The sequence below is a fragment of the Papilio polytes genome, unplaced genomic scaffold (assembly GCF_000836215.1).
Source record: "Papilio polytes unplaced genomic scaffold, Ppol_1.0 DF823731.1, whole genome shotgun sequence".
Lineage (NCBI taxonomy): Eukaryota > Metazoa > Arthropoda > Insecta > Lepidoptera > Papilionidae > Papilio > Papilio polytes.
Genome location: NW_013525473.1, coordinates 1,956,158 through 2,100,336, shown reverse-complemented (window position 1 = coordinate 2,100,336; position 144,179 = coordinate 1,956,158). Strand labels below are relative to the sequence as shown.

The following is a 144,179-nucleotide window of genomic DNA, read 5'->3' as shown; positions in this document are numbered from 1 at the left end:
CATTAGCTATTAGCATACAATATGACTTTGAGAAACAACTAGGTAGGTCTTACCCACAAGGGTGGGTAGAGATGAATTTCCGATTGGCGCTTTAATAACAAAGTAGACAAGAAATGCGATAGTTGATTCAACAACTTGCGTTCTCAATAAAGATTTTTAACGAGTAAGATGCAGTTGGCAGTAATTGGGTCTCCGGTTTCCTCCGTCGAGCACTAGCCTACGAAATATGAGTGAAATCCGAAATTAGGTCTTTCCGCCCAATCTTTGTTCAATCATAATTTTGTTACTGTAAGGCACTTAACTTAATAAACATACCATTTTAATTTGCTGTTGTAAACTATAATATTTTTTCTGAACTAACTTTTGCCCGCGACTCCGATCGAGTGAAATTAAAAAAAACATAGGCTATGTGTTCTTTCAGACTATCATCTATGTCTATATCAAATTTCATCGATATCCTTTCAGTAGTTTAGGCTACAAACTCAAACAAACATCCATCCATCCATCTAAACTTTCGCATTTATAATATTAAGTAAGTATTAGTATAACTATTGCGATGTTAATCACCACTCAAGAAAACGAATGTAATAGTTTTTTGTATGTCTTTATAGCGTTATTAATAGAATTTTGTTATAAAACAGTCCTGTCACGTAAATAGCACACCTAAGCAGCCGCCGGATATCAATCTGCTGTCAGCGTCCTAACTTTGTAATTAATTACGAAGGCAATACAGTTTGTCCCTGACTCAAACTAAATAGGTATTTGTTAATCAAAGTATCTTACTAGAGCTCACAATCGTTTATAAATTATTTTTAAACTCCCAGTCTAATATAAATTGAAAAAAAATTTGTTCGTTTTTTATACTAGATAGAATATTTTATAAGCCTGATGTTTAAATCAATCTGTACAAAATTGGGCACGGTATTTCGAAACGACAAAATAGTCAATCCAATATCCATTTTATACGAAATTGGACACAAGTGTCATGCATACAGTTTAACAATGTCGACTGTTTTATCTGTATGAAAATAAAAAAGCTCAGCGGCCAAGCAATTAACAGGTTTATTTTTGAATGTGGTAATACGTGTAAATATTATTACTATTTTTGTATGTAACCGATGTAAAAATCACCATTTTTTATTACAGATTATATTAATGTTTTAATGCCTTCTAATTAGACTCTTCTGAGTTATTCAATCACCAGCCAATGGCATGGAAGAGAGCATACAGATAATCAATGGTCCTTATAGTTTTTGCTTGCAAGAAACTGCTTGTTATAAAATGGTCATTTTTTTAAATTAGTTCTTGTAACAATTCTTTAAGTGTCTTTATCTCTTGGAATTGTAGGCACTTTAGTATTTTTAACTAATTTGTATTACAATTTTAGATTATATACAACAGCAACTCCATCACCATATTTAATGCACATTTTACATATCAACGTGTATTTCTTTGGTGTATTTTCTTTTTAAACTGCAACTTTTAGTAAAATTACGTACATCGGTTATTTTCTCTACGTATTGAGGCTGTTTCCTTGAAATTTAATATACTTAATCGTCTTAGTACTAACCTTTCTTAAGCTATATCTTTAAAAGTTCTACTTTGTCCCGTATTAAGTCTTGAGAAGAACTTTGTTAAAAATAATTCTTCTAGTTATTTATAGAATAAAAATAGTATGAATACGAACATTTTAAGATAACGATTTACCTTAAATAATGTAAAATGTTGACTTTTTAAAAACATTGTACGGAAACCGAAGCTTTTATTTAAAGACAAAAAGAGCTTAGAGCAGCTTTTATCGCTTTTATGTTACATCCCCAAAGTGTTAATGTAACCTGTTTGGAAAAAAACAGGTCCTTATTTTTAATACTCATGCTTATTATCGTTTACTTTTTTATATGAACATTTTGGGTACGTTACTTCTGTAACACTAATGTTACTGAAACAAACATAATAAAAGGACGTCGTATTGTACAACAACACGATTCATTGGCGTTAATTATATTTTTGATATGTTTTTCCGTTCCCTATAACTACTCTAAGAAATATATCTATACTATTATACTAAAGCGTAAACACACACTTCTTTGTTGCCTAAGATGTCAGTAATTACAGCATATTTTTGAATTTTTTTTTTAATAAAAAGCCCTACAATTACGACACGCTTTAGGCTATATATTTTCAAGCCATTAAGCTTAGGGGTAAATATTTTGAATAAAAACCTTAATGTGAGAAAGAGACTATAAGTCGCTGCCAACATCAAGGAAGAAAGGTTGTCATGGTTTGTCATCATGTTGTGTCATTTTGACATTTGCAATTCATAATTTTACACATGTAAACAAAATAATAAAATTTTCATAATTTTATGCGGATGAAGTCGCACGGGAACAGCTAGTTACAATAAGAATAAAACACGGTCACACTTTTGTGGTATAACCAGCTAATTAATCTTCTAAAGAATTATTTAAATAATAAGTTCTAAAAATCGATGATTCATTATTTATCTCCTATGCATTGCAACGTTGGAAAGTTCCAAGGACACCGGACAGTTTGTGCTGTACTTTTTTGACACTTTAATGTATTCCAAGTTCAAACAGTTATAAAATAAATAAAAATGCATTCATCAAACGAGTTTTTTAACTTGGATTGCATGTTGTTTTAAAATAAAGATTTCGTCACGTAGTTTTCATATTCCAGGTCTAGTAACCACTTACGTACTTAAGGACTTGTCGGGACGTCGCGTCAGGAATTTGGTCTCTTCATTACTGTTGGTAGTTGTAATTAGCTCTTGAGTTGCAAATCCGCTTTACTAAGGTAAATTACCTCATTCTATGTATAGTAGTGGCCTAGTCTGTGGATACAATAGGGAAACCCTCAATTTGATTAACATAATGTACAGTACATATTTTAAAAACATTTCAGTACAAAGAAACATATTACTAGAACGTTTTGCGACAGTGAAAATTTACTTTTTTGCAATGCTAACCTAAAGATGTAATTAACGTATTTTTTTTTTTGTATAAATTATTTTAAGACTTGTTAACAAGATATTTTACAACGGACTGCGATTCATCGTTAGCGGAAGTCGCTTACTTTCATAATTATTCGCGATAAACTAACAGTTCCTTATCAGGTGACAAAGAACTTGATGGATGAAAGTGGAATAACCAGGCTTAGTTTCATGAGCGTAATGCTAATGACTTCTTTAAATAGTTTAGAGAAAAAAAGCATATTTGTGAGATATGATTTTTTACGTTGGACCTATCGTACCTCGATAAATTTGCGGAAAGATGGTCGATCAACCATTAGAAAAAATTAAGCAATTGCTACAAAATTACATGTATACTTGGCTAAGCTTAAAAAAAACTGTTCGAAATACGTATTATGAAACTAAGGTTTTCTTGAAGGAACTAATTAATTGTTGGGCGTTACCTAATTAGTAAATTACACGTATGAAAATAATGTTTGTAGAGGAAAACTAAGATTCAACCTTTCGATGTGGCACGATCAATAACCAAATCGCCTAAGGTCAGCACGAATAACGCATGGAACACGCACCAACAAATTTACGTAATGTTCCACTCGAGCCTACGTACCTTTTACTTTGTTTTGTTTTTGTGAAGAAAACACTGATATCCCCGTAATTCAGTATTACTTCAATTTTCCCTTTCCCTTTCCAACCTTCCTCTACCGTCAAAATGTAATTGACGGTAGAGGAGACGTATAGGAAAGGAAAATATCCTGTTTAATTGCGTCTCCTCCTCCATCCATATAGATAGGCGACGCACCTGCAATTGCGATGTCTATGCGCAGTGTTCGCTTCACAATTTTGGCGGATTCAAGTGGTCGCTTGCTCGTTTGCTACTTTGTCATACAAAAGAGTCTATGACGTAGTTAAGTAGCATTTATTGGAAACAAAACACGATAATGACAATATAAATAACGAAATAAAATCAGGATTAATAAAAATATCACTATTTGGTCATTTTAAATACATTAAAAAGATGCACAAACCGTAAACTTGGTGATATCTCCTGAATAGATACCACCGAGTACAGTCAAGCAATAGCATTCGAGCAAACACACCGCTCTCAATGTATGCAAACAGCGTGCATAGAGAAGGATACGACACACATTCGGAACCAGGTCGCACAGCTAAAATAATATTTAAGCAACTTTTTGTATTATCTGTGCTGTTTAACCTACATTAAACCTCTCGTTAGATATAATGTAACAAAACAGCCTCGCCAGTCAATACTTGAAAAATGATGGACTAAATCTAATACTAATATTATAAAGAGGAAAGATTTGTATTTTTTAACATATTGGAATAACTCAAAGCTACGTGGCCGATTTTAAAGATTCTTTCACCGTTAGAAAAAAATAATTTATTTCTCAGTAACAAAGGCTGTGCTTTTTGTTATGTTTTAATTGCTAATAAATTTTAACAGCTATATTTTAGAATTTCACTGCCAAAATGATCATTATTATAACACGAAGACTTACCTGAATTGTATCCGTGGTCTCCTGTTTCTTTGTCGGTTTCCGTAAATTTAACAGAACATTTTTATTTGTAAGCAAATACGTTATAATTGGTTGTTTTGTTCAGTGTTCTACAGGAGGGGAATATGAGTAGGGCAAGAGCAAACAATGCTCAAAACTCATTTATGGGACGTTGTACACTGCTCAGGTTGCAGGGTAACGTGCGGAATACTGAATTGATACGTTGCATAATACATGCTTTGCAGAATACGCTAGTGTGACATATTATTTTAATATGCCTTTAAAATATTGTTGCCGGAAACCTGGGGAACACTGAGGTAACTGGGGAACAACAGTAAAGTGGGGAAATAATCTTTACGTTTTCTGGTAAATTAATCTTTTCTTTGAAAGAAACACGGTGCTGTTTGAAAATAATCTTTTGCTATAAATGTTACTTAGTTAATTTAATATATTCTTTAAGTTATTTGTATAATACCAAGTCTAAATTTAAATATAGCTTTACGTTCTTTTGAGTATAAAATGATAACGGTCTTTTATAAATGAAATTGAGAATTTTCGCTTATTAAGTAAGTTTAATTTTCATCTAAAATATTTCAGGTATATCGTTTTAATCTATATCAGATAGCCGAAGATTTTGACTTGAAAGGGTATTAGGGTTCGTTGTCCGATACGTAATAGAAAAATCTTTATGTCTAGTATTTCATGGTCTTAAAAACAGACCCTCAGTATTTTGTATTCTTTATTGATAGAACAATGTTGTTTCGCGCCGACTTATAAATTATTTCAGGAGAGTTATAAAGAAAATTACAACAAAATTTAGCTTTATTTGTTATAGCGTTTAGTGGTCCGCATACATAAATAAGAAAAAACATAACCTTAACATTTAAAATATATATTACATAAAAAATTAAACAATGGTAAAGAAATATTTACATATTCAATAGCAAACTAAAGAAAATACTGAAAAATGTTATTAGGATTCTAGAAATAACTATAGTCCGACGTGAAACTACAAGTACTTGAGTTGTGTTTATTTAATTTGAAATAAATATTTCAAAAATAAGGATGTGTCGTTCACAAAAGAAGCCTAATTGACATTGTTGATATGTTATTCAAAATGAAAATATATTTTTTCGCTAACAAAAATTTAACTACAACTTATGTATAGCGTATCTTGTAGTTTCTACATTTATAAGCTTTCATATTTATAATATACAGTTAATTTTACTTCTATTATAAGTAGGTACAATAGATATGTATTTAAATTACGTCATAAAACATGTAAAAGCGATTTAAGCTCAGCTTATACCTATATTATTCACAATAATCGTCCATTCTCCATCGGTTTTAATTTACATCCATCATCTATTAATATTTTTTTTACTATTTTGCTCTTATTTACAGCCTATTTACGAAGATCAGTCTATTTTTATAATACTTTCTTTACAAATTTCTAGAATGTTATAGATATTACAATATTTAAGAAACATTTTTTTTCTTTTTAAGTATACAATAAAACAATGGCATGAAATAAAAGAAAGAAAGTTTTCAGATGTCACCGAACTGTACTTAAAGAAATTGAATATTTTATTTGCATTCAGAATTCATCCGTATTATGCAACAAAATAAACGAAATGTTTTATTTAGATATGCCTGCAATATACACAATTCTATTTTAATAAAAAAACATATAATCTACATTAATAGTTTTCGAACTTATTCTTGATTACTATAATTTATTATTTAGTTTGTTTTGAATATTATACTCTAATCTATGCTATTAAAAACTACCGTCAACTTTATTATTAACACTAATTCTACTAAAAGCAACTAATGTTTATTAGGAATTCATAGTTAATAACTAAATTTATTCTCTGCCACTGTAGGGTATTTGAAGAAGTTACAGATTAAAAATGATTAGGTAACTTAGTTACTGTCAAAAAACAACCTATAGATTTAATCTTATAGCGACGACGCAGAAAGCCGCCACGCATGTCATGTTTTTAAGACAGCCGTGAGACATTATACTGTGGCCATAATCGTTTCTCCTTCAGCTATTTAATACAAGTTTATCTGACCCAATGGTAAGTAAACTACAATAGTTTATTAACGCCGACGTTCGATCAACAAAATGGCACTAGAGCCTTGAGGACGTTTGTTGGGCCGTATCTTGACATGTTTAAGTAATCTTTGACAGTGCTAACCGCAATATACGTCACTCTCATTGAATTTTATCGTAGATATTTTGCAGTGAAATGTTCAATGCGCAGTAATTGTAATGTGTTTCCAGTTTCGTGTCCCGAGTTACACATGACGTCTATTCCGCGAACTGCCATCCGCTTGCGTCACGTACATCCCTCGCGGCTGCCGAAACTCCGACAAGGCCGTTGTGCAATTGGGTATGGATTATTTAATTTTCTATATAATTTCATTATTTACATATTTCTAATTTTCTTAACAAAAATTGATCTAATTATGTACTTGTACATAAGGCTAAGCAAACGCTTTTTGAGCGTAGTTATTTTACTCAAAGAAACCTCCAAGAAAGAACGCTGTTAACAATTATTAGAGAGGACAGTAAGCTGAAATTAAAGGAATCCTTCCAAGCCGCTCCGCTGTAATCTTGTAGTCTGAAATCTGAAAACATTTCACTAATTAGACTACATTTTTAATACCGGCCGAAAACATTAACAGAGTTCTTTTGTTCCAAAATACTTATTTACTTGCGAATATCTTATTAAAATTTTATAACTCGGACTCTATACTAGCCTACAGCTATATCCATACAAAGTCTTCATGATTTACACTAATTAAAACTGTTACGCATAATACATTTAGTTTGGATTCTTCTACAATAAGCACAAAGAATTGATTCCATTGAGAAGTCAAATACTTAGTAACATTTCAACTCCTCAACTACTTTCATTGTAATTTTTTTAAGTTGCAGATATACAAACTCATACCTTGAGTGCCAAATGGTGTACTATCTGATGACTTATCAGCAATTATATTCAGCCTCTGAACTGCTGTTAACAAAAAAAATAGTTAGTTATAGATCAGAAAAAATAATGTATTGAAATATATTTAAGTCATACCGTTATTTTCCATTGCGGGAGGTGGCATTGCTGTGAAACATCAAACAAAGTTAGTTTTTTACTTTAATAAACTGTCAACAGAATTACGTCCTTCAAATCAATAACACGTTAACAAAAATAAAACTTCTCAAATGTGTTATTAACTCACGGTATAGTTTAATAGTTCCCTCGCTGTCACCCAAGGAGTTTTTGGAGACACATTTGTACGCGCCGTAATCCGAGCTTGTTATCCTGCGAATAGGAAGCCGTAGTACTGAGCGATACGAGCCCGATATCTTTTGCGGTTCCAAGCCCCTACCTAAAATTAATATCACGTTACAATACTACTGACACTGTCATAAACTATAGATTTACAAGCGAAACATTTATGTTAAAACATAGAACAATACATTATGACTTACAATGTTTTATTTCAAGTGTCACTACACTCAAAACCCAGTGTAAATTAAAGTCTAAATTTATTTTAAACGTATTTCAAATAGTTTATTCAGAATCGAGTTTCTATTTATGAAATGGACATGATTTGATCATCCTTCTATTCAGTTAAGTAGCTATGTTTACATAATTATAATATTATTCCCAATGCTGGTGATTAATATATCTGAGCTCATTGAAGCGAACAACCCTATTGATTAATAATCGACAGGTCAACATAACGCGGGCTGAGCAGGCGGCAGATATGCTTGAATCAATCAGCTTTACGTACATGCATAAGGAATTCTATAAGCGTGATATCACAACATACGAAGGTATATTAAATTCTATAAAAATCTCTATAAAACTCTAACTAATTTTCAAAATTAAATTTTTGCACACAACCAAAAATATCTTAACTTTTTATTAGAGAGTACTAATATTGATAGCTGTTTTAATAGTGTTCGATAGAGATTGTATGGGTTCGCCACATTCGGTGGACGAATAGTTTTTTTTTAGCGGCCTTGGTTAATGCCGGTAACCGGGTGCATTATTTTTCTCCCGCGCTAGTGGGTAGATTTGATTCCCTTTCCAGTAAGGTCGGGCGCGGGGCCTGCGGAGAGGTATGCGGGAGAGTCGTGTGCAGTCAAGCGAATCGGTCTGTTACTTAAAGTGCGAGTTCAAAGATCATCGGAAGTGCCGGAAGGGCATGTCATTTTTGTTAGCGTACGGGGTCGCTTTAAATTACGGGTTCGCGTTTGGAGCAATAACGGGTCACACGTGTGCATCTGCAGCAGCATCAGTGGCGCCTATACTTGACTTGATTGACACCGATAGTGACAAGGCACCTGCAGACGGTGAGTCGGGCTTCGAGCTGAGGAGTAACACTTTATCCTCCATAATCCCCTTTGTTTATATTATTATGCCCTCCAGTTCATGCGTAGTCTAGGGGTAGGTTGTGCCGCGATACTCGAACCCTTCATGTACGGCACAAATATTACAAAATTATGTCGATTGTTGGTAAAGGATGACCAAAATTAACTTTTATGAGACATAAAAGTAAAATGTGAATGTGTCAGTGGGTACTTAACCAGATTTTCCTAATATTCGCACAGTTATAGAAACGTAAGTTATTTTAAGATATCACCACGATCGATAGTTATAGGAATAAGTAAACACAATTGGAATTTCACCAGTATACAGTTTCAATTCGAAGACAGAATTGATTAAACACACATACCTATCGGTACTATTTCTCCATTTTCCCTGCTCCAGTAACTAACGGGCTTGGGGTAGGCCTCTGTTTCACATTCCAGCAATAAATCGGACCCCAATACGGCGCCCACTAATTGATTCTTAATTGTCACCACGGGCGGGTCTAATAAACGAGAAAATTTATACAAATATTTAACCAAATTAAGTTTGAAATATAAAACTAAAGAAATTATTACTTACATTCAACCGTTAGCATTATTCTCTTGCTAACCGTAGGCGGTACTCCGTTAGAGGCTATGCACAAATATGCACCCGCATGCTGTCTGTTTACTCGACTTATATTTAAAACAGGACCTTCTAATGACGTCACTGCAAATAAATAAAGCAGAATGAAACGCGAAAACAACACAGTTTAAAAAACAAATGAATGTTTTACGTCATAAGTACAGTCGACAAAGTGAACAATGAATACTCTATGAGTATTTTGTCATTGAAAAAGTTGTGCGAAATAGCAAAGATTAAAAATTATAACATAAAAAACTGCATAATGATTTAAAGATAGAAATGTTAATAAACTGTAGATTCAAATGACCTTATGTTACTATATTTACTCCAATTCGCGATTTTTATTTACTATTTACAATGAAATTTTAATTACAACGTATATTTTATGTGAAAAAGCAATAGAGCATAAAGTTTGCTTTGTAAGCTCTCTTTTGTTTGTTAAAATAAAGAGCTCTACATTAAAAAAAAAACAGGTAATTAAATAGCGGTTACCTTGTATGCCATCCGCGATTGTTATAGTTTTCGAATGTTCCCTTCGCCAAGTTATTTGTGGATGCGGCGAGCCCGTGGCAGCGCACGTCAGACTGACGGATGCTCCCTCACGCACCGTCTGATCAGTACTCGTACCACGGTCCAAGATATCAGGCGGTACTAAAAAAGTAAATATATGTCACTGCTAAATTATACAAACCGCTAGCTTGTAACTTGCCAAAACGATCTGCAATTTGCACATCAAAATTCTTTCATAAAGTGACGTGTATGTTTTGAATGAATTCGTGCAACGTATAGGCAAATTACAAAGAGCCGGTGTACACGATTTTCAGGTGACATACCATGTCAACAGACTATTCTGTGTGATATCGCGACTGAAGTTTGTAAAAATGAATAGTAAGCCATTATAGCAAGGTCACGTCGAAACTTCCATGGATAAAATATGAAACCACATTGTAAATCTCGCAATAAACCAAAGTCAAGGTTTTTAGCAGTTTCTATTTTGCGCAGTATACGGCCATAACATACAACTGCATGGTTTACGCTGATTACGCTTTTATTGTACAAGGTTTTTTTTACGTGCCAGTTTTTAATAAAAGAAAACAATTTAAATTATCAAATTTAAATTAATTGCACGAGGGTGGTAAAATATAAAATTAAATTGGAATCATTATTTTACTAATTGACTAAAAACATCGGTTTTAAGATTAGATTTCTATATTTCCTTGAAAAACTTCATCCTTCACAGTTTCCTAAAACATGATTGGGATTTTATCCTACGTGTCGTCAATTTTGAAACCAAAACTCACCCAAATGTGTTAAAACAACATATGTGTATATTTTTTTTAATTCATAAACATGAACTTTAATATTGTCTTGTAGTTATGAGGTCACCCATTGTTCGCAGTCTGATTCTGTTCTCTACATAAAATACATTATTTTAAAACAAATTCCTCTCAACTGAATTACATTCGTATATTAATTTTATGGATTTTAATACCATCATTCGTAACCTTCTGTATCGAGTTGGTCAAATATATTTTACTGAATGATTATTTTCATTGTTATTATTAGGTATATTAATGTAATTTTGAATTAGTCAGGCATATTTCGTGCACACAATTAGTTGCAAACTATCAAATACTAGCTGTTGCTCGCGACTTTATCCTCGAGAAATTTAATAATATAGACTATTTTAATAAGCCATAACGTAGCTTCCTAATGATGAAATGATTTTTAAAATAGCCCAGTAATTTTTGAGTTAAATACATACAAAAATAAAAATCTTTCCTCTTTATAACATAAAGTATAGAAGTATCGTATGTGATGAATCCTTGATAAATCCTACATACGAATCTTATAATAATCTTTTATACTTACCATTAAGCCATTAAGGATTGACACACACGGTCTTAAAGCAGTATATAGTCTACTTACCAACGACATCTAAGTAGCCAAGTTGACTTTTCATAGGGTCAGTATTGATCTGGCACATGTACCATCCTCTGTCCGTCTCCCGCAGCTCTCTGATGTGAAGGAACCAGGTGCGGTGGTCGCTGTGAGTTACACCAACTCGTCGACTCCTTGATATCACATGAGTATGTATCGTGAGGATTGTTTGGGTGTCAACTCTTAGCCACGCGACCTAACAAAATATCAATATAGATTATAACAACGCATTAAACTATACTGACTTTAATTTTATAAACATAAAACTTTTTTATTGCGAATTTGAGATTTTTCCTCAAATATTAAAGTTGTGTTTTATTTTCAGTCGTGTTGGAAGCAATGTGGACCAGTTCCTTTTGAAAATTGCATATTTAAAGTAAATCACCTGCTAGGTGCTGTGTCCTTATATTTCTAAAAATCTTAACTTTTAAAGCATTACGCGGTTCCTGTGCAATGAATTCACATCAAAAAAAAAATCGGGGCTTGAAAGATTCTCGATAGCAACCGAAATATTAAGATTTTAATCCATCTATTCAACAGTAATCATTGAGGAATCTTTCAACAAAACTACAGCGTTTTTTAAATATTTTATATGCACATACTTATAAATCGTAAGCATACTTGAGACTACAACACGCTTAAAAACAGCTTGAAAGTGATTTTGCGAACGGAAAGTGTAGCCTGAAGTGCAAGGAGCAGTTAGTAAGTACTTTTATTGAACGAGATAACAAGTTTCTCTTACGTTCTACCTTAAGATTTTAAAAAGATTAACACAATATTTTCTTGATGTAGTACTTTATTATATGAATAAATCGACATATGGATAAATTAATGTTAGCTTTTTTAAAGTTTTTTATAAACTAGCTGTTTCTGTTCGGCTTTATCCGATTGAAATTGTAAAAACTTTATTTTATAGTTTACATTTGTCAAATTCTTAATTGCAAATGCAAAATACCACTATTATAATAACTATTCTTCCTTAATGTTGGCAGCATGTAATTTATGGTCCCTTTCGCAAATGGAGGATTTTTCCACTTTATTTACCCCCTTAGTTTAATAGCGTTAAAATATATAGCCTAAAGCGTATCGTAAATGTAGGGATTTTTATTTAAGAATGAATTATTCAAAAATATGCTGTGATTGCTGACATCCTACGCCAAAAGTAGTGCGTGTTTACGCTTTATAATATTAGTATAGGTGCATTAAACTGTAAAATGACATCCAAAATCAAGAATCCAAACTTGATATATGACTATTATAACTCAAGTTTAATCGCTCCACATGGAACACTATTTACACCTTTAGTCACGTATGCAACGGCAACGGAACACGAGTTGAATAGTTAATGATTTAGTAAAATGGACATATCGAAATGTATAGCGGAGATTTAAGTTTTTATGATTTTTTAAAAAGACCCTTTATTGTTCAATAAGTCGCTAATACTTGCCTACAAAAAACTACAATTATTATTGTAGTTAATAATAGTTTATTAATGGATAGAAACGTAATTTTGCATGTTTTTCTCTTTTTTTTCTTATTCACTTATTTACTTCTTTTACATTGTAATTATAGCTGAATATGTTTGCCGTGTAATGATGTATAGTATTTTAGTTAATCCGATGAGCTAGGTCTTCGCGACACAGGCTGTGCCTAGTGCGGGGACCCTGGGTCAATTGTTTGTAACAAATTTAAAGTTAAATAAATGAATTTATTATTATTATTGTAAGTAAAATTAAATACTACAGTACAAAATATAATCTACATAAAATTTGTGTAAACTAGGACTAACTTTTTTAGAAATTCGTACGTAGTGTTTGTATTTCCTAAGTTTTCCTAAACTAACTAGAGTAGCATTTAAGTAAATGTTCGAAAGCATTTAAAGGAGATAAGTTTTACTCTTATTTTTTGTGACTAGTGTATGATTTCTCTTCTCAATAGATTGTTTTTTTTAATATATTTTTTCTTAATAAAACAATCACGCGAAAATTATAACTGCCCTTTTGGTCTTGCTTTAACAATTTATTCAAAGCTACTGTCATACAAAAGACACAACCCTTTTAAAAATATGGGAACTTTTATTGTCTAGTGTACTGTAGTAAGAGTCATTATTAAGTGAGGCATTATCTTGGTCATTGACCTCTTTTAAAAATGGGAAAATGGTTTAAATAAACTTAATTAGCAACACAAGATACGTATACTTTTTAAATGCCGTAAGTCTGTTGGGCATAAATTTTAACTTAGTTACTGTTGAGAGAATTTTAAAGCGCTCTCTACATCGGCATAAGACTATTCATATGGTATTTAAAGACGTAATTTTTCCAGACTCTAGAGCTATAAGATATCCAACTTTTAAAATTATTTTATATTTAAGATTCTCATAACTTGGGCTGGTTAGGAATTTTAAATTAAATTGTTATGAAACAATTCATGAAGATACAAAAATAAATACTTTAAGAAAAAAAAATCAAAAAGGACCTGAAATTTTACGAAAGAAAATCGTTGTGACATAACGTGAGGTAAAGAGGGATGACAATATGTTTTGCAACATGTATTTCAACAGTGTAAACCCGTGGTATGAATTACGTAAAACAACAAACCTTATATGATGAAAGATTGTGTACTGTACAAGCCATAATAGCTTCTCTTCCCAGCGGCGCTGTGACATTTTCTATGGGTGCGCTAAAACCCGGTTCAGCTGCAAAGAAAAAATAATTTAGAACAAAAAATAAACAAACATTAAAGTATCATAAACGATATTGAATTCTATGTTATTAAAGAAACTAAATACCATAATTATAAACGCGTTAGTACTTTCAAAACGTTTTTACTTTGAGAGTCAAATACATTCTTTGTATTGAGCAAGTTACAACAAAGTCGACTAAAAAATACCATTGCCTTTAAATACCCACCAAAGAGTAAAAATATTTTATGACTTAGAAGCACATGATTTATAGAAAAAATACATCCAATAGCATAAAGAGAAAACATTGTGGATTTTGTAAACGCAGTTATGCTTTAGAAAAACAGCTTTAACCAATCAAAAAATAATTTGTTAAGTAATTAAATCTTTAATTTTAACTTATATCGGTGTAGAATAAAGTTAGTGTGGCAACACTCACGAAATCCTACAGCTAAAGTAGTAGTAAAATTTAATACTACATCGAAATAAATAACAGATACTTCATATTATCTGGGCAACACGAAGAGTTACGCCGTCCACGCCTCGGGAGACGCGGCCGGTCTCGTCTCGCCGCCTCGTGAAAACTAATTATCGGAATAGTATTGTTTGGAAAGTTGAGCACAATAAACTACACAATAAGGGTAATAAACTGAAAATCAAAACAGCACTGAGAAAACTTTAGCAGTAAAGTCATGTTATGACTGAAAATTAATTCTGCCTCAAAAAGACCGCGGTAAGAGTAACAATTCGAATTCTAAAAGTCTATACATAAATTAAGAACTTTAGAGTAATAGTGGTTTTATTCATTATGTATTGATAATAACTTGAGGCTCTTTCAAGATTAATCAACAAGTCAGTGGTCAATAAAACAATGACAGATCAATAGACCAGATTTACGAAAATCATTTTTCATTTGTTTTAATTTAAAAAAAAATTACTGTCGAACATTACGTTATAAAATTTATCTTCCATTAAACTGAACGTAAATAAATTGAACTGTTTAGAAGAACGATAAAGCGAATACAAATTGATTTATACAGAACCGTTTGTTTAAATCGCTGTCAAATGTATTTCCTTGAGGATAACGAATGAAAGGAATCTCGCAGATTGTCGATAAATTTTCACTTAGAGCTCAAATTAGTCTGAACGATTTCGGCTTCATAAATGGAAGCTTAGACAATCGTCGTGCTAATTTCAATCTTTAAATACTTCTAAATGGAATTAATTCTTAATAGAGCAGCAAACGCCCAAAGCCTCACGGAGTATGTGTCAAATTTAGAATAAAATAACAAACGCTTTAGTTCCAATGGGGTTAGTCGTGACATTTTTAACAACTCAAAACTTGCAGAAGATTAAAACAAAAGAGTGAATAAAGTCATTCATACGAACTACACCATGCTTGGTAGATATTTGTTCAAATATTTGTTATTTCTAACCATCATATTAATTAGGACGATTACTTGTATGTAACACATCTACTCATAATTGAATTTATAGTATACTATTATCATCATCATAATCTTATTACCCTTTCACCTAAGAGTTAGCGCATCACACTACCATACGTCATGTGTTAATTAATCCTATTCAAAATTAAACCTAATGTAGCATGACAAACATGAATTATAGTATAAAAGCAACCGATACAAATATAAAAATATTTGTGCAGAGCGCTGTAATAGTTGATACTGTTGAAGCGGTAGTCGGGGGCTTGTGAAACTTCCGGCGTTGTCACTGACAAATTACGAACGTTCACCGCAACGGTCCCCGGCACCACTAATTGACTACACGTCAAATTTTACCGCGATAATCCAAATATAGTAGGGCACGATTTTAATATGCGCCCACTAATAGTTTCCCTTCTAACAATCTGTCGACTCGGCCCCATTTAACGCGCTCGTCTAAACTTACGTGTCTATATCGTTCAAGTTTATGGCAATTAACAAGAAATACGCTTATAACTAAGAAAATAGTTATTAATTAAAAAAAAAACTAATAAGGACTTACTGTATCATCATGATTCTTCTAAATATGTCCAATGACATGTTCTGGCTATCATACTCATCATACTTTATACTAATCATACTAATATTATAAATACGAAAGTTTAGATAGATGGTTGTTTGTTTGAGTTTGTAGCCTAAACGGCTGAACGGATCTGGATGAAATTTGGCATAGATGTAGAAAATAGTCTGGAAGAACCCATAAGACTCTTATTTTTTTTTTATTTTCTCGCGGACGGAGTCGCAGGCAAAATCCAGTAAGCTATAACAATGAAATGGAGCCACATAAACATAAACATACTTGTGTGTCCAAAACCCTCGAAATAAAGCCAAAATGGTTTTGGCTCATGTTTCTTGTATGGATCGAGTAAAATATCATTCAAAAACTGTAATTTAATGAAGAAAGAGAACTTTACTACTAGTCAACTTTGCTCTTCTCGAAATAACCCTCGCATTTATTTTACTCGTGGCTGAGAACTTCTTCACAGAATAATCGTTTGTACTTTAAAAAGTGTTTCTTCTTCCTTCTTTAAATAAATAAAATATAAATATAATAAAATACATAAAGAAAATAAACAAAAGTATTTTTGATTATGTCTGTACAAAGGCATTTAAAGTATCTGTAAAATCTCAGTTGACATCGAATCATAAAATCGTAAGACATAAAAATCAACATGCTTCCATGATTTATAAAGCGTTCGAAAGGTTACAAAGTGCATAATTGTACATGAACACGCCTCATAATCAGATGGGACTCGCGGCGAACTGTTTCAATTACGTGTTGTTTTTTACCATGTATTTTTAGTTTAATTTTACATAATTGCGATAACAGTTTCTAACATAATGGCATTTACTTGCCATGCCAACACGGAGTGTTTTAATTTGCTTCGAATGTAACTATATGTGCCAAGATAACATTCAACTAATAAGTATGAATAGTTAGTGCTAAAAAACGTTAATTTTTTTAATCATTAAAAATAATAATATTGAATTATTATATTAAACAATCGTCAGTAACGAATACGTCCGCAGCGATATCGTAATGACATCGTATTTACATCCTACTAAAAAAAGTTCAAAGATAAAAAAAAACCATACAATAAATATCTATAGATTATTACATTCCTTTATAAATATAGTTATTACGTATGGATAAATCTTCAGTATCGCTGAAGAATTTCCAAAGACATCTAACACTAAACTTAACTTTAGTATGGAGTTCTATACAACAAGTATTATAATATTGATAGACGTTTTAAACTCGGTTTTGCTTTATAATGATCATTAATAAACAAAACAAAATCTTTGAATTTTAGCTGTATTTAGCAAACAACACAAACTGTTCTCAGACAGACAATTAAAACTAAAGCATAGTGTACAGACAACTGTATGTGTACATTAACAAAGCTACAAAAGTTTGTACAAGCTTTAGGTTTCCAAACATGTATGCCTGTGTATGTCCGTATGATTCCGATCAAAAATATTTTTTATTGACAGACCGAAAGCCTTTACAAGCTTCTATAGTTCTGTAAATGTTTACATATTTATGCAGCTGATTGTACTTTATTTGCTTAAGAAATGGATCTGAATTGGCGCAGAATTTTGAATACTGGTACACAGATTATTTCTCATCTCATTTCTTAGTATGAAAATGAGTATTAACAACAGACTTCGCCATATTTACTAATTATATTAATCTATATTTACTACAAAAATGTATTAAAAAATCAAATGTACCAACATACATTTTTTTTAAATATAACAAAAAATGTCTCATTTACTACCGATACCAACGTTCATGCTTCATACTTACGTGATAGCGTTGTCGCGCTTGACGAAATAAACAGCCAATCCAACAAAATTAAAGTTAAAAACATTTTATTACTTTTCTTTTTCATAAGTTAATCAATATTTATAACATTTTTAAACAATATATCTAAAGTTTCAGTTTTGTTTTCAATATTTTTAGTAATTCACATATTCTTAAAGGTCGCAAATATGTTCCTTGTACCGAAAGTAATATCGAATAATTCCTTGCACGTAGTCCAGTAAAATAAAATAACTTTGGAGCCACTTCAATAATGTACCGTTCAAAACATTTTTAAGCTGTGAAACACAAAGTAAACGCTCCTTCGGATTGCATTCGACACACGCGAGGAAGTGATTAAGAGGGCGGTCAACTTCAGTACTATGTAATACTTTGACGACGTTCCGTGAAAAGTTTTAATGGCTACGTTCTCCCGGCGATAGCCACGACCATCTCGTAGCACCGCTCGTAGACAACTGGCGCAAATGACTCGCCGCTCCGCTACGGCACCTCCCCTTTACTAAAGCCTTCTCTTTCATTTGAAGACAATTCATACAACACCCCTTACGATAATATCCTTTGCAATCTTATACTTCCTATCTAACAAGTGCAATTGTGTCTTTAAGTACGATCGTCTTTTATAGTTTTTTTTTGTTTAGTATCAAACTACCAATAAAACTAAGTTTTATTTAATAATGTCAATATATTTTTTAACCATAACCACAGTAAATGCACATACTTTAATCAGTAAATAACTGACTTTTACACACTATAAATGTAATAACGCGTGGTCGACGGTCAAAATTGCTAACAGTTAATCATAATACACCTCATAATTGAAGCCAACAGTGCGTTTTAGTACAAATAAAAACCACAAACCGGTAGAGGAATCCCTTAACAGTTGAAGTTCTAAATGAAGCATAGAATACTAATTTCAAGATCCCTTCGAAATAAAAAGACGACAAAACGCCGGAATAGAAATTCCAATTATAATTGCACAAGTTAACCTCGAGATCGAGTATTTTGGCATCGTACGTTTTAAATAATGCAGATTATAAAATTGCAATTTAATCATTGCGAATTTTTAAACGGTAGTGTATAAGTGCGGGGTTTCCAGTAAGAGGCCGAAGCATAAAATTTATTTGATTCCATGTAAGTACCAACCCAGCCGACCGGCGCCACAGAATTTAATTCTAGGAATCGCGAGGCTTTTCCTTGCAACCCCATAAGCCGCTTTTGAAGAACCATTAATATTAATTCGAATTCCTACTAGCATAAGCGTCATTACAGTTCAACAGTTGCTACGGTATTGAACACGTAAATAAATTTCCCAGGCAGTTTATTTTAAAACCTATATATGCATTTGTAACAAATACGATCAATTGTAACACTTTACATCGGAATTAAAATTGAATGGGAGAAAGCACATTTAAACTAAAGGTTCATTGAATATTACTGGTTACATTCAGTACACTATTTCCAAAAATTACTTGTACTCATGAAGTTTATTAGTTATTTATATCACTTACTAGTGTTGCTAACGACTTCGTTCGCATGGGATTAAGAAAATAATAAAAAAACTGCAAGCCTGTGTTACTCATCGATAACTATTTTGTAACTTTTTAATGATGAAATAATTTTTTGAAATCGGTCCAGTAATTATTGGGTTATTTCAATACATAACAAATACAAATCCTACCTCTTTATAGGATTAGTAAAGATTTATATTAGTATTCTACTTTTCCTTTTAATATTCATTACATTAAGCTATTTAGAAATATAATATTAACATATAGAAAATTTAACTGTATTATATGGGGCAACGAACTAACCTACGGTAAGTATGAAGCCATGCAAATATCATAAGTCATAACATAAGAAAAACTAAGCATTGTCACGAGCGTACACTAGAAAAAACTATTATACAGTGTAAAAAACGTAAGGTAACAATATATATATCGAAATAAGTGCTTAAAAAATGATTAACAGTGTTCTTAATTTATTAAAAAAATTGATCAGAACTGAGAATTTGCAAAACATAAAAAAGAGATTAATTCAAATTAAATAGACTTTACTAAATCAGTTCCAAATCAATAGGAAAAGTTAAAATTAATTTAGTAGATTTATATGAAAGCTGAACATTAGGAAAGTATTTGTGCTGCTTTAAATGGAACGCGTCTAATACGTTTCCTTTCAATGTTGTACTTTTTCGCTGAAATTACTGGGAACTCTTGTACGGGTGCAATTTCAAACGTAACCCGCTGCCAAATGTTAGTAATCGAATGAGTGCTTAGCGCAGCTTTGAAACGTATCGTCGAACAAATTAAACTTGTCTACTTTAAAACTTGTTATATTAAACTTTTACAAGAACGTTAAGATAATTATCATTATAATTACGCTTCAGAATATTTTTTTATTAATATTGACAAGCAACATTTTTATCATTCTGCGGTTGTTCGTCGAATTTTCAATGTAATTCACAATAGTAGATTGACAGAGGCTAATGAAGGTTACATTTCACCAGAATACATTCCAAAACACAGAAAACATCTAAACTAATTAATAAAAGTCCATACACGGAAAAAACTGCATAGTTAATTAAAAATCAAACCAAATTAAGTCGGAACGCAGCTTCAATTCGGCCAACACAATGTCGGTATGTAGCAGATAGTATTTCATAAATCGAACTGGCCGTCAGATTCGGAGAAATGTAGCAATGCAGCAACTGTGTGACATATGGCTATGATTTCGCTGAGCGCCCAATTCCATCAGCAGATATCATGCTATACGAGTATAACAAGTGATTTACACATTCCATATGCATTATTTTCAAGCGACCGAGAAGTATTTCGAAACAAAATTCACGAGAATGTACCAAACATCTGTTGTTTACTTATCTGTGTAGAATTAAAAAATAATTGTGCTTCTTTTTGTCTGTTATTGAATAAATACATAGATATAAATCAATAAACCTATCCCATTGTGGTTAAACAGAATCCAATATATAATATTATTTTTTACATTATCGAGGACATTTAAAACAAAATCTACTCAAATTTTGTTATGTTTTAGTACTGGTATAGTGAAAAGTTTCGATTTTACACCTTTATATCCTAAATAATAATTATTACCTACCATAAAAACTTGTTTCGTATTTTACCGGTATCCATCCAACTTTTTCTTATCAACGTAGCTATCGCAGACAAAGTTTGCGAGGAGCGCGTTGTAAAACGTTTCCTATTTACGATACGTTCATTTTCACTTAATTGCCGCTTACATACAGATTAAAAATTAACTACAATACGCGAAAACAGAAATGATCTGTCGAGGTTTTTAATTTGAATAATTAAAACAGAAAACAAAATGTTCTTTTAATATTGTTAAATAAATATTATAAAATTTGAGAATTAGTGAATTTCAAAAATATTAGCTCATTTTAACATTTCATAAAGTTTTCTTGCTCCATTTTTAAAGTTAATTTATTTTCTCTTTACAGTCACGTCACGAAGAATTTCTGAAATTATTTTCTTGTAATCAAAGGTAACATTTTCTTAAACGAGCCTACATTACAATATCAAAGAGAAACTAGCCTTTTTCATAAATGGCGAAGCAATTCGCAGTTTATTTGGCATTTAAGTAAATTTAGAGGATCCCTTCTGCGCTGGCATTTTGTTTTATGTGGCTGCTCGTTACCGGCGGCGGCCGCGCGTGAAGTTACGGCACCACTGGGCCGCCGGCCCCACGCCACGCACTATGATAGCAAAACGCTCGACAAACGCCACTAATTTTTATATCGAATTTACGATTTTATTGCACCTGGTGGTATTTTAACGTCTGTTTATGAAATTGATTTATGAGGAAGGAATAGAGATTTTTTTATTTCTTTTAAAGGTTAAGAGATCCTAAATAATGTTTACTCACGATTTCATAATTTAATATTTGCAACACACTTGTTTGTAATTACCTATTAAATAAGTGAGTTTTTTTACGTTTAGTTTTGTATTTACAATACATTGTACACTGCAAAAATTTATTAATCAGATAGTTATAATGACCGCACTTTATTGACTTCTGCATTACCGGTGGAGCTATGCGCAAATCGCTGACCTTGAAAATATGTACCTTTTCATGTCATTTTAAAAGAAACTCATTAATATACCTGGCATTGGCATAGCTTTCTTTTCACAACCTATACATTCTATAAAATAACAAAAACTATTTTCGTTGGCTCTATTTTCTTTTCAAACACGAGCCTTTTTATCATTTACTTACTGTATAATTTATGTGATTACTAGCTTTTGGCCGCGAAATCGTCGACAAGGAATTTGAAAAAATTGATGAGTAGCTCTTTATTTCTTTCAGACATCTGTGCCAAATATCTAAATTTTTTCATTTATACATATTTGTATGTTTTGTAAGACGAAAACTTTTTAATATGATTTTTATTTGATAACAATTGCGTGAACGCAGTAAACCGTAACACGGAGACTGTATTGCACCTCACTGGGGCATTTTTTTATTCGCTGAAATTCTGTTCAATTTTGCAAAAGGACCTGCATACGTGCGATATAAAATAAAACGATCTACACTAAAGGCACGCCTTTTAAAGAAGTAACAAAAGAGGTCGCTACATGCCACAATGAAAAGAAGTTTTAAGTAAAAATGCTTTAAAAACGGAAATGTTTACATTAAAATTAAACCTGCTTATGGATTTTTTTGTCACAAAAAATAATTGGATGTTCCCTTTTTCAATGACTAGGTGTATTTTAGTTACAGAATGTGCCGTCGGAAAGTGCTTTGCAAATATTGGTGCATTTCAATTTAAAGACCGCTTAAAGGCAGTTCAATCACCACATATCTATTATTTTAAGTGTAAAATTTTGATATAGGAAAACATTTTCATTAAATCGTAGAAATAAAGGGGTTATTTAATTAAAATTTATTTATCTTTTAAAAATTTTCATATCAAAGGGAATGTATAAAAGCCAATGTATTCGTTAAAAAAAGACCAAAGTAAATCTATTTTCTTTTTATATTTCCCAAGATTCCGCGTTACTCATAGAGCCGGTCCCTTGTCAAATAGAAACTTTTCCCATGTCTTATCGAATCAATTACTTTAATGGAGACGAAAAGGTTTTATGACTTGATTTTTGGACGCTTTATCCGAGTTAAATCAAAAGCCGAAACGTTTAGAATAAACAAAGGCAACCCATTTATTATACAAATAGTCTACTGATTCTCTACTTAAATGTAACTAATCAAAGTCTTATTAAGTTTATATAAGTAACTGTTTTATTATGTAAAAAGTGTTGATAGACAGAAAAAAATAAATCACACATTTGAACCTTCACTAATCATACTTCATACTTATAAATGCGAAAGTTTAGATGGATGGATGTTTATTAGAATTTGTAGCGTAAACGGTTGAACGGATATCGATGAAATTTAGCATAGATATAGAGGATAGTTTGGAAGAACACAACACAGACGGAGTCGCGTGCGAAAGCTAGTTATTTATAAATCATTTTACACAAAACTTACATTCAAAATACCTTTGCCATATTATCGATTAATTTTTAATAAAGAATATTTGCTATTATTTTTAAATAAACTCTGTATTTAGATTACGATTGAATACGATGTATTTATTTCATATAAACGGTGGTAGAATCCAGCCATGAGCGGACTGTAATCACAAAGGGATTAATCGAACTGATTTACAGGCTTGTAAACATATGATTGAGCAATAACTCAATGGGATTGCGGGGATATTTGCAATGCGAATTACATTTAACCAAATACTTATCTTAGTACGTAATCGTCTCACTGTATTCACTGTTTTCCGATATTCTAAAAGTGTAAATTATTTTAAGGCTCATTTTCCTTTTTAACCTCTTGATGTATGAAAAAACCTGGTACCCAAATATTTCTATTGCGAACAGACAGTCGGGGAAAGTATTGTAATTTAGACAAAAACATTATTTATCAGACGACGTAATTTCTAAAGACGCACATAAATAGATAAAATGAAATGATACCTTGAAAACTTAATGATTTTTTTTTAAACGATTTTGATAATTTTATTTCTTCAGGAACAACCACACGCCATGAATTTATTTATATTAAGAATATAAACTATAGAGTAGTATGAGTAAAAAGCGTACAATATTGAAGCAAAATAAATGCTAACCTTCAACAAGAAATATGCGCTAGTAACAGCACTAGTTCTTCTTAACAAATCACCGAATGGGGACGAATACGTGAAGGTTCAGCCGCTCTCCATAGGCTTATGTCTCAGGAATCGTAAAATATTTCACGGTTGTCGCACGTCCCATGCCTTTCATATAGAGATACGGAAACTAGACGTAACAACAAAAATATTTAAAACGAAAAAATATTGTACGTAATTGAATGTTATATATTGTTTTTAAGTTCAAGAACTCGATATATGTTACGCCGTCGGTACAATATTAGGCTAATACGACTTGAGCTTGTTAGTGCTGTTTCTGCTTGGTAACCTAACTTGTACTCGAGCACAGGGTTTAGCCTTTTTAAAATTTTCAAAGTAACGAAGAAATATATTAAACGTTAATATTTCCAGTTTTTGGTCAGCACAAATTTAAATATTCCTTAACATTATTCAATAGACATATTTCAGTAGTTCTGTTCGTTCTTTTTTGTTGAATTTTACGATTATGAAAACCTCCATCGCTTATTAAGAATATATGTTTTTAAAATACTGTTATAACACTTCCAGTAGTTGTATATTTATGTTGGCAGTATTCCGCTGAAGCCGTTGGAAACGTAGAAAGCGGCCAATTTGCGCGGTAACTGCAACTAAATGATACCATATCCGAGAAACAACTGAAGATTGAGCTGCGAATAGTTTTGCCCCTCATAAAGCGACTGTCTTTTCATATTTCTGAATGTACGAAAAACAAGAGTTATGAAGGTTTTTATATAAGTGATTTTTTTTTCTTTTGCGAATGTTTTATTTAGTGAATTTAAATCTTAGAAATACTTGTAACAATTGATATTACTATCTTACTAACATCATAATTAGCGAAACTCAACACTTTAAATAGGTAATTTTATACCAAAAAATCGAAAAAGTATCGCGTAATTAAAAGCAATGATACAGTCTCTTAACTGTTACTTCGACAGTATTTAGTTTGACGGACATTTAATTTAAAAAAATCTGTTTCAATTAAAAAATAACTAGTTTACTAAAAAAAACAGCTATTTTGCTACTAAAAACTCCGTAGAGTTAAAGGTTAAAGACATTTAAATCAAAATCGTAATATTTCAATGCAACTAGTTATAAACAAAACAACAGATATTAAATTTACATTGTATAAAAAGTAGCTGCTAAGATAAGAGGGTTGGCTTTCGCTCAGTAGCCCAACAAAGTTAAGACCTCAGTACATCTTGCTACACTTTCATAGTACACTGAAAAATATCCACAGTCAACGCAACTCCCAACATAATATCTTAGAGTACTTTGAGATTTAACACTGCTTTACAACCTTATTAGATTATTTAATTTATAAAGAAAATTTTAACGACTAAAAGTAACCTTTCTTCAAAAAAACTATTTTGTTTGTATGTAATATTAAAATTCAAAACATGAACTAAATCTCGTAATGTTCTTTGTAAATTTGTTTCTATAAGTACGGGCACATTTCTTTGACGAAACTATCGCACAATTGTTGTGCGATTTTCGATTGAAAATTATTTCGCAGCCAATTCAACTGTTTAGTCACACAACTAAGGATTGAGTAGTATCCGCACCGGCATAACAAGGCGCGACTAAATAGTTGTGCGATAGTTTACTCAAAGGTGTACGCACGCTATTACGTTACTTTAATTACTAACAGTAAACACCGAAATATTTACAGCTGTACCATTTTTTAATGTAAGTTTGAAAATATTTACTTGTATCGTTGAGCCGTCCTTTTCTTTTATCTCTAGTATATTCTAAGCCCTTTTCTACACTTACAAACGAGTTCCCGCGCTTTACCACCGCCATAATGCCAACGTGTTCGGTCCACAACGAGCTTACCTACAAAGAACTACAGCACGCTATAAACAAAGTGAAACAAGAACTAAATAAAAGAACGGCGCAATATTGTTAAAAGCACTCTGACTTTTATCTGAAACATAACGCACATTTTCAAACTGAAAATGTTTAATCGCTTTCGAAAGGATGTCACTGAAGGATCCGCAAAATGGAAACACCATTAGTTCTATAATTTTTTTCTGAAGATGGTTCGAAATTGTAGGAATAAATATATCTGACTTGAATAGGATTATATGAACTTGTTTTTAGAGAAGTCAAATTATGAATCATGTCATATAGTCATTATAGGACTAAATCACAATAATTACAATATTTATAAGTGCGTAGATGGGCCTTTTTTTAAGAATAATCACGGAATAGGAATAGGGAAATATTACCAGGTTTGTCATTACTAACCAATCGTAGAAATTAAACGAATTTTAACAATATTCCTAAAAATGAAATAATATTTACTCATTCATTTTGTGTTACAATACATTTTCAAAATATACGTCTATTACGGGCATTCATTTGATATTTTACAATAAATGCCTAAATGATTATGGTTTATAAAACATTTTCGTGTTTCAAACATCACGATCATAACCATATATTTGTGTAAATCATTTCATTGTAGTAATTATCGAGGGAGGGCTCGCGGCGAACGTCGATAGCGCAGGGTCAACAACTCAAAAACAATAAGAAATAGAAGAAAAGTCATTAGTCACGCAACACAGCTCGTTTTATTTTCTCTACAAAAAACTGTTTACTATAACTTTTAATGCATTCATTCTACTTATAACGACCAATAAAAATACCTTAACGTTGTATTGACGTTACATTATACTATTTTACTTATGCCAACAATGCGTGTAGTCGAGTCCATGCACATTTACAAACACGTTACTATACAGAAGGTTTATCACGAATATTGCGCTAAATTTGTTGGAGAATTATTAGTGTTGTTGACGCCCGATTGAAATTTTGTCGATGTCGTTACAAAAATGTTCATTTAACTAGTCATTTTGCATAAAAAATCCTTAAAATTTGCTACAAAATATAACCTCAAATTCTTAACAACCTAAAAGTGGATTGTTACAATAGCTATGAAGTAGTAAAATAAAATAACTATATAAGGTTGTTCATAAAAATAAAATACCGGACCATAAAATGTAAATAGCACGTACCGTGGAAAGAAGAAAATAATGTGGACGGGTCTTTTGAAAAGATTATCGTTATTTATTGCAGCGAGAGCCGAGACTTGTTCGTGATTGATCTACCTTATAAATCTTATCGCCTCGCAACTTTGTACTCGATGAAATTTTAACTTATTAAAATAATAGTAATACAGCATAAACAATAAAAAATAATCATTATACAATTTTTTTCTGTGACTGAGTTGCCACTGTTTGTCTTGAAGAGGTATTTACAGATTTTTTCATAACAATATTTCGCTGTGAATTTCTTACGTTTCTTTAATATGTGTTTCTACAAGGAAAATAATATTTTAAAAACATATTCCTATACTTTTCATTTCCCTTAGAAAAACTAAGGCAACAGTTTGTTAGTGTAAAGTGACTGAAACGTATGTATTCTTCATACGAGGATTATTCTGTCCCAAGGAAACCTTTATCGAATTACCAATTAAAGAAGTTGTACGAGTATATCATTGATCTAAATAAATGCAAATATAAAGCTCTCCATTAAGGTATTACGGTTATCGAAGTATTAGGATACGGTTTAAATCTACTTACTAAAACTAGTTCATATACCTTTTTGAGTATAAAAGGGTTTTTGGAACGCACAAATTTAGTACGACCACATGTGAACTCGTTTTGACAACAGTGGTTGACGCTTTTGTATTATTTGCTCAAATATAACCTCAACAGGTATATATGCTTTTAATTAACTAACTTTAACACAACACTTCCGTACTCAGTTACTTTACAAATAAAACTTACTGCTCCCATTTTAATTATAGCTTTATCATACGTTTAAAAAACGAACAGTGCATGAAAGCCATTAAAAATAATCAACTAAAAAACAATTGTAATCATTTTCAGTTAGTACTAATGAGGTTTTAATGCAGAGCACTGGATCCCGTTATCCTAATCTTGTCTAGTATAACTCATATGATAGGTGAAGCAGTCACTGAACACACCCGGAAATTATATCCTTAATGACAGAATAAAGACCTTTGTCAAGGCTATTGCGACAATTCAACCTTAAAATAGTTTTTTAAACATCGCCATTCTATATTCTATTGCAATAAACTATTTGATACCACATTCCAAAGTATTTGGAATCCCTTCATATCTTTCGCGATCGTTTTCTCATCCAGGTTCTCGATATAAAACGCGTATAAAACTAAACGAAAAATGTTCATCTTTACGCAAATGTTTCTAATGTCAATATCGAATATTGATCATTTTACTGCGAATAAATAAAGCGAAAAGGAGGTTTTATAGGCCAATACGAAATTGTTATAGCCATAATTTAACATTCACAATCTCTTCGATATTGGAGTGGATGAGTTACGCTGAAAACATTGCACACCGCAATTTCACGAAGGGAATCTTATATCCTGACTTTATCTTAGTAAAATATTATCATTTGAGGTGATACAAGTACATCTAAAAGCTTGGATTTCTTGAAGTTTATGGTACAGCTAATGATGATCATGTTATCAATTTGAGGTTCTTTCCTTAGATATCCATATTATTAAAGCAAGTAATGAAAACTAAATGAACATTCTTGATTGGCCTAAGACAGTTCTTTTTATAAAGTCTAAAAGCCGTTTACTAATCACTTAAAGAATAAATTAGTATTAAATTATGTTACTGAATATATACGAAAAGAGTGCGTAAACACTAGATAAAAAAACTGTGTCACTAATTTCTGCTAGATCTCAGTTTAGTCTACGGTCTGTATAATTTATTTTAAAAGTGTTTTAAAAATAACAAAGATAAGTTTATCTTAGACCGATGTCAATTAATATAAATTCAAATTATGCCTCTAAAAGAGACAAAATGACTTTAACGAAATGAAAAGAATACAAAGGACTAAAAAGAAACACAAACAAGCAGTAAAACCAAAACCTCGTATATCTCTCAAATCCTCGAGGTGAGCCTCGAAAAAGTCTGTTGCGAAAAATTTGTTTAACTCGAGCTGAAATGGGACAGATACCTGCCTGGTCGCTGCTCGCTCGCCCAACGAGAAACATTTTAGAAACGACTTTGAAACAAAACAATGCGGAAAATCTTATTTCGCAATACTTATCTGGCAATTAAATTTTGACAGCTGTTTTGTATTCCCTCCGACTTTTATTTCTCCTTACCCTTGTGCTTGATAACCTCTTTACGAATTTCACTTTAATTGATCCTTCTCTGAAATAGAAACGAACTGACATTTCCTACTTGATAACAATACTAGGAAAACTCGGATGTTTTTATTAAGAAAACATTTTATTTCATTAAACAACGTATTTCTTCTATAAATCAGTTCAAAATGTTGTTTACTAACAAAACTAATTTAAAAACGTTAAGTTGCCATTTTTTTTTTCTAAAAATAACAAGCAATGTTAACCTGATAAACAGGTAACTTTTATCAGCACATCTAGAGGTTGTATTACATTTCGAAGGCTACTTTTATACCCCACATCATTAACGAATAATCAAAAAAGTATTTTCCTGCGTGACCAAAGCCGGATCGCGACTTTACGGTGTATAATGTTGACCCTCACAAGAGCGATTTCTTGTTATAAAACGTGAAGCACCATCAACCATGTACGTTTACTTTTAATAATGAAAATATAGTTTATATTAAAAGTAACATAAATATTCCTATTGCTTTTTAATGCAAATCTTTTATTAAATCTAATGAGATCTATCCATAAATAAAAATAGTTTGCGCAAAATGTGTTTAGCGATTTTAATTTTTTTTTAATTTAAGCTATGCTGTGTTTAAAAAAATAATTCTCTATCCTGTGCGAAACTATAATTTCAATAGAAACCTTAATTTGCAAAATTTTAGAAGTAAATGTATATTATGTATTGTTTATTTTACATTTGGATATATGATTGCAGATTAGTGATAGGCCTTTTGGGAGATAAGTAAAGGTTTTGCCGGATCTTTTGAAAATTGTCAGTGATTGAGCACGTCTGACTGACAAAGGTAGGGTACTCCATAAGCGCGAAGCCTGAACAGAAAAGGATTTATCTGCAAATTTCATATTATGACAAGGGATTTGAAAAAGTACATCAAATGTAGGACTCAAATTGCTACGAGTCTTGAGATATTTTAACTTTGGAAAACGTTAAATGGTACGCTGATTATAATAAACGTTCAAGATATTTATCTCACCATTACGTTGATCTAATCAAAATTAGAATACCAAATGGTAATGGTATTGTTATACATTTTTAAATTCATTGTAGAGCTCAAGGAATACACAAGAAGCTCAACTCCTGGATTAGATTGATTCACTTGTTAATTCTTCAGATTAAATCCACTTAAAATTAAAATAACCTTAAATTATCATTGTGTGATCGGTTTGAAAGTTCTGTACTGATACGTCTAATTTTTTCTTCGATTTTACCTAAAACTTATTGAAAGGAACTCCTTAAACAAAAATACTTTATCGTAGAAGCCCCGAGCGTCGGCAACAAATTGTATAGAAACATCCTTTCTCGATTACGTCACGAACACACTGAGATAACTTTGCGTACGCTTTGAGATTCTTTTAAGTTTTCATTTGTGGCTCTTTGGATGCGCTTCGTTTTAGTTTAAATTAAGACTCGTGTTAACCGCTGGATGGAACAAGTCCGGGAACAGCTTTAAGTGCACATAAAGCGGGTTAGCCGACGTCCTCCGACTGGCCAGCGGGTAATTCTAGATCGTGTTCTTTTAACGAGTCTCTAGCCGACTATATTTCATGTTGTAGAAATAAAAACCGAACTGGCCGGCGCTAGGAACTTATAAAAACTTTTTTATAACAAATTCTTTAAATAGTATTATAATTTAACCTTCTATCTACTCTTTGAGCTTAATCAACCTTATTTATAATACAAAGGCAAACCGGGGTTATTTTGTTATTTATAAGCAAACCTAATAAAGATCGTTTGAGATTAAACCTTTCATCTCGAGTCTATCATAGAAACATGACGTGCCCTCTAACAAAATACGATTTTTTTTTTATCAGAGTTATTTCATCTTTTCGTGTCAAGAGGCATAATGGTCGTTGCGAAGAATGTAAGCTTATAATCTGGATCGGGTTCACTAAATGGAGTCGGTTTGGCGCGAGCCCAGCTCGTCCCGTATAACTCTCGAATTTAAAAGGTGCACAGTATTATGCAAATTATCGTACTCTTTGTTCCCACTCGTCCTCTGTCACTACCTCCATTTTTTGCATATCTTTTAAATAGACTTAAAAAAAATAAGTGAAAAAATATTATCTAACACCAATTTTGTAGTTCAGTTGAAAGTGTTGTTTTTATTTATTTTTTCACCATAAAGAAGAATAGGAACAGAAAATCAATTAGTGTGTCAGTATAAAGCAGTCTTTATACAACTCTTGTAATGTAGAGGCAATTAAATACAAAATTAACTTATCTTCGAGCAATTGATTGTCGCGTAATAAAATCCTCTCCGCCATCCATCTTGAATTTAGCCACCCTGTTAACCTAAAGCTAAATAAAGCTCTACTCAACTCCATATCTCAAGGGATAGAATTCCAACGCTCAATCTTATTGAAGGCGATCAATTCCCCCTCTGCCCCCCGCTTCCCCCGGTCCGGTTACCGACATCTTAACACCATACCCTGTTTCAGCAGAGCTCATCGTTGCCTTTGTTGGTGTTTTAATGTCTTGTACAATTAGAATGTTTGTTGTATGTTGACTGGCTTGATCGATTTTAATGAACTTATTAGCTTGAAGTTTTAGTTCGTATTTGGCATTTTATTTTAGTTGTGTAAATTAATATAATCAAATCCAACATTTAAATTATTAGAAAGGTTATTAAAAATTATGAAATACTAAAATGTACACTCATATTGTTAATTGAGATAAAAAAAAAACTGCAAGCAAACTCATACATATCCGGGACTCGACAATCAATATAACCGTCGCTTATTTTCTTTTACACTTAAACTCCGTCCGTTCTCGGTTAGTATTTTGCTGTGATCCTCATGTCGGGGCATAAAATGCAAATTGCATACTCCGCGCACCGCAGCAAATTTTATGAGGAGCGTTCCTTCGACGGTTTTTTTTATATTTCAAAATAACCCTCAACTACATGTAACAAAATACCAACGCTCGAGCACCGAGCGGACTGAAAGGTACTTGTTTTCATGCGAGTTGAACAAATGTACGGGCGGTAGGTGTGCAGCGTGCAGCGAACACCCTGTACACTCCAGTTCACAAACGAGTGAAGATCCGCCCGCGCCCTCGTCTATACAGCGTGCTCTAAACCACCAATTGCATAACAAAAACAAACACAAGTGCAGAAACGAGCGCCGCCTTTGTGTGGAATCCGTCTTGCCAGGTGAAGAAAGCTAAACAATGGGCACAGACTAACGCTGCGGGCGCGGGCTCGAGCCTCTAAAGTCTGCCGAGCAAGACAATAGTGGCGCGAATATGGGCTGGAGAGAAACGTTCTTGTCTTGTTACCGCGAGCAATATTGTTAGTTTTATGAAGGAACTTAAGAAACCCTTTGTGCCAAGTTTTGCGGTACACAATATTCTTGTATTGTAATCTTAATTTTTTTCCTCTTTACTTTAATAACTTGTACTAGTTCAACATTCCTTTAGCTACTAAAGTGCTATTTTTCTTTGCAATTTACTTACGTAAGCGTTTACTTTAATATTTAAGTTTATTTACATGAAATTAGTAGTAACTAAAGTCTAAGGAGAGGAAGACTTCTACACCTTTCAATCTATGCTTACAAGCTAATTAGTTACTGTAAGAGCGGGCGCACACCTTTGACTAAATAGTTATGCGATAGTTTAGTTTCAGGTGTGCGCTCTAACTCTTTCGCTTATCTTTAGTAATTTTAATAACCAAAAATTCAAATGATTTACAATTAATATTTAAATTATAATATTCTTGTTAAAGTATTTGAAATCAATTATAGCAGTCCCACAGAGAGTATGTCGCTTGTACAAACGTTAGGTTCGTGATTGAAAGGGAATGCACGCGGGACGATCGACAAATAAGCGATCTGTGGACAATACACTAGAGCAAATGTCTCTGTCAATACGTCAACAAGGCAAGGCATGATATTTCCCTAATGTAAATGTAGGGAAAACATAGGTAAGTAAACCTTAAATTCAAAATACGTATTTAAATTTTAGAAATCAGAGATTAGTGTGATCTATGCTGAATCTTGACTTTTTAGTTTTTCTTTCTAATCTTGTTTTATCATACCAATATTATAAAAGCGAAAGTTTAGTTGGATGGATAGATGTTTGTTAGAGTTTGTAGCCTAAACGGCTGAACGGATATAGAAATTTGGCATAGATATAGAGGATAGTCTATAAGAACATGTGTACAACTTGCTTTTGATTTTTTAATTACACGAGAACGGAGTCGCGGGTAAAAGCTAGTAAACAAATACATAGAACATGAACTTCATATTGCTTGTATTATATTTCGGTAGGAATTCTTCGTATTATCATATTTAAAGTAACATATACCATATAAATAAAGAACATACAAGTACGTTTAAATACTAATCGGCTTATATAAAAAAAATGAGTCTTTACATGGCTGTTAAAACTTTGAGCGGCCGAGCGGCGCGAAACACGCGAACTACTTTGTATAAACTTGGTTTAGTAGTCACACTATAGGAATTCTATAAATACTACAAAGATGTATAAAAACTAAAAATACAGAATACTCAAGTATTATCCTACTTCTAATATAAAGGCAACTCAAAGTAATTTAAATTGGCTCTTACTTTCCTTGTGTAATTACTTAAAACCTCCTACGTTCGTCAACAAATAGATAATGCGGAGGCGTATTATAAAAGATACAAGACTTTATTTATTTAATCTATTTTGATCAATTAAAAAGGTTGAAGTTACTGTTTTTCATTTGGAATCTTTTCAATCTATAAATACCAGGAATGGACATGTAATATAAGTACCACTGTAAGGTAAAGTTTGTAACTTAAATTGATAACAATTTTTTAGGGCTTTATCACTATTCAGTAAATGGAAAAAAAATATACATAAATATTGCCATAAGACTCTACGATATTGTTCTTAAATGTCGTAAAACGAACTTATCTCAACCAAATTGGTGATGTACAAATATTTTCCTTTGTATTACATTAAAATCAGCATTAAGTAAATAAAAATAAAATGAGAGCTAAATGTAATTCGCTTACCTGCAACGTACGTAGCCGCCGAGCAAACTATGCCCCAAATTCTCTCATTAAGAACGTAAATCTGCATCTCGCATTCAAACGGATATAGGATGATTTAATTTTAATTTAATTAATTCAACCTTTGTATTTAAATTCAACCATCGTAAAATCAACAAGAGTTGGATGTTTATTTTCAACTAGTTGATCCTCGCAAGAGACAGTTTTAATAAAAAAAACCATTGACCTGTATTTTTAGACCTAATTTTAGTCCCTTTCCCTTTCTACCCTTTTCGTAAGAAGAAAGGATGGGAAGGAAGAGTGGACTTGAGGATGAAGGAGACGCATAGGATGGAGAATTGTCCTCTTTATGTGCGTCTCCTCCTCCGTCAACTAAAGGTAGGCAACGCATCTGTAATTGCGGATGTTTTTGGGCACCGGTTGCTTTCCATTTAGGTGGATTCAGGTGGGTTCTTGCTCATTTGCCACCTTATATTATAGAAAAAAAATGGATCCAAACATTTTATGGACTCTTCTGAAAATCCTATTAGAATTTAATTTGTTTTTTGGTTTAAAAATGCATATGAAACATACTTGTTTCGTTTTTATTTAAATAAAAAGTAGATACTATTATAATACATAGCACAATAAGGATAATAAAAATTAAAAAACAATTTGTAACAAATTAAAAATGGTAAAAAGCAGACTTGCAAACTGCTTCTTTTAAGGTAAAAAATTCAATCTAACATCGGCAAAAAGAAAAATGCACTACTCCTCGATACTACACAGAGCATAAAATATTCGCAACTCATCCGACTTGTACATTTATTCTTATTTTGTACTATAATTCGTATTATATAAAAAAACTACTTTATACTCAATTTTCGAAAGATTTCTTTATCAAGATAAAAGTCGATTAGAAATCTATTTACGTATTACTACTTCAACAAAAGTAAAGTGGTTCTGTATTCCTATTATTAGTGTACATTCGCTTAATTATTTTAAGCATAAATCTCTAGATGTTTGCTTATTATGGCTTTCTAATTCTAGGTTGACTGCTTCAAGCCGTCACGCTATTGGGGGAACAAGTAAGTATAATAATACAGAATTACTAAGGAAATAGACGAGGCTATTAAAATAACTAAAGTTATTCGTATAAGTAGCTCCTATCATGGGTATATTTGTAATAAAATAAACGAACAACATGAAGACATTATAGATAGAGTAAAAGACATTGAATTAAGTGACTAATGGTCGGTTTCCCGGATACTTTTAACTATTCGTTAATATTTTTCTATCGATAACTTCAAAACACGTTTCCTATGAAACTTACATCAACCTTACTAATGAATCACTAGGTTATAATAAAATGAACGAAAACACCAGCAACCCAGCATTAACTCGAACTGAACAATCAATCATTAAAATCTGTTAACTCCTCAATTATATAAACACTAATTTAGATATTCAAATTTATGCTTTTGATGTGCAAATGTTTTCATATTAAATGAGATCATTTATACAAGTAATAGTAATGATAAATTAAACACTACTTAATAACGAACCTTTCCATCAAATATGATAACTCTACGTTAAGATTAATATTAAACGGTGGCGAAGAGAAGCAACAATAGCGAGGTATCCATACATCAATCATTTCTGCTCATCGGGAAATCTGCCGCTCAATGAGAATCGTACACAAATTCACACAAAGCCCTCTAACCGCTCGCATCTATCGACTTGCCCAAAACTTAGAAATATATGAACAAAATGGTCGTGTTTATGTAACATAGAAGTATTTCTTTAGCGGTAGAGATCTTTTTTATTAGTTTTGAAGAACGCATATTTTAGTTAATACTTAACTTACATTATTGATTTAATCATAACATATGTAATTCGTATGATCGACAAAGGTAAGTTTCAGATACTTTTATTTAGCAATTTCGTCTTCCGACATGCCAAATATTTTTGCAACTTAAATCTTAACTTTATAATCGAAATGAACACCTCAAGTTTTACAACAAACGTCGTTATTTTTGGTTTGTAAACTTTCTTCTTGTTTTTTATCTTGAGTTATTAATTTGTTATTAATCGATAAATTGAATATTAATCGATTATTTCGCTCACAGTATTTGCAATAAAACTAACAGATACGATAGCAAACAAGGTTTTAAACGTGATTGAATAAATCTCTACCTGCGATACGAGTACGTGGAGACGCGATAATAAATCACATCGAGTTAAAACAGTAGAGAGAGTGCGCACAGATTACTTTCAGCTCCAGTAACACACACACAATTGTACACAATGGATACAATATTGAATGCAGCATAAGTGTGTTCGTTATGCACGGCACTTCGTTTTTTTGTACTGCGAATTACATTGAGCCACTCTGTGAATACGCTTTTCATTGACTTTGTATACGAATAAACTCATCCCTTGTTAGTAATTATGAATGCTCGCATCACTACTTACTGTATTAACGTTCTGTTTCATTTGGATATTTAGGAGCTTTGTTTATAATTAAAACATATAGAGCTCAGACGAGTTAAGGTATGACGTATTGAGACCAATAGCCAGAGAAATATTATTTTTTTATATAATTGGCTATCGTCATTAGTGACTGTTGCCGATAAGCCGGCAGATGAAAAGAGAGAAAGAGGAGAATCTAATTAAAATAAAAAGGAAAACATAAACAATATCTACGTATGACAAACAACATTAAAAACAGGCAGTTTTGTATATTTATGTATACTAAAGGACTGCCTAAGAAACAATTGAATGGTTCTGAGTGTCAAGATATACGTAGAATTGAATCGAGCAACTTTAAGTAACGTATCATGTATGTAGAGAAAATTTTACTATTTACAATTCAAGTATACGTTGTCGGAGCATTTTATTACAAAAGTTTATAGAAAATTGTGTAACAAATTGCGCTTTAAGTATGGACGTGCGTGACACGTAAATATAACATGATTTAATAATACCCACACTGCTACTGCTAACATTTCGGCGCGGTCTTTCATAGCGATCCAGACGACAGAAATATAACACCTGTAGCACACAGCCGCAAAAGCGAAGTTTGATTCATATCTGACTTCGCTTCGTTTTATGATCGTTTCGACCCACAAATTTTAATTATTAAGGCGCTGCAATAGCAATGAAAAACTAATTCATCGTGCAATGCTATTCATTTATTTTTTTTATGTTTAAGTAAAATAATTTTCCGCTCAGTTAATAGGACGGATTGGATTAACTAAATCTGTTATGAAGCAATTTTTTTCGTGTCGCAGTTAACGATTAACGATTCGCTACGCTTTCGTTTAGCTTTAGCAATGGTGTACTACAGGTTTAAATTGTATAAATTTACCGTTACACAATCTCAGAACATTCCTTTCGTACGTTAATAATGCAATAATTTTTGTATTATTCATGTAACGATACACACGCGAGTACACATTAGCCCCGCATTACATCAATCTTGTATTTATAACATAAACTTAGAAAGAAATACTTGTATATTTTACTAATAATATGCATGAAAATATTAATAGTTATTTATTAGCTTAACAATCATATATTTATTTTTATTCGATATGTGAGTTTCATTTAAAAGATAAAACCGTTACAATTGATCTCCAAAGTCAAAACGTATGTTCAAAAACATACTATCTTTCCTTTTATTTTCCTTGAAATATCAGGAATAATAATACAACTTCCTGCAGGTGGTAATATGCAATATGTCATCAAAGATCGTTCAATATCAAACGTAACCCACATCCCGTTCAGATATGTTTAAGAAAATTTCCTATCCATATATCCATGGTATGCGAACTAAGTAGCCGAATAAGAGCCTTCGGGATTACCTGCCGGCTGCCTGTGGGGAATAAATTCCGAGAGTTCTTTGAAATAATATGTTAGAAAGCAATAAACCAAGTAGAAACATGTTCAGGTAAAATATAACAAAGTTTTCACTCCTGATCGTAACTCAGCGAACACACTCGTAACGTACATATTTTGCATGATAATTTATGTCCATACTAAGTAGGTAACAGCTTATGAAAGTTATTACTTTGCATGAATGAAAGCTTATCATGTAGTTTCTATATTTAACTTCAGCAGTTTAATAGAGGCTTGAGTTTTCTAACATGTGTTGCTAATTACGGTAATAGTTTCACAAAATTTGTGGATGTTTGATGTGAAATACACAGATAACTCACTCAGCATATTTATATCATAAATAGAAAATTATTTTAAAATATCAAATATGAAGAGTAGCTCTATGCGATTGGCATATCTTTTTAAAGGTAAAAATCCCCACTCCAAATTAAAAAAAGGTTTAAATAAAACAAAATTGTATATATTTTTTAATTATTTGTCTTTACCTCCGAGCGAAGTCACGAAACGGTTTTAGTCAAACCTAACATTTTCTCGCTTTGTTGTTTATGCCTTTTTTTATATTCAAAGTAATTAAAACATTGTACTATATTTAAAATTGTACTTTTACGCACACGTTTGATTAAAAAATCGTGGAACTGTTTAGTCGCGCTTTGATTTCTAGGGTCTTATATGGAGGCACCTATATGCTTATTTCTCGATGTCTTATTGTTCCATTAAACAGTTCAATGGAATGCGAAACAATTGACAATCGCACAAGAATTATGCGATAGTTTAATCAAAGGTGTGCGGCCGCTCTTAAAGTTCTGCGTACTGCGTATGATACATCACACAGTCTTTGTCATTTAACATCAATAATTAATTAAGTCAGTTAACAAGGAAACAAGTTACCGCGAGTGTTGACAAATAGCGACCGGCCCAACTGATATCCTACTCTACACCATAGATTGGTGATAAGCGACCAATTTGAGGAGGCGCCACGGCGGGGTACGGAAGTCGTTATTACAGTAGGCGGCGCGACCGAGCAAATTGCACCCGGGCACGCCATCTGGACGTGACAGCGCTGTCGAACACATTCCTTATTTGTAACGTCTCTGCTGACATTCGGAACGTGTATGCACACGGAATATTCTAAATCACCTCTAACTACCAACGGGACGCGTACAAATACTAAATGTAATTGAAATGCTCTTGCTAACTTATTTGTAACTAAATCTTGATATTATTAAATTAAAAACACAATAATTACTACAGAAAAAACGTCAACTACAGCTTTAGGTCGCCCACTGATCGTAGGACTCCCCAAAGGAAAACAATGTGCACCAACTACAATTTTTATTTGTCATAACATTATAAAAACGACGGGAAATTACTGGATATGAAGTAATACACGCTTAAGTCCATCACAAGGCTCTGTTAATAAGACTCTAGTCATAAAATTTGTAACCGTTAAGTTTTCTATAACCAATGGGCAATACCGAGTAAACACTGGTATTATCTTTACCTTTGTCATACTCAGATATCTTGAAAGGGCATTGATATAAAATATAAATGAGATTGATAAAGGTAGTAAGATAGTCGTAACGTTTTACTAAAATATTCATTATTCAATTACTGGAATCAAACAATGGAATCAAAGGATTGTCAAACGTTAAAATAGGGTCTGTCGGTCGGAATCGTTATTCAAATAGACGTGCCATTGGGATCGGCTTCTAAATCTTACAGTAGGTGTAGGATTTACTGAGGAATTTGAAACGAGTACAACGGTTCCTTTTCGCAGCTAAAATAACATGTTTGTCTGAATAATAACAATTTAACTTTTTTTTAACAATGGTTTAAAATTCTCGACATATTAAATTAAGAACCATATTTTTTAATGTAGTTTGAAAAAGCAATGTTTTTTTTTATTTTACGTCAAAAACCAACTGCCAATACAAAATGAGTACATAATAAATTAAAAAGAAAAGATTACTTGCCGCTCACTTGTATAAAACAGTATAAAATTTGAATTTATTCCAACGTACTACAGAACGTAAATCTCAGATGGTGTAATTACTTTAAAAAAATACTCTCGGACTTTATTAAAACAGCAGACTCATGTAGCCTAGAATTTATTAAAACATCCTCCGACTATGAGCTTTTTACATTATTTTAATTCTTTTTAGCTACAGCGAACTTACAAAAATATTTACTTACATAACCTAGATGATAATAGATATACAATTACAAAAAGTAAAAGGTTAAGGTCAGAAGAAACTAAATCTTATAACCTTTCTTTTTGTAATCAACAATTCAACAAGATACAAATAGAAAGTTTAAAAAACCCGCACTGAACCAGCATAGTTGACCTAGTATCACCTAACTTAGAATAAGCTCCTATCCCCCAGTAAAGAAGTATAGTAAACTTATAATAGATATGGAACATACTAAAATAGCAATTCAACGTTTACTTGCTTTGCAATTAGTAAATTTACTTACTATTAAAATTCAACATAAGCACATCAGCTTCCCGCAACAAAAATTTTAACTCCAAAAATCGTTTTAAACTCAAGACCCGCACCGCGAGCCAAGCCGCTAGCAATGCGGTCATCAAACTACTTCATAAAAAAACTAACGTATGTTAGCGAAACACGAATATTTCACGTAAAAAGTGCTTCGAAAATGCTACTTACAATCCATCATGTAATTTACATAAAACAAAATTGTAGTATTAAATAAATTCCTACCTAAAACGGCACCATCCCCTAACAAGCTTGCCTGTAACTGCGATGCCATGTGAATATGGTAATTGAGCTGCCAGTTTTCAACAATTGAGTAAAACAAGCTGAAATTATGTTAATATTGATGACTCAATTCAAACTAAATCAATAACGGGTATTATATCTAATGTGATAACTATGTTATGTTAGTCAAATCATCTCAAAATTAGTCAGCAGCAATTAATTCCTATAACAATTTAATACTATACAATTATTCTACAAATGTCACGATTTAGTTCAAGTAAGCAATGCGGACGTCAGATGGTCGAGATGCGAAAGGCGAAAGACTGCATGCTGTGGAAGGCATTGCGGAAAGACTTTGTCTCGTGGACAAAGGCTGGTGATGATGATGATGATGGTGATGATAATAAAATTCAAAATGTTAACCTATCTATTAAATATTTAGAGAAATCAATATCGACAGTTTTAACAAAATGGACTGATAACTTTAAGTAATTAAATAAGGGTAGGATTCTATTGAAACAACGTTCTCACATTTAAAGCAAATTTATCTTTAACACTGCGATTAAATTAGATCAGAGAAGAGATAATCAAAATGGCCCACGGAACCGCAAGTGACGTCTGACCGAATCATGAAATGCCCCTTGAATTTACTTTACTAACAATAGGTTATGATAACTGTGTATAAAGACATTACTATTATTTTTTTTATCCTGCAACAATAATATAAGTATTTGTTCACAGTTTTTATACAAAACAAGAAAAACAAAACCTCATATCCACCCTGCTTTTTCTACGCTTCTATTAAATGTAAAACATACCTTTTTCTTTTATTCTTATCACGAGAACGATTAAGGTTATAAATTCACATATTAAGGCAATCTTAATCCGATTTCAATTTCTATTTAGTTCAAATTGCCTCGTATAACGAAAGAGTAGCGGGGCCTATAAAGAAAATAAACATTTTTTTAAGTGGTGCTCATATATTTTAATTAGGCAAAGGTCCGTGCTCACGGGGACATCGATAAGGTAATTCAAAAGGTAAAAGTATAACGAACGGAGGTTAGTATGGGCGGGCGCGTTTTATTTCACATAATAACACATTAGGCGCTGCCCGGGGGCACGCGGCCGCACGCCTCGTATTTTCGTTGCCCGAGTAAATAAAACCCCATTTAAGCTACTTAAATAAAATACATTTACTCTCAAGTCAGTAGCTGGTCTTTCAACATACGATTACAATATGCAACGTCACGGAATCGAGTACAAATCTTTAAAAAGACATTACTGACGGCATTAAAAATAACCAATGTATTATGAAATGTTATTCTCAGAGGTGATGAATTTCAATGACAATTGTAGTGCATAAAAGTCGTACTAAAGACGCTCTTTACAATTAGAACACAACTTTCAGTTGAGGAACCATAGACGTAAATATAAGTACTAACTATTAAGTAATACTCATACATCTACGAAACAAGACAAGTCATATTGTTTTATTCCTTGTTGTGGCAATGATTGTCGATTACGACTGGTGTGGCATCCACAAAGGACTAAAGGGATGTTACATTGTGCGGTATAGGCAGACAGTGAGGGCGCCCTTAGCCCTCGTCCACGGATGGTCGGCCGCAGTAATGAGGGAGAGTTGAGTAATTTACGGCCGAGGGTAGCTACAAACCCAGGGTGCAACTGTTTGAAGTTTTTACGCGTGTTTGGTCTGAGTCTGACTAGAAAAATATTTATGCGTAACTAGTTATGCCAATAACATATCCCCTTTCCCTTGTAAGTCGTAAACGCAAGGGGAAAGTACACTTGCTTCGTGTATAATGGTTAAAAATATATGCATGCGCTTTTAATGCGCTCTCTTTTATTACGATTTTTATAAGCTTAGTAATAACAGGAATAACTAAATTTTGCATAGCCTGCATATAGACTATTTTCTAAAAGAATAACTTTTCACCTTCAATCGAGTGCGTATTCGATTTTAAAATTAAATAAAATACATGAAAAAAAAAAACCTTAGTATCTTGTACGGTGTGAATTTCATTACTAAACAGAAAAAGCAAAATTATAGTAAAACTAATACTTTCAAGTTATTAAAAGAAAGACGGGGATATAATCAAATCGATAATATTTCATTAGTAGAAAATATATAAATGATTTTCATCACAAATAAAAATATGTTGCAATCTTACTTACGACCTAAATTCTAGTGGAATATGACTAAAAATAGCACCTCATCCCGCAGTGTATTTTAAAACCTACTCTATTTCAGCAGAGATTTTATTCCCCTTAGCAAATAAAACATTACACAACAAATAGCCGTCATTCAAAATAGTTAGTAATGATTTTACTTTACTATTTAGTTACAGTTTTCTATTTTACTAGAATTTGTATATTTACTCAATACATTATTAATATTAGAAAATTCTAACCAATGATTTTTTCATCTATACAGACAAACTATTCAGTATTAACTAATTACAATTAACGTGCAGTAGTAAAAATTTATCGAATATACAAAATATTAAATACTACCTTTCACCTGCGACTCCGTCCGCGTGGATTTAAAAAAAAAACAATGCCAGTAGCCTATGGGAGACTATCATCTACATCTATGCCAAATTTCATCAGAATCAACAAACATCCATCCATCCATCTAAATTTTAGCATTTATAATATAAGTATGATAAAATAATAATGCAGCGGCCGGAATAGAATATCCAAGTGGGTTACTTACAGTGCATTATTCACTCCCCCATATAATAGATAATGTTTGCTTCGCTCGCACCTGCTACACGACAACTCGTATATGAATTTACTTCAAATTTATTGCCGCTGATTCCTTATGTCACGGCTACAATCTTTCAACAAAATATTTAAAAGGTTAAAGGATAAATAACACAGTAATACCGAAAGTGTTAACTCATCGGGCTATCTTTTTTAGAATATATCTATTTTAAACACTCCTATGTGTTTTCTAAATAAAATTACTGTAATATTTATTTGTAATTATATTATACTAGTGAGGTAAGCAAATGACTTTCATATATATTATAACTGCAAGACTAAGAGCTCCCGCAAAACAGACTTTTTATCGGCCTATAGAGTCGTGCGCTTGATCAGTATAAAAATGTATAGATTCGGGCACATTACAATTTTGTATTAGACATATTACTTTGTCTTGAAGGCACGACCCGATCAAACTATCGGCCGACAAAAAGTTCGTAGTCTGCACGAGCCCTTAGATAGATACTAATATAGAACACGAGCATGTATTAGTTTATTTCGTGTAAATTACTCAGATCTATCACTCGTATCTTCGCAGCCACTTTAAATCGCATAGACGGTACACCCTTCTCATTTGTCAAATCAACAGAAATATATGCGTGAGAACTCACAGATTGATGGGGCGGCCTGGATTGAATTACATCTCGGCATAACCTGACGAGGGTCTAACACCATGCGGGTCTCTACAGACAAGAATAATACGACTGCCGGATGTACGACTGCGATCGCTGAAGATTTCCTACAAGACAACATTCAAGTTATTATGAAAAGCGTGCCTATGTTAAAATTGTTAGGCGTTTTACTACAACTCAGTTTTAAATACAAATTATTTTTATTAAAACTTATTACTTGGTATAGAAACATTTGGTCTTGTTTTTAATGTTTTAGTATCCCTGTAATGATTTCTTATATTTAGCCAATTACAATAAAAAATTGAAGGTAAACTAATTTTTCAGATTTAAGCGCGATCAATCTAGAAATCAACGACTTGAATAGAATCACTTATTCAACAGTAAACTGTAAGAATTTAATTTATTAAATTGTATTTTTCAACAAGACGGTTAAAATTTCCGGATGGCGCAATTCCTCGAAGTGAGATTAATACAATGTTTAACAGCTAAATGGATTTTCCTTTACACTAACACCCTTCCCCTTCCCCTCCTCCGGCGGGCGCAAACAACCGGCTTCCTCCGTGAAACTGCATTTCGACTACACTATAATAATACGTGTAGCTACATACGTAAGGAGTTTGAGCTTCGGTTCGCAGTCTGATATTAATATTGTTTCCCAATTCAATTTAAATTGTAACCAATTTCAATTTGGAGATAACAAATTAATACTTCCCCTTTAATATGAATAACAAAATAACTTTGTCTCATGGTTCTACATATTATTTATTACGATAAGGTATAATTTTAAAGAAATCACATTTTGGTTAATTAATCTCTAGTAAATATATGAAGCGGAAAGTTATTTTAAGCATAGAAACAATCGATTTTTTTTTGTAATTCACAGCAATCGTTAAGGAAGTATAACAGCTTATTGGACCTCACGAGTCACTTACAAACAAATTCCGAGGATAAATTAAAAACCGTACTGGATAAACCAAGGGTCATATCTACTCACGATATGAATACACTGAGCGTATAATCTAAGAAAATGGAACAAGCATTAAGAGGATAACTATGCACTTAAACATGTTAAATACCGATATAGATAGATTAAAGATGGATAAAATAAAGTTTACACGGTATAAGGAAATTAATAGTCTAAGCACATGCTTACTGAGCCCCCAAACTAGATGTTGCATATTCAACGACTGATTTGCGTATGTAAGCAATTGCTTATGTACATAATAGAATTTATGTACCAGAGCTTTGGTGTCTATGTCTACGTTGTTAGGAATTTTTAATACTATTTATTATGTACTTTTATGTTTTGATACTTAAGCCAGGCGAAATAATGCTAAAATGTAAGTAATCAATATAATTTTAAAGCTTAGTGTAAAAAAATAATTTTCTTTTAAACTGAAACGAATATTTTTAAAATGTTAAAACGTTGTTGAATTCGCACCTTTATTGCGTAGCTGCTGCTACGGTGTAGTTGCGGCGTAGCACCTTGGTGTGAGATATCAATCGAATTCGTTTGAATCTTATATTTATTATATACAGTGTCCTGTTCTCAAAACCGGATTCTAAAATATGTTTTTACTTACTGCTACTGCTCTATTTAGGAATAAAGATAGATGAGGTTTTTGTATTTTATTTTTCTTTCTAGTTCGTATATAATCTGATACAAAATCTTTATCAACAGTTTACCGCACACGCGCGATTAAATACGCACAAAACAAATAGTTGAAGTTGTATCAATCTAACTGGAACGCTTTCGGATGCAATATCCGCTTTCAAACGAGTTTTTGGTACAAAAAACTATTTCAGTTCTATCCAGGTTAATTCACGTCTGCCTGTATACTATGTTACCCGCTCCGAAACGACAAGCTGACATGCAATAAGTGCCTCTAACCGTAAACTGCACTTATTATTTTTCTATTGAATAAATACACGAATAATGTAACTTTTAAAATCAACAAAAATGTGCATACATCAGAATATCGTAAAGTAAAACATAAGAGCAACATTAAAGAATTTAGAAGTCACATAAAAAATGCAATACTTTTTTCAAAAATCTCCTTTGTTTAATTTCCGGAGTACGTTTTCGAAATTCATGCGACTACAATATCAATTACATTAATTACGTGTGTAGTTCCATATAACTCATATTAATATAATTAAAAAACTGTCCAACGTTGTGGAAATCTAACTGCAACACTCCTGGATGCAATATCCGCTTTCGAACGAGATTTTTGCATGGAAAATTCATTGCTTATAAGTTTAAAGTTCAACTACACTCTGATTATTTTTCATCAAATATAACACTCTTTTCCATTGACTTGACAAGCTGCAACTGTAAATTACAAGACTTTTGACTTATCACACCCAAGTATTTTTTTTTATCAACAAAATAACCTCGTATTCATTCGAGTGCATTTAAATGTAAAATATTCCGTAAAGCAGTCTTTATGTCCTACGCTTATTGAAAACTAGCTGTTGCTCGATACTTCGTCTGCGTGGATTTAGAAAAAATATAGTCTATGTTACTCATAGATAAATTACCTTTCTAACGGTGAAATATTTTTGAAATCGGCTTATTAGTTTTTGAATTATTTCAATACATACAAAAATCCTTTTCCTCTTTTATTATTAGTATAGTTCTAGTATAGTATAGTATAGTTCTAATATTAGTATAGATATAACACCCTTTAGTCCAATAATATATCAGAACAAGGAATTGGAATCGAACGTAGTATACTGTAACTACTGCGATGCCGGGTACAAAATATTAAATTCCATCAATTTATTGTAATTTTCTGTCTATCATCTTGATATACCTCTTTATTGGCATGATATATTAATACCGAAATTTAATTAAGCAGGAATATTTTAATTACAATTAATTAGAAGATATTAATTACATTGGTAATTGAACGGGGTATAGGTTACCTTAAAAATGAAATATTAAAATATTGGCAAAGCTCTTTCAATTATTATACAAGAAATAATAACACCAATGAAAGTAATGATCAAAGCCCACCTAAAGTATACGTTTCTTTTATAATAGCGTGAGTTAAAATGTGTGTATGTAGTCAGACAAATGTAATAATAAACTGCTAAAGATCGAAAATAAAATGAGCTGAATAACTTTACGAATCATCCTTTATATTAAAGAAATAATGCTAACGATGTCAGATTAATTAGTTACAATTCCCGTAATTTTTTTTATTAAATCAATATTTTTCTCAAATAGATTTTCTCATAAAATCTTATATGAAATATGTCCAGTTTACTTCACGGCCAAATGGTACTCCGACACTTATGACATTTCTGTTGCTTTCTTATATCTTAAATAAAAAGTATCAAGATAAGTGGATCCATTGGATCATATGTGTCAATCAAAATGACAATTAGATGGATATAATTCTCATATTTATTTCACGAAGCAGATAAAAAGCCTATTTGAAGAGATAAATAATAAGTCATCAATTATTTTAGTTTTAATGTGAGACTCCTTTACAATAAAACTGTGACGTCACAGTGTATGTTTAAGAGTAAGATATAACTCGCAGACGCTAAAAAATAATGATAAAATGTTAATAGAGAAGATACGTTAAAATAAATTTAATTAAACATAGCCTCGCCAGGCTAGGATTAGGCAATCCGGTTACATGTTTAAAAAAATGTGCTCTTTTATGTAATGTGGGTTTTATCAAGAAATCTGGTGAGGGAACGTCATCACTAGTGTTGTATCCCTAACTATTAGGATCGCGTTAAATCGAAATCTGTCATCCGCGTCTTCTCTTATCTGAAATGTTGAATTAATATTAAAGTTCAAGTATTCACGTATTGGTATTTTCTGTCCGAGCTAGAAAATAAAGTAAGTAAAATATCACGTCTCTTGTTTATGAGCTGTTTCTTATCGTTACTTTTCGTGACCCTGTCCCTCACACGGTTATGTGCGTGATTGAAACGGACTTTTTAAAAAAAAAATATCTAGACAATGAATAGATAAGGTGCAATGCATGTAAAAGTGAATCTTAGAATACCAACGGTAGAGAAAATTAATAGCAATAGTTTACACAGTTTGAGAAGGAAAGTTAGAGCAAGGAGAGTTTTAAACATAAATTCGAGGTAGCATTATTAAAAGACAATTGGATTTATTAAAACGTGATATTATTAGATATCTCTATCTATGGTCTCAAATTATAATTTTTTTAAACAATTTAAAAAAAGACCTTTTGTACCGTTGACATGATAAAGTGTTAAGGTGATTTTTAGGTCTAAGATCAATAGAAAGGCAATTTATCTGTGAGTAACATAGGCTATATTTTTATTATTTTTTTTAATTTCATGCGGGCGAACTCGAAGCAACAGCTAGTAATCATAAGCGAACACATACCTGTGTGATTCATTAAAAATTTCTCTTGTGACTTTACGATAAATGAGAATCTGTTCTTAATTGACAGATCGTTAGAGTTTTCACACATAAATAATTTAGAAAAAGAAAGAACCAATAGTAAAAATGAAACATAAAGTGAAGCTCTAAATTTTATATCCCACTCTTGTTTAGAGTGGAACATTTATTAGTGGCGTAAATTCGCTATTTCGCGTCAAGAGAACACCAATGACCCAATAAAGTTCCCTCTCTCAAACGAAGTACATGTAAAAGTTCATGACCAATTACCAATGTCGTTTGCACACGTCTTTATGAAAAAATCTTTAAGGTAATAGCTCATATGAGCTTCACCTTTTGTTTGTTCTTTTTACTACTCGTATTACTTGAAACGTAATAAACTAAAACGAGATTAAATTAAATTATAATGTATATCTATGCTCTAAAATCAAGCTTACGTGAAATTATCTGTATGTCACCGTTTACAATTTAAAAAAGGTAAATACCCTCCAAAGTTTGCACGAATAAATAATATGTTTCATAAAGTATAATCGCGGATATAAGGCATTAAGTAGAGATTATACATGAACCTTTAGCACGGGTCAGGGGTCAGTTGAAATATTTAATGTTCGAGCGAAACATTTAATATGCGCTTTTTGTTTTGTTTAACAATTTTAATATAATCGGGTTAGTTAAGATGTTATCTTTTTATACTGGTATTTATAAATATGAAAAATTACATATTCACATCCGCTACACATCTAAAGATTTGTACTTAATGACTTAAAGTGTTTCATTAATTAATTTTAAAGAAAGAGTGTGACTTAATAAAGTGTTTATAGTAATAGTAGTCAATAAAATTTGATAACGGATAAGAAAAGGTCCTGTCTGAAACACAGTTGCAAAATTAGTTCAGGAGACAGAGCCACAATGAATTTTGTCAAAATGTTTTTTTGTCCAATGAAGAGTTTTTTTAAATAGAAGTAATTTTATTGTGTTCTTCTTTACACTTACGTTTCAGTTCTAGTAATAGGAATAATGAAAAGTTTGTTTTCTAAAGACGTAGAATACCTTACCATTCAAATCGTTCACAATTCAAAACATTTGTACAACATATGTTTAAACTTGGAACAGATCCTGGTATCTATGTATTATCACGTCGTGTGTTTATTCACTGTCAATATGGAAAACAAACTTCACCGAAAGAGCTTTAACATGGAAGCGGGGTTACGTTTCACTAATTAATTAAAATCTCGAATATGGTATGATTAATTGGATATTTGAGTCCAAAGCAATCTTATATTAGCTCATAAAATTTAAACACGAAATATTAACATTTAGCCGAAACTGTAATTATTATAATTATTGAAAATTGCTACTAGAAATGATTGTTTAATTTATTACAGATATAAAACAGATTAAAGTAAATAAACGTTTAATATCAATGTTTTAATACCAAATGTAAACATACTTTTCAATGAAAACAGGTTATGGATCAACATGCGTTATAAAAGCGCCAATAGCCTAAGGGTTTGTGTACGGACTACCGATCTTACAGTCAAAGGTTCGAATCCCGGCATTCGACTATTGTCGTGAAACATATTCTTGCACAAGCATAGAGCTTAGTTGGAATGATTAAAGGAAATATTAGTAAAATAGCTTTCGCCCGCGACACCGTTCGCGTGGAAAAAAAAAACAAAAGTGAGTAGCCTATGTGTTCTTCCAGACTATCCTCTGCATCCATACTAAATTTCATCGAAATCCGTTCAGCCGTTTAAGCTACAAACTCTAACAAACATCTATCTCAACTTTCGCATTTATAATATTAGTTTGAAGTATGATTAACAAAAATCAAATGATATTAAACAAATATCGTGTTTTCATCAAATATTTCACTATCCAAATAAACTAATTTAAATGTAATAGAATTCTGTTCAGTTCTATTCAATACCAAATAAGCGTATTTTTAACTATAGAGCATTTACGAGGTACTTAAACTAATGGTAAATTATTCACGCATTAAAGTCTCAACTAATTTAAAGTTTTTTATATGTCTAGTGTAGTTGCTACTAAACGATTTACAATTAATTATTAACTTTTTATTTCTTTCTTATCTTTCTTTTGTTAAAAAGTGTAGGAGAGTTTTAAGCAATCAAAGTTAATTAAAGTTTTTATAGTCTACTTACGACTGTTCTTATCTCAAGTGAATCGTAAAGATAATTATTTTTGTATGATAATATCATTACTAACTACACTTATATTAAATATACTTTTATCAGACTACTTAGATACAAAAATAAACTACTACAATCTTTATGAGACTTCCAATTTTCATCAAATCAAACAACAGGAGGTGAAACCGCAAAGCACAACTTGTTTCAAAAACCGCATTTCTATTTTGGTAACCAACAAACCTAACGCTCATTATAATAGTCGATCTCTTTTTAACAATTAAAAAAAATCACATAATTATCAATTTTGGTGTGTGAATTACTGAATTCTATTTCCGCTCAATTTGTCAAGACGACTTGTACCTACTTAGAACAATGCGGTTTACAAGTTCCAATAAACTTTGAAATAGATGCAGAAACTTGGTTGACAACTACACTAACTACGACTACTTGAAGCCTCCGAGAACTACTATTAGATGTCAATTATACTGTAGTCAAATTTGTTTTAGATAATTATAGTTCAACAACTTATAACGTGTTGTAACCAAAATGAATCAATCTATTTTTTTTAGTTCACACGAACATTAACTCTTTTTTAAAATTAGTTAGGTATGGATTACCTAGTGGTAAAAGCAGTCTTTGTATAATTTTTTTTATTACTTGTCTTTAAAAGATAGTATTCTAATGTCGAATAAACACAATTACTTTAAGAGTCACTGGAAATCATTTTTCTTTGCATTATAATATATAATCAAAGCACAAAATTATTATCTTTTTAATCCAAAGGTGAACAATGTATTAAAGCGCTGCGCGCTAGGATTTTGTAAAATTAACTAAAGTCCCAGCCAGCGCTAATATACGGCCACGTTTTGTTTCACCAACACCTGAAACATCTGGAATGTAATAAATTGTATCAAATTTATATCTTTGTATAACTATCACGTGGATTTAAAAAAAGATTTTGCATTTTTATAGCCTAAAGCGTGACGTAAGTGTAGGGCTTTTTATTAAAAAAGGAATTATTCAAAAACATGCTGTAATCGCTGACATCTTAGGCAACAAAGAAGTATGTGTTTACGCTTTATTATAATAGTATAGATTTATGACTAGAGATATTTATTATTAAAATGTAAATTCCTAATAAACTATTGTATCCAATAACTTAATTTCAAATTAAAACGATCCAACTTTAGTGTCAAATTACTCTAATTACCTGATTTTTATTCTGTTAAGAATTACAAAAAAAAAATAGTAAAAAAAGCTAACTATATGGAACATATTTACTATTTTCATTGTATTGCGCCAAGAAACAGTAAAGTAAGAATAAAATTCTCATACAGGCTTGTAAATTTTAATAAAATCTTTCCCCATATGCCTATAGCAGACACGCGGACAGCCCCCAGGCGGATGTCATATTCATAAATAAAACTCGCGGAAGTCGAACAGGAAAGTTTTTGTGTATTTATAACGGAACTCTGCAGACCCGCGTGCCCTTCAATACTAATATAAAAATTTCATATAAAATTCAAATTAAACTATCAGTTTTAGCGTAAAATTTTGTGTTTAATCTTTATCTATACTAGTGTTACAAAAAGGAAAGATTTGCATTTTTGCTTGTAATAAAATAACTCAAAAACTACTGGACTGATTTTAAAAATTCACTGTTAGAAAGGTAATTTATCTGTGAATAACATAGGCTATATAGTTATATATTTTTTTAATATCAGCTGAGCAACAGCCAGTGTGCAAATAATTGTGTAAAATATTTCTGACTTTTTAATTAATTCCTAAAGTCAAAAAAAAAGTTAAATAAGTACATATTGAAAATTATCATGAAAAATTCTAATTAGACAATAATACCTTTAAGGCAGTATGTTTACGAAATAATGAACATTCAAATAAACCGAAGGATTTATTCTCGGTCCCTTATTCTTTTCCGACGACTCGTACAAGACATGTATATCTAATTAAAAGATACCGGAAAACATCCGAAAAATGTATAAGATAACAAAATATAAAAAAAACAAGCTTGTTTTATTGATGTAGGGAATACTTAGTGAGGCCTGTTTCACTAACGATGTACATTTGTCTACTGAATAGCACTAGTTATTAAAGATGGACATGAAAAATGTTAGAGTACACATCTTTTTACAATGGACATTAGTTTTATTAACCCATACTTGTATTAGATGTGTTTAAAGTACACTTTATGATACATTTATTTAAGTGCACTTGAAAACGAATGAAAAATGAGCTTGTAATTAGGATTTAAGAAACAAAACACAACGCATCTGTAGTTCCTCTGGTGTTGCGGATGTTCATGGGCGTCGTTGACCACATCTTCTTTCGGCGGGAAGCTCGTTTGCCCCTTCTCTTAAAAACAAATCACAATGTAACCTCATCAGAAACATGTTATAGTAAAATAAAAAACATCGATTTTAAAATTGTATATTAATAGTTTTGCGTCGACACGCCACTTATGCATCGAATTGCACTGGACTTTTATTACTCCAAAACAAATGAAAGTTACTGCAGCGATAGTAAAAGCCTCAACAGCATATTTCGTTTTCCCATTATTATTTTTTGCTATATGAAGTAAGAATTCTATTTAATACACCTATTTCCCAGAAATAACAAGCCGGTATTAGGGGAGTCATTTATAATTTGTGATTTCGCATAATATTAGATTGCCACGGTATATTTAGTCACGCTATATCGCTTTTTTTCCTTCCAATGTTACCAACGAAACCGTTGATTATTTTGGAAAGTAGGCGAAATAGATTAATTTTATTGTTACGATAAGGTAAATAGCATACATAAGTAGGTAGTATTGTTGAGCAGAATGTAATATACAGAAAATTGTGAATTTAAACTATATTTATAGTAAAAAAAACACAGACGAATTGAAAACCTCCTTTATTTGTGAAATCCGTTAAAAACGACAAATATAAGATACATCTAAAATTACAGTAAAATTTGTTTAACCTTTTGACGTAGTGCTTTATATCCGTAATTTGCCTTCGATAAAGAATGTTAAGACCGCAATTTTTTTTAATCCTCTTTTTATTTTTAAAATGGTTATTAACAAGATTTTTTCCAGGACAGAAGTCATATTCATAAACAAAGGCAGTTATAGTTTGGCAGCGATCGTTTTTGCATGGGCAGTATTTATGAGGCGCGCGGGAAGCGACCTGCGCGCGCTCTATCAATATGACACTTGGCAAACGAAACAAACGCTAAATTTACGTTATTCTCATATTTGGCAATACGAGATACGTTCTTTGGACATAAAAATGTTACCGAATAGTTACATTTTGCATCACCTACGAAGAAAAACTGTTTAAATACACGCCTGTTTTATGCCTTACCATAGTGTTTTATACATACTGTAAATATGGTTTTATGAACATATATCAAATTCATTAAGACCTCCTGTACACTGAACCGATTTCAACGAAGAGATCGTGCGATTATTATTTTTTACCTGCATTTTATTAACACATTTTGCTGTTCATATTTCTAATAGCTTTCGCCCGCGACTTCATTTGCGTTATATAAAAAAAAACAAAAGTGAGTCAGCCTATGTGTTCTTCCAGACTATCCTCTACGTCTATGTCAAATTTCATTGAGATCCGTTCCGTCGTTTAAGCTACAAACTCTAACAATCATCCCTCCATCCATCTAAACTTTCGCATTTATAATATTAGTAAGATAAGATATGAAATTTAAAAGATTACAATGATGTAAGCACTTAATGCAATAGTTGTATAAAAATGAACAAGCTGTATCGTGAAATCTTTAAAGTTTATGTTATATTTTAGTACACACCATTCAATAGAGACGTAAAAAAGATACGATCACAGGTCGAGAGAAATTCCAATGAGGCAATAAAGGTTCCTTTTCTATTTAACGGACTTGTGAAAAACCGTTTGCCGATACGTTACATAATCATGTAGTTTTTGTTTATATATTTATAAAAAAAATAGTTTAAAAATCAAATTAACTTAGCTTGATTTAATAAAATTAAATTACATTATCTTGAAATTTTGTTATTTTAAAATCATGTTCGTTATTTGGAAGATATAAAGCTTAAGTTAAGCTTTAAGCACTGGAGAAAATAATAATAAATAATATTAAGGGTTTTTCGAACAATAAAAAAATGAACTCTTATTAAAATGCTATAAAATTTTAGCCAGTATAAATTGAGTTTACAAATACTCATATTGAACTGGTTTGGTTCAGGTCAATTTTAGTAGAAATCTTATTGAAATTTCTACTCGCTTGCATCTTGAATACGTTTCATCTATATGCAGCGCCGACTTCCGGTACATGAAGCGAATAAACTATTACTCATACGATTTTTAAAGCACGTGTAAACCTGCATTATTTAATTGTACCCAACTATTATATTTCTTACTTTATTTTTATTGACCGATATTTGTAATGAATGACTATTAAAACTGAACGAATCAAACAGTCTTTGAGATACTTAATTACTAACTAGCTGTTCTCCGCAACTTAGCCCACGTGAAACTAAAAAAATATACAAAATACAGCCTATGCGACTCACAGATAAATTATCTTTCTAATGGTGAAAGAATTTTTTAAAATCGGCCCAGTAGTTTTGCGTGAACTAAATACATACAAAATTAAAAAAAAATCTTTAAAACAATTCGTATAGATATAGATAGATAAAAATTGACTTAGGGATTAACTTAATACTTTTTAATTACAACATACTTGTAAAAGATAACAAAAAAAGAGATACATTTGTTGCTTAGTGTGTTGAAAATTGCATACGTAAATAATGCATTTTCTCAGCTATCAGGGATTATTTCCAACCGTCACCCTGCTCTGTCCCACCTTTTGCGACGAGGGGTCGGTTGTAACTTATTTTATTTCATAACGGTTCCATCTGTCACCTTATTGGTGATAGTGGGACTAAGAGGTTAGGCGGATGAAACCTTTTAGACTCACGTGGGGACATATCGGGGTGACGGTTGGGAAAAATCCGCTATCAGTAGTTGCATCACATTGATAGACAGAATTGCTTGTTACCAGAAATCTGTATCCCAAATCTCAGCACTCGCAGTAATAAATCGCTCCATGAAACTTTTATACCTTTATCTCTGCATTTATTTGTGTGTATTTCGTAAAAATCAGATATCAGATAATGTTTTACCACAATTGAAAAGTACAGAAAGAAACAAAAATTCTATCAATAATAAATTGGTATAAACAGTTATGCTAACACTAATTTTACTCATAAAACTACACGCCCCAGATATTTGAAAAAATACTTAACTTGTGCATGAGATATAAAGCCTGAATCAATGATGTGACATAAAAGAACTTTATTTCCTTTCTTTTAATACAAAATATAAAAAGTGTTTTCCAAAAAAAAGATGTATCACATGAAAATACAAAATGTTAAGCACTCATTGACAATTTTAATGAATACTGGATGGTCCATAGCACGACACAGAACAAATCAATTACATTTGTACGTTATTGGTGTCAATTAATTTTAAACTGCGCCACTGAGCAACTGATCAAAGAGCCTTATCAACACATTGAATACCTTTACATTGAAGTTATTGTGAAACGACGTATTTTTCCTTCCAAATTTAAAATTTACAAACAATAGAGTAACGTTAATATTTTTTGGAGATCAAAATATCAAGAACATTAAATTGTTCTTTCATTTCGTCAGATATTATAGTTGCTATACAGATATTAAGATAATGGAAACTCATGTGTATGTATTATTTAAAACATTTTCAAATTTACCAAAAGGTAAAGATCAAAGATCAAAGTTATTTGAATACATATATGTAGAATTTTCAACGTACGTATTTCTTTAGAAATTCATACATTAAAGCATTGACGATATTTTCCAAGAAAGTGCTTACATTAAGTAACACAAATATCGCAAATACACGAGGAAGAAGGTTCAATAAGTAAGCTCTTTTATTACCACACCTATCGTATAACATTTTCAATCGGATATAACATTTTTAAGAATCGAATGTACTCTTATTAACATTACTTGCTTTCGCCTACGACTCCGTCGATGCGGAATTTAAAAAAAAAAACAAAAGAAAGTGGCCTATGTGTTCTTCCAGACTATCCTAGAGGGTAGTCTTATGTAAACCTAGATGATCCATCATGATCCTATCTAGCAAACTGTCTACTAACTCTAAGAAACAGAAACTACTGAGCCAATTTCAATTATTCTTTCACCATTACAAAGGAATACTGCTGAACCTAGACTTTTCATATTATTAGTAACGAATAATTTTCCGTAATGTTTACATGACAATTTTATTTAATTTGCGTGTTACAAGGAAAACTTAAACTATGAAGATAGCAAACCTTGAAAAATGACAAGTGAAGATCTTTAGTACCAAGACATCAGATAGAGCGGGCAGGGGAAATAATTATTGAAAGTAATACCAAATTTAATTACCAAGAAATACACATAAATCTCTTAATAGTTTTTGTTACATACCAATGCAAATTATTTAAGTTAAACGTGTTAACATTGTTTACACTATAATGTACTTTTCTTATTTATAAATATTCTGAAGTGGTAAAACAAAAACAATATTCTCACCTTTAATAATATAGTGAAAACATTCGTTTAACATGGTAATTTAACATCTATCGGATTTGAAGCAAGCGTACCCATTTGGTATGAATAATAAATTAACTAGCAACTGGCATGTCTTTAATATATGTATTTTTGGGTTTTTGACATGTAAGCATATAAATAAAGGGATATTTTTAAAGTAATATCATGATTTACTCGGCATCGAGATTTAAACGACGTAGGGCCTGTCCCACCACTGGCTGATAGTCTCAGATAGCTTAAAAATGACGTCACTGTCTGATAAGGCAACAAAATCCGATATTTCCATCACATGTTTTCCACGTTCTATTGTTATCAAATAATTTACAATTTGGTGGGACAGGCCCTTAATTTTATAAAAGATTTTTTAATAATCTATACCTATATTATAAAGAGGAAAGATTTGTATTTTTGTATGTATTGAAATAATTCAAAAACTGCTTCTCACTGTTCTTTTTTAATTTCACGCGGGCAAAGTTGCGAGCAACAGCTAGTGAGATATAATTTACTAATACTAATGACATAAAAATCTTTTTTAATATAGTCAACAAATTTTGTATAGATAAAAACCTAAATGTCAACAATACGTTTAATTGAGGATTGAAGGATTTAAGAGAGGTTTAATTTTAGTAAATATAGATAAATACAACTAAATTGTTATTTATTAATTACAGTTATTAATAACGAATATTCTTAAATCGTAATTCAAACGGCAGATGTTTATAAGCACGGTCCTAACTGCACTGCACTTAGTTAAGTTACACAAGTTTATTGTTAAAATAGATGATACCTTAACATTTAGACATCGGACAAAGTTTCCTAGAATATAACTACATAGAACTTTAATGGATAGACTTTATTGTAATAATACGTTATTCAGAAAGCATGTATGTTTAATATTAAATCCAGTGCTAAGAAACTTTTGCATTAAAATAAAATAATCCGTCCTGGTGGCATTAAAAAAAAACAAAAGTGAGTAGATTATGTGTTCCCTCAGACTATCATTTACGTCTATGCCACAGTTCATCGAGATCTGTTCAGCCGTTTAGGCTACAAACTCTAACAAACATCCATCTATCTAAACTTTCGCATTATATTAGTTAGATGTATCCCTTAAGTAGATATTTTTTAGTGAAGAGAGCTCACGAACGACGATTACTCAGCAGTACGCAGGACATTAAAACAATGCTCATGAAGACACTCGACGTAAGGGTACGCAGTCTACAATTCTTATCTATTGTTATCCTACACAAACAAAGCTCTGTCTGGAACTACATGTGTTAAAAATGCTCCACGCTATAACGAAAACATAATAACGTAATCATTACGAATAGTTAGTATTATTTTACCAACAGAATAACAGTTACTAGAAAGTTATATGAATTTAATAGCTAATTATTATTCGATTTTGTACCCATGATTTGTTATAATAGCTGTTATTTGTACCATCCTAGTCTCATTTAAAAGATAAGTATTTTATAATTTAAGGATTATGTTATAACGCCACAGCCTGGAAAAAGTTAGAAGCGGCATTTTCATTATGTAAAAGAATCTAGTCGAAATAAGGCAATAAAATTCAAACTAATCAATTCCCGATCTTTGATCCGATTATTCCGTCGACCACTCCAAATCAATCAGTTTGATCACTGACTGAGTATGGTTTATTAATTCCATTCCTCAATTGTACTACAAAAACGGACTATTAACCAGGCGACTCTTTGATTCCTTTGTTTTGTTTGTTTGCAAAACGGCAAAAATTCAAAGCACTAGGTATACTTTGTCAGAATTAAGTTGACAAATTTAAAGACGAAAGAAAACTAAACTTAGGAATCTTGTACATGTATCTTGTAAAGTGTATTATTATTTATTTAACACAAGCAAATATAGGGGCCTCCGTCCGCGAGATTTCATCATTAAGTAGATAAATATTTGTTTTGAATATCTAAGAGAACGAAGTTTAGATGCCTGCAGTAGTTCTCATGTATTTTATTCTGAATAAATATAGACAAATATGATTATATCGTATATGTATATTTCAGTTAACTAGTTACTTCACACCAGTTCTAGACATCCAATCGGTAATTACCTTAATGTCTAGTGTTGCTTTATTTTATCCTTCGTTTTCGTTTTTGTTACATTTTTGTTTATGAACGTAATTTATAAAAATGAAGTTGTTGTAACATAAAGCGGAATCTCCAAAGTTTATAACCTATTTCAGTTGAGGGTAGACTATTCGATATAGTCATAAAAAATGTTACGATCACACGTCAAGGAAATTCCGATGAGGCAACAACGATCTCTTTCATTGTTAAGTGCTTGTAAGAATTCATTTGTTATTACGCTGTATCAATAGGAAATTTGTTACACCTAAAAGTTACATTAATAGTTAAATTTCCTCCATTTCAAAAATTATTTCAAAAGTATTTTATATATTAGACTAGATTTCGCCCGGGACTCTTCTTCACTTTCTTCAGCTGGGATCGTGGTCAAGCGCTAGCTTAACAAACCTAATAAAAACAAATTTAAGTAGCCTATGTGTTCATCCAGACTATCCATGCAAAATTTTATTGAAATCCGCTCAGCCGTTTATGCTACAAATTCTAACAAACATCCATCCATCTAAACTTTCGCATTTATAATGTTAGTATGATTTGCTCCATTTCAAAGTCATTTATATGTTTGATCGACTGTGACGTAATTTAAAGAAAGAAAGAGTAATCGTCTCGATGACGACTCGGAACGATGGATTCATTAACAATTTCAATTAACGTTTTAACTAAGTCAATGGAGCTGCAAAAAGTAAAGCAATTACATCAGTACGTTCTGACGCCAATTAATTTGTTTTTGCGTCAACGGGCAAGCCTTTCAAACGCGCCCTTTGACAGAAATAAAATCAAAAATTAATGTAAAATTATTTGTTTCGATTGTAAATTGCGAAACATTCGTTATGTTATTGTTTAAATAATAATTTTTTTCCCAAGTACTGTTACTAGTCTCAAAATAATTACTCGATATTATAAAGAGAAAAACGTTTGTTTTTTTGTAATGATTAGATTCAAAAACTACTGGGCTGATTTTAAAAGTTCTTTCACCGTAATCTATTTATCTTAGGTATTTTATCTGTAACATGGCTATATTTTTTCATTTCCTTAATTATTATTTTTAAATTTCACGCGGACGGAGTCGAAAGCGAAAGCTGGTATCAAAATAAAGATGATTAAAATAAACATATCTGTTGAATTATGTTTATAAAAAGAACTTCCGCTTTTTTATTTATGATCAGGTTAAATCTTGTTAATTTTGTAAAAATCCTCAAGGGAAATATACTTGCTTGTATAAAATTGTTTGTTTATTGTAAGCTGAAGTTTAGTACGTTTTTATATATTCACCAGTGAATTCTTTATTATGAATTAACATAACTAGACTGCCATCACGGGGAATGTATCTAGCAGAATAAACAAATCATAAGGTGTTAGCTTTTTTTTATAATATTATATAAGGTGGCAAACGTTGATCCACCGAAATGGAAAGCGACCGCTGCCCATAAACATCCGCAATTGCGGATGTGTTGCCTACCCTTAATTGACGGAGGAGGAGACGGACATAAAGAGGAAATTTCCCCTTCCTATGCGTCTCCTCCGCAGCCAAATCCACTTTTCCTTCCCATCCTTTTCTCTAAGAAAAGGGTGGAAAGGGAAAGGGACTAAAATTAGGCCTCCGGCACCACACTCATCAGACGAAACGCAGGATTATTTCCACTTCACGCCTGTTTTCTGTGTGGTCGTGGTATTACACCGGGCAAGCCGGCCCATTCCGGCGAAGATGTTAAAGCGGGCTCTACCACTGTTACACTTACTATCGGAATTTTTTCGAGGCTTCATTTGGCAAATAGCTTTTAATCTATCACTATCTTTTCTAACAGTTGGTGAATCCTTTTGAAACTAAAGCATGGCAAATCAAATTTACGAAATACTGGACCCTGTTACCAAATTTTTATTTTGCTGAAATAATCATATATGTACTTCATACTAATATTATAAATGAGAAAGTTTAGATGGATGGATAGACGTTTGTTAGAGTTTGTGATCTAAACGGCTGAATGGATTTTGATCGAATTTGGTATGTATATCTAGAGAATAGTCTGGAATGAAACATAGGTTACTCACTTTCGTTTTGTTTAATTTCACGTAGACGGAGTCGCAGGCAACAGCTATTATAGATAAATAGTTCCTTGGATCAGGTTCAGATAATTATGTGATGAGCATAATAAATTATAAATTATAATTATAATTTGAACCACGTTGGAAAACATACGTGAAAAAGTTTACGAAACGTTTGGAAAAAGTTTTTATTATGTTTTAATCTCATAAACATTACAAATGAACTCGAGCAGGTTCTAAACGGAGTTTTAATGTGTAAAAACGTACCATCATAACGACAGCACACATTAGCAACACAAAAGTTCAAACGACATTTTAAAATTGTGTTCATGAACTGCTTTTACTGCAGTCTGCTTTAATAATTATTAAAGTTTATATCTAACAATACATAGTAATATCTGGAATTATAATTTACATTGTTTTATAATACAATATTTTTCTTCTAGTAAAGTAAAGCTTTAGTTGATCAGCTGTTCAGAGTGGGCCGTCGCTAGGTGGGTCATTTTTTTCATGCCAGTGTCTAGAACATTATTGGCCTATGATAGCATGCGCACACCTTACACTAAACTACCACATAACTGTTTAGTCTCTCTTTAATTCCTATGCTTATAGGGAGGTGCGCACTCGATTTATAATTGTGGTACTAAACGGTTGAATTGGCTGCGAATCAATCGGCAATAGCACAACAGTTTTGCGATAGTTTGGGCAAAGATGTGCGCCCGACCTAATATGCCATATAATCAATTAACACCAGGTAGGATCGTGGCCAAGCGCTGATTCATTAGTTGTATAACACTACGTACTAAATGCGTTTTTTAAGATACAGTATGAGTACACAACAAAACAACTATGAAAACTCTATATGTGAAAAAATGTTACAGAAATAAAAAGTTACTGCACCACGTATGTTTTCCTTTTGAATGTGATTTAAGTTTAAAGGGTAAATAATATATGAGGTGGATGAAAAGATAAAGCAGTCGTAAGTAGAACACTTCAACGTTCATGTGAATGAAACGCAATGAAAGATTTTTCGCATTCACAAAACTCACGTAGGTTTCTATTAATAATTTGAAGTACACACTTTAAATTTCTTTATAAGCTTTATTTCTACATCCTGTATACAAACCATATTATACGCATTCTTGCTACACTACAAATAATAGTTCAACCAAGCAATATCAGTACCCGTTTCATGAACGATCAAGAAAAGCAAGTTGTAATACTCGTACAAGTTGAGTTCTGTTTTATTTTCGATTTATACTTTAACTCCTAGCTCTTAAAGTCTTTGACATAGTTTTGAATATTTTATTCATTATAATTTTAGACACTACAATTTCTTGTTTTTAAAAAAATCATTTTGTTTAATTCAGTTTTAGCTAATAGGTTTAAAACTTAGTAAAGGTATAGTCTTAGTACATTTTAAAAATCTTATCGATCTTTAGAATAGTTATATAGATATAATTATTTCAATGAATATTGTAACTTCATCGAATGGGAATTGATAAGACAAACAAAGTGGTTCTTAAGCGATAGAGCTCCGCTAACAACTGCCGAGAGGATGTTCAAAGACAAACTATGCAAATTGTAGATTTTAGTCTGGGAAGGTGGAACTCTTGATAGTTGTTTGATCAGCGATCGATCTCAAATACACGATTATTTAATCTACTATTTAGTAGCAGCGTATTAACTTGCAGACGTGTTACTAATTATTACGAAAATTGAATCGATTTAAGATTGAAATATAAATTTATACATAAATAATTAGAATAAAAATATGATTCAATGCACGAATAATTTAGTTTCTCGCATAAGAATTATTCTCATTACAGAAAATTATTTTTTTTATGTAATTGAATACATTGGATAAGTTTTACAATCTATAACCGTATTTGTGTCAACTGTAGGTAGTATATTTTGTTCCAAATTTATCATAATATGTGTATAAGAACAAGGGTTCTACGGTTTCTATAAGGGCAAAGATTTCTATACGCAAGGGCTTATACCTAGTCTACTAGTGGAGTTACTTATCGTAAATTTATTTAAAAAATAAAATGTGTTGTACACAAAGACGCACAAACTAGTCAGCAGTCTGAGCAGTGGATCAAAAGAATGCTTAGAGGATACTTTACATGAGCCCTCTCACACGTTTTCCCCTTTTTTATTTTCTAAAGCACTTACTCTATCGTAGACGACAAATTCATGCAATAAGTGTTTAATTTAAAACACTAAAAGCATGTTTATTTATTTGTATCACAAAACTTACTAATTTGATTAGTTTTTATTAGTATATAGAACTGCAATTTTGTTTTAAGTGAATATTTTATCATACAAGAATTACAGCACAGCTTTATAAAGGCCTCGTTTTACATTTTCGTAGATTAAATGTATATAAGTGTAGGTAATGTATGAAGGTTTGTATAGGAATAATAAATGCGAAGCTCTTTATTTCCTTCAGCTCTGTAAGGCCGCCTTTGCTGTAAGCATAAAAGCCATTTTAAATATTGCGTCCGGATTTACTTCCCTAAACCTCGTTACATACATTACACAACGACATCAAAATTAAAACTTAAAAAAGTACTTAACATATGGACTCCTTATGATTAGTAATATTCATAAGATGTAAAGATAGTAAAATTAAATGTTTGTGTTGCCAGAAAAATTTAATAAAGCGAGTATAATTGTTTCAAGTACTGGCTGAACTATGTGTGAATTACTATTTTTATAAAAATGATATCTAAAGTAAATTAAATTATAAAGTATTAAATTACTATACGGTTTTAGTCAAATATTATATTTGCAAAAGTACCAATATCACTTACCCATACGTTGCTAACAGCGGGTAAGACAAACAAAGCAAATCTGGAGCGAGAACCGATAGATCTTTGCTAATAGCTTATTGAAGAGCAATCAAAGCCTGTGTAAATTCTGTTAATCTAGATTAATAATTACTTTCTGTCTAAAATAATCTATGCTTTAGCTCTAAGTTTTAGAAACATTTATACAAAATTCCATATGAACTCCCGTGCTCTGTGCGAATAAAAATTTCTTATTTTTCTAAAAAAAATATTCAAGTCGTTAGGTTATAGAAAAACAATTCCGTGAAACAAAAACATATTGTCTTAGTCTCTTAAAAATCAGGAATAACGATAATTATGTATATGTTTGATAATATTTTAATTGTTAATCACTAGCTGTTCGTTACTTTAAGAATTTCAAGTTTAAATCACGTTATAAAATTCACAATTGATACGCATTTTGTATAAGTTTAAACAGAAACAAAGTTTCATGACGAAGTCTGCAATGTCTGCGTGAACTCTATAACATGTTTAAGAACTACTTATGAGTGTTAAGTCTTTAACTACTTACCTGTAGTCGTAATACTTCATATAAAGTTGTTTTTAATATAATATAACTTTTTTTTAATATAACATCCTGCTTAAAATTTGTATTACATCCATTATTGTTAATGTTATTAAATTAGATATCGCCAGGTCTATAACCTAAAAAGTGTACTTACTGAATTTTTGATTACAAACATCTTACATATTCGTAACAATATGGACGAAGTCTCAGACAAAGCTTGTATGTGGTAATTTATTAAAACATAAAATAATTGTGGTCGACTTATCTTGTGAGTGAGAACGAGAACTGATAAGTAGCGCTCGTTCATTCGAAGTTGAATTTCGTTTCTCATTCCCCGGCGAAGTTCGACTTTGTCATGTTTTAAAGATGCTTCCAAGTAGTTGACTCAATGTGCTCGAGTTGAGGCAACTTGAAAATTTACAAAGAACTCTGAAACTAGATAAGTTAGCGAACGTTTTTCTCCTGTACCGACAACATCTTTGTTTGATTTCACCTGATTTTACATATTCAATTTACATTACTTTAGTCCTTTGATCTACCATTTCTGGGATAAACGTATTTGAAGGGATATTTAAAGCCAGCTCGTGAATAATCCTACAATTTTTCAACGGTCCTTTTATAGGAGGCCATTATTAATTAACGACTTGCCGAGCAGACTATATTTTACCTGGCTACTGGATTGTCCTGCAAAGCTCTACGCTTTAATCGCCCCTAATACGTCTAAAATAAACTCTCAACGGGAACTGAAAGAAGAAATATTTTTGTTTTGCGGCAAATGCTTTATGTCTTTTAAAGGTATCAACATAAGTTTAAACTCTTCCACTACAGCGATCTAATTCAGAGCTGAACAATAACTATAAACATGTACTGTAACACTGTAATGAATTGGGTTCCATTGTCCTAGATCATACAAGTATACTACATCAATAGAATTCACAAAATGCGTATAACATATGCCAAGCTCCTTATTCACTTCAGCTTTGAGAAAGGCCGCGCTTGTTTCAAACTTAAAAGCCGTTTCAAATAGTGCGTCCTAATTTACTCCAGCTCGTAAACAATACATTACGCAATATGAGCCTAATCTTACTTCTTACTGATGTTACTGTTACAAATGCGAAAGCTTCGATGATGGACGGTTGTTTGTTGCTGCAGAAGGGATCTCAAATAATTTTGTCTTTTTAAATCCACGCGAATGGAGTCGCGGGCGAAAGCTAGTTCCAAATAAGAAAACGGTGACAGAGTACCTAATTTTTTTACAAACACCCAATTTTAAAGTTAAGCAATAGCTATTTTTATTGAAATTTCAATTCGATTGATATTCGGTTGTATAAGGTTGTAATCTTCGATCGATCGATCGATCTTAAAATTGTAATTTAAAGATTAGTAAATTATCAATCTATTGTAATCATAATCTCTATTAAAAGTATTTTATGTGCTTTATAGTTTTTAGATGTCTAAAACCCTCATCTGGAAAAAACCCTTTCTCAAAGATGAAAATCATGCCCCCTATGTCTCTTACTCCAGGATCTTTAGTTATTCATAAACTACTAGTATAATAATTAAACAAACATGATGATTAATTTTAGAACAAAACAATATTTATTTTAAAAAAAGGAGATAAAAAAAAACTTTCTAGATTTAAAAAAATAAATGACAATTTGTAACACTAGAGAGAACTCCATTTATTCATAAAATTAAATACATCTGCAGAACCAATTCACTTCTCTGTTCACTGCAAACTTCAGATCAAATGAACACTCCCTGTCATTCTCTATGCACCAGAACATATATAGCTAAGCAACCCAATACAGCAAACTGAAACACATGAAAAAACATTATTAAAATAGTTTCTTTTTATAAAATACATCCTTCTCAATCTCACTTATATTTGGATAATAATAACCGATGGAGTCAGGGCAAAAGCAAGTTTAAAATAATACAAAGTATAGAAAACAAATATGAAACAATAAGCAAAATAATAAAAATAAACGCTAGCTGTGGTTCGCGACTTAGCCTCCATGAATTAAAAACGTAGCTTTTTAATGATGAAAGAATATTTGAAATCAACCCAGTAGTTTTTGAGTTATTTCAATACATACAAAAATCTAAATCTTTCCTCTTTATAATATCAGAATAGATAAGATAAATAAATAACAAACTATAAAATAATACAAACTACAAATAAAATATTAAATATAATCTTATATAATTTTTCAAAACTAGTACAAAGCTTGTGCTCAAACATTTTTTCATTTCGGTGGATTCGGGTGGCCGCTTGCTCGTTTGTTACCTTATATCATAAAAAAAAAACCTAATAATAAAGCTTTTTAGCTGGGATTAAACCCTGAGATGCCTGTATATTGCTGAACCATTGGGTATCTGACACTAAGGAAATTTTTACTAAATTTTTGTCATGTTGCCAGATTCTGTATTTAGAAAATGTTGGTAACCATGCATTATCATTTACATTACTTCAGTTCAACAAAATTTGAAAACTAAGAATTCAATAAATTACCTTAAACTTTGGGTATTCATTCATATAAATTGTGACCATACCAACATATGGCAAGAAACCTCTAGCACGGCCTACTACATCCTTTTTAGTTAACCACAGCTGTCCCTGTGCATACAATCCTCTGTCGTCTACACTATTGTTGTCTCCTTTAGTAAGGAACTTTACAGTGCCGTTATTTCTGAAAATAAAAGAAATAATTAGTAAATTTTAGATTCCATGAAATAGACTTCCAATAAACTTAATTATTTTAAGGCTTTGGAGTGTAATGTTGGTCAGGTAAACACTACCCTGGCTCCCTCACCTAGATACAAGTTCAGTTCAGTATGGTAATGTAGTTGGCCAACTTTTGTTTAAGAAGTAAATTAGATTGTTAAATATATGATTTGTTAGAAGACTTATTCGATTTTATGGTAATATGACAAAACCTCTTTTATAAATTAAAAAATTAAATATAAACTATAAAGGCTTAAATGAGCAGTATGGAGGGTACTCTATTTCAGTTAAAATATTTGTGTTCAATTTAAGTTAGCTTGTCATTATTAGGCAAAAAAATACATTTTTTTCATGTTAAATATGTTTGAGTTTAAAAATAAAATTATTTCAATCTAAATATTAGCTACTACATGGTATTGTTTGCAAACCACAAAAATGAAATGACAAAGTAATGTAATTTAAAACCAGGTTGATATGGTGATACTAATAATAACAAACATCTTACTTTTCATGAAGCTTCAGAACTCTGTGTACAATTGGAATATCTCTTCCTTCCACTTTAAAAACAACGATTTCTCCAACACGCACAGGCTCCTCCGGGTAATTTGTTAAAAACAAAAGATCCCCCCTATGAAATGCTGGCTCCATGCTTCCAGACAACACAACTACGATCGGACTCTCACTGCCAGTAACAACCATTAAGCCCTTCCATATCATTAGGGCAGATGATACTATCATACCAAAACTAAGTACTTGGTAAATAAACTGAAAAATAAAATATTATAAGCGTTAAACACCCGGCACGATGGTCACGTCATCTGAATTGTGAATAAAATAGTACCTGACGCTTGTTCATGCGCTTTACATCGTCAAATAAACTGTCCAGCATTTTGGATGATATTTGTATTGCAGTATAAATAAATTAATATAAAAGTTTGAATAATGCTACATTAAGTATTCAATACCAATTTTGTGACAACGATAGTTGAGTCGATTTTGCACCACGTCAGATCCTAACGTCAAAAAGACCATGATGTTTTGAATCTGTGGTTGTGACGATGACCAATTGTGTTGCCACTTAGTATTTACCTGTTAAAATAAAGCCGAGCACCATATCCTCTTTGAGCACTACTAAAGTAGAACTAAATTGTATCTCTGTATGTATGTATGTACAAAAAAAATCTTCTGTTTGTATAAAAATTGGGTTGGTTTGAAACAAAATAGCAAATAGTCCTTCTCGCTTTCTTAAGGCGCTAAATTCATTTTATACGAAGGCAAAAGGGTCGTTATTAAGCCGTATAAAGCTGAATCCCGTTGTAGAAAAAAAGATTCTCGTTACAGCCACGTAATACCTAGCCCCTGCAGGGTACAAACATCTTACTTACAAAAATTAAAGACTTCAATAATTTTTAAAACTATACCGTGGTCAATGTTTTAGGATATTTATTTAGAAAAAATAATAGAGCAATTGACGAACTGCATTTTATTAATTGCTTCATTGAGTAAATCAGTTATGTATTAATGATTAATAAACTTTCAATTACACAATTATGCGATATAATTAAATTATTTATCTTGACATTTCAACATCTGTATTTTCAATAAATTTTAATTTTATTGAAATTGTATTTGGAGTTGTGATATCAGCAACCAGTATTTCTCCTCCATTGTAAAGACCCAATTCAGTTATTTTTTTCTTTAAGTTATCTCTGGTTCTTTCTTCAATGCTTTTGATTGAAGGCATATATAAAGTCTTATTGCGCCCATTAATGACTGTTGTAATTCCTAAAAAAAAATAATAATATGAAATTTTAATATTGAAAAAAAAATCCAAATATAACTTGAACTATTATTATATCACTCAAAAACTAGCATATCAAAATACTTTTAATGTAAATTTAAATAACAAACCTGGATTCTTCATCTGAAAACCTGTATCATCTTTAAGTTTCTGATATATGTCCATCAGCACCGCTCCAGGCTCTACATCTAGTACTCGTGTTGTATTACTGCATGCCACACAGTCAGGTTTCCTCTCCGCATTAAATGTGTAAGTGTAGACTCCATCGGCCATATTTAGTACCATATAATTATTCATGTTGGTACAACAAGATGATGCTAGTTTAAACACCTAGGATATAAAGAATACATGATTTTTAAAGTAAAATGTTGCTATAAAACAATATATACCATATAAAGACAAGTCTGGTAACACCTATGGATAGAAATAAATCATTCAAGTTTAGTTTAAACTAATTTAAATTAAAGTTCACTAATTCACAATTTAAAAAATTTGCAGCAATTGAGTACATAAAAAATTTTCTTATGTAAAAAACATTGTGTAGGGAAAAACCATGTTAGTACACAAGGATGGAGATTTACAGCCTTACAAATAAATGCTGCATAAAGTTAAACTTAGGAATAAATTGACTATAAGCAAATATTACTACAAATTTGGCTTATACTCAGTTTATTCTTAAGTTTAACTTTATACTACATTTATTTGTAAGGCTGTTATTCTTTTACTTTGGATCTTGACTTAAAATAAATTATATAGAATGTACCTCAGTTGCACATGTAGCTGCTATAGCTGCATTAGTGCTTGCCACTGCTGGTATAATATTCTTCAGAACACCCTGAGTAAGTCTGTATGTAACCGAAGTGATTCCATGCTTCATAGCTCTTTCTTGTGCCTTTTCAAATACCCAACCAACATGTTGGGGGTCATCTCCATCTAAAGGAGTAGAAGAACCCCAAGGATTTTCTTTAGACCACTGAATTACTTTGACATATTCAATGCAGTGTTCGGGCAATCTGAAACAAGTACATGTATGAAGTTCCAGAAATATTGTCGTCTCATTTATCACATATTTGTTTAGTCATTCTTAACCAAATATTTTGGATACTATTAAAAATTCAGATTTTGCTAGCATCTATAAAAGCCAGCTGGCATATTTCAAAATAAAGAAATAAAATCAAACCTTGGTGTATTAGCTATAGTGCATAAAGGGAAAGTCTTTTGTGGAGGATATAGATCAAGAGTGCATTCTATACAAGCACTTAATCCTGGCAAAATAACTCTTGCATTGCCTTTAAATCCTTCAGTACCGCCATCAACCAATGGAATGACACTACTTTGATCAAGACTTCCTGAAACAAACAAGAAATAAAGGATTAAAATAATATATTTTAAACATTTACTATTAAATACAGTAAATGTGGATGGCTATAAAGACAGAGGAAGACCAAAGAAAGTATGGATGGATTGTGTGTAAGAGAATATGCTTAAGGGAGTGGATTCAGATATGATGGCTGATAGAAATGTTTGTAAGAGAAGCACATACTGTGCCGACCCTCCATAAGGGATAAGGGCAAGTTGATGATGAACAGTGAAAGAAATCTGTATTAAAATACTTTACTATCATCATTGTACTGCAACAAGTTCATAAGCATTCCATTAAGCCATCTTCTTGCAACAATTGAATCTAGTCCACAGACAATTATATGAAATTGACGATAGAAGCCTTCATCCAGATCTTGAATAGCACAATGATGTGCCACTGCCTCACAACCAGGAACTCTGAAAATATTATCATTAATAATATTAAAGACCCGTTAAATTAGAATAATTTACTTCCAAGATTCAAAAACGAATGTACCTTTTATTCACAAATTCAACAGCACATTTTGCTTTTGATGAACCTATGTCAGACTTTCTAAAAAGAAATTGTCTGTTTAAATTTGATAATTCAATGGTGTCCATGTCCACTATGTGGATTTTTTTAAAGCCCATTAATGCTAAATCCTTAAGTAATTCACAGCCAAGTCCTCCAGCGCCAACTACCAAAATCTTACAAGAATCCATGAGAAACTCTAATATATCTGGTGATGGCTCAAAATCTGGATGACAAAATGGGCCGGATCTTTCTAGTAATTTTCGTATATTGTGCCATCGTCTTTGTTGTTCGGGAACGTGAGCCTCTGTTGTAGCCATTCTTTATATCTACCCTGATAGAAATAATCCAAGAGCCGGTAAAATACGTTCTTTTCACTAGGCTATTATAGGCTGGCAAATTCGCAAACCGTCAACGAAAAATATCTGCGAAATATTAAATAGTGTAATATAATGTATTCTGTGAAATATATTGTTAACTATTAGCGAAACAGAAGTGCCTAAATTGCTAGATAATGTTTTAGCATTGGCGAATTTGCAATTTTGCAAATCAAACCCAATATTACCCGTGCAAGTCCAATTGACATTGACAGTTTTTGAACTTTTTCAAACATCCAGAGTTGTACTGTGTCTATGACTAAACATGATCGTATCGAAATCAAAGTGTGGTTATGATGATCGATATCGAAAGTCCGATAAACCATTAGTAGTCCGGAATTTTCTAGAGTTATACAATTATTTATGTATGTTTTAAAATTGTACCAAAGCGAATTTTGTAGGTTATCAGCGCAGCCACCTATTTGTTATAGAAAATAGATATTTGCTGAATTACTGAGCACCATCATTTTATAGAAGAAGGAGTAAAAATCCGCCAGTTTTCACTATCGAAACTCCTGTACTAATGACATATTGCTATCTATTTCATTCTCTTTAAAAAGACACCAACAGAAATAACAGTGTCTTTTTCTATTAATGTTTTACGGAAATAGAAGCATATGACATGTCCTTATTTCTTTACGAAAAAGTGGGAAAGTTAAGATTTAGAACAGTGTGAAATAAAAAATATTTATGTAAAAACAAGGTTTTCATGTTATTTATCAGTTTAATGTTTACAAAATTTAATTGTTATTGCATTATAGATATTTATACACATAGTCCTCCCTATTTGTAGTGGGTCTTTGTGTTGCAATTTTTCAAAAATTAATAATGCATGACAATGAAAATAAAAATTTTCTTTCTGTTTTAACAAATTGAATAACATGTCTTTCTTGTAAATAGAAATATTTTACTATCAAGAAATTATTTATAAAATGTAACTTTAACAGATAATAATTGTTGTCTAACATTGTACTTGGCTGGTCAGAGTACATTCATTTGTTAAATATGGAGGTGTGATGGAGGTGCAATTGTCGAAATATTGCGTTTTTCAAGTTAGCGGTTTCCAAGATTTTCTAGTACGTATTTTTATTTTAGTTGGTGCATAGTTTTCTGTATCTCTTAAAACATAAAACCCATATAGTTAAGTAATGCTAAAACTTACATTATCTTAAATATTTGAGGGAGAGACTTGTAGTCTAATAGTACCAGAGTAGGCAATACTCTGTCCTATACCATGCTTGATTTGACCATTATGTATTAAGTATTTTTGTTTCAAAGCTTAAATTCAATGTTTAAATTCTTTATAAACTAAATGAATTGTCTTAAATTTAAAACTTTTTTAAAAAGAACGTAATGAATTGTAACAAGTCATTGGCCTTATTCAGTAATGATAACCGATCGTTTAGTCGTGTTATGAATAGGCATAACTTTATTTGCCTTGTTTTAATTACAAACTTTAAGTTTTAATATAGTTATATGGATATCTTCGAAAAAGATCGAATGTGTTACATCACTGTATACTAAATATAGGAAGTTGATGCAGTACAACCTCATGGTATTTTTTTATTTGATAGATGACAGGATGGCTGGTAATAAAATTAACACTAAATCTAAAGGGAAAGAAGACAAGTCTAAAGTGGGAAAGGGTACCATTCAAACATCTGAAGAAGCAGATGACTTGGATTACACATTACTCAGAAAACCTATTCTTACAAGTGTGACAGGTTTTGCTCAGGCCAGAAAAATATTTGATTTTGCTACAGAAGAGGTAAGTACATATTATTAAGACAAATGATATTTTTTAACTTTGAATTATAAAATTTTAATTACTTATTTATTTTTACAGCTAAAAAGTTTACTGTCCACTGAATGTGATTTGATATATGAGTGTAAAGTATGTCGAAATTTATTCAGAAGTTTGGCTAATTTTATATCACATAAGCGTATGTATTGTAAAGACAAGTTTAATTCCTCTGTACACAGTCATTTTGTGAACCCAACTTGTATGGTAAGTTAAATGAAATCATTTTTTTATATATATACTAATATTATAAGCAGGAAATATTTTATAAGTGCATTATTAACAGACAATATCTTTTTAGATTAATGAAATTAACAAAATAAAACAGCTAGAAGATGAATATCAAGAGTCATTGAAGGTTACAAGTAATCAAGAATTGGTTGAAACAGATGAAACGGATGACCGTATACCACTTACAAAAGATTTGACTGCAATAGTAGAAAAAATAGGTGTAAGCAAAGGAGTTAGAGAAAATACAAATGAAGACCAAGAATTGTTCCTACAAAATATTCCGAAGACTTCTGTTGCTGTGTATCAAAATGTTAATTTTAATAATGAAAATAATTGTGATATACGTACTCAGGTATGTTTATATTTTAAATATTAAATAATATACTTATATTTTTTATATTAAAAACTTAGTAGTTATGCCAGTATAACCACTGGTTGAAGCGTCCTGCTGTGTCCTTATTAAAAGTGATTATAAAATGAGTTTCTGTTAAATAAAATAATACTCTTACATATAAATCTAATAAGATTAGTAATATATAGGTAGTGATTGTTGATATTTTATAATATGAATTAGGTAGAATGCATTATCAAATTTTTAAAGTTTTAAATTTAAGAAAATCATGTTTCCATATACCCACCCATAAATATGGTAATTTTATTGTAGTATATATTTTTCTTAAATGTACATTTCATTATAAAAAGACCAAATTTAAGTGCAATTCATTAAGAGATTTATGTTAAAAATATAGGTAAGTATTCTTGTTAATGAAAGAAGTTTTATTTCTAGTACAAGCTTCATGTTTATATTGTATTTCCACATCCAGTGTGTTCATATTTATAATTGCAAACTTAATATTAATTGGAATTGAGCACATTCAATAATTTAAATAATATTTCATTACAATAATAAATCGCACCGCGTAATTTCTCTATTGATAGGTGTCGATTTCTAACTCTTTATAATAATAAATTCGTCGAATTACGTAAGATACGTAAATTACATAAACATGCGTAAAAGATAAAACTTGTAACTCTGTAGTTTAAACTCTAAACACGATCTGACGGCCGACCTTCGAATTTTAGATACCTTTTACCAATGTATGTTTTGTATTCCTTCTTCACACCTACTAAGATATTTTACGCATTTTGACCCATACGAAAGGAGTACATATAATTATAGATGTAACAATTTCATCGAAAGGATCGATTTAATTCTCTAAGTTTCATTTACTTTTATTTCTATTTCCAGGTTAACGAGCTTGATAATATTTTATCACAAAATAAGGCTGTTTTACAACATGATGGCAAATTTACTATACAAAACTCTATGGAAACAAATATTACAAATGGAGAACATGAGAATGTTATTCAAATTAGTGACGACGATGATAATGAAGAGACCAATAGTCTTAAGTGTAGAATATGTAAGTACACATTCAAGATACATACATGTGTACAAAATTGAATCTTTATTTCCCCTGGTCACTGCATCACGCGTGAACAGCCAGACTATGCCCCTGTATTTTTTGTTGTGTTTGTTATTGTCTAGAGGTTTTTATAAAAAATTAAGAAATTTGGATCTTGATTCAATTTGCAAAAAAAAATCATAGTACAGAATGCCATCTTATTAAGTTTGGTTTTTACTTCCACGCTAAAATAGTCAGACAAGAGCAAGTTAAAATAAAATAAGTAGTAAATTCAACATTAATAAGTAAAAGATTCCTAAATCTAAGAGTCCAGTTTCTGTTTGGAAAATCCTGAAAAAGGCCTTTCGGTAACCTTATAAAATTTTACTGTTTTCGTTACAAATATCATTTATTTTAATGTACTTTCAGGCGATCTTCAATTTTCGACGCTAAAGACACTGAAGTTCCACATGAAGTATAAACACTTGGAGAGTCGATTGGTTTATCCATGTCCAGACTGCTTGGAGATATTTTCTACCTCATGGAGTGTTTACAGGCACTTGTTTAAAGTTCATAGGTAAAGGTTCAATATTATAATTAAGAATTAGTAGTTTCCAAAATCAGAAGAAAAGAAAAAAAAGCAAAGAAAGTCGGCAGACCAAAACAACGTTGGAGAGACGATATCGTCACATGAAGTGGGAAAAGAATGGATGAAAAAAGGAAGAGATAGGGACTTATGGAAAAGGTTGGAGGAGGCCTATACCCAGAATTTGGTCCAGTTACTGGAACAAAAAGGCTAAGTAAATAAATAAAAAATCAGAATAGTCGGTTATTGAACGTATTTTAACAAAACGTAGCAGAAAAGCAATAAGCTCACTTGTTTATTGAACAATTTTACTATGTGAGACGACTTTTTAATATAAACTTTTTTCACAATAAGCATGTATGTGAATAAATCATATGTTAGCCGATTTTTGCAAAAATGGCATCTAAATTACATGTGAATGTTATTTTGTTACGGGAATAACGTAATTTTTTTTTTACTTCAGAAAAACCGCAGCACAGATCAGGAGATTACGCGAGTCGATACAATCAAAAGCGTTCAGAATGAACAACCCGCCCGCTTTTTATGAGAAGAGGAAGAGAGAAAACAATAACAAGCCTTCCACACCACAAAAGATCACTGAAGAAGAGAGATTGGAACAAGAAAATCAGGTAATCAAACGTTATACGATTTACGTAGAGATGTAAATTGATGTACAAACTTAGGTGGATGATATTTAAATTTACAATTATTAAAATGATAATGACCAATTTAAATATTAGGTAGGTTAAATTCAAATAAAACTGTACATCGATTCTCGCTATCACCTACTTTCAAGGTTTTATTATACTTTGGGACAAATTACCTGATTGTTATGAAATTCTGCGTAGTAAAGATCACACAGCCACCATCATTAACCCTTTTCCCGTTATTATTTAGATTTTTTAACGGGTTACTAGTGCACACATAAGTAATTTCGAATTTTTGATGTACTAGTTTCTTATCGCGACATCGTCCGCTCGGAATTGAAGCAAATTACACTAATAAGAGAATTTTTTCCCAATACCAATTTACTCATCCCCTAAGTTTAAAATAATCTTAAATGTATATAGCTCACATTCTATTAGATATAGATTAATATCACTAGTTACAATTATATTGTTTAAAGGCATGTATGTATGTATGTATGTATGTATGTATGTACTCAGGCGTGGATGGACAACATGGAGGGTGACGGCGAGTTGCCGCGCTGCGGCGGGTGCGGGCGCACGTTCGAGCGGCGCGCCGCGCTGGCCGCGCACACGCACACCTGCCCGCCGCGCAGCCGCGCGCTCGCCCGCCGCAGCGACACCAAGAAGATTGAAATACAGATACGCAAGGACTACAATAAAGGACCCTCCGGGATCACACTGCCTCTTAAGACGACCGAAAATGGTAACATTCTCAATCAAGTGGTGTTTTTTTTTCTTATACCATAATGTGGCAAACGAGCAAGCGGCCACCTGAATTCGGCGAAATGGCGAAATGACCGCTGCCATAGACATTCGCAACAGCGAATGCGTCGCCTACTCTTAATAGACGAAAGAGGAGACGCATATTTCCCCTTCTTATGCGTCTCTTCCACTGTCAAATCCACGTTCCCTTCCCATCCTTTTTTTGTAAGAAAAATAGTGGGAAGGGATTAAAGTTGGGCCTCCGGCACCACCTAAACAGTTAAATTGACTGCGAAAAAATCGACAATCGCAAAACAGGTGTGCGATAGTTTAGTCAAACCTGTGCGCGCGCTCTAAAGGTCCAATCGGGATAAAACTTATCTGATAGACTAACGACTAAACACTGAAACGACATTGAAATACAGACACCGTCTGAAATGATAAGACCAGGCATGAGTTTCAAATTCCAATAAAATTTTGACTTATATGATTGTAAGCGTTATGATAACTGTTTAAGATTCGTATCAGTATTCGGTCATTTGTCTCAACATATCTTATAACAGCAACGAGAATTTAAAATCTAAATGTAAAAGGACACATTGAGAGCATCTTATTAAATCGTTTTTTTTTTCCTTTTTAGAAAATAAGATCACCAAAGAAGAAGTTAAAACCACACCAAAACCGACTTCCGAGCAATTAAAACTCGAGGAAGTAACGCACGAATCCGCAACAATAATGAGGAGTGAACCTGCAGTCAGTTCTAGACAAGCTGATGTGAAAGAACTTCCAGAAAAGAGAACTATGAATAATTCTCATAACTTTAGGCCGAAGTTGCCACATGCACAGCAAATGGAAAAAAGTAATTTAGCTGCATTAAGACTTCGACTTCAGCCTGATACAGATTTAGAGAAACTACTTTGTAAAAAGTGTGATACCAGACATAGTCAAATACTAGAATTATACGAACACATGGCCGGTCACTACAAATGGATGAGATACGCGTGTAAATTGTGTAATTTTAAGAATTACGGCTTCGGAAATTTACTAGAACATGTGAAAGTAGTTCACAAATTAAAGGGTGATTCAGATTTTTACTATAGTACTGTAAAAGCGATAGACGCAAGCGAAGCAATAGAATTGGCTGAACCTGTTGAACAAATAGTTGAAACAAATGAAGCCAGTCCGGATTCCAGACGGACCAGCCGCTGTTCCAGTGACTCCAGTCGACTGTCCGATGAGAGCTCTTCAAGTAGCGTTCGCATTGAAGGAGCTAAGAAAAGGAAAATGAACTCTGGAAGAAGTATTCCGAAGAAAAGAAAAGAATTAAATGGTATGTGCAAAATATTTGTGATTACGTTTACTTTACTATTTACCCATCTTCTGATTTAAAACTTTATTTTTCTTTCAGATGAATCTATGGATAAACAATCAAATAATGCACTTGCCGAAAAAGAGAGCATGCCGGAAATAGAATATGTAAATACTAAAATATTTGAAGAGAACTCTTCAGATATAGATGATATTGAGGACAAGATATCTAAGAAGCAAATTGTTGGGGAAAAGACATCAATGGCATCGAGAAGACCTATCCGAAAACGTACTAGACCTAAAAATGAAGATTTTGAATACGACCTATCAAATTTGCTCAAATTGGAAGCCCAAGGCTACAGGGATTCCCAAATTATAACAACGAAACCTTCACAAAACAAAAGGAAAAGTCAAATAGAGATTCAAAGCAATTATGAAATGACAAATAGAGAATGTTGTGGTGCTCTATTCGCTTTATCTAAAAAAGCTATAGAAAATGCAGCGGCACATATGAAGGTACTGAGTTTTACTATGAATAATATCCAGAAAGAACAGCGTCCTTTGAATGTCTTCGTAAGGCCCATGATACCAAAAGTTGCAAAGGCTGATAAAACATCACCTAAAAAAGAATCTGTCGAATCTACTAAAGAAGTGATTATCGCAAACAAAACAACACCAGAGTCAAAAACGAGTACTACTGTCGCTGCAGTTAAAGAAGGGAAAATAGAGAAAGAAACAAATGAGAAACTTGAAACAATCACGATTGTATCACCTGAACCAACGTGCGATGAAGGAACTGTGATTTCAAATGATGATAAAAATATTAAAGATAGTGAAAACTGCAAAGAAGTGCCTACTACTACCGTAAACGATACTGCCAAAACGAATTCAAATATACCACTTGTTCCTTTAAAATTGCGCCGCCAAAGTGTAGACATAATAAAAAATCCAATTTTAAATAAAAACTATTCCGATTTTTCTAAAGTTGGTACAAAAATTCTTGTTATCAAACCGATCAATAGAAATAAAGATGGAACACAGACAATAAAAGCTCCATTGAAATTCCAAACTATTAAATTAAAAGATGCGAATAAAGGTAATTCGTCAAATGAAGAGAAATCTAAAGAAGTAGTTGTAGTGCAGGTACCAAAAGTAGAACGTGCTGTGACGCTTCCTTCGATAGTATTACCTAACACTCCTAATACTAATGTAATTGACAACACTAACAAAAAGGTAGAAAATGTTGTTAACAAAAATAATGAAAAAGATAGTGACCAAATGGATGTGACCCAATGATTAAGAGTGAAATATAAAATATACATGATATGTTGTATTATGTATTCATTCTATACAACACTAATTTTCTTTGTTGCTTTAAGATTTTCGTTATATTGTACAGCTTTCTACATAGGTAGGTAGGAAAAAATAATAAAATGATAAAACATTACTATTGCCTTTTAATTAAATTTATCATTCATCATATTTGTGTTATTTAGAAAATCTAAGTGAGATTTAGGGGTTGATAAAAATCGTAGAAATAAATTGTAAAGTCGATTTGACTCCTTTTGGGAAGTCAATAAAACATTAGTTATGATAGTAGAGAAAGCGATTACATTCCTTTTACTTACTTTCTATCTAAATCTGCTGTTTACATGAGTTATTTTCAAAGATTTTGTAGTCACCATGTTAGATTCTAGAAGCCTCAATAATCAAAGTTTGCACAATAAACTGTATTATTAGTATGCACTACATAATGTAATCTTTGGTACCCAAAAACAAGAAAATTACATGCTCCTTCATTATTAAATTTTTACATTTTATGTAATGCTTCAGTATGTTTCATTTCAACCCATCTGATGCAACTAGTTAATATTCTGAAGTGATCTCATATTAAAAAATGCAACTTTGTTATTCATTTAGGTCTATTTACATTATTATGGCAAAATAATAACACAAATTATATATTACTAGATTTAATAAGAAATAATGTTACATTCTCATCCATTTACATCTGCGATGTTTAAGCATTCTTTGCCAAAGTTTCAGCTTTAGCAACCACTTCTTCAATGGGTCCCACCATGTAGAATGCTACTTCAGGTAGGTGGTCATACTCTCCCTGCAGGATCTTAGAGAATCCCTTAATGGTCTCCTCAAGAGGCACAAGTTTACCAGCATGTCCTGTGAACACTTCAGCCACCTGGAAAGGCTGAGACAGGAATCTCTGGATCTTGCGAGCGCGGGCTACAGTCAGCTTGTCTTCCTCAGACAATTCATCCATACCCAAGATAGCAATGATGTCTTGGAGTGACTTGTAGTCCTGCAAGATCTTCTGTACACCACGGGCTACATTGTAGTGCTCAGCACCAATGATGTTGGGGTCCATGATACGGGAGGTGGAATCGAGGGGATCCACGGCTGGGTAGATACCAAGCTCAGCAATAGCTCTGGACAATACAGTGGTGGCATCCAAGTGAGCAAAAGTAGTGGCCGGAGCGGGATCAGTCAAGTCATCAGCGGGCACATAGATAGCTTGCACAGATGTGATGGAACCCTTCTTTGTGGTGGTAATACGTTCCTGCATAGTACCCATGTCAGTGGCCAAGGTTGGTTGGTAACCCACAGCAGATGGAATACGACCCAGCAGAGCAGACACCTCAGAACCAGCCTGAGTGAAACGGAAAATGTTGTCAATGAAGAGCAGTACATCCTGACCCTCCTGATCACGGAAGTATTCAGCAACAGTAAGTCCAGTCAGGGCGACACGGGCACGAGCGCCAGGGGGCTCGTTCATCTGACCATATACAAGAGCTACTTTGGATGTCTTATCCTTCAGAGAGATGACACCGGACTCAATCATTTCATGGTACAAGTCGTTACCTTCACGTGTTCGTTCACCTACACCAGCAAACACAGAGTAACCACCGTGGGCTTTGGCTACATTGTTGATCAGTTCCATGATGAGTACAGTCTTACCGACACCAGCGCCTCCGAACAGACCAATCTTTCCTCCCTTGGCGTAAGGAGCGAGTAGATCTACAACCTTAATTCCTGTTACCAGGATTTCTTGTTGCACAGACATTTCCACAAACTCAGGAGCTTCAGCGTGGATCGCAGCTGTTTTATCAGTAGGAATAGGGCCACGCTCGTCAATTGGCTCTCCAATTACATTGATAATGCGACCAAGGGTCTCAGCTCCTACCGGAATACGGATGGGCGAACCAGAGTCATGAACTGGCTGTCCACGAACGAGACCTTCAGTACCGTCCATGGCAATGGTGCGGACAGTGTTCTCACCCAAGTGCTGCGCAACTTCCAGAACCAGCCTCGGGGACCGGTTTTGCACTTCGAGGGCATTTAGGATAGGTGGAAGGTTATCCTCGAATTGAACATCTACTACGGCACCGATTACGGCAACCACCTTACCTTGTCCTTTGCCAGAAGCTTTCGCCGCGTAATCTCTCTTGTTTCCAATTGATACTGCAGCAATTTTGCTGCATTCTGACAGGGTCTTTTCGGCTACCGTTTTAACGGCTAACAAGCCGTTTCCAACCCTGCTTACAGCCCCTAACATTTTAATAAATCGTAGCACTTGGGCGATGTAAAAGGGATCACACAGTAAATTATGTAATAACCTAAAATGATTACCGTGCGTAGATAACAAATGGAATGTCCAGCAGTATCCACATGATATCGACGTTTTTACTTCGGGCTATGCGCATGCCTATTGGCCTCATTTCATTTTTCTTGTAGTTTGATTTTGTTTTATCCAATATCAAATAAACCAATACCACTTTACAATGTAAATAATTGTATTTTCAAATTGTTCTGTGAAAGTTAACAGAAGAATCTATTCATGAAATAAAATGTTCTCGTGCTTAACTAAAATATCGATACGTTATGTTATTTCATGGTTTTATGGGCTTCACTATCTGTCAAAGTCAGTTGTTTTGTCAAATTGACATAAAATTCCTCTGATAACCTGATAATGTCAATTTCCTTGCTATAATTTTATTTTTGTTCTCGATCGTGATTCTCGTCTTGTAATTTTAATTTCCATTATATATTATGTTAACATTTATGTATGTATAAATCAATATATAATTGTTTAAAATATCAAATAACACCGGTTTCACCAACATTAAATGAATAATGTGTCAGATGTAATATAATATTTACCAATTTTTAAATAAACCAATAAACAAAACTTAAAAAATGTACGGAATTCGTTTAGTGTCGAGGGTAAGAGTTTTGTTATGAAAAGGCAAAATATTTTTCTCTAACTTTTTCAAAACAGTTTTCATCTGATTTTCAGGCTATGCAATATCGGAGGTTTTCAAATTTCGTCAATTATGCAAGGCCCTTGATTTTAAATGATAATGTTTTTAATAAAAGGAGATATAGTTCCATAGCGGTAGAAGATAGTTATATTAAGAAATTTATGAATGCTGTGGGATGGATGGATCAGTCTAGAACGGTAAGATTAGCAAGTAGCAAGTTGTGCTATCCATATGATCCAAACCCAATACAGAAATACAAAATTACTGATTTTTATGTTGTAATTTGTAGGAAAGATACATATTTGTGTCAAGACTGAGTTTGATTTTAAAGTAACAATTACTTTCAATATTTCTTAATCATTTCATGTGTCAACTATCAACTTGGTATTTCAGCGCCTCAAACTAACTGGATATTTCCTATATGAATCGGTCCCAGAGAAGGTTGCATATCAAGAATGGTTTGAAAAACTAGACTTACCTGATACATTTGCCTCATGGTTTATTGTCACAGAATTGCATGTTTGGTTAATATTAGTGAGGTATATGGCTGAAGATGTCACCTCTATTACTAATGATAAGAAGAAGTATGTAAAAGGAGATGGTCATTTTGTTAGGAATTGTGTTATTGAAGCGCTATGGGCTGATGTTGCTATGAGGATAAAATTATTAGAGGTAAGCAATTTTTTCTTTGGTTGAAGGTTTCATTTCTTGCTTTCAGAACCAAGCTGGCATGTACATCTTTTTTAATTTTTTCACCATGGATAAATTGCATATTCTTTTAAAACCCCTTAATCCTAATAAAAAATTTTATACACTTCTTACTATCCTGTTTTTCAAAATTGCTTCACATAACAAATTTCACAAAATAACTGTAAAAATGAAATATTATACTGGACTTCACAGTAATTAAACATATTGGTTTTCTCAATTTTGAGATTAAAGTGATTTATCACATATCTTTACACATTGTCATATAATGTATTTTACAATTTTTGTTTTATTAATATCTTATTTTCAGGGGGCAAATCCTGCAATAGCTAGGAAGCAAGTTACAGAACTCTCGGAGCAGTTCCAAGCAGCCCTGGTTGCTTATGACGAGGGCTTGAGTGATGACAAAGTGATGGCATCTGCTGTATGGCGCAGGTTTTACTCTCTCTCTGATGATGCTAATGCTGCAGATATTGAGAAAATTGTTCATTTTATTAGACATCAGGTAAATGTCTTTATTTTTTTTTTTTAATAAGAAAAGGCAAACGAGCGGCCGAAATATAGAAGTGGTCTTAGACGCCCATGGATCTGCCACACCAGAAGAACCAGAGATGCGAGCCTTTGCTCTAATTATTAAATAACTAGCTTTCGCCCGCGACTCCGACCGCGTGGAATTAAAAAATAGTGGGTAGCCTATGTAATTCTTCCAGACTATCTCTACATCTATACCATATTTCATTGAAATTCGTTCAGCCGTTTAGCCTACAAACTCCAACAAACATCCATCCATTTATCTAAATATTCACATTTATAATATTAGTATGATTTTTACATAGTCAACTAAGGGTGGATCCAGCTTTTTGGTACTAGAGGGAGAAGATCACATAGTCGTGCTCAAGTTAAGAGCTTGACAAAATATGTAAATACATTTTGTCTAGCTCTTGACCAACCAGCCCAGGGGGGGCCATGACCCCCCCCCCTCGGATCCGCCTTTGTAGTAAATTTTGTATTTAGCAGTTATATGTACAAGTGAATTTAACAGCTTGTTTTACAAGATTTGTTAAAAGTAAATTCAGACATGTCAGATATTAAACTTATCTGAATTTACTTTCATAAAGTGTTTAGCCTGCTAAACCTGCAGTTTTAACTGTACTGTTGTATTGTATGTGAGTAGAAATATTTAAACTGTCAGTTAAATTGTAATATTATACCCCAATTTAAACTGTACAATTAAAACTGAAGCTGTAAAGCGGGCTGTAAGTATTCATAATAATTTACAGTTTTGGTTATATCTACAAAACATTGGCATATATTAAATTGGTTAATAATATTTTATTTTTCAGATATCAGAACTTGATAAGATTCCTAGTAAAGATTTAAAATGGAAACCTGTCTTTACTTGGTTAAGTATAAACGATCATTAGTGTTGGTGATGTACAAATAATATAGATAGATTGGTTAATTGTTATTTATTATTTATAAATAAATAAATAAATCATGTCTGTGTGTTTGTAAATGACATTCGAAGTTCGTCACATTTCTCCCTTTGCCATAAAACTGTGGTTACTATTCTACATAAGTTGTCTAATTTGCAGTTATTATTGCAATATGGCCATCTTCTATCACTTAATTTTGATACATAAGCTGCATATAAATCTAGCAGATGTCTGTCCGTGGTCACCATACGTTGGAGTAAATCGTCCATAGACTGAGCACTCAAATCTTTAACACCGAAGCTATTCTTCATGTCATACAGTTGGAACCAATGCGGACGACGGTTCGGTGTTAAGTTTGCCTCTGTTAGGTTATATATGTAATTGTTGATACTTTGTGGAGCCTGAAACGAAGACAAAAAAAAAACATTACCTACAATATACATTTTTTTTAATTCGTTGAGAAATAAGATGATTATTTTAAGACTTATGGCGATTTGATGATCATATTTTCTTGTTACTTAATTGTAGAGATACACAAATAAGTTTCCAATACTAGAAAACAGATAATGCAAGCTTAATACGATTTATGGTCCTTTGTAAGCAGGATAATAAATAAAACGTTTATTATGTATAATGATATATGAAAAAAAGAAAAATAATGTTTAATACATACGAATGTTGGCGGGTTGAATGTGGCTATTTTATAGTTCAGATTGTAGTTAACATAAGCGGTGGCGGCGCCCACGCCCCACGCCACGTTAATGGGCAGCCGGGGCTCCACCGAGCTGTAGAATATCTTGAACTCATCCGAGTGTATATGCCCATTAAACTCTGCTGCGATTGTCGATGAAAATCTGCAAGATAACCGGTAGGATTTGATTTACTAGCCTTCGCCCGCGGCTCCTGCGTGATATTAAAAAAATACAAAAGTAATCTATGTGTTCTTGCAGACTTTGCTCTACATTTGCAAACCATAGAGATACGTTCAGCCGTTTAAGCGGTAAAAAACAAACACCAGTCCATTTAAACTTTCGCATTATATTAAAACATTTCGTATTTAATCTGTCCCAAGAAAATTAATTAATTACCTATTAACGATCCTATTGTATTCCCTGGTCCAAACATGAGCCAAGTCATGCACTCCTGGCGGGATGTGGCTGAGGATGTGCACCTTCTCTCCGGCCAGCTCCGCGCGTTGCAGCTCCTGCACCAGCCACTCCAACTGGCGCTTCATCTCCAGCGGGTCGTAGACTAACCACCTTAAATTATAATGCATGTTAAAAACGTATAACATTTAAGAATGAAATTACGCCATCTTGTGACGTCATAGCTCTCTTCGAAAAAAGAAATATTTTTAAATAATGCTGTTATACACATTATAGCTTTTGCCCGCGTATCGGTCGGTGTGAAATAAAAAAAAGCAGCCTATGTGTTCTTCCAAACTTGGCTCTATATCTCCAAATTTCATCAGATCCGTTCAGCAATCTAAAGTCGCATTTATGACATTAGTAAGATTTTTGTTTTTCCTATTCTCTTGGTAAAATCTGCTCTTTTCTAGCAATTTTCAACGCACATATTTTTATTTGAAATCAAATCTACACTCAACTTAACCTTAGACAAAATTCGATTCCTGTTTTATGAAAATAATTTTAAGATTGTAATTACCAGTTATATTTATAAGCGACGTTGGTATTGAGTGAGATAGCTCTGAGCCCGGGCCGCACCAATCTGGAGAACCCTCCGCGTACCCTCAACGACGCCCTCGCCTCCTCCGTCAGATAATGATCCCATTTGGTTATTAACCCTTCGTATAACCAAGTTGTGTTTAAATACGGTTCAGTTACTGTTATTGGTGCGAATCTGTAAAAATACTTTACTCAATAAAATAAAAACAAACATACGATTCTGAGTTTTTGTATTTAAAACGCAACAAAATATATTTGAAAGTTATAAAAAAAGTTCGTGGCGTCATAGAATTATGAAGGCATATACTTGTCACTGTCATTCTATTTAAAAAATCTGAGAAAGCTATATGTTTTTAATGCGTCCCCTCGGTAAGACCATACTTACTGATTCGTTGGCTGCGACTCGTGGTTGCCAATAGCTGGTATAATCAACACATCGTCTCCGAAAGTTGTTCGCATTTTAGTAATAAGATATTGATTAATTTCGTCAATCAATTCATAAGATGTTTCCCAAATACCATGGTCGATTGTATCACCTATGTAATATACTGCATCGAACTAAAAATCAAATAAGCAAAATTAAATATATCTAAATGAGGCAATCTGAGTAATTAAGGAGTCTTAAGGCCCGTCCCACTACTGGTTGATAGAGTCTCAGATAGCTTAAAAATGACGTTACCGCCAGATAAGGGAACAAAATCCGATAGTTCCATAACACTCGTTGGATTGTTATCAGATAATTTACAATTTGGTGGGACAGGCTCTTAGTGACCAATTCTGAGTGCGAATTTTTTTAACAAAGAAATCGAAATATATCATCTTAGGTAACCATACTAACTTTATGAGCAGATGCCATTCTTTCTATGACGTCATCGAACGCCCATCTCGGAGTATCACAGTTTCTATAATCACCCCAATAACCAGCCGGCTCTGCTCGTCTTGTCTGAGCTCGCATTGAACTTCTCATACGGATTTCTTTAATTTTCGGTACATCTTTCAAATTAAGAAGAACGTTATCACCGCGTCCTATCACACTGTTGTCGACTTCGGAACCATCTGTAACAATATCTGATGATGGTCTAAGTCTTTGTCCCTTCCTGCAACATGTTGGTTCATCGCACTGCGCCACACCGAACGCCTCGTACAAGGGATCTATATGGGCATCTGTTAAAATTGCCACCGTTAGAGGGCTCTGATCGATAACTGGGGTTGGTATCTGGAAATTAAGAAGTAGTAATTATATTACTGAGCATAAATAAGGAAAGAAGGTATCGAATAACATTCATAATGTCTGCACATACCCGGTTTACACTTGGCCACTACAGTTGGACTGTTGTGACAGCCAGTCATAGATTGTATGGACTCACTGGTCACTTACGTGGACACTGTGCCAGTTAATTGACAGTCCCTTTTTATTCTACTGGCCAAGTGTAAACCGCCCATAAGTTTATGTACATTGTTTCCTTTACGAATAATAACTAACTACAATATAGTATCTTGTACCAATCAAGGATTTGTCATACATTAATATAGTAAGTCCTATTTATTACATATTGGAATATTCATACTATTTATTGAAAACTTAACATTATATCAAAACAAATATTATTATAGCACTTACGTTAGCCGTTTGTATTCTCTGAGGCAGTTCGATTTGCCACTCAAAGCGCGTGTCGTTGTACGAACAAAAGTTAGGGTTATCAGACCTTTGCAACACAAGGCCGCAGAAGTTACGCGGCGTCGCCTCTGGCGTGTTTCTAATGATATAAGTAATGATGTGCTGTAAAACAAAGAAATACATTTGTTTATAATAAACTGGAATATGAAATAGTGTAGATAGTGGAAATCCATTCCACTACACGCATGAACTTATGGGAAAATAATGTCCAATCAAAGCGTAATTTTGTTGGTATATCAAAAGTTGCTAATTTGAAACTTCTAGTGCCCGGTTCACACTTGGCTAGTACAGTTGAACAGTTACAATGGTCAGCCATAGATTGTATAGACTGACTGGTGCCAGTAGAGTTCGGACTGTGTCAGTTGATTAATAGTACTGTTATAGAGCGCTAATGGCCAAGTGTGACCAACAGATTTTTTTGTCACTTTCATCATCTTTTGAAGTTAGTGTAGTATCATATATAGTTTACTTACCAGATTCAAAGAAACAGCTCCGCTACATACATTGTAACTCTCAATACCGAGGAGGACGCAGATATTGGAGAGGGAGCGAGTTAATTCATCATCCGATGCGCCTGCTCGTATCAGTTCGAACAGGGCTGAAAATGCGCTGCGACATACTAAGCAATCCAGACTCTGTTGAACAGGTTAATTTATTAGGAAACTCATAAGTATTGGTCGGTCGTCGGTGGCTCAGTAGTTTAAGCTCTTGACTTGTAATCTACAGGTCTTTTGTTTGAATCCCGCCATATAGCAATGTGAGTTTCGATTTTTCGAATGTTTATATATACATAATTTACCCGACGTTCTTACGGTGAAGGAAAACATCGTGATGCAACCTGCACATATCGGCGAAGAAATTCAAAGATATGTGTGAAGTCAACCAACCCGCAGTAGGCCAACGTCGTTGACTATGGTCTAGTCACCCCTTACGTAGGGTAGGCTCCGAACCTAGTAATGCTGGTGATGATGATGTATTGGTAACATTTTTAAAGGTCTTTCAATAAGTGGCAATCCACGGCAATGGTCAACGGTTTAATACTGAAGTATGACTTGACATCAGTTTACATAGTTCTTATTTGATGCCTTTCTGATATATGGTTTTCCTTACCATTCGCGTATCCGATCTATATTCGTGTGTAGTCACATGTTGTGTTCTGCGCAAAATTTCAAAAACATCTTCTTGCAATTTTTGCTCGGCGCTCGATAACAATTCATTTTTCATATATTTTCCAATTACAACTTCCACTTCATCTATTATAACAAAAATATCTTATAAATATTTTGATAACTACTAATCTTATTTGTAAGATATGTGAGAAGCAAAAATTTGTGATAAATTTTGGTTTTCGAGATACGATAGATAATTTCGGAATTAAATTGTTATTAACATGTTGATAACAAAATTATCCATAATCTCTAAATTAATACACTTAATAATCACAGATAATAAAGAAAAAAATGGTAAATGTGAACGCTGAAAAATAAATCTCAGGAACCACCGATATATGCACATATATACCCTATTTGTTAGGCTTTAAAAATATTTAACGGTACATTGGTCTGGGATTTAATGAATATATTAAATACCGATTGCTTTATTAAACAAATCAATGATTCTTACCTGGCGTTATAAAATCAGCAAAACACGTGTTGAATATCAAAACAACTATAAAATACAGCTTCATCTTTAACGAATAACCAGCGACAAATCGCTTCACCTTATATATGTTCAAGAGTAAAAAAATGCACTTGGGATTTAATATCCCTTGTTGAACATTCCTAATATATCGCCCGCATTTAATCTATCGCCGTCAACAGCTTGTACTCCATTGAAATGAACAAAAAATGTACTTGACACTATCGATTTGTTTGATTTATCAGTTTATCTTAATATTAATGATTATAAAAGAGAGAAAACAAAATGGTAAGCGCGTGAAACTCATAACGTGAATTACCACTGCCGAATCACGCATACCTACCAAAAAGTATTGCTATCTCAATTTTTCACGGACAATACAAAAGGGACAAGAATATGTTTCTGTACATGTGTTTTGACCGTGGAAACTATAACGTCCGCGCCTGCTTTACGATAAGAATTCATTTGGTAAGAAGTATTAATGACGGGCAAATTAAATTTCATAAAACTACGGTAAAATGGAAATTAAATATTTTTCATTTAAAATTTTAAATTTATTACATAACGTACAGTAATTATGTACTTGATTTTATAATCAGTCAATTTAAAATGTTGTAAATAAAAAAAAACAAGATAGCCCCAATTAATTTGCAAGTAGAATAAGGTATTCTCCATCTCAATGAGAGTTTGTGATGTAATCAAATTATTAGAAACATTTTTATCTAGATAAACTAGATCTTTATCTAAAAATATCTCTAGAGATAGCTGTTATATCCAATTGAAACTAAAGAGGCCACACATCCGACAATTCTAAGACAAGTTTATCGAAGAAAAATAATTTTGAGATTAAAAGATGAGTCATACCTCATGTGAGATCTCTCCTCTTAAAATATGAAAATAACTACAAATATAACCTCCACCATATATGTATCTGAAAGCATTGTGTTTTTCAAAAAGAAAAGTCATAATTCTGGTTAAAAAAAACTTTATTGCGTTTAAATATTTTAACAAAAAAATGTATGCATTTGATACGATTTCCTGTGACGTCACATTTCATACTTCCGTCATATCAACGTCTTCTATATTCAAATCATCCAACATCTCAGCGAGCGTGATGCGCGGCAGCGACGGGTCAATCTCATCCGTGTCTATGGGCACTCTGCTGGCGTCCTTGAAAATGTTGATGTTCTGTCTGAACGTAGGGTCCTCTTCCAAATCGTCCAGGAACTCATTGTAATCCCTGGAAGTAACATAGTAAGTACATTTAATTAAAAACATCAGATATCAGGAATAAGGGTTGTTCTGTTACTTCATATTTAAATTAGCTTTCGCCCGCGACTCCATCCTCCAGGAATTTAAAAAAACAAAGTGTACATGTTCATCCAGAACATCCTCTACATCTATACTACTTTCATCGAAATCCGTTCAGCGTTTAGGCTACAAACTCTAACAGACATCCATCCATCCATCTAATCTTTCGCATTTATAATATTAGAATAGTAAGATTGAAAGTGTTCCTGTTTTATGGAAAATGTGAGAGACTGGATACGTTTTAGTTATTTTTTTGTAAAACACAATAATTACCTCTGGCATCCTAATACGTCATTTGGTTTTAATATTTTATCTAGGCGTGATTGACAGATGAAAATGTGTGACTTAAACGTGATTTTTTTAATTAAAGGAGTCGATTTAAAGATTTATATCAATATCATGCACAAAAACCGACGAGTATGTTACGCTTCACATGCGTACCGAATGCGTACGTCGTCTTTATTGGGAAAACCCTGTTTATTAGATAATGTATATGATAAATGATAACTTATAACAATTAATAGTCTTGCATTATCTATGTTACATAAAAAAATTTTGTACAAATAACTTTGAAGACTTATTTATCGTCCGTTAAATATCGTCCATTTTCTAAATAGGTTTACTGATGTTATAAATGTTGACATAATAACTACCTCTCTTCTTTTTTTTATAACATAAGGTGCCAAACGAGCAAGCGGCCACCTGACTCCACCAAGATGGAATGCGACCGCTGCCCATAAACATCCGCAATTGCAGATGCGTTGCCTACCCTTAATTGACGGAGGAGGAAACGCACATAAAGCGGACATTTCCCCTCTCTATGCGTTTTCTCCACCGTCAAATCCACTTTTCCTTCCCATCCTTTCTCTTAAGAAAAGGGTGGAAAGGGAAAGGGACTAAAATTAGGCCTCCGGCACCACACTCATCAGACGAAACGCGGAATTGCATCCACTTCGCGCCTGTTTTCTGTGTGGTCGTGGTTTTGTACCGGGCGAGCCGGCCCTTATGAGCGAAGATGTTAAAGCGGGCTCTACCATTGTTAAACTTCTACTTAATTTATATTCATTGATGTATCTCTCATGCTCTTCAATAATAAATACTCTTAATTAAATTGAATTATAAACGTTTCAAGATTGTATTCTATCAAATAACAAGGGATAATCTCATTTAATTATTTCTGACGTCAACTAAGTTAGTCCCCGGAATCTTATCTGCCACCAAATTTTATTATCTGACATATTTAATGAACATTATGTGTGCATAAATAATAATTAGTGCTGGCTAACAGTGAGATTTCACGGCCGCAAAACGCGTACTAAAACATTAGTATCGCAGATAATGCGATCGACGCGCTAACTTTGAAGGCTCTGGCGTTATATTGGAACTGAAACATTAACGCTTGCAACTTCTTTTAATCTATACAAATATTAAAAAGTGGAAAAGTTTGTATATCTTTATGTATGTAGTATGATATAAATAAAAAAAATATGCAGACGAATTGAGTACCTTCTTTTGGGAAGTCGGTCAGAAACTACTGGACCAATGTCATAAAATCCTTCATCATTAGAAAGCTATTAGTGATTAATATAGCCTATATTTATCAACTTTACGTAGTCGTAGTCGCGTAAAATGAGTATATTAGGAAATTTGAGAGTAGCCCCAGTGGTTGAGAAAAAAAGGAGTAAAAGGTTAGAATGGTATGGACATGTTATGAGAAGAGATGAATCGCATGTAACAAAACGGACGTTAGTTATGAATGTGGAGGGGTATACCGGTAGAGGTAGACCTAGAAAGAGATGAATGGATTGCGTGAAAGGTGATATGATAAAAAGGGAGTGATGACTGAGATGACGGGTGATAAGAGTGCTTTGGAGGAAGAGGAAAAGATTTCTATTTTTGTACACATTCGATTTACGTAAAAACTACTTGACCAATTAATAAAATCTTTCACCGTTAGAAAAGTTATTAATCTGTGAGTAACATAGGCTATATTTTGACATTTCAAAAGGGTGAGGTCGTGAGCAATATTGCATATATTGGTAAAAAAGTTTATCGATGTAGGAGTTGTTTTTGACTTACTCATTGCTAGAGCCGAGTCCCTCGTGCAGGTCGTCGGCCATGTGCTTCAGTTTCCAGTTGCGCGCGCGGCGCCGCGCCGACCTCTCCCCGTAGTACTTCTTGACGAGGAACACGTCCGGTATCGCATCCTTGTCCAGCTTGTCGAAGTTAGCATCGTTCACATTTGTATCGCATAAATTGTACCTATAAGAAAATACATTTAAATATATACAAACGCTACTTGGAAAACGGACACAATCTTACTAATATTATAAATGCGAAAGTTTAGATGGATGGATGTTTGTTAGAGTTTGTAGTCCAAACTGCTGAACAGATCTCTGTGAAATTTGGCATAGACGTAGAGGATAATCTGGAAGAACATCGGCTATTTAGTTTTGATTTTTTTTTAATTCCACGCGGACGGAGTAGCGAGCGAAAGCTAGTATTTAAATACATTTTTCGTTGGATCATCGGAGAAGTTCTTTGAGCAAAGGTGAAAAATATTCTTTATTTAATTGTGATATGCATTCTATTCTGCTTATTTGTAAAAGGTACCACACATGTAATAATTTTAAAATAAAGAACTAAAAAAATCACAAAACTTTCAGAATATAATCTTTGAAGTGGTTTCACAATTAGCAGAATTGATAATAAAATTTATGTTTTAAAAATCACTGAGCCTAGTCATCAATTAGTTATTAAACTATAAAACTTACCCTAAAACTGTGTCTCCAGGCTTTAAAATATGTCCTAAATGAGTCTTTGTGTGAATGGGATTGACATCATGTCCCAGTTCACTTGACTTCACCACCCACACGTCTGCAATTACGTGTTTGTTGGACACAACACCTTGTCCGGGGAATGTTTTCTTTTCCTATAAAAGTATATACATAATAGTTTAATTCTTACTAATATTATAATAGTTAAGATAGGCGTTTGTTATTAGGTATGACAGGAATGTCTTAATGAATCTGAAATTTGGAACATATGTAAAACATAGTCTAGAAGAACACATAAGCTAAGTTTTTTAACTCCGCGCGGACGATGTCACGGACTGCTTGTATTATAATCACATGAAGAACAGATTTTTGGATTAATAAACTTTCAGATTTACACACATTACAATCACAAATTTTACTATCATAGGCGTATTTTAAATCAATACTAAAATTTGTATTTATTTATATGTCAAAATCTATACTTACATGTTCTTTTAATATGTCAATATCCATAACAGTGTATTCAACTAACTGTTTAGGATTACAAATTGGAGTGAATGGATGTCTCCAATACACGGTGGAAGAAAGGTCACATACTAAAAAAAACAAAAAACATACTGTAATAAGGCATGAAGTCAATTACTGAAAAAAAGCACATCTTTTAGCAACTCGGGAAGTTTTTAACTTTGTTAATATTATAGAGAAGATAGAATTACATTTTTGTATGTGAAAGTACTCAATAGTATGCTGATTTTAATTATTTCTTCACCTATAAAAACTACATTATCACTGAATATGGCTATATTTATAAAATACTATTTATTAAATACTAGCTGTTCCCTTGCATTTTTATCACCATAAAATTATATTATTGTTTACATGTGTCAATTGCAGATGTCAAAATGACTTTATGAATTCCTTGAGGTTGGCAGCAACTTATGGTCTCCTTCCCACATTAGGGTTTTTATCCAATTTTTTACCAACTTAGTTTAATAGCGTGAAAATAGTAACTGTAGGGCTTTTTATTGAAAAAAGATTTATTTAAAAATATGCTGTAATTGCTGACATCTTAGGCAACAATGAAGTGTGTGTTTATGCTTTATTACAATAAGTATAGAAGTAAAGATGTACCTTGGCCAGTGTTGGGGTCAATTAAGTGTATAGTACTGGTGACCCTTGAAACAAGACAAATAGGTGATATTGAACCTAACTGATGAGTTAGTTTCTTAGGAAGGCAGACCACACTGTCTTTGGACACGGGAACAATTTCAATGCTGTATGTAAACTTGTAGTTATAAATATTACTGTGAATATCATGTGATATCAACTTTTTGGAATGTTGACATTTTATTGGTAAAACTGATTGTATAAAGTCAACCATTTTACGAGCTGTATTCTCTGTTGCGTAGAAGAAATCCAGCCCATCTGAAATGAAACATTAAAAATTTATAACCAGTTGATAAATTAAACAATCTAAATTAAGTTATTTACTGTTTTAATTAAAAAAAATTATCTTTAAATGTATACAAGTTGTTTTAGCTAATAAAACAAATTGATTATAAACACAGATTGTGTTCAATATATCCTAAGTATTAATGTACAAATGTTGTTGTCAAATAAAATGGAAATTACATTTACATTTCATGCATTTATTGTATACTAGCTTTTTCCTGCGACTCCGTCCGTGCAGAATTAAAAAACTTAGTAAGTAGCCTATGTGTTATTATAGACTATGTTCAACATCTGTGTCAAAGCTGTTAACACTTACAAACATCCATCCGTCAATCTAAACATTTGCATTTATAATGTTACTAAAATGGGACATTAAGTTTTTAATTTCATGTTTCAATTATAAAAACAAATATTCTAATAACACAAATTACAGTCTTATAAAGGTAAATTTGTTTAGATAGGTTTGTTACTACTTTTCATTGGTATTTAATTCAACAAGTTATCTTTATAAAGTGCCACTTACCATGTTTAGGTTTAATTCCCAATGTGTTTTCATGCGCTTTGTGTTTCAGTATCAATTGTTCTAGATAGTAAAACGTCTTCCTGTTGTTAGCACGTTGTCTAACTTGTACTAACGCACGCCAATAATCTTGTGCCTCCGAGCGATGACATGCATCACACATCTGATGTTGAATCACAAACTCTACTATGAATGTTTGCTGCAGTACTGCACCACCCATTACTTCGCCTTGCACAGTCAATTTGACCTGGAAATATAGTTTGTAATTAAAATTATGTCTACATATATTGGGCCTAAGTTGCTGTTGAGAAAAAGTTAGTGTGATATCATCATAAATTCAAAGAATTTTAAGTCATCCATCACTCATGTATATATTTAACATTGTGCAATATGAATTAACATATGATTTTATCAAACAGAACCAAAATGTAATGGTAATAAAATTTGACATGTCCATATGACCTGGAATAATATAAAAGAAATCTTCTTACCTTTATTCTCTTGGAATGAGGTTCAGTCCAAGCAAAGCCTGCATCTATCAGTTTTACTCTGTTTAATCCTTTCAATCTTTTCAAGCATAAAGCAAGTAGTTCTCTGGATTCTAAAGCACAAACAAGCCATTCTGCTGGAGGTTGAAGATACCTGTGCAAAAACATGAAAATTTTGTAAATAAAAATACACACAGATGGTTTAATGAGCTTTTTAGGAACTTAATAGATAATTATCGTCTTACCTTTCACAACCTCTGCAAAAGAACAATGTAGCCTGTTTGGGTATGCCGTCTGTGATATCAACATGGGCACGTAAACATGCCACACACATATTGGATGGATTTGGTTCTATAGGAGCCGCGCACTGACAGCATAATCTAAAGAAAATTATAAGTTCAATATGTTAGATAATTCTGCAACAATATATATTTACAAGAACACACGTGATGATCATTTTTAACCTCAAAATCTTACTTACATGCGAGTACTGTTGGGATCCGGTATATCTTCTGGTGAAATATACTCCATATTGACACACTAGTTTGCTAAGTTTTAAATATACGTTTTCTTAAGATTCGTAACTTTTACCTTATAAATTAATACAAGTGTGAAACTATTTGGAGAAGTTTTGAGTTTGACTTTTTGTCAATTTGACATTGACAGTGATAACCATTGATAACTCTATTGGTAGTGTGGTAAATTGTTCCGATAAGAATATTGATACGGACGACCCATCTATGATGCACTTTTTTAGCATCACACATATCATAAATCCTAATAACTTATTTTACTGTTATAAATACTAAATTGGTTTGCTTAATGAAATCTACAATTAACATCATCTTTGACGAACAGGTACAGGAAATAGTTGTCTATGAACGGAAACAGTGTAAGAAAAAAAGTTCAATGATTCTCTGTGGTCCACCTCTCATCTCGGCTCTTACGTAAACTTTTTTAAAAGAAGAACTCGAATTTTGGGGCTACTGTGCATTACGTCGATCGAGTTAAGAAAACGAACATGTTTTCTACCGCCGGAAGAGCTGGCCTTTTGGCTGCAAAGTCGGTAGTTAACAATTCCTTGGCTGAAAAAACACCTCTGGTTGCCGGAGCCCTAGTGAATAAGCGGGACTATGCTGCCAAAGCCGCAGGAAAAGGTCAAGGTAAGGTGGTTGCCGTAATCGGTGCCGTAGTAGATGTTCAATTCGAGGATAACCTTCCACCTATCCTAAATGCCCTCGAAGTGCAAAACCGGTCCCCGAGGCTGGTGCTGGAAGTTGCGCAGCACTTGGGTGAGAACACTGTCCGCACCATCGCCATGGACGGTACTGAAGGTCTCGTTCGTGGACAACCAGTTCACGACTCTGGTTCGCCCATCCGTATTCCGGTAGGAGCTGAGACCCTTGGTCGCATTATCAATGTAATTGGAGAGCCAATTGACGAGCGTGGCCCTATTCCTACTGATAAAACAGCTGCGATCCACGCTGAAGCTCCTGAATTTGTGGAAATGTCTGTGCAACAAGAAATCCTGGTAACAGGAATTAAGGTTGTAGATCTACTCGCTCCTTACGCCAAGGGAGGAAAGATTGGTCTGTTCGGAGGCGCTGGTGTCGGTAAGACTGTACTCATCATGGAACTGATCAACAATGTAGCCAAAGCCCACGGTGGTTACTCTGTGTTTGCTGGTGTAGGTGAACGTACACGTGAAGGTAACGACTTGTACCATGAAATGATTGAGTCCGGTGTCATCTCTCTGAAGGATAAGACATCCAAAGTAGCTCTTGTATATGGTCAGATGAACGAGCCCCCCGGCGCTCGTGCCCGTGTCGCCCTGACTGGACTTACTGTTGCTGAATACTTCCGTGATCAGGAGGGTCAGGATGTACTGCTCTTCATTGACAACATTTTCCGTTTCACTCAGGCCGGTTCTGAGGTGTCTGCTCTGCTGGGTCGTATTCCATCTGCTGTGGGTTACCAACCAACCTTGGCCACTGACATGGGTACTATGCAGGAACGTATTACCACCACAAAGAAGGGTTCCATCACATCTGTGCAAGCTATCTATGTGCCAGCTGATGACTTGACTGATCCTGCCCCGGCCACTACTTTTGCTCACTTGGACGCCACCACTGTATTGTCCAGAGCTATTGCTGAGCTTGGAATCTACCCAGCCGTGGATCCCCTCGATTCCACCTCCCGTATCATGGACCCCAACATCATTGGTGCTGAGCACTACAATGTAGCCCGTGGTGTACAGAAGATCCTGCAGGACTACAAGTCACTCCAGGACATCATTGCTATCTTGGGTATGGATGAATTGTCTGAGGAAGACAAGCTGACTGTAGCCCGCGCTCGCAAGATCCAGAGATTCCTGTCTCAGCCTTTCCAGGTGGCTGAAGTGTTCACTGGACATGCTGGTAAACTTGTGCCTCTTGAGGAGACCATTAAGGGATTCTCTAAGATCCTGCAGGGAGAGTATGACCATCTACCTGAAGTAGCATTTTACATGGTTGGACCCATTGAAGAAGTTGTAGCAAAGGCTGAAACACTGGCCAAAAACGCATAATTAAGCTGTCTTCAATGTTGTTAGAATTATTATCTATGTTTAGTGACAGATCAGTAACTTATTGCAATATAACTTGCATACCTCAAAAAGGTTATTGTATAATAATCAGTCGATGGAAATGGTATGTAAATGTGATCAATTATATATTAAAGAAACTGCCCATATATACAAGACTATTATTTAGTTCTTTGAATCACCCATAAACCTAAAATGCAATTTTTAATAAGTTGTTTATAAATTGCTGTTTAGAATTTTAATATTTAATCAGAATTAACTTCAGTTACACAATCTTATGTCACCAATTACATAACATTTAAAATAGGAACAAATAAAGCTTTAAATCAATTCAGCTTTATTCAATTATTTTGATTGGAATTAACCCAGTTTAATGCAATATGGGAATTATTGGAAATTGTAAAATGATATCCCAATGTCCTTTTTAAAAACAAAGACTTTATTAAAGTGGAGAAATACCAGCAAATACAGATTATGTAACAAATTGCAGCTTTAGAATGTACAATGCAAGTTTACAGTATTGAAAATATTAAATCCAAGATGTTAGTATATTAGATTATCATTAACTTCATTTACTTACAACCTACATACATGAATGCAACTATGCATCAGTATTCCTATCATAGGAGCAAGATGAGTTTTTGATGTGCTTTAGCATCTATGTTTTCACTGGCCTAAAATACTGGATACTAATTCACTTATGTTCATATTTTTTTACAAAGTTAAATACAATTTTAGTAGTCACAAATATCATTGGTTGCCACGAATTGAAATAAAAATTGATGACAAACATTCCTTGTTTGTAAAATATATGAATGAAGTATAAATAACTAAAGGGGTAGATAAGAAAAAACCAAGTATTTTGTTATTTTTTTTTATTTGTAACCAAAGTTCTTATCGCTTGCCACCAACACGAGGGGCAGACTTCTGACTTACTTTAGCGGCTTTAGCTTTGGGTGCCGCCTTTGCCTTTGTGGGGGGAGCAGTGGTTTTCTTGGCTGCTTTAGTGGACTTTTTCTGTTCCTTTGCAGCTCTACAAAAAAAATAAAAACGTTAGTATTTTAAAATAAAAGTAGTCACCTTTTACAATCTACACTTAGTAAAGTTAGAGAAGTACTAATACATGACTAGAATTTGTAGACTCAAAGTCGGATTTGAATTTTGTTCGACTTGGACATAAATACAAGTTAACTTTTTTTTAGACTTAGCTTGGGTTAAAATAGCTAAAAAATAAAATGATTTATAACTTAAAACAACTTCAGATTGATGAAGTGTTTTAAAAATGGATATTTTTTTTTTATATAATAACATTGAATTTTCTAGTTAACTACATGCTATTATCTGGTAGTCAAAGTAAGGGTAAAAGAAAAGTGTGTACAACTGAATTGCACATGGAATACAGACAAAGAATAGTTAATTTCTTACTTGATAGCCTGTTCCCTCTGGGCTTTCCTCACTTCAGGCTTCATGTTCCTCTTGGCCATGATATCACTGAGGGATGCGCCTACAATCGCACGCTGGTACTTCTGTGTCCTCCTGGTGCGCTTCTTGGCCTGCTCTTCCTCCTGCCCTTTCTTGAACTTACGCCTATATAATAAAACATTGTTAAATTGTCATTTGTTTAAATCTATCATTTACCCTTGAGCACATGTTTATTAAGAATTTTAACACCAACATAAACAGACTATGAAGTTGGTACCAAAGTGTAGCAAATCGAAAGTATGTTTGTTGTGACATAATATTGTACACTTTCTAGGAAAAACACAGCGACTACTGGATAGTTTTTAATTTTAACAAGTGTGACCAAATGACAGTTATCCCACATTAAAAAACAAAAAAAAAATTACATAAATTGAATTATTAATTGCAGCATTTTTGTTCCGATGTTTTGTCCTAGTAGGATTTTTGTTAATTTTTTATTTAATAAACCATACAAAATGGTAATTCAAATTATAGAGTTTCACAAACTGCTAGAGATGTTTTTGTTGGGTAATTGGATTGGAATATTCATAAAGGTACATCATAGCGTGTATCAAGTAGTGGAACATTTTTAGTCAAAGGGATGTAAGTACTGTTCTGATGAAATACTTAATAATACTTATATGAAATACTAGCTGTTATTTGCGATTTCGTCCACTAAAAATATAGCCTATGTTACTCACAAATCAATCACCTTTCTAATGGTGAAAGAAAATCGGCCTAGTAGTGAGTTTTGAGTTATTTCAATGCATACAATAAAAATCTTTCCTCTTTATAAGATAATGTTTTACCTGTAAAGGACTGTCCATGTCACTTTCCTGGGATTTCTTCTCATTAGATGGGCAGCTTCACATTTTGAATTCAAGAATGTGAATGTCTGAAATAATAATTAAACACATTAAAAAACTTCATATTGAAAAACAAATTTAAAACATCTGTTATTCATAGAATGTAACAATTTTATAAAAATAACATCAAAGTTAAAAAAATCAGTGACAAACAAGAGAATGTTAATGAATTATCTGAATTTGAAGATTTAATAGTATATTTTAAACAATAATTTTGAGAAATGTCTACAATATTTTCTTATCAAGTTTTGATCATTCTGCTTCTACATCTAATAAAGTTTGGTGCGCAAACAAGTATAAACATTACTCAGAGACTGTATATTATTTGTAATTTTCAGTCTAGAAAAGCATTTCTATTTTACATTATTTTTTATACAGACTATGCAAAGTTTTACAAAAACAAAGCCGTTACAAATACGTTAGTTTTGTAACCTACAAGTATTTGTAACTGTATAGTTTGCTTTATGAAACAAGCCTAACAGAAAAAACATTGTATTAAAACCAAATACATTTTTGTACAAATTAATAATGAGTAGTAAGATTAAATTTAATAAATTACCTTGCCATCTACCTTAACCATGGTTTTCCCATGGCCAGGGTAGATCTTGTAACCACTGTAGGCGCAAAGTCCGATCCTGAAAATATAACAAACATCATGAAAAGACTGCACTCCACTTTTAACTATTTATTTAAACACAAAGAAATTGTATGAGATTAATTTGATTTAGAAAAATATAAAAATTATAGCCAAAACCTACTTCATTTTGACTTGTGTCAAGAAAGAAAGAGCAAGAGAACAGATAAAACAATACCATAGACAATATTTTGTTTGACAGATTGACAACGTCAAAAAGCCCGCAACAGATAATAAATGCTTCTTAGGAAAAAAAAAGGAAAAGCGTAATGGGTCGTTAACATTCGTCTCACATTGCAATAATTTGCATTTCATTAATTAATGCCACACAGTTCATTTCATTTAGTATTAGATTAGCTAAAGGCAATATTGATTATTGTGTTTTAAAATATCGATATGAGAATGTTTCAAATCGTTTAACGAATCTTTAAATTTCTTTAATTAGAGTCATGCACTCTACTTTGATCAGATCTTCAAATGCACGAGATTTCGCACGTGATCTTGTAACATCTATTCATGTTGTTTTGGGTGAAATCCTGGATATGCTATTCCATCCATGAAAAAAAATATATTTTAGGTTCCTTCTGCTTTCTGGCCTTTTATGTGAAGCTAAAATATTGTTTTCACAGATTAAAAAATATTTGATCATAATACTTTTTTCACATCTTTCGTTGTCTTTGGAAAAAGACAAACCGGGTTTACAGATAAGAATAAAGAACTTTTCTCTTTCCTCCGCAATAGAAATTTTCGTGTTTGTTCAGTAGTTTAAATAACCTAAGTAATGATTTGCCCGGATTTTTTAGAATTTCAGGTTTGCTCTTCTTGATTTTGATATGATATGTGATAGTACATAAAGGTTTTTATAACCTCAACCTTTGAGGTTATTCAACTCGTCGTAAACATTGAGTTTAATTTTAAAATCTTTTAAAACAAATTATATTTTAGGACATCCTTAAAAAGATGCGAGTGTTGGATGATAAAATAGTTTACGCCCTCAATACCTCTATACCCACGGAGTCTTTTAAAACAAAAGAAAATGCTACAGAAGCTTGCCAAGATTTATACCAACAAATACAAAAGGGCCATGAGGAAAGAGAAAATGTTATAAAAAAGTGTATAGTCACTACAGCTGACAGCGTAAAAAAGTTATTATCTGCTAAAGAGACAAATCCTGATAATTTTGAAACTTTAAAGGATTTGAAAGCTGAACAGAGAAAGGTATTGGACTTTACTTAACATTTTGATTGTTAAGAATGGACCAAATTGTATGGGAGAGATTAAAAGAATACGTGTCTACTCACTCTCAGACTACAGTCACACTGGAATGGATTGCAACATATAAGTTCCAATTTACATTACTCACTTGTCAATCAATCTACACAATACAAACATGTTAATCTTATTCTTTGCCCTAGAAAGCCACTATTACATTTTCTAACAATTCATCATCAAAATAATCTACTTAGTAACTGGAACAATTGTCATTATCTTTAGTTATGACAAATAATTTAGAAGAATGTTAGATCCGTAAAGGCAAATTAACCATATTTTGTAATTTTCTTTAATAGGAAAATATTTTTGTATTTCCAGTTACGTCTCTTACAAACTGAGCTAAGTGTGGAAGAAGTTATTAAGGAAAAGACTAGTAAACTGTTCACTGAGAAATGTAGATCATATTACAAGCCTAATGATTCATGAAGACTGAAATTCAAAACACAGGGTACATTGGAATATTTTGTATATAGTTATATAAATAGATAAAGAATAGCTTTTTAATTTATTTGTTATACTTTATCAGTTCCAGGAAACCTAAACCTAGCATTATGTTGCAATGTCAAAATAAAGAAGCATAAAGTAGTAGTGTATATGAAAACATTATAAAACATTCTATCAAATTTTTACCTGAAACTGTCAAGATATTTTTTTAAGTAAATGGTTCAAGACCGAGCCATTAACATTATTAAAGAAAACAACATATTACATAAATAATTGTTATTAAGCTCTGCACTTAACTAAAACTTTACAAAATATAATAAACTTGTACCTAAACCAATTATAGCATTGCAATTGCTTGTCCAGTGAATTTTAATTAATTTGTAGGTTTTCCTACTTCCGCTTTAGCTGATTGCTCATCATTGTACTTCTTGTGCCAATCCAAGTTCATTTGGTGTACCGATTCACCTCTTTTAGCAGCCGATTTACCTGCTAATACTGCTCCTAAACTTGCGAGAGCAGTAAGGACCATTAAAACATTCGAAATCTTTATCCTCGCTTCACTTCGTGCACGATCAATTACTTCCGCACTGAAATATATGTAACATATCAGGAAATGACATCCAACAGGAAAATGTAATGTTAAGAAAACATTGCATAATATCTATACGAATAAAAAAAAACATTAACGTACGACACAAATGTAGGTATTTCTTCCTTGCTTTTAAATTTTTTCGTCCAAACGAGAATAGTTTTCTGAAAATTTGAAGGTCTAAATTTTCTTGACATCATACGGTCTTCTTTTTTAGGTGCTGAAGTAGTTCCAGTTGCACCAGCAGGCACACACATGCCTCTTGTCAGTAAGAGCATTTGAGCCCTATTTATTAAAAGTTTATTCATTGTGGAAAAAATACCACTAAGAAATCGACCAAAACAAGAATTGAAAATTCACGGGAAAAATAATTGATTTGATAGATAGGAATTTTACAAAGTCAAAGAGTATAGATTTAAATTACATAATTTTTACGTCAGGCAATGTGGCCACTCAAGTAAAAATCGAATGTAGGTATTTGCTTTGTTTGTCTTTAAGAACTTCTACATTCATCATAACCTAATAATTTCCATTTTTTGCCATTTCGGTGCATTAAGATTGAAAATGTCGGAATGAAAAAATATCAAAACCTTGTGGAGTTTTATGCAGCAGACTTAGAAGTAGAGCTGAAATTACAAATTTAACATTATAACAAAAAGGAATGTAAACAAAACCAACAAAATGAAGTTTAGGCACAAACAAAAAATTTTGAATTGCCGGGTTTACCACAGATTCAAAATTTCCAAAATCTCATTTTTAATTTATCTGTACTTTCCCTTTTCCTGGCTTGTCTCTTCTCTTATATACTCTTTGTATAATATTCATTTCATGACGTGATTGCTTTGGAACTGAAATACAGAAAATAATTTTTGTTTTCAGCAAATAGATGTTGGATTGACCATCAAATTGTTACAGGAGATTTGTTTTTCATTTAGCAAGTACGTAATCTATTATATTTTGTTTGTAGAACTCTATATTATAATACTATTAGACAATTTAATGCGACAGACATGTCGACCAAAATCCCGAAATTTTCATTGTCCTTTTGCCTTTCCATTGCATTTTTTTTGAAATTTCACGTATTATCTTGATTTTTTTTGCGTCTTCGCATCGAATGTATATCTCTTTGTACTTAGCTTTCTTTTGTCTGATAGTTATAGTGCTAGGTTAAATAGTATAAAAATAACATTTAATAAAATCAACATTTTTATTATTTTACATTTTCATTGTTAATATATAATTTTTTCGATGTTTTTCTCTTGTTACATTTTAAGTAATTACTTAATAATTAAAATATATAGGGCTGATAATTATTTGTTTATAAATGAAATAACATTGAGTTATTTGATAATCTTTAATTTGACTACACACAATAGTGTGGGTCAGTAATCAATAGTAAAAATTATTACATATTTTCAATATTAGCTGCAGCCTCTTTTCTTGTGCTCAATTTAGAACTCAATTGGATTCCTATTTAATGGACTTTTAGGGCATTTGTTGTTTGTTTGTTTGTGTTTTGTGTATTTGTTGTGTGTGTAAAAGTATGTAGACTGCTTACCTGTGAAAAAAAAAAACACTAAGAAACAATAATAAATTAACATTCATGGTTTATTTAAGACCAATTTTTAAAACAATTATGGTTATTTGAAATCACTTGCAGAGAAAGATGTCCGGAGGTCATAAACATCGTTATAAGAATGTGGGTCTTAGTGCTGACGAGCTGCGTCGTCGCCGAGAAGAGGAAGGAGTGCAGCTGCGAAAGCAGAAACGAGAGCAACAACTATTCAAAAGAAGAAATGTAAATCTACCTGCGCCAAATGCTCCTGATATTGCTTTACAGGTAATCTGTCATTGAACCATTGATTTTAAGTGAAGATAGTCATTTAACTGAACATTTGAATGAAAGAGGTTTTCAACAATTTCTCTGCTTGAATAGACTACCAGTGAGTTACTAAGCTTTAAGTTATTTCATAATTTCTATAGGCATATCTTACAAATTGATATTTTTTCATATTTGGTAACAACCATTTAATGTTATTACATATTTAATGCATTTATAAAAGGTGAATTGTTATAAATAAACATATTTCAGGATGATATCAACATTTCAACCTCTGATGACATCACACCGCAAATGGTGGCAGCACTGTATAGTGACAACCAACAGGAACAAATTGTAGCCACCCAGAAATTCAGGAAGCTTCTAAGTCGTGAACCGAATCCACCTATAGATGAAGTCATACAGACTGGAATTGTTCCTAAATTTGTTGAATTTTTAACTAATAGTTCGAATCCAACATTGCAGGTGAGTATTTATGAACATTTAATATAATTTAATAATAGACATATGTTCATAGTGTATTGTTATAACTATTTTAAAGGTTTTTGTGTATTTTTATAATTGTTAAGCTAGCGCTTGACTATAATCTCACTAGATATGAAGTGATATGGTTGAATTCTTTGTTTGCCATCTCCTATTGGAGGTTGTCAACCATTATGGCAACTTAAACTTGGGACTGAGATGTGGTTGATTGTTACACTGTATTTAGTACTAGATTTCGCCCGCGACTCCAACCGCGTGGAGTTAAAGAAAACATGAGTTAGTAGCATATGTGTTTTTCCAGAGTATCTACATATACCAAGTTTCATCAAAATTCGTTTAGCCGTTTATACTACAAACCCTAACATCTATCCAGCCAAACTTTCGTATTCATAATTAGTATGATTGCGTGTAGTTCGAGGCGGCGTGGGCGTTGACGAATATAGCGTCGGGGACGTCGGAGCAGACGCGCGTGGTGGTGGAGAGCGGCGCGGTGGGCGCGCTGGTGGCGCTGGTGGGCGGCGGCGCGGGCGACGACGTGCGCGAGCAGGCCGTGTGGGCGCTCGGCAACGTCGCCGGCGACTCGCCGCGCTGCCGGGACGCCGTGCTCGCGGCTGGCGTGCTGCCGCCGCTCATAGAGTCAGTTATGACACATTTAGCTCCAGTTCTAGTTCTTTAAATAGCTTGGCGACCGAAGGATTCTGCTATGCCACTCTACACCTAAAATTCTGTTCTGTGCAGTGACTGATTTTCGCCAAAATATCTGAAAAATTCTGTAGCTGCAGCGAAATATTCTGTTCTGTGATACTATGGTGATAACATTCGTGGATTTAAAAAAAAAAAACTGAAAACCCAAAAGCAAAATATGAAGGCATTTGTAGATAATTGTACAATTTGTTTGCATAGCTCTGTATGGTCAAAGTGACCATATATTTATTTTTCTATCGGAATCAACACAAATTTTTATTGTTTAAATGTTTTAGTGTGTATACTAATTCCAATGGAAAATAACAATATTTTATCTTACAGGATCTTAAACAAATATACAAGGTTATCCATGACAAGGAATGCCGTGTGGACACTTTCAAACCTCTGTAGAGGTAAAAATCCTCCCACGAACTTTGAAGCTGTAGCTCCAGGTGAGTGATATTAAATGAAATGGCTACATAAGTTAGTGGAAGTATGTTATAATTTATCTAATATAGATTAGTTTGACTATTCACATGACAATTTAGTAGGGATGGGTTTAAAATCAGGCATGAATTTTTTATTCCCATAGAAGTTGGAATCAATAGATTCATAGTTATAACTTATGAATTAAAGAAAAACCACAGTTTTCTAACAATAATAATGACCTGCAGAACCTTTACAAATTAAGAGAGTAAATAAATATTATTACTACAGCCGAGTACAGAAGAGTACAGTACATATTCAAATTGGATTTCGCTATTAATATTGTCATCGCTTAATTCTCTACACTATAATCAATATTAGAATTGTCCTAATATTGGTTCAAAATTAGTTAATAAAATAATAATTTTAGTTATGTTCGATTTTATTTAAACCGAATATCGATAGTTCATAATTGCTATGCGTGTCTTCGTCACTATCATACCTGTCTATTAAGCACGGCATTTGCCTTTATATTTAATTGGATACTTCATATGCGTCATTTATCAAACTAATCTATCTTATGTAGATTACAATGGGCAATGTTTAAAAATGAAAACGATTAATTGTTGTAACAAAAGATTATACAAGTTATTCAGATGTAGGGACTTCCTTTTAACCAATAGGTACTTGTGGTAGGAAGCCCCGCTCTTCCGTGTAACACATAACGTTGGTGTCAGGTATCCCGGTGCTGGCGCGGCTGCTGCACCACACGGACGCGGACGTGCTGAGCGACGCGTGCTGGGCGCTCTCCTACCTCTCCGACGGCCCCAACGAGAAGATACAAGCGGTCATCGACGCCGGTGTCTGCAGGCGACTGGTTGAACTGCTCATGTAATTGTCTTTATTTGCTTTATGAATTACAAAAAAAAAACTTCTAAAATCCATCCATATTAAATCTAACCATTTGCAGGTGTAATATTAGTATGTTTGACAAAATTCTTTGGCTTCATTGCACCTGCTAAAAATGGCTATATTTTTACTCTTTTAATTTCACGCGGGCGAAATCGCAATCTCTAGTTTGTAATAATCATTAGTATAAATGGGTGTTTATAGTAATAACAGCGTTTAACGGTGTTCAGGCACAACAAGTCGACGGTGGTGTCGGCAGCGTTGCGCGCGGTGGGCAACATAGTGACGGGGCACGACGCGCAGACGCAGGCGGTGCTGAACTGCCACCCGCTGGGCAGCCTGCACGCGCTGCTGCGCTCCAGCACGGAGCCGCTGCGCAAGGAGGCCTGCTGGACCCTCTCCAACATCACCGCCGGCAACGCCGTGCAGATACAGGTCGGCACACACAACTATACAGCTGAGGGGTGGCTATGACCAAGGGAGAGGGCGTTGATGAATGGGGAGGGCTATGATCAAGGGGGTGAGATAATCAAGAGAAGGCGAAGATCAAGGGGAAGGGCGATGAATATGGGGGAAGGTCGATGATGAACATGGAAGACGGTGATCAAGGGAAGGGGACTACAAGGGGGACTAGAAGTTATTGTTTATTCTAAAGATAATGCTCATCAATATATAGAAACGCACAAGTCGCTTTTAAATTAATTCATATAATTATTTTACAATTTTTCAAGCTCTAGAAAGGGAGACAGCGGCCCCTTTCTGACTCTTTCCCACGTGATGCCTTCTGGTGGATTTTATGTAAAGTAGGAGTTAATTTAGATAGATAAGATTGATTGAGTAAAGTAGTACAGATAAAACTATTGAATAAAATATATAACATGTATGTTTGTACTTGCAGGCAGTAATAGATGCGAACATTGTGCCGACGCTGATCGAGATCTTGAGGCAGGCGGAGTTCAAAACGAGGAAAGAGGCCGCGTGGGCGATCACTAATGCCACCAGCGGTGGTACCAGGGAACAAATTAGGTAAAACAATCTGTTTTATAGAGTGTCATAGTTGTCAAATTCAGAAATATATTAGAATAATAAAATAATATTAAAATATAACGGTATGAATGAATGTTTAATTTTAGGTATTTAGTGGAACAAGGCTGCATACCGCCTCTCTGTGATTTGCTGACACTAACGGACCCGAAGACGGTGCAAGTGGCGCTCAACGGACTGGATAATATACTGAAGGCGGGACAGCAGGCGGACCAGCTGAACCCATACGCAACTCTCATCGAAGAATGCTTTGGTATGTCTTTTCAACTAAGCTCAGAACCAGTAATAACCTAATATTCCATACAGGATAATATCTAACACTTGAAAACATAATATTTAATATAGACATTGTATTAATTGAAAAGAAATTAAGTTGAAAGCTGTATTCAAAATACTGACTTCAACTATAATTTCTTGAGAAAATGTATACGTATTGATCTGAGAGTTATTTACTTATTTTTATTGTAAATGTAATACACGAATCTTACTTTTTACTAACTAATGCTATAAATGCTAAAATTTGAGTAAAAGCGTGTTTTTTTTACTAAAAAACCAAGAGCAAAATCTAATACAGTGTAATATTTCAGGTTTAGACAAAATAGAATTCCTTCAATCCCACGAGAACCTGGACATCTACCAGAAGTCGTTCGAGATGATAGAGAACTACTTCGGGTCGGAGGGCGAGGACGGCCGCGTGGCGCCCGTCTCCTCCTCCGACCAGTACCACTTCGCGCTGGCGCCCGACCTCGACCACGCAGACCACGCCGTGCCCGCCGTGCCCGCCGTGCCCGCCGCAGGCTTCCACTTCTAATGTCAGTACAATTCTAGAAAATGTCTAAGAAACCAGTAATAAGAAAAAAAAGTTATAACCACAAAGCCAACTAGGTTGCTGCAAGAATTAAAGCAGCAGGAATGAAAGAAAATAACAAGAAGACACCAGTCATTACACACATCTGTACTTATATATGCTTTATTATATAAAAATGATTTTATTAGGTACTACTTTAAATACATTGCATAAGTATAGCTTCTACTTACGTAAAAAGCTGTACCTTTGCAGCTTAATTCGCGTAACATTATGGAAACTTTGTTTTATTGTTTACATCTGTCAAATTTACAATAAGCAATATGCGCATGACGGCGTGTTGAACCAAAATTTATTAGTCTAAAACGTACCTGTAAAGATTATTTTTAATGTAATGTGATTTAATGCCGAAATGTAATCATTAAAAAGTGTTTTTAAAATTTCCTCGCTAAGTTCTAAAATGCAACGCTATTGGTCTAAGCTAGTGTCTTATTTATTATAGCACCGCTGTGTTGCCAATACACAGTTCATTTACGTTAGTTTATATAGAAATTAACTTTAAAATATAAATAAAAATAATTGTACCAGGAATAATGAAAATTAGTCGATTTTTAACTTTTGAAAACTCTGAGAACCAATGAGATACTTTGTTTCTTTACACATCGGAGTGACATCTGAGAGAATGTGATGAATGAAATGTGACGATTGACGTCATGTGTCTCAAGCCAACTCCGGTCGCGTTTTAGTAGCACGAAAATGGTCGTAATTTTATTTTACTATTTGAGCTCAATGGTTGAATTTTTTCGAGTCAATATTTCTGGTTATCTTATTACAAGTAGAATCGTTTAAAAAATAATAATACATGCATATAAAAACAGAATGTAAGTCACATTTAAAAAATCTTTACAGGTATGTTTTATAGTAATAAAGTACACTTAAAAAAAAGTTTGGTCCAATTTGGTGTCATATGTATATTTTCTATTGTTATCTAACGTCAAAGGCTATGGTTGTCATTATGCATTTCAATTTTGTCATTTGCAATGTAAATTTCAACAATAAAATAATAATAATTGAATGCCGATGAAGCTGCACGGGAATAGCGCGTATTCAATATTTATTTTGTTTGTACAGATATTGGCGCGGATAGATGCCCCCATTCCGGTGATATAACCACGCCGGGAGTGATTGTAGTGTAGGCAGGGCGGCGGCGGGCGGGGGACGTAGTGTCGGACGAGCCGGGCCGAGCCAGGCTGGGTCTAGACATCATTGTAGCCTATTTATCGCGTATTTATCGCTAATTAACCTCGCCTCGTTACTTTTGCTTATGTAGATAAAGGCTATACCCATGTATACGGTGAGATTTTATGTAACTAAGGTTTTTATCAAATATCTTGGTGGTTTTATTAGCGTTGTGAGACATTGTAAGAACCTACAGATACGCAGAAGCGTAGTGTAGAATTTTTGACCCGCCAAGATATTTGAATATTACTATACTTTGATTACAAGTTACAACAAAAAAAAGAAATTGATTACTATGTGTATAATGGTGCAGTAAAACTTATTAAGTAAACATATCACATAAATTCCGTGGATTTGTTTATATATTATGAATTTTAGAAATTTTTATTTCAAACATTTCGACAATGTATTAAAGTTGACATTTTATTGTAATCTATTTTGTATGATCCTGACATAAAATCTCATGGTGTAAGAAACAAATAGTTTAATTATTTTATTTTATTACTGTATATAGAATATATTTTGTTTGCATCTGTGAATATGTTTTTAAACATGCAATGTTTATGATATATGAAAAAAAACATTTTTTATTTGTTATGAATTACATTACAATGGGTATAGAGATACGCCTTATTTGAAATTATCGCTTGACTTTTAGTAATGTGAATTTACGATGTGTATTTACTTTTATTTGCTCACTTTACTATCGACCCTAAAACGCTGAATTAGTAATAATATCCAAAATGTAACACCAATATTATTTATTTATATACAAAATGCAATAAAATGTTTTTCATTGACACACACTGATGTTATTGTAACGTAATACATTAATTTCTGTGTTATTTTTAAATACAATTAAATGAGAAATGTATATTTTTTTTATTGTAAACATCCAGTTTGACGTAATTCTATTAATTTAATGGTATTATAAATATTTAGTTGTGATTATAACATACGAGTTGGTTAAAACAGTTGTTTACTATGCAATAAATGTGTATCCAATATTAAAATATACTTAACTCGGAAATAACATTCAATGTTTCTTTGTAGCTCTTAGAACGCTAATTAATTCCTATTTTTATTGTCTGTGCAATATAAAGGCGGAAATACACATGCCGGCTCTTGCCTCCATTTTACTGGTGTGTGTATTTCCGCCCTTATATTACTATGTATAGCTCTTTAAAAAAAATCCTATTTTCTCAAGAAAATCGCGGAAACGGATGAACGTGAAAGCACAGATAATGTGGAGAACCACATAAGGCTTTTTTCATTAAAATATCTTAGGTGCATTAAGACCAATGGGAGTGTGTAGTCATGTTTTTAATTCATGTTGTTTTTACACATTAAAGACGGAAATTGAAAACATATGTACATTTAAAAAAAAAACTTAACAGACAAAATTATTTAAATCTACATTATTTTTTCGCCATTACCACGTACTATTTTTTATGCACTATTGAAAATCTTGTTTTTTTTCTTCTTTAATGTATTATTGTTGAGTCTATATGAAATGTATCAACAATACAATAGACGAGATGTCGCCCGAAAACTTCGTTAGCGCTAATTTGGACCACCCTTATGTCATTTTGACAGCGCGAAATTAAAAGAGCCTATAGTATGGCTGTCTGTCAGCTAACCTTTAGTTAAAGTTGGATTAAAAGAGGCCCAGCCGCCTCGGAGATTACCCGGAACAAACGCGGCTTTGAACAGACAGACAGTAAATTATCAGCAATGATGTATTTACATCATCATCTTCCCAAAATCTGGAATTTATCTTTTGATACCACAAACAGACACTCCAATTTTATTATATGTATATAAGAAGATATTCCAAAATAAAAAGGAAAATTGGTAAAGTTGTAATAAAACTCGATTTCCAAAAGATACAACAATTTATTCAACATATTTTACGTTTAAAAATAACACGTAACAATATCTTATTTACATACATTTTAAAATCTAAACACATAAATGCTCATAGTAAAATAACATGTTAATTTTATGCTTTCAATGTCAAATCTATATAAAATTGTAAATAGAATATGTAAATTTTTGTCCCTGTAAAAGAGTAAACTAAAATGATCAGTACATACGTATTTACAAACAAGACATGAGGTATCAAGTATCACTAAGTAATTTACCACTTTCAGTGTCACCATTTGGAGTTCATCTGCACATGAAAAAATAAAGGCAAAAATGTTTAATAAGGCACAATTATTATTAAAAATAATAAAGCTACCTACATTATTATATTAGTAGCATAGCGCGTTACAATAATAATGCAGTAGTAAAAAAATTAATCTCTAAACATGACAGTCATATAACATCTTGCAACATATGTGTGTATAAGTTTCAAAAATATATAGTTATCTCAGATTTATGAAGAACAAAAGAGATGACGATAAGTTCTTATACTTTCTATGGAATATTTTAAACAAAACGCACGAGTCAACTGCACAGAGATATAAAACATTACGCACACATTACAAGACAAAATATATTTTTAATACTCATGATAAAGTGTTTTAATTTACAGTTCTTGATAACAAAATATCATCATCATCTCTCTTATCCCACTCACGTGGGGTCAGCGCACGTTTGTTTTATCTACCGTAATGGTTCGGCTTATTTTTTAGATAATACGTTTCAAGTAAATTTAAGTATATAAAGTAAAAATTAAAGAAATGCATTACAATTTGTACTTTATTTTATTTATAAAAAAAATTGAGACTTTACAATCTTAAGTGAAACTTCTTGATGGCAAAGTACCGAAATAGTAAAGAAGAGGGCACCTGGATTATTTTTCTAAATATAAATATTATATTGGAAGCATTTTTTTATCTTCATTATTATACCTACGGAGTTTAACTCACAATGTCTCACAAAAAGAACACTATATCTATATCTAATATTTAATAAAAAAATGGAAGACATTATCGTGTTATTCTAAAGCTGAAATATTATTACCATAGAAATATAATCTATAAAAAGAGTAATTTGTACAAATGACGTGTAATCGAGAGTCGATTTTATAATTCACTTTGTATTGTATTATTTTATTAATTATATTTAAATGGCAACACTGGGGATATTTAATTCTACAAACCTCTATAGGTTTTTTCAAATTCGATTTTGTGCTTCTCTCTAGGTTATGAATCTATTACTTATAATTAAATATGTAAAGAAAACGATCTTAAAACCAAACTAGGGATCCTATTACAAAATTTAGTAATTTGTACACAGTATTATCACAACAACGGCGCAGTAATCTGTCAGAAATTATTGTATTATCTTATTTATCATAATCTCTATTAATCACATTGATTTATCTGATATGTGACAAATTTGTAGTAGCAAAGTCATACAATATGAATATAAATATTTTTCCGCCATTTTGCTTTTTTACAATCACAAAACACATTACAAAATTTTTAACCTGTATTGTTTTACCAACTATTTTCTTGACTTTGTATGTTCAAAACGCAATAAAAACAGATTGAATCATTTTTGGTATAACTCATAATAAATGGCACACAGAAAATACACTTTTAAATTATTTTGCGCATTGTTGAATTTAAAAAACCTCATAAAATATAAAATATTTGGAAACTGGAATCATTAAGTTAATTCAGATTTGTATGAGGAAATATTATTTCCAGTTAATGGCACGGTGAATTTGTAATTAATTTCAAAAGTCGATTAAAGAAGAAAAGTCAAATTTTACACTTAAAACTTACACATGACAAAAGACGTAAAGCTTTATTTTAGACGTTTTAGTTTTTGTTCAATACAATGTAGATAGGTATTTTTAAATTAAACTCTAATATAGCCTATTTTATTACTAGGATTTATAACTATGCCATATCATTACATGGCCATTCCGATGTCATTGAAATGTGTAAGTACTTGTAATAACTTGTGTTCCTTGTGAAGTTCGTCCCAGAACGCCATCCGGTCGTAGAAAGGATTCACTCCTTTCGTGAAGTTAGGATTTAAGCTGAGGTAATTTAGCTCGTCCTTGCTGGTAACAGGGTCCCAAGTTATGTTAAGTAATGGATCATCTTCATCGGGCGTTGGATTTCTGTAATAGTGTAATAACAATGTAGTTTCTTATTCTAATTGCTTATGAGAGGTCATGACCTTTTTTTCCTATGACTGTTAGACTTTTTGTACTACTCCTAATAAATTAACGAAATCCCACATTTCCCATAATTTATTTATTAAAAAGTAAAAGCGCATTTTTTCTCATATCCTGTCATTTCCCCTCAGTATAAGCGGTTTATAGATTTGTCTGTTTGAGAATGTAAACAAATCTGACTAAAATGTTTTAAGAGTCAAAAACAATTTTAAACACAAAATAAATAATTACCCAAATTTGGCGAAATTTGTCCACATTTTCCCTATCTTGCATCTCATCAGCATCGAGTCACGATTACCTTTGCAATCGTTGCCTTCTTTTGATTTAACATTAAAAAGAAAAGGAAGATCGGCTGAATGTCCCGCCTGGTTGAAAAAGTTCAGATATTTCGGAACAGTCCATTCCCCGGTGAAGTTTATAATATAAAAATATATAGGAGTTTCAGGCGCGATTTCTTTGTGCATTTTTATCGTGTTATTCAAGTTATACAAAAAATAGTAATCACTCATGATTTGTGTATATTCGTGTTTATTTTCATCTGCTATGCAGTCTTGCCTTTCGTAGTAAAAGTTTAAAATTTTCTGGCCTATTTTCTTTAAGAATACGTTTTCACCCATCGTTTTCAATAGTGACATTCCGCATTTTATATCGGCGTTAATATACAGATTAGTTTTGAGGTAGTCGAAGACACAGGCTTCAGAATTATGAGCGCCGATTATAAATGGCACTTTATTGACCATTCCAGATTTCAATATTAAAACTGGACTTTTTGATAGGAATACCGGCATGCCTTCTAATTCATCTTCAACGCACGGTTTAAACAGACCATATAACATAAATTCTTCAAATTCTACGTAACTTAGTAGTTTAAAACAAGCGCTCATAATTTCTTCTTGCGGTAAATTTTTCAAAATTCTTACAACTTCTGAGGTATCTGTGCTGGATATATTTAATTTCTTTGCTAATCTTAATACGGCTTGTTTAGGTTTCTTGTCTAAAGCCCAGTTGTTTATAGCACAAGCACTTTGGATAATGGCTTTGTGGAATAAACCGGTCGCCATGGGAGATAGCATCATGTAATGCACTATAGACCCACCGGAGCTGGAGCCGAATAATGTAACATTGTTGGGATCACCACCGAAACATTCTATATTTCTTTGAACCCATTGTAAAGCCATAATTATGTCTTTCAGTCCATTGTTACCCGGCGCTACAAAGTCATTGGTGGAGAGGAATCCAAAAGGTCCCATTCGAAACCCATTTCTTACAAATATTACGCCTTTATCGACCAATACTCTTGGGTCCAGCAAAGGGTCGATATTAAAAACAAAGTTAAATGATCCTATCCAGAACATAACCGGCAGTAATTCGCCTGTAGTATTTTTCGGCGCATAAACTTCTAGATAAAGACAGTCCTCTGAACCAATTATTTCATCGAATAAAAAAGATGCTGGTGGTGACGGCTCCTCAGAGCAATCTAATTCTATGTCCCAAGGTTTAATGGGTACCGGAGGCTAAAATATGAACAGGTATCAATAAAAAAGTCGTTTATGAAACAATCAAGTTAACAAAAGTAATAGCGTAAGATTATTCAAATTAAACAAGCGAAAATTTCCAAGTTGAACAAATGAAGTTACCATATTAGTGTTGGACGCATGTACTATGTACTCCATCGAAATATATCGATATCGACTGTAGTTTGGAGTTTGTCAATTTAAATTGTCGTAATATTAGCATTGTGATCTATCAGCAAATTTAGCTTATTACTTTTTTGTGCTATGTCGGACAAATAAAGAATCCAACATTGATAAAAAATTTCGAACATAAAATTGAACCTTGATCGCATATAACAAGTACAAAATGTTTTAGCCTCAACTAGTTTTTCTTTCTGAAGGTTGTAAAAACTAAGTTTAGTTTAAACATATGTTTAATGGTGTATTTCCTCTATTTCGTTAAATAATTGGCATTCATTATCAATAGTGTTTTTGCCACCCAAATATTAATGATTGCAAAATAAATATGTAATGCAATATGTTATGATAAAACTTGTTATTATAAATATAAAAAGCAAAAGTTGTCATAAAAATAGAGGTTATCACTGAACTTTTGTAAGAAGATTGGTTACTCAACAACATGTCATAAAAACTAACAAACTTGAACTTTGCTCTTAGTTATAACAAAAAATGTTTGTATATGATAATGTATGAAAACTTCATCTTAGCAACTATTCTAGAAAGGTTGATAAACTTCAGTTGTTAGCAATGATCCTTTAATGATATATGTTTTTAAATATGATTTGTTGATTATTTGTTACGACTAATACTTGCAATCACGTTCCTACAAGGGGAGAATGGGGAAATGAACACAGCTGCCTATGTATCAATAAAATTGAAATTTTTACTAAGACTTGAAATTAGTCAGTTGACCGCTTTATCAACTTCGCACGAATGGGCCGGCTTGCCCGGTGCCATACCACGACCACACAGAAAACAGGCGTGAAGTGGAAGCAATTCCGCGTTTTGTCTGATGAGTGTGTTGCCAGAGGCCTAATTTATGTCCCTTTTCCTTTCCACCCTTTTCTTAAGAGGGAAGGATTTGAAGTAAAAGTGGATTTGACAGTGGTGGAGACACATAGGAAGGAGATATCCTCTCCTCTGTTAATTAAGGATAGGCAACACATCTGCAATTGCGGATGTTTATGGGCAGCGGTCGCTTTCCATTTTGGTGGATTTAGGTGGCCACATGCTCGTTTGCCGCCCTACATTAAAAAAGTCTATCATATTGTACAACATAGTACATTTGGTACAAATAGCTAGATCACAACTACTAGCAAAAAACAACACAAATGACATTGGTTGTAATGTTCAATGACATAACATCAATTTTAATATAGCTCATTGACAAACAATTGATTTGTGTTCAAGTATCAACTGCCCTCTTCAGTTTGCTTCATTACCAGATATTTTGATAAGTTATCAGTAAAAGGGCTTTAATTTATCATGCCATAATAATTTATGTATGTTTTAAGAATTTGTATGATATGGATATGAGAATCATTTATATAAAATCTAGCCTTCGCCCACGGCATCAACCGCATGAAATTTAAAAAAAACCTGAGTGGCCCATTTGTTCTTCCAGACTATACTCTACATCTTAACCAAATTTCATGGAAATTGGTTCAGCCTTTTAGACTACAAACTTCAACAAACATCCATCTATCTAAACTTCTGCATTTACCATATTATTACAAATACTAATTATTATTATTTCACGGTTTAATAAAATTTTAGCCAAAGATCATCATTAAACAATAAAAGCATTACATTTTACTTTAGGAATGAACTTGATTACAATTATTATCAAAACTGTATTTATAAAATAAATCTATTTAAATCATTAATTCAGAAATTTTCAGTTATAAAAGTTTTATGTTGACAAAATATAGGTGAACTCTTAAGGGACTTGGTATTCAAAATTGCACCATACCACACCAATTACATCTGTGTAGGGATGGTGAACCAATGGCATGTGCCTGGTATAAATGGTAAACAACAATAATTTGGGCATGTCATCTGTGACATTGACATAAAATTCATTATACACTATGAAGCAAATGTGTTAGTACATTATAGAATGTACCCAAAAAAATTCTAAAACATTTGATGCCTTGATGATTTTATGTATATTTACAAAAATTGCACACTAATATATAAGTGTTCTTCCACTCTAGTCCAATATTTATCCAACAATTGAACAAAACATTGACTTATATAAACATTGATGAAAATAAGAATATAGTTTTAAGTATGTTTTGTAATGTTTATTTAGGTTTTTACTGGATGGTAGTATGAAACTTTGTTTAAACAAAATATTACAGAAAACTTCTTACCATAAATCGTAAAGGCCCAACCGGGGGCAGAGCGTAAGGTATTTTCTTAAACCTATAATATGTCTTGTTATCATTTTTCTCAATTAATCCACATATTGGTCCATCTTTAGTTAGTACCCTGTGTATAGATTCTTCCTGTGTTTCCGACATGGCTACAAGCAATGATTGTCTAGAAAGGTCAAAATTTATTATTATTTACTTAGTATTATAATAACCACTCAAGATAATTTAATTGTTTACAGAACACAAGTTCAGATAATGTTTCTAGATAGTAAGCATTTACAACAGTAACCTCTAAAATCAGAAAACTTTCCAAGATACTTAATTTAATAAATGATAAGGAATCTCTCATATAAATCGATTTTACAATTTTGCAGTAAATTAAAAAATAGCATTTTTCTATAGACATGAAGATAATTTGAATTAAAAGGTATATGAGTTATAAAATAATTAAAAGTGATCCAGTAAATAAACTTCGTTTAATTTTTACACGCGTATATATCCAGTTTACATTTCCTAAAAATTGTAAAAATAGAATTACAACCTACCTTATTTTTATTAGAGTTTTTTCATTGTCAGAACATCAATTTCATTTATAAAATAGTTATATAGTTTATTTTTATACATTTAAGTCATGTTTATCTTGCATTTATCATGTCACTTTATCACTTTAAACCCTTTTTTAAATAATAATTAATCGCTCTCGTATCTTGTCGATTCGGCAATCCACGAATTGATTGATTTAATTCCATTCATTCATGTGTCAATGTCATTGCAAATGTCAAAGAGCATAAAATACAGAATACAGAATTAAACAACAGATTATAATTTCCAGTTTTTTTTTTAGGGATATTTTTTATTTATAAAGGTGAACAGCAAACATGAACAATTTTATGATCACCGCTGTCCTAGAAAATTTGAAGTAATGTCATAGTAAATCACGCGTTTCGTGCTGCATATATTTATTTGCTTGTGCAACTACTACTGAGTGCATGCATGTTTTTCTTTTTACGTACTATTAAAAAAAGAAGAACACTTTCTCTTCCTGATGCGTAACTAAAACAAGCACTGGCAGCATGTTCACTTAAGAGTGCCACGTAAATATTAAATTATTTATGAAACAAATGTTCATTAGTTAGTGGTTTTGTAATTTATAAAAAGAATAGGGTTTCAAAAGCAAATTGATTTTAATGCATTATTGTATTTACATATTTTTTGGTACATGTTATGCGTTTACACTTTTTTTAATGAGCATGGTATAAGAATTCATTTGTTACAAGGACAATGTTTGCAACTTTATTTTCTTACTTTTGTTTGGTCTACTTCGTGATCGTAAAAGTCTCTGAGTAATTGTTGATCTAGTACCGCTTCATCGCAATATTTCATCTTCAGATAATACGACATACGTATTTCGCGAGCATCCTTTGCCAACATTTCTTTGAATGCCGGCGTACTGATCAGATTTGCGAAGAATTTTCGATTACTTGTGAAATCGGGGCTAGAACCCACAGTTGTTTTCATTGGGTAGTTCACATAGCCATATAAATTGTCCATTATAAAGCTGTGAAAGCAATAAAAATTAATTATTTTTATGCCTATATTTTCTGGTTATGAGCATCTTGAAAGTGACAGGAATAGATTTTGAGATAATTAGGAAATTTTGTTTGCTGCACATTCATTATATGCTAAGCGACGTGTGAATTTTGAAAATTGAGAATTGATTACGAAATAATAGCGCCCTTACTGCGCGGTAATTTAGATATATTTCATTTTTAAAATCGAAAAGTAAGAATCGTTTCGTTAAATAATTTTTCTCATTTCTCTCGATATCTGCGGCTTATTTACTTATAGATAGCAAGCAGTCGATAAGCTTTCATTTGGGTTGCACACAGTTGACGATTTCTGGCTGTCATTGTTAGATCTTATCTCATTGTAATATATTTTTTTATTAATCATAATATGAACGTTACTTACTGTTCGTTTGGCATAAAAGTTTCCACGCACTGTTGGAACATTGCATAAAAATCATTAGCGATACCAAATGCTATCGAAAAACCAGTCAGAACTCTGTAATATTCAAATGATAATATTTTAACGTTACATTAATATTAAAAATCAAATAAACAAAAACCATCACCTTTCATCTATTGGTTTTATAATGGTCGGTGATGCCAAATTAAATAATTTGAAAGTTGTTAAAATTATAAATAATCTTATTCGTGCCATGTTACCATTTGGCATACAGTGTGTTTTACTATACCCGTCACTACGTAACGTTAGTGTTGTAAACATACAAAAGGCAAAAGAAAATACTAATTTTTCAATTGTTTTTATTTCTTGTTATTTTCACTGGTACTGTATAGTCATTGTTATTAAAAATACGAGAAACAGATGACTTGGTGTAAAAAGACATCATTCGTACAAAACGTGACCGATATCTCGCATCTCATCTTAGATATTAATTTTAAGCAAATCATCTTTACTGTAAGCTGTAAAATACGTGACATTTTTTATAAAGAAAATTGGACTAACAAAATAAAATGTTTTTTTTTGTAATTTAATCTATCGTCATTATTAATTAACAAATATTCACTTCGGCGTTCTTTTAGGTATTTTTATTGAATCGCGACACAGCAATTGCATCGTATTTTGACTGAAACATCATTTGAAAAAGTGTTTTTATTTTGTCTACACAAATATAGGTTTATAGAATAGTTTTTGGTTTGCAATAAAAGTAAGAAAGCAAGTTTTTTAATTGTAAAGTAATAAGGTCAAGTTTATAAGACTTTCCTGATTGAACAAAAAGATGTCGTTTCTTAGAAATGGTCTTTAGACAAAAAGGACGCAAAAGTATTTTGAAACATAATATGGGTCGCTTTGACTACACTATACTCGTTATTTGAGTTCAGTTTTATAAGTGAATAAAATTTACTTTCGATATTTCACGAGCTACGATAAATTGGATTCCATATCGCTCATACTCGATTCGCGGCGTAGATGTGGCAAATATAATCGTTGTTCGAGAAGAGAAATTTCTGTGGAGTATAATTTCGGAGAGAGAGAGAGACAAAGATAGGGACATTTTGTTTAATTTTAAAATACATAAAAAACAGAAGTCTCATTTACTATGCAGACAAGAAAAAAATATTATAACACTCTTAATGAATGGTTGATTTTTTATGGTAAATGATTTATTTGCTTACATTTGAACAACGAAGTGAGCACAAAATGTAATAAACAATGAGGACTGAATAATTAACAGGCATGTATTGTGAGCGCGCGCCACCAAACTTTACGGAGTCGTAATTAAATTTGGGAATTTCACTGTCAACAAATATTATAATTTACGCTATATGGAAATTGCGAGAATATTATATTTAGATGTATATAGATCAATTAAATTATATGCGGTGCAAAAGAATCTAAAGAAATCAATAACTTTCTCTCTACACAGAAAATCAGATAGTTAGTTTTGAAAATGTATGTAAAACTTATATGATGAAAATAAAAAAAAACTTTACAACTTTTCATAAGGCTTTCAATTCATAGAGGAATGAATTTAAATATTGTTGAAGTCGCAGCAAATATTAGATCGCGCACCCGATTGAATGGGAAACAAACATCGTCTTCACATAATGTAAGTGAAATCGGGGGCGAGCGGGCCCGATGAGGAAATTATTATTTTTCCCTTACCACGGGCGGCGAGGGAGTTTGCATTTCGGAATGACGTTTGAAATAAATTTCCGCCGTCTCCGGGCGATGGGGCGTTCGATTGGAACATTGGCCCGATCATAATTAATTCCGTTAAACCGCATCCGGGGCGCACCTCTCGAGGCAATGCGGCGGGCGCTCTTCACGATTGGTATTCACGATTTAGGTTATTGAATTGTATGTTGTTTCTCTATGAATCTTTTAGTACTTTGTCAGCTTTTGTTACTTTATAGTTTAAACTGTTGTTTTCAACAAATAACAGAAAAGCAATAGGTATGTATTGCCTACATTAAAAATATCTGTTAGGTAATTTTAGTAAAAGTATTTGCTGTCCACGTAAGTACCTAATTAGCTAGTTGGGTTGAGGAGATGGGTTGAGGGAGGGGATATAGGGATTCGGACAAACGCTATTAATTAGCTGAACCTTGATCTGTCACGTGTTTGGACATCGCGCGATGTGTCAATCGCACTCGGTGCCGCCGGCCGTGACGCTCCGGCCGCCTAGCAATTAGTTTAAGCTGCTTACTGGACGTCCCTTATCTCATACAGTTCACACAATTAGGATTCACAGATTAATCACTCTTATACGAGAACTGATATTCCGTGTGAGTATAATATCTGGTTTGTATCAATAAGGTATTTCACGTATTTACTATTCTATGATTAGATCTAGTCTTATTGGTGTCTAGCCTGTGGTTAAATAGCTATTGATACTGAAGGAGGTTTATTTACATTAATAGATGGATAGAATTATTTAAAAAACTAAGAAAAGCTGTAATGTTTAATTCTTCTTCAGATTATAATAAAATAAAACTCATTACAGTTTGCAGGTTGGTTGAATAGGCACTTAAAATCAGTTTGAAGTGTCCAACCGCAACACCGACATTGTGGGGCGATGTTGACTTTAGACACCTATGGCACTAAATCGATATGTAAATTTGCGTTGTCCAATAACCTGCATGTGAATGTAACTTCACAAATTATGTTTACGGCTTATTAATATGTGTAGACTTCAAAATTAAGACGTAGTTAAAAATATCAAGTGAAAGAGAAAATAATTACTGATTTTTGTTTTTGTCCTGTCTAAAACTTTTATCTCTATGGCAATATTAGCCATCTTGTAACAAATTCGTCAAGTTTCCCGAAATCTCGGTGACGAACATTCTCCCCGCATCCGCACCTTTATTGAATCACGACTTCAATGTTTATGACATTTTCTTATGTTTACTTGCAGAAAATTTCTCTTCTGTTTTTCCTCTGCATATTGTATTATATATAAATGAAGAAGTTGATAAAGATGTAGTTAATAAAACAATTTTATCTGTAATGTTAACATATAAACATAGAAGATTATATATTATTTCATGAGAGCTAATGTACATAGACCTTTTCTCCCTTTTCTATTGAGATCCAATTAAGTTTTGGAGTACAACCGAGTTAATACTGTAGATACTTATATAAATATTCTATTGTATAGATGGGGTCGTTAGCAATAAAGATGCTATCTGTTATTGCTTTGTGCATGATAAGAAACTCATTTGTGGCGTAGTTTTCTCGGTTGTTATTGCGTATATTTGCTTATATATTATTTTTATTGTATTACGTTTATTAAACCTTATTTCTAACTATTAAATCACGTAGAAACATCATTATATTAATCTGTTTTATTGTGTGATCTTGCTAAGGAAAACCTTAGAATCCCGGAAATGTGTGTAAATATTGTTACTCAGAAGTTAATATAGATAAGTAAGTAATGAGCTTTTTCGTATTTTGTAAAAATAAATGTAGCTAATGTACAAGGTGAATTGAACAAATTTGTCTGCAATATAGAGAGGTGTTTTATATTTCTAGTTAAGATTTAAAATACTTTATAATTTCAGAACTAGATGGCGTTATATTTAGTTTTATAAAAACAAATACTTAGGTAACTTCTATTGAGATTCTCTGTAATTACAATCGTAAGTGAAATCAAGGTAGGATTAGCTTGGTAACAAAGTATAATTTTCTTAAATCTAGAGTAAATCGTTATTTAATTTAGTAACATCGAAAGCTCAATGTTTAATTTAAATTCCGAGGGATTGGGAGATTTTGAATTATTAATTATTTTCATTTTCGTTCAGGTAAATGTTTATAAATTCAGGGAATTACGTATCACCGACGTAAGGTTGAAGTTGAAAGGCAGTTCTCGATTTGTTTATTCGAAATTGAAATTTAATGCTCCGTAAGCGAGTATTCGAGGTATGATAGGCATTTCAGACCCAGTTCAGACCTTATTTTAGCTTGGGTTCGGTATGCCAAGAGGTCCGAAATATCTATATTGAATTCTTTTGATGAAATAAAATAGCATAAAATATCAAGCATTGCATGACACAACTTAATTATCTCCACACTCAAGTCAACATCATACTGGGACTTATTAAATATTAGATGAATTTTTAATGCTTGTTTAAAATTTGTTTCAAATTTCTTAATGCCGAGGTACGGAGCAAGGAAAGTTGCATGACTTAATAGCTACGTTGGGAAGAGGGGTGGCAAATGTCGGGGTCGCAGAGATTGTTGGTGATAAAATAAGAAACTGCACGCTTCGATGCTTCGAACATATTGAGCGGAAATCGGGAGAAAGGTCGCGTGTAGGAAGTCACCTTATCTAAATGTGAAATAAAGTGCGTCGTCATTGTATGCGTTGACTATTGTTACGCAGAAAAATCTGTTTAACGTGATTCAATTTTGCTCCATTGGAACGAATGAGGAAAACCCCGGGGCTTATTTTGTGTACACCCACATCAACTATTATTTTAATAGAAGAATCACAAACAATTCTCTATCAAAAGAATTATAAGCCAATTAGTGAAATAGACTAAAGTTTTTGTTATAGATATTAAGCCTTTGTAAATGTATTTACTCAATAAGCTATGTTTGTAAAAACGTCCAACGTTAATTGTAAGAGAAAGTAAAGAAATACTTTTCCCCAAAGAAATAAATTGAAATTCAGAATTTGTTCCCTAACATTTTTATTGTCTACAAGTCCACATCGTGTCGTACGTGCGTCTTTGCGAAGAAAAAATATGGAAGTTAATAAGATATAGAAAGTTTCGCGACCCGCTCGCGCCAATTTACGCAAAACCTATAAGTGTATTTTATTATCATAACGAGAATAGAGAGCAAAAAGATGTGAGGATTATTGGTATGACTATAAATTGTACCTTTTATCCGACTACTTCATAACTTTAGTTAAAAAAGGTACAAAGAATGAGGATTATAAGAAGAATCCCTTTTCATTATCCTAATAGAAACAAAACCAACCATATTTTAGTTAGGTTAAAACAGTTTTTATCTAAATCTAAATTAAAGCATAGATTAAAAGTCACTAAGATTTTAAAAATAAACAAAAGAAGTTAATACATATAAGTTTTGAAATGGCAGCTCTGATTTCCGGCGAGCGAGGTTGACAGCTCAGCGTTCTGCGGCGCCGGAAATCGAAAATCTAGATTACCCACGTAATACTTGTTGTTCACTGCCAACTTTTATGTTAGTAAACCATAAGGAATGAAAACATAGCCGGGTTATGTGGCGTCACAAATGTAATTATGTATTATGAATTACCTGCAAAGGCTTTCGCGTATGTGTAATCGGAGTTTCTTTTAATCATTAGAACACTAACCGTTAATTGACAATTTCTTTTAACTCTTACATACAAAAGAGTTTGACTGCCAAAATTATTAGCACAATTTCAATATCTTGAACGTTTTTAAATTAATCAACGGCATTTAATCTGGCGTCTCGATTGCAGCAATATTTGAGTAAACAATGATACCGCCGCCTTTGTATTCTTAAGTATTAAAATAATTTAGTTACATTTACCTAACAGAACATCGGGTAAGAAAATTCGCTCAATTTAAATTTCCTTGGGCAATTTGTTTCCGCATCTCGCTCCTCCGCAATTAAATATAAAGAGAATAGCCCGGGACTCGAGTATCGTTGTTTTGATTTAAGAGAATTAATTAATGGTAACTGCCGAGCACACTGCCGTTCAACGCTACCATTAATGCGAAATAATCTTGATTGTCTGAACACTCACAGTGTAATGAGCGAGTGTACACTTTACTTACTCAAATTTAATGTTGCATGCGCTAAAGGCGTCTCAAATTGTGATATTAACTTAAGACCTCAAGTAATTACTACGTTCGTAAGTATTCAGGACTGGTAGTTGGGTTTTATTAAAAAACAAAACGTGATTAAGGTTGGTTATTACCGAAAGATATCAATAGAAATATCACATTTCTATGAAAGTTTTCCAACAATATACAATGGAATAGCATTGTTATTGATTGAAAGGAACAAGAGACATAAAATTAGTTTTAGGATATAATCAAAATGAATAACTTCTAGGCCACACTAGCTAATTTTTACAAGGATGTACATTTAAAGGTATAAAGGAAATTGACAAGGAGATATTCAAGGGGTTATGCCAATTACAAATTCGTACAACAGCTGCGCTCTAACGAAATACACCATTTCGTAGTCGTTCTAGCTTTAAATGAATAGGCAACTTTGCAGATGTGACGCGTTTACATCCCCTTCGCGACGATTGGTAAGAATTTTAAAACAAATTGAGGATTAACAGAAATGAACTTGCATGGCTGTATTATTTTTCGGTGGAAAAGCGTGGTAACTTTCTCGCTAAAATATTATTTTTCAAAAATGTTTGCTTTACGTTTATAGTTAAAGTTATTTGTGAAATATTTTTCTGTTCTTACAACTAGGCTTTTAGCTCTTCTACGGTACTTAAAGTTTCACTTGTATTTTTTTTATTGTGGGCTCTGTCTCGACAGCGGCTGTTGCATTATTAAACTTATGTACACGTTGCTTGTGGTCGACTTCAAACTTTGTTAGAATTCTTTATGTTTTCACTTTATTCATATCTCTTATGTTTTCAGTCGACTTTTGTACTTTATTAGGGATAGTTATCAGGGTTTTCGGTCTTTCTATCATCGTACTGAATTCTTATTGAGTTCAGTATTTAATGGTTTTCATTTTAGTTGTTTAATGGCGTCTTTTATAGCGTCATAAAATACGAAGAACGATGTTATGATAATTTTATTACGTCGGCGAGCTTTAATTGTGATATAAGTCTAAGAAGTCGGCTTGATGTTATTAGATTCTATTGTTCTCTTATTTTGTCATTTAGGAAGCAACTTTTACGATATCTGTATATTTTCAGAAGACATTATGCCTCTTTCTGGTATCAATTCTCTTCATGATTTTTCCTTTCCAAATAAGTGAAATATATTATTTAAATATCGAAACGCAAATTATTTGATCCGTGAGAAAACATTTGCTAAATCAGCTGTCGTCACCTAAACTAACGGTATAATTTCATTGTGTTTGTCCAACTAAAAGCCCCGGGATAATGTACAGGCAAGCTACCTACGTAATCTGATTCATCGCACGCACTCGACTTGGGAACTTCGTCGACGCTACTCTATCACACGACAATGTTTGTTCTATAATGTTTACAAATGGTATTTTGTTTATATTTAGTATTAGGTGTTCTGATATCATAGTGGTTCGAATGCGTCGCCGTTAGGCTGTTCTCGAAATCCAACCATAAGGGACAAAATAATTGTTTTATCGATGATAAAAACCGTCTATTAATTAAGCAACATAAACATAATTTGTCGAGTGCCAATAGCTTTTTTCAATGTGTTACTTTATGATAGTGTATAATCGATTTTTTTTCTTTCGTAATGTTACAAACATTGCAAGAAAATGACAATGCCAGAGCATTTTACAGAACTATTACAAAACAACAATCGAACAAAAAGTTTAATAATAACCTAACAAATAAGTCAAGGAGTCCAAAATGCCAAGAGCGTAACGAATTTATATTATTAGTTAACAATTCTTTTTTATTACGTCAGATAATGGCATCACATTGTAAGGGTCTTAATACATTTTCCAGGAGCATCTTACGGTAACTGCCGCATAAAAAAGGTCTTTTTCTATTAGGAAATTTTCCGCCAACGATATCAAGAGGTGCTCGAAGGTGCGTCGAGTGATACGTAACGTTCGTTTTTCTATCGGATATCAGTTCAATCTAATCTCATAAAAGAAGGAGACATCCGCCTTGAGACACAATATTTCATTTTTATGATGTAGGTGGCATCCAGTGCTCCGTGAAAAAATATAAAGAGAAAAAGAAGCGCGCAGCGGCGTTTTTATGAAGGTTTTAATAGTGTTGCCTCGCCTTGCTTCGTTGACTTTTTATAAGAGTGCGCTTTTTGCTTTTGCAGCGAAACACTTTTTGACAAATATGATTAAGACGAAAGTACAAAGGTTGTAAAGACACGTAAGTAGTACGGACGATCTTTTTATATAAGTAGTCCCAAAGTAGTAGTGCTGTCACTCTAGATTTTCAGCATCAAGAGATATTTTTAACGTACTTAAGAGAATTGACTCTAGCATTTCTAAAGTGCAAATAATTTAATAATCATCAATGAGTTTTCTATAACTTAACCAACAGAAGTCTCTATAAAACAGCATTTACTTACTTGGTATGATTATGTAATAATAAAGGGGCAGTAAAATGCTAGTGTAAGATAAACATACAGATACATATAACATCGAAAAATACTTTACCCCAAGAATACGTCTAACAAATGAACGTAGATAAATGACGCAATTTAATTAAACCGAGCCCCCGAAACGAGATCCCTCGTCAGTTTGAAGCCGGTTGAAAATAATATCAGCAATATAGCACGCGGGCCACTCAATCTGCCGGCCAATAATTCACTACTGTCAATACACAACGACAGAATATAAAACATTAGTTCCCAGGGGCTGCCTCTCATATTTCAAGGCGTTTACATTCGCGGGAATCAAATGGCACTCCGTTCAAACAATATTGAACCTTATCATTACGACATAAGGCATAGAAGTTTCTACAGATTGTGTATTTTCGCACGTGACTTTGCGTGCATTCGTAAGTTGGTTTGATTGATTAAAACGTCCACTTTGGAGAAGTCCTTTCGTTGACCGCTGCGAGGGCTTCAAATTTTAGTCTCAATTCAAAGTCATAACTCACGACTGACGTTAAATCGGGACGTGGCTACAACAGTTTGCTTTGACCGTTTACTATAAAGTTTTACAAATGGAATTCTACTTGGCATAGACGGTTTGCTTTGTTGTATTTTCAGATATAAAATATGCCTGACTCTCCATTGATTGTTTTTATCTCATGGGATACAATTTGCTTATGACTTCACCAGTCTTTATTCACAAAATATTACTTAGTGACGTATTTTTTTTTTCATCTCACGTATATACAATGTTTTTAATATCAAAGCTGCGTACATTTTAATAAATTAGGCGAAATGAATAAATTGTGCACGTATCTTCATTACGGCAGGGAAGAGCAACAAGATAAAAAGGTAATCATTGTTGATACAATGTGGGGCGGTGGTGGCAGGGTTAATGAGAATAGGCGTCATTCCGTATCCCGCATCCCACAACCGGGCTACTGCTGGGCCGAGGTGGGACGTAATAAAGTTTTACGCCGCGAGCCGTATAGCCCCAATTCAGCCGGCCAAACGGACAGAACGATTAACAATGCGTAAACTGATTTAGTTCGCTACCGTAGCCGTGTTCTGTGGCTCCCATTTCGTGAATTAAATTGGTAGGTTTGCTTGAATAATTACGCTATTTGTATTGTACCGAGGACACAGGTGAGGAGGGTTTCATGTTCCACGAACAGATGGCTTGGAGTGGTAGATAAACAAGCTACTATTCGCACTAATGGCATCCTATAGCTTCCAAACATTAGATTTAAATGTACGATCAAACAAAAGGTGTTAACCATATCTTTATATTGTACATATTTATTACTATATTTAAAACAGTTGGGCATTAAGAAAATTAGTGCATATAAATACGGTAAGAAGCAGTTTGCTTGGATAAGAGGTATCTATATAGTAGTATGTACAAGTTAAAAAATTATAACTAAACTCAAATTGAATAAAGGTCCGTTAATTTCTTAAAAATAAAAGTTGAAGTAATACATTAAACAGCAACAAAGGTAATATGCAGTCAGTGTTTCGTTCGCAGGCTAACTGCCAAGGGCACGACTGTCGGTTCATTAGGCTGTGCGGGCTAAAGAGTTGGCTCGGAGCGGCCGGCAGGCGGCGGGCGGCGTCGGGCGGCGGCCGGCGTCAGCAACGGTCCCTCGTTACGCTAATGATAGCGATTTCGCCCCAAAGGCGCAATTTTAGTTGCACGGAACAGTTTACTGTTAGACCTCACTAATGGCCTATAAAGCTTTGGTCTGTCTGCCGTTTATTCGGTTGGCCATTTTTCCAACGTACAATGTAATTAAGTGTTGGTTTAATTCTCCGTCGTCCAGTGCGAACGGTTTAATTTGTACCCGATTGTATTTTGTACGACGAGTTTGTTCTTTTGTATTTTATGTTGTTGTTATCTCGTGTAGAGTTGAAAAGATGTGTGTTAGTTTAAATGTAATCTCAATATGCATCGTTTTAATTAAGTATATATATTTTTTTGTCTCTGTCTATTTATTAACTTAACGGGGCTAAAATTTTGAGACTTTTTCAACGATGAAAGCAACTGGCAACTAATAATTATGAGTACTGGCTGAATGTACATTATGTATATAGATGTCAAGCGACGATCGATTGACAGATGACAATTGAATGATGCGCTTAGTTATTATAAAATCAATTGTTTATCTCTGTAAATGTTGGCAATTCAATTAGAGTGTGTTGTGAAGTTATCAATTAAGATGGTGGTCAACAAAGGATAGTGTTTCTGATGACACGCGATTCTTATTTAATTGTCTCCGACATACGCACGCCTACAATGGAAGATTACCGTGTATATGATCTACCTTCGGAATTGAATTCTACAAACTGCTCGTTCATTCTTACACACTTATGTATGTATTGTTGAAAATCAACACCATGTAATGATTACATTTGTTTAGAAAGGTTTAATACTTTATAATTGTTTGTTAATCCAGTTCAAACAAAACAATCAGCTCCTTTATCATTATAATATTAATATTCGTTTGATTATCATTAGATGGCAAACATCAATTAATCCAGTAATCTGTCGGATTGATTATTATCCATTTGATTTAATCTAATTTAATACAAAGCAAATATCTTAACTAGTTTCCATTATATAATTATTTGAGTAAAGCTCTAGAGTCGCACACATCTACACGAAGCGTCTTCTGGATGAAGGATTCCTTTGTTTCTGGCTAAGTTTGTTTGATTACCGAGTATTGATTTAACCTCCTACGTTTACTTTCTAACATGTACTTGTTACTTAATCTATACTTCTATACTAATATTATGAAGCAGAAAGATCTGTATTTTTGGATTTGTATGTGTATTGTGATTTTCGATTTTTCTGAATTTTCATATGTACATAATTTACCCGACGTTCTTACGGTGAAGGAAAACATCGTGATGCAACCTGCATATATCGGCGAAGAAATTCAAAGAAATGTGTGAAGTCGACCAACCCGCACTGGGCCAGCGTGGTTGACTATGGCCTAATCACCCTAATTTGGGGGAGGCTCCGAGCCCCTCGGTGGGGACATATAGTGAGCTGCTGGTGTGGTGTGGTGTGTGTATTGGAATATATTAAAAACTACTGGGCTGATTTTAAAATTCGTTCATTATTAAAAAGCTACGTTATTACTGCGTAACATCCTACATTTTTTACTACGTTTTATTTTAAGTGGACGAAGTCACGAGCAACAATAAGTCACAATATACGTTTTATGTTAGAATCTTTTTCTAAAAGTGACAAATTCTTCATCACAATATAACAAGTAATATATATAGAATAGTCATAGGTATGTCTGTTAGATTGAAATAACATATTAATATACAAGTCATAAGTTACATTTTTGATATTAGAAACTTAGTGATTATGTAATTTTCGTCTATATTCGGTTCGCCGCGAAAACCCAGCTATTTCCTGACTATGATTTATCTTGCGGTCCGCGGTCTGAGGGTCACTTTAATAAATATATTCTGGAAAGGCTCTCCATAAAATGGATGGAAACGTTCAAGAAATGCAATCATTTCTTATATGCCGTATGTTCACGCTTACTTTAATAAAGATATCTATGGATATGAAAGAGTTTTATTATGATACTTCGCATTTTTGTATAAGAGAGTGATAATGTATAACTGGAAACTGCAATAGCAAATGGATACCAAGTTTAGAAGTAAAAAAAGAAATATATAATATCATTTGGTATTTAAATACAAATTTTTCTTTTTACCATTTAAAAAGCTACTAGGTCTATCAATACCGGTTACTATCAAGACCAATAGTGTTTAATATCTGGATTTTAAAACGGTATTCTTAATAACATCACTTCTAAACCTATATCATCTAAAACATACTTTGATGTTGGATTAATGGGTTATGTTTTTGTAAATATTACGTTTATTAGTGTGTTTGAGTAAGAGATAAGTTACATTTATGTGACATTTGTGATCTATAGTGTTATGATAACAGTCAAGAAAGTTGGACAAGAAAAGTTCAAATAACCCAAATTAAGGAGCACAATAAAAGGACCCTTCGAAAGGCTTTCATAGGAGCAATTCATGTAAATGCCAGTAAAGATGTCTGAAGTATAAAGGGTTAAATAAGAAAGTAACACAGATAGATATATATTTTAAATAGTAAAAGATATTTTTTTATTTCAATACATAAATAACTAGCTTTCGCCCGCGACTTCATCCGCGTGGAATTATTTAAAACAAAAGTAAGTCGTCTATGTGTTTTTCCAGACTATCCTCTATGTCTACGCGAGATTTCATAAGAGATCCGTTAAGCCGTTTAGGCTACAAACTCTAACATATATACATCCATCCATCCATCTAAACTTTCGCATTTATAATATTAGTAAGATATAAGTAAAATTATTGATATGGCGCTGAAATGTACTTTTACAATTAAGTATTAATATTATAATCATGATATAAAGTACAATAAAATAGGCAACTTGAAGTTATTTACTCAGTAAAAGTTGCTCGTTAGAGTATGAACAGTCCCGAAACATTATTTGTGCAAGAGTAGCCGGCTGCAATGAAGTTTACTGGAAAATGAGTTTTAATTCTTTCCACGTTTTTCAAACTGCCAGCTTGTATAGAGCAATAATTTATTTTTTTCAATTTGTAGCCGTTATTCGCGTGCCCCTTTACTACGCCCTCTAGAATGCTCACTGAGTTTCAAGCGGCCTCTTAGTCGGTCAAAGCAAACTAATATTAGAAGAAAAAACGTGTTTTACTTCATAAATACTTACCTTATTTACACCAGTAAACCAAAAGATGAAAAAATAAAAACATTAAAAAATGAATAATCAAATGCCAATAATTCTCAATGAGTATAAATGGTTAAAAACCTAGAGGAACATCGAAGAAAGTATGGATGGATGGTGTGAAAGAGGATATGCTTAAGAAGAGACCGAAACAAGATATGACGGCTGATAGAGATTTATAGAAGAGCAGTACATACTGTGCCAACCCTCCTTAGCGACAACGGTAAGTTGGACATGATATATGGATGTATAGTTCATAAGTTATATAAATTTTGAATACTGTCCAGAGTTTTCAACTGAAATGAAAAGATTTGAGAGCAAAAAGCATCGAGGTAGAAATGTATATTACATTTACAAATACTTACGTTGTCAAAATAACGTATTAGGGAGGACCCGGTATGACATACATAAATAGTGGCGGTGTGGAAGTCAGTTTACTATATAAAAATGAGGCTGCGAGGGAAGTTGGGGGAGGAAGGGGGCGACAGAGCGCCGGCGCCGCGGCACTCGCGCCCGCGACACGCGCCTCGCCGCCAGACCGGTCGGCGCCGCGCCCGAGCCCGCTCGTGCCCGTTCGCGCCCGCTCTCCCCACGATACCACAACCAAACACTGTCACTCGTGAACAACATCTCACAAACATCCCCTCATCAAGTGCACTAGGCTCTTCGTAAAGACAACGAACGTTTCATACATAAAATCCAACAACTTCCATTCAACCGATAAACTTACCGAATGTGTGTCACGGAAGAACGGTCACAACATTGACATTTAAAGTGTTTTGTGATGGTGTAAAGTTACAATAATAACTATGTGTCTTTTGCGTACAATTAACAACAACACAACAGTGATAATAACAAATAACTATCAGTTACATCAACTTAAGTGCTGGTTAAGTAATCCATCGTAAATTGAATTTGTGACTTCCGATATGGCTTCTTCGTGGAAGGAGTGTACTATTTTGATTTTTGTAATATCATGGCAGATAACGAAACTCGCATCCTCCTGTCCTGAAATATGTGGATGCGATAATGTTTTACTGCCGTGCTCGAATTGTTCCTACAATATCACTTTAAAAAACAATGAAAACATTGATCAGATGTTGATGTCCTGCAATCGAGACGCGGAAACCCAAAATCAGATGAGTAAACTATTGAATAAGACGTATTTGGAAGTAACAGTTGATTTCGAGAACGATTGCAATTGTAGCGAATTCATTTTAAATCTACCTTTATTGGAAACATATTCAATTTCATTACGCAATAACAGCATTATTAAGTTTCAAATAATGTTAAAGCATAAAACTCTACGAGATTTAGATCTATCGCTTAATAAAATAGCGCTTATAACAAGAGGAGCTTTTAACAAATATTCAAATCTAAGAAAATTAATTCTTACTGATAATTGCATCTCAAATATCTTGAAAGATAGTTTTATAGGGCTAACAAAATTAGAATATTTAGATTTGTCATATAATAATTTGACTACACTGACAAATGTTTTTACACCTCTCAAAAACTTGCAACATCTTAATTTGAGCCGCAATAATTTAGAATTCATACACGAGAATTATTTCAATAATTGGCTTTTGCAACATTTGGACGTGTCTCATAATAATTTAAAAAAGCTTGCACCGGGAGCACTTCAGCTGTTACCGAATCTCGCTCGTCTATTATTAACAGACAATCCGCATTTAGGAATTACTCAGGTGGATACCCAGTTATTAGTCGGAACTGGTCGTAGATTGCAACAGATCGATGCGTCCAGGATAGGATTATATCAAGTACCTGAAGCATTTACGCATTCGGTGCGGTTTCTTTCACTTATTGGCAATAAAATAACAGCCATCAGGTGTGGTGACTTAGACAGTTATCCCTTACTACAGTCCTTAGATTTCGCCGAAAATCAAATCGAATCAGTAGAAGACGACTCATTAGGAAGACTTGAAATGCTGTTGTTTTTAAACATCAACAAAAATGTACTTACCGCAGTACCAAAGTCATTGCCCGATGAACTTAAATATTTATCGCTCAGTAATAACTCAATCAAGAACATTTCCATACCGGATTTTAAGAATATGCCGAATTTACGGATGTTACTATTGCAATACAATCAAATTCAATTCATACAAGATCACGTATTTGATGATTTATTATCGTTGGAAATGTTGGATCTTTCTTATAATCCTATACAAATGCTCTCACCTAGTACATTCGACGGGCCATTGTCTCTGCGAGACTTAAGACTTTGCTATTTAAATGTTTCCGTGCCTCAAGAAGTTGGTTCATTTCCAATGTCTTCGCCTGAAAGCGTTCAAATGCTTCACTTACAATCGAGCCCGGGCTTGGCGAGACAGTTATTAGCCGATTCAGCTGCTTTAGCAGCATTTTCACATTTGCAGTATTTAGATTTAAGAATGAATAATCTTACAGATGTAAGAAACGATTTGCTTTTCTACTTGGTACAACTTAAAACTTTGAGATTACACGGCAACAATATAAATTGTAGCAATGAACTTTGGTTGACCGACTGGATGAATTGGAATAAAAGTTTGTCTGACGGGGAGACATGTTATTTTTCAACTTCTGAACACAAAGCTGATATAACAAAGTACAATTGTACGTTCCAAGAAACTTTTACCATTAATGAAAGCTTACCGCCCGTTAGTTTATACAGCACTGAAATGATAAATAAATTGTTGAGATACTACGGATACCTTAATAATAAAACAGATAGAATGATTTCTAAACACGATGTCTATATCAATGAGAATAAAGGCAACACTACTACTGAATATTTGAAAAATAATAAAAGTTTATCAACAAATAATTATGTAAAAGACGATGTTATAATAGATGATAAATTAAATGACGCCAGGAAAGTAAATCAAACATTGTTCAATGATAACTTTAACGGATCTTCGATCACTAAAAATAGTCAGTTGGTAAAAATTTTAGATGGAAATAAATATCAAAATGATCAACTCAAAATAGACAGAAGATTTTTGGATATCGACGTGGCAGTCTCTACACCGAGTAGAACATCTAAGTCTGTCGACTACAGTGATACGACGGATGTGCGACGAAAGTCGTTTTCTGGGAAAAGATTGAATACTCCGATTTTATCAAAGATACCACCGGCTCCGTATATTTTTACAACGACAAAATTAAATACTCAAATCACTCTAAATGAAGCGTATACTGCGAATCCTAATGACAAGCTAGAATATTCACCTTATCATGCCAGAGGTTCAAATTACGCTCAATACATTGGTACGGCGGCAGTGACGGGCTTGATTGTGATGTCGTTGATTCTTTGGCTTAGTTTTCGCCTAAGATTTAGAAGACGACGCTCTCTGCCAGTGGACACAGACAACCAAATAGAGGTGTCAAATATTTCTGGAGGTGTACTCTGGTGACACTTGAGGGCAGCCGACCCAACGCCATTTGAATATGATTCCCTTTTAACGTAACACAAATGTAAGTATTTTTCATTGTCCATATGAAAATTAAATTAGTTTACCTGAATACTTCCTTCGTTCTTATACTAGTAAGATACTAGCCTTAAAACCGCTTGTACTTGAGTCTCTAATGGTGTATACATTGTACGAAAAATTTCTTCTTTAAATTAATTTTGCAACGTTCTGTCCGTATACAACAGCTTCTTTTCATAATAAATAATTGGTGGAGAAATATAAAAATTATATTTTGTAACATTACAGGTTAGAAGTTTAACGACTAAAATTACTGAAAATATATATTTGATATTCATGTGTAAATAGGCGTATAAAAGAACATGGTATTTTATGTTTAATTTATTCAAGCGTACGAATACAATTTTGGAGCAGCTTATAGCTTCCTTTCTAAAGCAGTTAAGTCAATATTGGTATAGTAGTGAATTTTTTTCCTCATTTTAAATTAAAAATTATTTGCTCTAATCTGAAGTACGATATTATTCACCAACACTTTGATAAGTAAAAAAAAGAACTCACAGGTATACGAGGTATACGAGGTCCCACCTTTTATTAATTTATTTTGGTAGACGGAAGTAGGGATGAAGATCCGCTTGATAGAGTGGATATCGATCGTGAATTCCGTTAGCTGCTTTGTATAGCTTATTTGGAACCAATTTGTGGCAGGCGATAGCCTATCCTAACACACCAAGAACCGACCATACTTGAAAACAGTTTCGACAGTTTCTTTTTAAATTAATTTCATGTAAAGGCTAATATAGTATACTATAATTTTGGGATTCAAAGTTGTAAATTTCTTTGTTACAGGTGATCGTGGTCGGCTGCAAGAGAATTAGTGTTTTGTGATATATTTGGACGTTAATATTTTTTTATGAAATAAGTACAAATAGACAAATTAATTACACTCGGGACTATAAGTGATTAGTGTATAAAGTGTAAATAAATAATCTGTTTACTTATCCATGAAATAGATAAAAAAGACATTTATTTTTTATGTGAGTTACTGATCGATCAGTGTCTATGTAATGTAAATATAGCAATAATGTAGGGAGACATAAATTGCTTTCAGAATACATCACATTTTAATAATACTAAAGTATTTTTTCCCTGTGAGAAAGTTTTTAGGGTAACACGCGGTGCCTACTTTGGTGACTAATTGCGCGTCCTTTACTGTACTTAGCATGATTGACATGACCTCTTACTTCTCGAGGTAGCAGTAATTATTAATTTTTACTGTTTTGTTACGTCTCGGTTTTTTACTTACATTAACTAATAACAGTTTTCTTTATGTTGCGGTCACAAAATGTATTTAGGCGCTATTTCGAAGTTTAGAAACTGTATTGGTAATTTTTAAAATGTGATGTAATCTAAGCGATGTATATATTATGTAGGTAATACTCTTGCGCAATGTATTTGACAAAGCAGATCACGTCTTCCTTCTTAACCCTTTTAGCGTAACTGTATAGGTATCATCTAATCATAATCATCGGTAGATAAACAACCAAGTGCCAATTTATATTCTATGACAATACGTATTCTACAATCGTTTTCTTTTTTTTTTGCATTATATCGTCTCATAATTTTTTATTTTGGTTGTAGATATTAATGTAATAAACTTTTTTATTTTACTAAAATTATTCTCAAAGCTAGTATATATTGAAAAAGGTAGAAATCTGTTTATTTTAAGTGCTATGTTCAAGCAATATGTTAGAAATTTAACCGCGAATCAATAATAAAGAAACATTGACTTTAAAATCGTGTCTTTCTCTCTTTTAACAAAACAGATGTGCAACATGTTTCTATAGTGTGAACTCATTGTAATATAAAATGCAATGTCCCTGTGTTTTATGTAACTATAAATCATTCTAAAAATTCAATAGAATAACATTGTATTGTCTCAATGTTTCACTCACTACGTAATTTCAATACATTTCAGACATCACTGTGAAACTATGGTTGTAACTTGATATATTTATCATTGTAAAGATTATGTGTAGTTATATATGTATATGTTTTTACGTAATTTGTAGTTTACGATGTACAAACAGGTAGCCGAAGGAAAATAAACGAATAGAATGAAAGTGTCTATTTATTCAAAACAATATCATTTTAAAAAACGATTCTAAAATTTCAGGAGCTATGTTTAAGGAAAAAGAGTAAATAAAACCAAAATTCTTTTAAAAAGTTCACACAGTTCTTTTAGTAAATAGTTATAGTTGCTTATACTGCAATGAAAAATGTACCAAACCATTAGGCATGTTAATAATTTAAAGTCGATCGACTGACTCCCAGGCTATCTCCCATTCAATATGTATTTCATAGCATAAATGGATTAATCAAATAAGTATGTAGACGGGGCTAATTGTTTTACGCTATTTGAACACGCGGCCCCTCACGGAAACATGAGAACGTTAACAAGGTTATATGGAATTGTATAGTGAAATGTAAACAGCCCTTTAGCTATTATGAGTCGCGGTATACAAGGCAAACAGTCTCGGCGCCTGCGTCTGCCCCAAATATTGACGGCAAGTATACTCGCTGCCGCCGGCGATATTACCTACGACATATTAAAGTATTTTAAATTGTTATGCTTCCAATATTGTTACTTTTTAAAATCGTAGAACAAAAACAATTAAAAACTATAAGATAAAGCTAATAAGATGTAATCAATTAATTTCGTTTCCTTCTGATCTTTAAGCAAAATCGTCGAAAATTTTCAAATAATTACATTCGTCAAATAAAACACAGTTGTAAGTAATTTTATTTGATGCAACCATTCTTTAATATTTGTAGTTCAAGCCAGAAATCGTTTATTCTCCTATTCTTTACTGTTAAATTCTTATAAATATGAACGTTTACGATTTGATGTTATTGAAATTGTAAGAACCAGACAGGACCTTGTCAAGATATCACATGACGTTTGTAAAAGTTACAAGTAGAAGTATTTCTATAAAAGTAAGTAAACTGTATAAATTCTTTTAAGTGAGGTCTCGGCTAAAGAAACCATTAAGGATCTTAATTATTTTATTAAGGAATCGATTAGGACCTCCAAGACCGACCTGGCTTCCAAACTATTCCCTCTGAAGTGCAACGATGCATCCTAATTGCTTTCTCACTTTAATGAAAATATTTATAAACTTTCTCATCGATTTAATTCGAAATTTAAATAAGTACACCTTTTATAATAAACAAATGGCTGTATAAATAACGCAATAAACGTATTTTATTCTTTTAATTTAATTTTATTATGAATCTGAATCTCGATATTTAGTTTTAGTAACAAATTATGATAATACTACCTTGTGCCGCGGAATTTAAAAAAAACAACTGCAAGTAGCTTATGTGTTCTTCCAGACTATCCTATGTCCTTTGCCAAATTTAATTGAAATTCGTTCAACCGTTTAGGCTACAAAGTCTAACAAATATCCATCCATCCATCTATCTAAACTTTCGCATTTATACTCGTAATATTAGTATGATTTTTAAATTTACTATGATTGATATATTTTATTTCGTAATTAAATTGTCGTATTTTACATTCAAACGTTGTTTATAAACAGGACTTTGATTAAAGGTTGATTGAGCTTTCTCGTAATAGATCATAATTGTAGGAGACAAAGGTCGTTAATCCTGGTAGGCTTTAATTTATCAACCCCTATTTAATCCTGTCCTTTAATAATACCTTATAATTAAAATTGTTTCTGGTGATGTTCATGATGATAGTAGATTAGTGTTTGCTTCAGGTCAATTAATAAAAATTTAGATTTTTTATTTTTTAAGCAAATTGTTATTTAAATTAGCCCTTTTTACAAAAAAACATGATTTCGCCATGAGAGAAAATATTATGTCACTATCATTAGACAGCCTTTGACTCAGATATGACCTTTTAGAGCTTTACTCATAATATGTGTAGACTTCTCAGAATTTTGGTAAATGTCGAAATCATTCATGTCGTTTTTAGATCAAACGGTATAATATATTCTTGGAAGATTAAAACATCTAGCTTCGCCGTATCATTTTATTTTGGTGGACTGATGTGAAAAGGTTTTTAATTAAAAATACCTGGAAAGGGAAAATTATTTTTCTTACTTCGAGGAATGAATATTTTTTATTTTAATTAGGCGCTTAATTGCAGGGATGCCTGAAGGAAAACTTTGAGCGGCGAAGAACGCTCTTATTTTAATATCTATTAATTTCTATAGATAGCTAACATTTTAGTGTTTTAATGTCGTCAAAGTTGTACATCGGTCTAAAATATATGATTTATAACACGGCTAAAACTCACGTGGGAACTTTCGGTGTAGGCACCGACCAGTTTACGGTCTAAAATATGTTCGCTCAGCCGTTGTCATCAATTCCCAGATAGTGAATTTCTTCATAGTTTCTCCTTTTTTCACGTTTTCTTTGAATGAGTGGGAAAGCAATAATGTTGCAATACAAGTATCACGACAATGGAGACTAGCAGATGTTAATATCCAGCTTTTGACTTCAAAGATCTGATATAAAGAGGTTGATTTATTATATAATTTATTGTATTTAAAATTATGCGTGTGTATAATATGTGTGTTAGTTATGGAAACCGAATCGATATTCATTAATTCGGTTGTATCGCTAAATTAATTTATTGTTATACACCTACGTGTATATTTTAATCAGTTTGTCTCCGCCGCCGTCATTTGCATAGTCCTGTTATCGCCAGTAACTGATGTACTCGTATGCATTAAACAATGGTTAATTTTAATCCTTTGATACCGCAATTCTCGTATCTTTAAATAAAGTGTTAGCTCCAATTAACATAGATGGAATGCTTGTTATTTGAAATATAAAACAATTTTAAACATTGCGTACATGAATCGTAATGAACCTTCATCTAATAGCAAACAAAAAAAACCATGATTTTTATTTCTACTTCATCCGGTGAAAACAAAAACAAATAAAGCTTATGTTACTGAGTGATAATGGAGCTTTCTAATGGCAAAACAATTTTTGACACCGATTCAGTAGTTTTAAGGTATATTTTTACATAAAAAATTACAAATCTTTTCTCTTTATAAAATTAGTATAAATGAAAATAGTGAAATCACAAAGGCAAGAGAAGAACATGAATAAACACTGACAAAGTGAGATTGCTAATAAAAGTAATGTTTCTAATATAAATGTAATTTTCATTTTCATAAGCTTATTAAGTAATCAGGGAATTTTCCTCTTTTAAATCCTTTGTCACATTACTGAAGCTTTTGTTGGGGAAAGAAATAAAGGCTCTCCTCGTCTTTTGTTGTCGTATTTCGCTTATAATGTTAATTCTTGCCACATGTTTAATATATTTTGTTAACATAACAATACGAGGCCATAAAGGTTAGTGGAAAAATCAAATATATCAAATATTATTTGCTAACATTTTTATAACCCTACTAGCTGTTGCCCGCGACTTCGCCCGTGTAATATTAGAAAACAGACGAACTATGTACATAAATACCAAAAAACTACGCGTCCCTTAGGAACCGGACATTTTTCGGGACAAGACCTTGTTCTATATCTGTGCCAAATTTTAATAAGATCTATTGAACTGTTGCAGAATTCGAGTAAACATTAAAAAAAACTAAATTAATTCATCCCACGGGAACTGTAACTACATCCGGGATAAAAAACCTAAAGCCTAAACTATCCTCTTCATCTGTGCTAAATTTCATGGAGATTCCTTCAGCCGTTTAGGTTACAACTTCTATCAAACATCCATCTATCTAAACTTTCGCATTTATAATA

At 32.7% G+C, this 144,179-nt stretch overlaps 15 protein-coding genes across 17 annotated transcripts; 6 read left to right on the top strand and 9 right to left on the bottom strand.

Moving 5' to 3' along the window:
• Positions 1-7,026: 7,026 nt before the first annotated feature.
• Positions 7,027-18,013, bottom strand: LOC106103464 (lachesin-like). The gene is made up of 10 exons (XM_013283245.1): positions 17,950-18,013; positions 14,051-14,148; positions 11,442-11,649; positions 10,005-10,163; positions 9,468-9,596; positions 9,253-9,390; positions 7,747-7,896; positions 7,599-7,628; positions 7,467-7,529; positions 7,027-7,140 (listed from the first exon to the last, which is right to left on the bottom strand). Exons 1-10 carry the CDS (start codon positions 18,011-18,013, stop codon positions 7,031-7,033), a joined length of 1,149 nt encoding a protein of 382 aa, XP_013138699.1. The 3' UTR covers positions 7,027-7,030.
• Positions 18,014-66,751: 48,738 nt separating this feature from the next.
• LOC106103762 (signal peptidase complex catalytic subunit SEC11A) lies at positions 66,752-68,864 on the bottom strand. Its single transcript, XM_013283620.1, has 4 exons — positions 68,670-68,864; positions 68,334-68,593; positions 67,616-67,793; positions 66,752-66,915 (listed from the first exon to the last, which is right to left on the bottom strand). The coding sequence occupies exons 1-4, from the start codon at positions 68,715-68,717 to the stop codon at positions 66,865-66,867; spliced, it is 537 nt and encodes a 178-aa protein (XP_013139074.1). The 5' UTR covers positions 68,718-68,864; the 3' UTR covers positions 66,752-66,864.
• A 432-nt stretch (positions 68,865-69,296) lies between these two features.
• LOC106103760 (NEDD8-activating enzyme E1 catalytic subunit) lies at positions 69,297-72,099 on the bottom strand. Its single transcript, XM_013283619.1, has 6 exons — positions 71,488-72,099; positions 71,248-71,408; positions 70,810-70,978; positions 70,393-70,642; positions 69,740-69,959; positions 69,297-69,613 (listed from the first exon to the last, which is right to left on the bottom strand). Exons 1-6 carry the CDS (start codon positions 71,820-71,822, stop codon positions 69,399-69,401), a joined length of 1,350 nt encoding a protein of 449 aa, XP_013139073.1. The 5' UTR covers positions 71,823-72,099; the 3' UTR covers positions 69,297-69,398.
• A 691-nt stretch (positions 72,100-72,790) lies between these two features.
• On the top strand, positions 72,791-80,049 carry LOC106103680. The gene is made up of 10 exons (XM_013283506.1): positions 72,791-72,955; positions 73,454-73,647; positions 73,726-73,887; positions 73,982-74,263; positions 75,161-75,335; positions 75,747-75,894; positions 76,367-76,532; positions 77,070-77,295; positions 77,935-78,624; positions 78,703-80,049. Exons 2-10 carry the CDS (start codon positions 73,462-73,464, stop codon positions 79,896-79,898), a joined length of 3,231 nt encoding a protein of 1,076 aa, XP_013138960.1. The 5' UTR covers positions 72,791-72,955; positions 73,454-73,461; the 3' UTR covers positions 79,899-80,049.
• Positions 80,050-80,559: 510 nt separating this feature from the next.
• Positions 80,560-82,277, bottom strand: LOC106103681 (ATP synthase subunit beta, mitochondrial-like). Its single transcript, XM_013283507.1, has one exon. The coding sequence runs from the start codon at positions 82,171-82,173 to the stop codon at positions 80,623-80,625; it is 1,551 nt and encodes a 516-aa protein (XP_013138961.1). The 5' UTR covers positions 82,174-82,277; the 3' UTR covers positions 80,560-80,622.
• Positions 82,278-82,741: 464 nt separating this feature from the next.
• LOC106103811 (ubiquinol-cytochrome-c reductase complex assembly factor 1) lies at positions 82,742-85,087 on the top strand. Its single transcript, XM_013283696.1, has 5 exons — positions 82,742-82,841; positions 82,915-83,076; positions 83,273-83,551; positions 83,898-84,092; positions 84,931-85,087. The coding sequence occupies exons 1-5, from the start codon at positions 82,815-82,817 to the stop codon at positions 85,009-85,011; spliced, it is 744 nt and encodes a 247-aa protein (XP_013139150.1). The 5' UTR covers positions 82,742-82,814; the 3' UTR covers positions 85,012-85,087.
• On the bottom strand, positions 85,042-90,278 carry LOC106103810 (sphingomyelin phosphodiesterase 1-like). Its single transcript, XM_013283695.1, has 10 exons — positions 90,010-90,278; positions 89,497-89,639; positions 88,860-89,021; positions 88,330-88,488; positions 87,547-87,924; positions 87,094-87,266; positions 86,689-86,883; positions 86,112-86,282; positions 85,697-85,877; positions 85,042-85,424 (listed from the first exon to the last, which is right to left on the bottom strand). The coding sequence occupies exons 1-10, from the start codon at positions 90,071-90,073 to the stop codon at positions 85,083-85,085; spliced, it is 1,968 nt and encodes a 655-aa protein (XP_013139149.1). The 5' UTR covers positions 90,074-90,278; the 3' UTR covers positions 85,042-85,082.
• Positions 90,279-90,992: 714 nt separating this feature from the next.
• LOC106103703 (60S ribosomal export protein NMD3) lies at positions 90,993-97,244 on the bottom strand. The gene is made up of 9 exons (XM_013283536.1): positions 97,054-97,244; positions 96,818-96,952; positions 96,576-96,726; positions 96,088-96,331; positions 95,244-95,537; positions 94,599-94,708; positions 94,110-94,267; positions 93,415-93,597; positions 90,993-91,264 (listed from the first exon to the last, which is right to left on the bottom strand). Exons 1-9 carry the CDS (start codon positions 97,101-97,103, stop codon positions 91,078-91,080), a joined length of 1,512 nt encoding a protein of 503 aa, XP_013138990.1. The 5' UTR covers positions 97,104-97,244; the 3' UTR covers positions 90,993-91,077.
• Positions 97,245-97,472: 228 nt separating this feature from the next.
• On the top strand, positions 97,473-99,304 carry LOC106103702 (ATP synthase subunit beta, mitochondrial). Its single transcript, XM_013283535.1, has one exon. It carries the CDS (start codon positions 97,594-97,596, stop codon positions 99,136-99,138), a length of 1,545 nt encoding a protein of 514 aa, XP_013138989.1. The 5' UTR covers positions 97,473-97,593; the 3' UTR covers positions 99,139-99,304.
• A 707-nt stretch (positions 99,305-100,011) lies between these two features.
• LOC106103797 (60S ribosomal protein L24) lies at positions 100,012-102,333 on the bottom strand. The gene is made up of 5 exons (XM_013283680.1): positions 102,239-102,333; positions 102,040-102,115; positions 101,424-101,509; positions 100,579-100,740; positions 100,012-100,186 (listed from the first exon to the last, which is right to left on the bottom strand). Exons 1-5 carry the CDS (start codon positions 102,241-102,243, stop codon positions 100,048-100,050), a joined length of 468 nt encoding a protein of 155 aa, XP_013139134.1. The 5' UTR covers positions 102,244-102,333; the 3' UTR covers positions 100,012-100,047.
• A 446-nt stretch (positions 102,334-102,779) lies between these two features.
• LOC106103657 (coiled-coil domain-containing protein 58) lies at positions 102,780-104,007 on the top strand. Of its 2 annotated transcripts, XM_013283467.1 has the most exons (4): positions 102,780-102,925; positions 103,060-103,332; positions 103,705-103,834; positions 103,913-104,007. In XM_013283467.1, exons 1-3 carry the CDS (start codon positions 102,896-102,898, stop codon positions 103,810-103,812), a joined length of 411 nt encoding a protein of 136 aa, XP_013138921.1. In that variant the 5' UTR covers positions 102,780-102,895; the 3' UTR covers positions 103,813-103,834; positions 103,913-104,007. The 2 variants fall into 2 exon arrangements, with proteins under 2 accessions (XP_013138921.1, XP_013138922.1); XM_013283468.1 differs by lacking the exon at positions 103,913-104,007 and having other exon boundaries at positions 103,705-103,890.
• Positions 104,008-104,091: 84 nt separating this feature from the next.
• On the bottom strand, positions 104,092-104,833 carry LOC106103656 (UPF0389 protein CG9231). Its single transcript, XM_013283466.1, has 2 exons — positions 104,522-104,833; positions 104,092-104,417 (listed from the first exon to the last, which is right to left on the bottom strand). The coding sequence occupies exons 1-2, from the start codon at positions 104,725-104,727 to the stop codon at positions 104,204-104,206; spliced, it is 420 nt and encodes a 139-aa protein (XP_013138920.1). The 5' UTR covers positions 104,728-104,833; the 3' UTR covers positions 104,092-104,203.
• A 387-nt stretch (positions 104,834-105,220) lies between these two features.
• Positions 105,221-112,243, top strand: LOC106103655 (importin subunit alpha-7). Its single transcript, XM_013283464.1, has 11 exons — positions 105,221-105,357; positions 106,080-106,259; positions 106,512-106,724; positions 107,155-107,378; positions 107,769-107,878; positions 108,590-108,743; positions 108,992-109,196; positions 109,660-109,787; positions 109,895-110,058; positions 110,393-110,617; positions 111,742-112,243. Exons 2-10 carry the CDS (start codon positions 106,086-106,088, stop codon positions 110,614-110,616), a joined length of 1,596 nt encoding a protein of 531 aa, XP_013138918.1. The 5' UTR covers positions 105,221-105,357; positions 106,080-106,085; the 3' UTR covers position 110,617; positions 111,742-112,243.
• A 1,587-nt stretch (positions 112,244-113,830) lies between these two features.
• On the bottom strand, positions 113,831-120,621 carry LOC106103654 (venom carboxylesterase-6-like). The gene is made up of 4 exons (XM_013283463.1): positions 120,428-120,621; positions 119,880-120,048; positions 116,222-117,504; positions 113,831-115,933 (listed from the first exon to the last, which is right to left on the bottom strand). The coding sequence occupies exons 2-4, from the start codon at positions 120,027-120,029 to the stop codon at positions 115,720-115,722; spliced, it is 1,647 nt and encodes a 548-aa protein (XP_013138917.1). The 5' UTR covers positions 120,030-120,048; positions 120,428-120,621; the 3' UTR covers positions 113,831-115,719.
• A 14,877-nt stretch (positions 120,622-135,498) lies between these two features.
• On the top strand, positions 135,499-139,969 carry LOC106103560 (toll-like receptor 3). Of its 2 annotated transcripts, none has more exons than XM_013283343.1 (2): positions 135,499-138,423; positions 139,224-139,969. In XM_013283343.1, exon 1 carries the CDS (start codon positions 135,876-135,878, stop codon positions 138,360-138,362), a length of 2,487 nt encoding a protein of 828 aa, XP_013138797.1. In that variant the 5' UTR covers positions 135,499-135,875; the 3' UTR covers positions 138,363-138,423; positions 139,224-139,969. The 2 variants fall into 2 exon arrangements, with proteins under 2 accessions (XP_013138797.1, XP_013138798.1); XM_013283344.1 differs by lacking the exon at positions 139,224-139,969 and adding an exon at positions 138,666-138,717.
• The last annotated feature ends 4,210 nt before the right edge of the window (positions 139,970-144,179 follow it).

Bases quoted from the DNA above. Each gene is read 5' to 3' on its own strand.
- LOC106103464 (XM_013283245.1), bottom strand. From the start codon at position 18,013: ATGTTTTTAACTTTAATTTTGTTGGATTGGCTGTTTATTTCGTCAAGC. The intron at 7,629-7,746 runs GTGAGTTAATAA...GATGTTTCACAG, and splicing joins GGGAACTATTAAACTATACC to CAATGCCACCTCCCGCAATG. The intron at 7,141-7,466 runs GTATGAGTTTGT...AAATGTTTTCAG, and splicing joins TACACCATTTGGCACTCAAG to ATTTCAGACTACAAGATTAC.
- LOC106103762 (XM_013283620.1), bottom strand. From the start codon at position 68,717: ATGCTGGACAGTTTATTTGACGATGTAAAGCGCATGAACAAGCGTCAG. The intron at 68,594-68,669 runs GTACTATTTTAT...TTTATTTTTCAG, and splicing joins AGCGCATGAACAAGCGTCAG to TTTATTTACCAAGTACTTAG. The intron at 66,916-67,615 runs GTAATTTATTGA...CATGTGTTTCAG, and splicing joins ATGAATACCCAAAGTTTAAG to TTTGCTGTATTGGGTTGCTT.
- LOC106103760 (XM_013283619.1), bottom strand. From the start codon at position 71,822: ATGGCTACAACAGAGGCTCACGTTCCCGAACAACAAAGACGATGGCAC. The intron at 71,409-71,487 runs GTACATTCGTTT...TAATATTTTCAG, and splicing joins GTTGAATTTGTGAATAAAAG to AGTTCCTGGTTGTGAGGCAG. The intron at 70,979-71,247 runs GTAAAGTATTTT...TGTTTGTTTCAG, and splicing joins GTTGCAGTACAATGATGATA to GAAGTCTTGATCAAAGTAGT.
- LOC106103680 (XM_013283506.1), top strand. From the start codon at position 73,462: ATGGCTGGTAATAAAATTAACACTAAATCTAAAGGGAAAGAAGACAAG. The intron at 73,648-73,725 runs GTAAGTACATAT...TTATTTTTACAG, and splicing joins TTGATTTTGCTACAGAAGAG to CTAAAAAGTTTACTGTCCAC. The intron at 78,625-78,702 runs GTATGTGCAAAA...TTTTTCTTTCAG, and splicing joins GAAAAGAAAAGAATTAAATG to ATGAATCTATGGATAAACAA.
- LOC106103681 (XM_013283507.1), bottom strand. From the start codon at position 82,173: ATGTTAGGGGCTGTAAGCAGGGTTGGAAACGGCTTGTTAGCCGTTAAA.
- LOC106103811 (XM_013283696.1), top strand. From the start codon at position 82,815: ATGTACGGAATTCGTTTAGTGTCGAGG. The intron at 83,077-83,272 runs GTAAGATTAGCA...TTGGTATTTCAG, and splicing joins GGATGGATCAGTCTAGAACG to CGCCTCAAACTAACTGGATA. The intron at 83,552-83,897 runs GTAAGCAATTTT...TCTTATTTTCAG, and splicing joins TGAGGATAAAATTATTAGAG to GGGGCAAATCCTGCAATAGC.
- LOC106103810 (XM_013283695.1), bottom strand. From the start codon at position 90,073: ATGAAGCTGTATTTTATAGTTGTTTTGATATTCAACACGTGTTTTGCT. The intron at 89,022-89,496 runs GTAAGGAAAACC...CCTGTTCAACAG, and splicing joins ATAGATCGGATACGCGAATG to AGTCTGGATTGCTTAGTATG. The intron at 88,489-88,859 runs GTAAGTAAACTA...TTTGTTTTACAG, and splicing joins GAGCTGTTTCTTTGAATCTG to CACATCATTACTTATATCAT.
- LOC106103703 (XM_013283536.1), bottom strand. From the start codon at position 97,103: ATGGAGTATATTTCACCAGAAGATATACCGGATCCCAACAGTACTCGC. The intron at 94,709-95,243 runs GTACATCTTTAC...TGTTTTTTTTAG, and splicing joins TGACCCCAACACTGGCCAAG to TATGTGACCTTTCTTCCACC. The intron at 93,598-94,109 runs GTAAGTTTTATA...ATTTTCTTATAG, and splicing joins CCTGGAGACACAGTTTTAGG to GTACAATTTATGCGATACAA.
- LOC106103702 (XM_013283535.1), top strand. From the start codon at position 97,594: ATGTTTTCTACCGCCGGAAGAGCTGGCCTTTTGGCTGCAAAGTCGGTA.
- LOC106103797 (XM_013283680.1), bottom strand. The intron at 101,510-102,039 runs GTAATTTATTAA...TTATTATTTCAG, and splicing joins TGGTTAAGGTAGATGGCAAG to ACATTCACATTCTTGAATTC. The intron at 100,187-100,578 runs GTAAGAAATTAA...TTTTTTTTGTAG, and splicing joins CAGAGGGAACAGGCTATCAA to AGCTGCAAAGGAACAGAAAA.
- LOC106103657 (XM_013283467.1), top strand. From the start codon at position 102,896: ATGATTTGCCCGGATTTTTTAGAATTTCAG. The intron at 102,926-103,059 runs GTTTGCTCTTCT...ATTATATTTTAG, and splicing joins CGGATTTTTTAGAATTTCAG to GACATCCTTAAAAAGATGCG. The intron at 103,333-103,704 runs GTATTGGACTTT...TTGTATTTCCAG, and splicing joins TGAAAGCTGAACAGAGAAAG to TTACGTCTCTTACAAACTGA.
- LOC106103656 (XM_013283466.1), bottom strand. From the start codon at position 104,727: ATGAATAAACTTTTAATAAATAGGGCTCAAATGCTCTTACTGACAAGA. The intron at 104,418-104,521 runs GTACGTTAATGT...CATATATTTCAG, and splicing joins GAAATACCTACATTTGTGTC to TGCGGAAGTAATTGATCGTG.
- LOC106103655 (XM_013283464.1), top strand. From the start codon at position 106,086: ATGTCCGGAGGTCATAAACATCGTTATAAGAATGTGGGTCTTAGTGCT. The intron at 106,260-106,511 runs GTAATCTGTCAT...AACATATTTCAG, and splicing joins CTCCTGATATTGCTTTACAG to GATGATATCAACATTTCAAC. The intron at 107,379-107,768 runs GTCAGTTATGAC...TTTATCTTACAG, and splicing joins GTGCTGCCGCCGCTCATAGA to GATCTTAAACAAATATACAA.
- LOC106103654 (XM_013283463.1), bottom strand. From the start codon at position 120,029: ATGTCGGAAACACAGGAAGAATCTATACACAGGGTACTAACTAAAGAT. The intron at 117,505-119,879 runs GTAAGAAGTTTT...TTCATATTTTAG, and splicing joins TTGGGCCTTTACGATTTATG to CCTCCGGTACCCATTAAACC. The intron at 115,934-116,221 runs GTAATTATTTAT...ACACTATTACAG, and splicing joins ACAAATTTCGCCAAATTTGG to AAATCCAACGCCCGATGAAG.
- LOC106103560 (XM_013283343.1), top strand. From the start codon at position 135,876: ATGGCTTCTTCGTGGAAGGAGTGTACTATTTTGATTTTTGTAATATCA.